At 38.2% G+C, this 144,179-nt stretch overlaps 1 protein-coding gene across 1 annotated transcript; it reads left to right on the top strand.

Moving 5' to 3' along the window:
• The first annotated feature begins 840 nt into the window (after positions 1 to 840).
• On the top strand, positions 841 to 59,220 carry GABRG1 (gamma-aminobutyric acid type A receptor subunit gamma1). The gene is made up of 9 exons (XM_037383918.1): positions 841 to 1,063; positions 17,892 to 18,040; positions 27,051 to 27,118; positions 43,159 to 43,379; positions 46,160 to 46,242; positions 47,551 to 47,688; positions 47,802 to 47,954; positions 51,111 to 51,322; positions 56,253 to 59,220. Exons 1-9 carry the CDS (start codon positions 972 to 974, stop codon positions 56,529 to 56,531), a joined length of 1,395 nt encoding a protein of 464 aa, XP_037239815.1. The 5' UTR covers positions 841 to 971; the 3' UTR covers positions 56,532 to 59,220.
• Positions 59,221 to 144,179: the final 84,959 nt, after the last annotated feature.

The following is a 144,179-nucleotide window of genomic DNA, read 5'->3' on the forward strand; positions in this document are numbered from 1 at the left end:
GGTCTCCCGAGAGAGGCAGGAAGAGGGAGCAGCAGAGGGGAGACAAGAAGGGTCTCCTTGGGGTGGGGGTGGGTAGGGGGGAGAAAAAGCGTTTTGCATGTTGTAGCAAAGCCGCATTTTGCAGCGCAGCACCACGCACCGTCCGCTTTCTTCCCCCTTCCCCCCCCCGGGGGCGCTCCGCGGCCGCGCAGAGCCGCCTGCAGCCTCGGGGCTTGCGCGGCTCCCGTTTCTTGGGTGCGCGGAATTCCCGCGGCTGCACTTGCGCGCCGAGCACCCCGCCTGCCTCAGTACGGCTTTAGGGACCGCGGCTGCAGGGGGGGGCGCCTTCTGGGGACGGACGGGGGGCCGCAGGGTGCCCCCTTCCCCGCGGCTGGCGCCGCCCTCCCCGAACCGCGGTGGTGCCGGACGCGGGGCCGCGCAGTCCCCGCGGGTGTCCGCGCACGTCGCCCAGCGCTTCTCCTCCCGGCTGCGGGTCTCCGCTGCAGGGCCGAGAGGCTGCTGCTCTGCTTGCAAGCCGCCCTCTGAGCAGCTTTGAAAAGAAGAAAAAAAATATAGATGTGTGGCTTTAAACATATATTTACCATTTCATATATTATGTATATTTATGTGTATATATAAGATATGTTTTATTTCCCTCTTCGGAGAAAATAGCAAATCAATGCCACCCTTTCTCCTAAGCATGTTTTCCTTCTAGTAAGGGAGGCTCCACCTCTGCTAGGGACGGATTCGCCCAGCAGTTTTTAGGATAATTTATGGAGCAACCTGATGAGCCTATTGGGCGAGTTGCTCGGTCCTCGCAGAGTGGGTTCCTACCTGTTTGGGTGTTTTATTTATTCCCCCCCCCACTTCCCCTCCCCTCCTTCTGCCTGCCGTGTGCCGGGTGGGGGGGGGGGGGACGGTGGGATTGACAGGGTCGCTATTCCCCAGCCTCTCCGGAGAAAACTCGGGGAAGGGAGAGCGCCTTCGCGCTCATGGATGCGTGGGGGGGCCCGGCGCCCCGCTGGAGCCGCCGCCGCGGGGCCCGGCTGCTGCTGCTGCTGCTGACCGTGCGGTTGGGGAGCGGGTGAGTACGGCGGGGACCCCCGCACCGGCCCCGGCCCCGGCCGCCCGCACCCGCCCGGCGGGTCTCGGCTGACCTACGCGCCGCGCCCCGGGCTGAGCTCGGGGGTAGCCGGGCGGGCTCGGGGAAGGGGAAGGGGGCGGGCTACGCGCCGCCAAACTTGAAAGCCCCAAAGGTGCCGATGCTCCGGCGGCGGCTCCCGGGGGCGGCGGCGGGGGGAGCCGGCACCGGCGAAGTAAAACTTCAGCCGCATCCCACTTGTTCGCTGAGCGAGTTGGCGAGTCCGGGCTCAGCTCGGTGCCGGAAAAAGCGCGTGTCCCCCCCGGCCGCAGGGGGCGGCCCGGGGCAGCCGGCTGGCGGGGGTGCCCTGCGCCCCGAGGAGGACCGGCGGGGGCTGCCGCCCGGCACAACCAGCTGCCCGCAGCGCCGGCACCTCCTCGCCGCCGCGCCCGCCGGTTGCCGCTGGGAGAGGAGCTGGATGTCGGCGGCGAGCGGCTGCGCTGCTGGCGGCTGCTTCGGGAGAGCCCGGTCCGGCAGCTGGCGGCGGCGCGGGGGCCACCTGGTCGCGGCGGCCCCTCGCTGCGCTGCCCGCGGTCCGGGCGCCCTCGCCGCGCCGGCCGTGCCGCTGCGGGCCTCGGCGTGGGGCGGGCCGCGCCTGCCTGGGCCGGGGCTCTGCGCCAGCCCCAGAAGTTGGAAACGGGCGTTTGAAGGGAGAGTTACATCGGAAGGGCTCCGAGGCAGCAGCGGTGTGGTGCTGCTGCGTGCATGTGTTATCGGTACCCGTAACAACTTAACGACGAGCAGTCTGATCGTTCAACTCCATTAATAAGTCAGAGCTAACCGAACCATTCCACAGGTTATGCTCTCGTAAAAATCACAGAGCTGTACTGAAGGGGTATTTGACTGTTGCCCAGCGTGTCCTTCTTTTTAATGACAGACCAAATTATTATTCTAAGAGGATGTACAAATGTGTAGTAGAAAGGCTAGCAAAAAAAATAATTAATAGGTCTGTTAAACAGTTTTTAAGTGCGTCAGACTCCAGACCCCTTCCCCATACTGAATGACGATTTATTAGCCTGTGAGAAGTGTGTTATCTCATTTCATATCTCATCTCTCATCTTCAGAAGGCTGCTGTGTTACCCTGGTCAGAAACACCACTGATCATACTTTTCTTAATCTGTGTCTTTTCAAACCTTGATTTATTATGATAATGTTTTTCAAAAGCATTGATAGAAATCATCCCAGTGCAGTTGTGCATCTTCAGAATGTTTCCTAATGAACGATGAATATTGTACTTCAGGTATGGAAGAAATTATCAAGTGGTTTGAGAGAAAATATGCATGCTAATTTTGCAGTTCAAAGACTTAGTTACAAAGAAGGAGGACTACCTAAAAAAAAATTAAATTTTTTTTGTTTGTCAAAATGTGGTTGTGATTGCAGGACTAGATGTAGATTATTATGTACACATCTCATTAACAGTAACATTTATAAATAAGTTGATAAGAAGTCTTCCGTGAAAAAAAGAGGTAACTTATATGCATTATTTTATTTTGTGTTCCAGAACATCTCAGATAAAATGGAACCTTTGTATAAATATCCATGTATCTGAATCAACTATTTCCAGGCTTGCCTTTCATTTAGAGGCTACATGGGAAAATGGTGGTTGAGAGTTTTTTCTTTTTGCCTTTTATTTTTTGACCACCAATAGACATGTTTTCAGATCCTGATTCTCTGAAATGTAGTGCATGACAACTCGGGGGGCGGGGGGGGTTGCAGGGAGCTCAGGAGCTGTAGCGCCCTTTAGCAGCCTGCCACAAAGTAGGGTGGAAATACTATTTCTGCTTCTCTGGATGTCTTTCTGTAGTTTCAGCCCAAGCTTCTCCTTGAAGTTCAAGCTAAAACAGAGAAGGCATGCTGTTCTCAAGAACAGATCAGGTTGCACCAATTCTGGCTGTTTTTCTCAAAATATCTTGCAGGAGCCAACACACCTTTTCAACATACACTTTTAAAAGGTTGCAAATTGCGTCACGTTTAGTATGCATTTATGCACCAAGTAATTATTTGTGCTGAGTGAATAAAGTTACTTCAGGTGTAAGAAATGGAGCTAAAGCCTAAGCAAAGATATGGGAAGTTGAGTCCACCTTTTTTAAAAAGAGTTTATTCTTTTAATGAACTGCTCCAAAGCTGTAGTATGCCAGTAGACTGAACTTCCTTCGCCAAAGGGATGCATTGCAGTTGAATGCTGTCCCATAAAACAGTTGTTTCCCCCCAGTTCTGCATGTGCAGCACAAACAGACCAGAACGGCCAATGCACTTGCTGTAACTTCATGTGACAGTATTTTGAAGGACTGCTTTTGTCAATAGCTGACACCTCTTCTGTAGCAGAAACTGGGCTGTGAGCCTTTCTATAAGGTATGTGCAGGCAAAGAGTAGTTACCCAGCAGTCACTGTAGCTCTAAATGCTCGGCAAACCCATTATTCTTCTTGAAATAAAATAAATAGATAATTCATAGGGAAAGCATAAGAGCTGACAGTATAATTAATATTATTTCTGTAGTGCTAACCATACAGGTGCAGCCTAACTAACTTTTTTTTCTAGTTTATAATGCATTAAATGGTATGTGCTGGTCAACATCCCTAACTATATTGCAAACTTAACTTAATTTTGACCATATCTTCCCTTCAGTTTTGTAACCCGGTGTTCTAAAAAGCAATTCTGTATGCTCCATTGCAATGTACCTGTCAGCAGGTGCAAATGTCAACTAATATTTTCTTTTCCATTACTCTTATATAATACGGCCTACGGTTTCTTCTCATATAAATTCCTGGATCAGAGTTAAGCCTGTCATAACAACATGGGTTTCTTAATGCTTGATAATAGTGTTTTACTGTTTCATTTGAACATCTGTGGTGTTTATTCATTATTATCCTCACTCTTACTTGCTTTGTTCATGATGTGACAGTGAAGAACTGGTTATTTAGCAGTCCCAGTGGTTTAAAATATGGTTTATTTTACTAAAAGTGTATTAATATTTTTTGTTAGTATAAAGTTTAATGAGATATAAATATTGAGAAATATTTTTTGCACATAATTTTCTTACAGTGGATTCAAAGAAAACCTTCAAACTATGGCAATCCATTAAAAAAAAAAGGCACTCATAGCAAATTGAACAACTTTAACTTGCTGTTTGTAAATATGCCTGATGTTAAATAAGAGCACCCTTGCTACCAACTCAAGCCTTTCTGAGCTGGATAGAAAAGGTAACAGGTGAGCACTTGTCGGCTTTGGTCACCTTTTTTCTGGATACATGAGTTTGGCTACAGAGTAAATTACAAGGGGGTTGAGGGTTCTGTGTTTTTTTCTTTGAAGCTGTAGAGGAATTGTAATGATCTAGGTTAAATACAATACCTAGTTTCTATGGCCAGTAGGTAGGACTACTTAAGTGGACTTGGCATATGCACTGTTTGAAAGTGAGTTGCCTTGGTTTGTGCTATCAGGTGTATATACTAAAAAAGTAATGGTTGAACTCACAGGAAAACAAAGGTGAGCATCTGCCAAGTTGGGCAAAGAGCCTTTTTTATAGTACCATTTATGAAAGAAGAGTACTAGGGCTTTTTTAATTACATGCATAGCCCTTTCTTGCACTGCGTACTAAACTGAGTGCATATTTAGGTGAAATAGCGGTATCATAACTTATTTGGTAAAGAGCAGTAGAGAGAAACGGTAATTATAAATGACAGAATATAGCAGACTGACAGGAACCTGTCAAAGGGTAGAGGATGACAGTGACACTGAATTCTATATTTTTAACAATTTCTCTGAATGGTAATAATTTGTAAAGAGTAATTCAGGTGCAACTGAATTAAATTGGAGATGACACAAAAGTCCCAATTTTGCATTTTTCACATATGTTTTTAATAAAGTTGAAAATAGTGTGGTGTGTTTAGTGGCCTACCAACCTATGTAAAAACTTGATTCTACATATGTAAGCTTAAAATGGTAAATCATGCAACAGCACTGAACTAGCAGAGGTAACTTGAGCGACTAGAAAGGTCATCAGGAGCTGACCAGACCAGAACTTACTTCAAGGAAGAGCAAAGTCTCGGTGATACAGCAAAGGTGGAAAGAAGTAGTTTCTAAAATAGGCTTTCATTGGTGGGTATTCAAGCCAGTAGGATCTGTTGTGATAATTCAGTCTGATACCAGAATAAACAAAACTGGAGAATTTACTCTGTCTTTTGCATCAGGTTTGTTGCTTCAGTAGAACAGTTCTAAATTTCTGCATAAAGATTTGACGAGAAGAAATCTGATGAAGTATTGTACAGTATTTCCAGTTTGAGGTTTCTCTGGCTTCCAGCCAGTGGATCTTCTGCCTTCTACTAGCTGAAAAAGCCTGATTTTTCCCCAGTGCTACCTGCTGCAGCTGGCTTAGCCACTGGATCCTACGTGCAGCTCTTTGTGGGGAAATCTAGGCCATACCTCTGGTTCTGCAGGGCAACCTCAGGGTGCAGACCCATGGCTGCAGCTGCTTCTCAGGAATGGAGTGCGGTCTGCAGCTCTCTGCTCTTCCACAGGGAAAACAGTCATCAAAGGTCTTCATTGCCCTGTGTGCCTCTGCCAAGTTTTGCCTTGATAAGAACTTAAGGCACCTCAAATGAATCCTGAAAATTCTTAAAGGAATCAGCATTTTGGTCAGAAAACTTCCTGCCGCCTTGCTTTTTCCAGCCTAGTGTTTCATGATATGTTGTAGATCATGTGCTCATAGAAACCTTCTCATCTCTTGGAGACGAGGAGCTGCACTGCAGTAGTATGCCTGGCAGTTGTTGCAGGATGAATGGTCTAGTCCAAAATGAAAGTTTTATACAAATGTATCACAATTGGAGATACTCTACACAGAGTGGAAATTTCCATTGAATTGGATTTACCCGTGCTACAGTCATGCTAACTACTGTTAGAAGTATTTCCCTGGTATATGTAGTTTAAGAGGCAACTTGATAGCAGCTTACATTTTCCTCTCAGGTAAATAAACTGAGCTGCTTACATTTCTTCAGAAAATACTGAATTATTTAACCATTTTGTAAACTCTTTCAATTTTTTCTTTGAGTAGCAGACCTCAAAAATGGGTAGATCATCTAAATATTAGCCTCATTAATGGCAAACACACAGAGAATATTACTTCCCTACTGCTACTTCATAGTTAAGAGATACTCTATCCCAGAATTAGCTCCAGTACTGTTCCAGTGTACCTCATGTTCTCTTTGCTTTCTGCCTTGATCCTCAGTTCCTTTTCCATGTCACTGCATTTACGTCTGATGAGGTATGAATGGCTAATTCTGTGTTTCTAAATTTATATGCAGTTATTTTTCTTATTTTCAGGAAGACAGACAGACACAGTGAATAGGAAACATCTGACGTAACATGAGATACATCCCCTTTGGATTATATTATTGAGGTCTTAAATAGATCATTAGTCCTTTCATTTAATATGGTTTCCTTCTTATTTACGGCAGTGTTCCATGCGGGATTAAGTCTTATTATTATTAATGTAATACTATGATCCAATTTATCTTTCAAAACAAAGTTCATCTGGATGGAATTTGTATCAGCAAAAAGCTGTAGTATTAAGTACTAATTTAGGTGGAAAACTCTGTCACTGTAAGTCAGAACAAATTTTTTTTTACTTCATTTTCCGATGCCATATTTACATTGCAGAATAAATTTTGTAGATGTTTTTTAAAATAAAGTACCTCAGTGTTTTCCCTAGGGGAGAAAAGTACTTGATCTCTCCAGTATAGAGCCATTGAATGTGTGCTGGATTGTATCAGACCTGCTGCAGGTGAGCTGTGGACCTGTACCTTAGGTTCTTGCTCTGCCAACGAGGACCTTCCAGCTGATGACCTGCAGCTTGCATCCAGCAGAGGACGACCCTGACAGCCATAACTTTTAGTCACCATCTGACAAGAGGTGCAATACTCCTGTTGTAAAAGATAAGTGCTATATTTAATACGCAATAAATTACAGTGGAGAAGACATAATTTTGCTTGCAGAGAGAGAGCGAGAGCGCAAGCTTTTTATTAGATGGTTTAGGTATTTACATTAGCCCTTATGGAGTATATTCACCTCTTTGTACAATTATTCATTAATTTAATTGACCTTTGGGTTAGTCCATAATTGCCTAATGGCAGTTACACTGAAATTTCAGTGGAACACATTTGCCATATTTCTCCTGGGGACATGTTATCATTGCCTAGTTATTGTAGTTGTATGGCTTTTTCTATGATTTCAAGCCAGATTCATCTGTATGCCATGAATATGGTACACAATTCAGTGCAAGTCTCTAGTTCTGTGGCTAGTTCAGTCTATAAATATTTCTTTGCCTCCTGTAGGAGTAGGTTGATACCTGCTTACATGTGTACTAGAACTTGAAAGTATTTCTAGCAAGCTTGTTTTTGTGAAATGCTGTAGTAGATTGGTAGTTACATGAAGATTTTGCAGGAAATATGCAACAAATTGTGTTAGAACAAATGTTCACATGAATACCAGAGCTTAAGTGACTGAGAATGTCTTATAAAGAAGAGTGCATCTTAAGTATTTCTTGAGATGCTTGTGACATTTTAGAGTAGAAATCTTACAAAGTTGACTTTGCAATTTGATTAATGTTATAATGACTGTGGGATGGCATTTAATTGGAGTAACTGCTTTTTTTTGAGCTTATAGTTCTCAGCATTCATTTATGTTAGGTTTAAGTCTAGTTCCACTATGGGAAGTGTTTCTTGGATCAAGGCACTTGACCCATCAACAATATATCAGTTCATTCTGAACTTGATGACAATTAACCTTTCATCAGTCAAGTGTAGATAGACGTCTGTGGTCTCTTGTATGGGGTACTGACATTTGGCACACAGATTTATGTGTGTCTGCATGTGATGATCCTAGTCTGAAACTCCCAGGAGACCTGATAGTGCCATGGTTAGTACGTTTCAGGTATCCAGAAAGGTGATGCTTTTTCATCATCGTGTCCTTCCTTGGTAGTTTGAGGTTATTTTGTCCTTTATTTAATACCATTTGTCCCTTTTCAGTTATATCTGTTTAGGCTCTATAATTTGCTGTCGTTATCCTTTTATCTCCTGTTCTCCGAGTCTTCATTTATTCGTTGCTGTTTGGTCTGGATGATCAGTGGAATATGGCTGTTTACATTTCAATTATTTGATTGCATGGTCTGGCCAAAACCCACAATGAAGGCAAAACTTACCAGCTGAGAAGATAAGACTTAGCAATTTACATTTCTAGGTTTCATTCAAATCTATTTAAAATAAATCACGCTAAGAATTTTAGTAGGTTTCAAATTCAGTTTCAGACAAGTCCATACAGTTTATGCTAAGACCTGCTTTATCTTCCTGATATTTTTTTTGTTGTTGTTGTTGCATGCACAAACTGGAAGGCTTTCCTTAGAAGACATCTTGTAGAGGAAGATGAATATAGATTTGTCTAAAAATTTTACAATGAAAACATGCTCTTCATCTCAAAGATTAAATTATAGTTGGCATGAGGGCCCCTACTAATTTTTCAGCTAGCATTAGGGAAGTTTGTGCTAGAAAAAAGAAAGGACCTACTCACTGAAGGTCTTAGGTAAAGAGCTGCATTAAGGTATTGTAGTAATGGTTTTCTCAGAACAGAGGATGAGGTGTACTTACACTGCAAGTGTGCATGCTACACTCAATAAGTTACCTGTTTTTTCTAAGCCAAAACAAAACACACAACACATTCTGCAAGTCTGTAATCAGAATGTGGAAGAATTGATGTGAGAAAACAGAAGTGAGAAGTGTGTCCTATTTCCTTGCTTGTCTGTGGTGAAATAAGAACTGCTGAGAGCAGCAGGAATAACATTTGCATAGCCTTTCCTGGAGACAATTTGTTTTTTTCTTTTATGTTGAAACACTGTTTTTTCCAAGTTCATATGTTTGTGGGCAGGGCTGCTGTTCAGAGGGAGCTGGAGAGGCTGGGGGAGTGGGTTGACAGAAGTGTTAGAAAATTCACAAAGGATGAGTGCCAAGTCCTGCACCTGGGTGGGAAAGCCCTTCTCAGCAGGATGGGCTGGGGACTAGCTGGCTGGGGAGCAGCTGTGCCAGAAAGGACCTGGAGTTCCTGGTGGACAGCATGGCACCTTGGCAGCAAAGAGCCTTGGTCTGTGTGGACAAGTGCACACTCGGGAGGCTGAGGGAAGTGATCATGTCCCTCTGCTCAGCACTTGTGAGACTGTATCTGCTTTGGGTTTAAACTAGAGGGAGCTCAGCAGAGGGCTACCAAGCTGGTCAAGCAGTTCTTGCCCTGTGAGGAGAGGGCAGTTCACCTTGGAGAAGAGGTGACTTTGGGGGACCCAACAGCAGCCCCCAGCACTCATGGGGAGTTGATCAAAGAGACAAAGGTAAGCTCTTCACAGTGGTGCATTGTAAGAGGATGAGGAACAACGGTGGTGAATTGCAACAGGGGAAATACCAACTATGTGTAAATAAAAAGATCACTGTGAGTTTAATTAAACAGTGAAACAAGTTGTTCAGTGGGATTGTGGGGTCTCTGTCCATGGAATTTTCAAAGACCCGACTGGACTGTTCTAAACATCCTGGTCTGAGTTCAGTATTGGCCCTCCTTTGAGTAGAAGTTGAATTTCCCTTGTAAATTGCATGATTTCTGCGGAAAACAGCAGGAATCGGCTTGTTTGTTGGTTTTGGTTTTTTGTTTGTTTTGGTTTTTTGTTTGGTTTGTTGTTTGTTTTGATTTGATTTTGTTTGTTTGTTTGTTTTTTAAAAGTATGATTTGCTATCTTACTTGTGCAAGGTTCTTGCTCTCTATTGTATAGCATAAAAGAGAGGGCTGCAAAACCAGGTAGCTGTCTCCATCGAGATACAAATCTTTTTGTGACCACATATGGAGTTAAAGAGCTATTTTTACTAGGATGGTCAGAGTAAGATCACTATAATAATCAAGCTGAACATGTTTGAGAATCCAGCAGCGCTGAACTGGCACAGAGAATTACCTGTACTTGTGCAGATAGTTATGAGGAAAAATTTCAGTTGACTTCTGGACTGCAACTTGGTAAGAGTAGAGACGGCAATTATACTGGTCTGAACATATCAATATTTGGATGAACTTTCAAGGAGAGATTAACTCTATGTTGTATGAGAAGACTGATGGATAAAGAATATCTGTGATGCTTTTTGTTCAGGTGATACATTTTTTTGAGATCTTTAAAAGCCATTTGAATTAATAACAAGTTTGACCAGTGTAATTTCAAATAATATGTAGGATTATCTGATAGTTGACTTGGAGGAGAGCAATATGTGTGAATCTCAGAACAATCTTCTTTTTAAGAACACATCTGTAATAATACCTGTTGGTTTTAATGTTAAAATTCACATATCTATAAATGTTCTTTGCAGTCAGGTTGTGCCTTTATGAAGTGTTCAGAGTTAAGTCTGCTTGTGTTGTTCAGTAATTTCTCTTCAGATTAGTTTTTGTTATATTAATATAACAGAGATGTTGAAAATCATTTTATAAGAAATGTGATAATGCCTTTAAGTGAAAGGCTTGCTGGGACTAAAATTAATTGTACTGAACTTACTGTGTGGGGGAGAAAATGTTTCATATCTTTCAGAGAAGTACTTCAGAGCTGTCATGACTCAAAAGAGCTTGATCGCCTGATGCTTATGATGTGTATTAAGATATCACAAGTTTGATAGCCTAAACACTCGTATATGTAGGCAACACTTTTCATTACAGGGAATGAACAGCAGGGGTACCTGCTTTTACTCTGTTAGTGTTATAAATGATCGTTCATTTTATTTTAAACAAAGTTTTCCTTACTTAATACTAAGTGAACTTATGCAGCTTATCCTAAAAAAAAAAAAAGAGTTTTATCTATGTAAGAATTTCTTATATTTTTTCCACACTTTTCCTTGATAATTTTACTGCTGACTTAAGGTCCAGATTCATCCCTTCAGTAAAAACTCAGGAAGGAGAAGAGGAACAAGAAACATGTCAGGAAATTATAAATAGCCAGACAAATAGGACGTTAGAGAAGGTGAAGAGCACAAGACAATGTGTGTATCAAAAAGAATAACCCACCTAACAGTATGTGGTCAGCATACTGGAAAAAAGATGTAGGGAATAAGTAACACATACTTCAGTGGGAGAAATACATTTTGACAAGAAAAGAATATGCCAAAGTCTGGCAAGGCAGATGGAGGGGGAAATAGATTGATGAAAGCATCTAAGATGGAATGGGTGAGGGAACAAGAACAGAGATTTTTGTCCATAGAGTGTCTAAACCAATTTAGGAAGGACAGAGATGAAGGAATATGACATCAGTAACTCTGTATTCCACAGGATTAAGAAGAGCAATTAATGCTTTCTGGAGAGAGTATTTTCAGCACCTGCATTTCTTTGTTTGCAGTTACGCTTATTTTCCTGAATGTTTTTGCAATGAATAAAGCATATCAGTGAAGAAGCTGATGATGAAATGTAAAAGAGAGTTAGTTTCTGCAGAAATGTAATAGAATGGATGAGTATGAAGTCAGCCATCAAGACTGGAAGATAAATCTTGAGAGATGTTTAAACCATCCACTACTGACAGCTGGCAGTGGAAGTAAGCTTTCAAGAAAATCTTTTGAAGAAAAATGTAATTGTTTCCTATTCTAGCAGTCATGACTATGTCATCCTGCTGCTGTTGCAGCTGCTGAAAATAAGTAATATTTGTGTGTAAAGATACTACAGTCTGCCTGATGCCCTTGGTTTCGAAAGATTCAAGGAAATATGTAAACATGTATTTTAAATTGCTGACATAAGAGTAACTACTAATTCCTACCATGTTGAAGTTGCATTTTGCTCTCTCTGTAAGGAAGTTTCTTCTGTTTTAGGCACTGCTTAAACTTACCATCCTCCTAGAGATCAGATTATGATCTGGACCTGGTCCTATGCCTTGGTGATTCATGTGACACATGCCTAAGTACTTGCTTTTTTAGATTCTTTATTAGAATAATCACCAGCCTCTGTAAAAACATCTGACTCTGGATTTTGGGTTGTCAGTGACCATATTTTGTGTTTCAGCAATGCTTTAGGTCTTTTTTCATGTGTGGAATTTGGCTAGGTCAGATGACCTCTGTACCCTCATCAATGGGGCCATGAAATACACTTCTTTGCGACATATAAGCATATTATGTTTGGTGTTCTGGAGTAAGCTAGTATTTGGTTAGATGTCTGATGAGTTGGAAACCTTCCCTGGAAACCTTATCTGTCTCAATTGACTTCTTATGAAGCATTGTCTGGTTAAAAGCACTATTTTGACAAACCTCTGAAGCTGTATTGTTCCTAACAAAGTAATCTCCTGTGCTTACAATTTGGGAAACATTACCATTGGGTTTGAAAGTTGAGAGAAACAGTAACTATTATTTTTTTTTTTTAGTACTGGAAAATAAAGGTTAAATTGTATTATACTTAGGCAAAAGGCATAAATATGTTGAGCTGGGAATAGTAACAACTGTCTTTAATGCATGTGTTGTGATTCAGGTAAGTGTCACTGTGCCCTACCCCTGTACCAGTAAAACTCCCAAAGCAACTGCTTTTGTCTGCTGTTGGAGATCTTCAACCAAATGCAACAATACAACCGGTCTTACTGTTTTCATTCGCATGCGTAAGGCAAAAAGGAAAATTGTATGTCTTTTTCAGCTCTTTTGGCATATAAATTATCTGGAACACTGATGTTCCTTCTTTTTTATTTATTAAATTATCATCAGAGTATTTCTTGTATGAAAGGATCACTTTATCTCCAAATAGACAAAGCCACTGTGCAGGGTTGTTTAAACCTCATGGCCACTGAGGGCTTGATTGAGTTGCTTGTGCACAGACATGAAGTGTTGGTGGAGATAACTAAAGTTCCCTACCCAGTGTCTACTGTTTCTCCATATGTTTCTCCAGATTCTCCTCAAAAATCATCTGCATTTCAAGGACTGGCTACCCTTGGGTGTGTTGGGTAGGAATAAGAGCCTGGGAATGGACAACTAAATTTATCCTTAGCTGTGTTTAAATACTCCCTCCGATGCTGTGTGTGTACTTCTGTGTGTAATACTTTGATACACATGATGCAAATAGCAGTAGGACCGTTCTCACTATATCCAATTTTTTTCCAGTCTATTACATAACCTGACACATATTGATTGGAACTTAAAGTGCATGCGGTTGGTTTTTCTCATATGTAAAGAACAAAGACCTATGATACTAATGTCTGAGGATGAGCAAGTTGCCTGATGTTGGAAATACTTAGTCATTAGTCACTTGTGCTCAGGGATTTATTACTCATGGTAGTGTCTCCAATTAGTTGAAGGACAGAGAGTGTAATGAGGGCACTTTTTGCTTAATTACTGTTAACTGTATATGTGCAGTTTACTGTTGAGTTTATGAGGCTGGCTGAAGTGTTACAGCAACAAGTGTGTTAAGGAGTGGGGTTTCTTTCTTGTTTATAAAATCAGGATTAACACCTGCAGTAATAGACGGGAAATAGTGTCGTGCCATGGAATAGTGATGTTTTGATGTTTGATGTCATATTTGTGTCCTAAAACACCTCTCTAGACATTGTGGAAAAGACCTACTAAGTGAACTTTGTGGAAGACAATATATTTTACAGTAAATAGAGAAACGATCAAGTAGTATGTTCTGTGTATAGTGAAATAACCTTTAGATGAACTTGGAAAGGAAAAGAATTCCTCTTTAATTAAGTTTGCCTTTCTTCCTGGGGTTGTGAGATAGAGGGGAAAGTGCTCCTGTTAAAGTGAGGGTGGCGTTAATTGACATTAATCTTCATGGGTTTCTTAGATTTATTTTAACTGCAAAGAAGTAAAAAGGTGCTTGGCCCAAGTTAACTCTTGCTAAATATTTGAACAGCATACCTGAATTTAATGTTTTATTTTCTGGTTTGGAATGAAGTTTTTTGTCTTCTGTGTTTCCTTCTACCCCATTCCAAACCCTGGAGAAAAAGCTGGACTTTGCAGTGTGAGACAGACACACAGAAACTGGGGTCAACAGTTTTGAACCATCTTGTTTTCCAAAGTGAATGTTTGTTTAAAGAAAATGATCTAATAACCTCAGTTAGAACCTGATAACAGAGTTCAACCGATCCTGCTGTGTAAATCTGAAGGGATTTCTACCTTTGAAACAAAATAGTTCAAATCTATTTGGTATGACAAAGATTAGTGATTCAGATTCCTAGAAATGAGTATGTACACAGTGTTTGTCCTGTTGCCTTTGTGTATCTAGGTGCTGTTTTAGGAGAGCTTTGTGCAACTCCCCCAAAAACATCTGGACTGAGAATTCAAGTTGGCAAGTGTTGTGTGTTCTGCTTCACTGGAGAGCATACAGAAGACTTTCTATATATTCTGGTCACTTCCTTTTTACAACCAGCATCATCATTTTCTTACTTCAGTCCTGTGGCTGTGCATCAGTGGCTACAGCTTAGGAATCAAAAGTGTAGAACTGGGTGCCATCAGCACTGCAGAGACATTATAGTCTTTGTTGCATGCTTAGTGGCCTTGGGCACAGAAGAGCTAAAGAGATGGTATTCTGGAAGAGAGATGGGTTAATCACAGTCAATCACCTCTGAAAAGGCCAGTAAGACAGGAATAGAGAGAGTTAAGAATACCTCCTTCCACTGTGTATAACAGTGATAGTCCAGTTAGTCCAGTTCCTCCACATTTAGTTATATTAATTTCTGATCTGTGTTAGTTCCTTTGCTGGTTTAGCTAATGGATTAGTGAGCCACAAGCTCTTCTTAATTTAGTGTACTGGTATGGGAGTCTAGTTTATTTCTTTTCTAGCAGCTGGTACTTTTTTCAGTCTACAATACTTTCTAGGTAAAGCCAGATAGTTCCTTGTAAGTAGTAGGAAGTGTGTGTTTTAAACAGAGACTCTTGTCAGATGCTAAGTAAAGAAATATTGTCTCTAATAAAAGTGCCTCCTTAAATGGATTTGCATAAGAGTGGCTGGAAAAGCTCTCAGATGTTGGGAAGCAATTTTTCCTTCTCCCCCTGGAATTTCATTAACAGCTTTCTATAAGCTACCAGTGTCCTCATCTGTATACCTATTTGCAGTTCAGAGTTTTGAAGTTGGGGGAGGACCAGAGGTCCTCCAGTCAAGCAAGATAGAAAGTGAAAATGTGAAATGTATTTGTATTTTTTTTTTCTTGTTAATTTCAAGTTTATTTACATATAGTAAACAGCAGAAAAGAGAGAAATGGAGACCAGGTTGCTCAGAGAGGTTATGCAGTTTACATCCTTGGGGGTCTGCAAGACCCAACCTGATCAGGCCCTGAGAAGCCTGCTGGGACCTCAGAGCTGGCCGTGCCTTGAGCAGGAGGCTGGACTGGAGACCTCCCATCATCCTTTCCCACCTGAGTTGCCCTGTGAATCTATACAAAAAATTAAGAACTCTTCAAAATGTCAAAATATTCAGGTGACTGTGAGTGAAGGTATCAGGGTTGTAACTCCTCTGGTGTTTAGGAGGGAATGGTATGACCTCTGGTACTTTGACTAAATCTATGCTGTTCTTAATAACTATGGGGAAAGGATATTAAAGCAGGGCAAAACTGTGTCATCATCACTTAAAATTCTCTGCAAATAATTGGGCTGACCCTGAGAGTTAGTTGCTTTGGGTCTATACAGAGCTCTGTACTTTCTGCTGTTTGTGGGATGGAGGACAGAGAAAGAAGAAAAGGTCAGTTTTGTGGTGGACATGTCTCTTTCCTTGGAGAGCTGCTTATAAATTAAGTTTTACTCCTCATCATCTTAATGCCTCTGGGGAAAAACTGGGATTGGCTCTGCATTCTTAAGAACCATAAGCAAATTTATGTGGTAACTAGATGGCATAAAGTGCAAGCAGACCAATAAATAAATACATAAATAAAAGCCGCATGGTAATGAAACATGAAAGAGATGGCAATAGGTAGCTTTGAGGGAAAAAGAGTGTACATTTACAAAACTTAGCTTCCTACTTCTTTTAGTGTTCCCATTAGTGGCATCCTGCTAATGGGAAATGATAAATATTTAATATCTGACATTTCTATAATGCCTGTGTAGTGCAGTAAAGATTAAATATTTTACAGTGCATTTCGATTTAAAAGAATGAAAGCACTTTTAGACCGTTACGGGGGAAGCTGTCTGCGAACCTTGTATTTAGATTGAATATTATTTTCAGCTATAATAGACTCTTGCAACGTGTTTGCAGCAAGCTAGGTATGAAAGTCCCAATATCCAAGCAGTGCCTCTTGTTCATGCTCTGGGAACCTGCTGAGCTGTGGCAAGCTCCCTGTTGCACTTCCCAAATTAAGCAGGCATGCCGAAACTACTGAGCAGTTTCCACAGCCGTGATAGTCTTGATTTTCATTAAGACTTGCTAGTGTTATCTGAGAGGTGATGCAAGGTCTTATGCATACAGACTGTTTTGGTGCATTCCCACAAAGGAGTGCAATAAAAGCAAGAAGTGCCTATTCCATCTCTGTCCTTTCCTGACTTTTTCTTTTCTTTCCTCCTGAAGGCTGGTGGTCTTCATTCCTGTAGGAAATTTACTGAAAAAATCCACCATTAGTTTAATATAGCCAATTGTTTTGGTGTACAATACAAATTGTATAAGGACAATAATTTAATTCCTTTCTTTTACTGGAATATCTGTGCTTCTGTTAACATTGGAGCTGATTTATATGGATTGCATATGTTCTGTAATAATTGCTAGCCAGTGTCCATTTGTGAAGATAACGTTGTGTGACTGTTAGAGTTACTGCTATCAGTCTGATGCACTTTGCTTGACTTGAAGCCCATAGCAGTTCCCTGAAATAAGCTGGATGAGTAATGTAGATTGCAGACTTAAGCACTGGAGGAATACTTAGGTCCACACTCATTTGATTCAAATGAGAAGAAAACTACTTCCAGGCATTCCTTGACCTTTTGGTGATATCTGAGTGAATCTGCAGATGCAACCAAGGTATTACGAGTTTTTTGTAATTACTTAGTGATTGACTGTATATTGCTGCTTATCTAATTAAAAGATAGGCAATAAATGAATGTGTGTTTTCCTTGTACATTTGTTTCATCTTGATAAAATAGGTCGTTAACAAATGATCTTCTTAACTGAAAGGAATGGTACAGCATTTTAACTGTACCACGTATACATGCAGATACATAATTGACACATGACTGCAGCTTCTGTGAATGTTTAGTCGTAGCACATGGATACGTTTGTTTGCTTTCTTAAAATCGGAATAGAGCTGAATGAGTATACAAGTCTTATTTTCTTTGTATCATAGCTAGAATGGAGGCTATTGGGAAGGAGACACTGTTAATGTTCTTAACGCCAAGATGTATCTATTACCATGATTAAGCATCTCAGAAATATTAGTACCATGATTTGAAAATAAAATACATGTAGGGCAAAGCTTAGGAATTACATTTTTTGTTTTAAAACAGGAAAAGGCTGACAGTGAGAGGATGCCTACTGCTGCTTTATGGGTTTGACTCATGGCTTCAGTTTTGCTGTATGGGTGATGTGTTAATGCCTCTCTTGACATGTTTATTAGCTTACTCTTTCTACTGCCATAAAAAAAAAAAAAAGTTGGTGTTTTAAATAAGGGCCTGCCTCTTTCTGTTGGCACTAGAATGCATCTGGATTTTTATAAGGTACTTTAAATAGTATTTAATATTTTATCAGTTTCTTTTTCACCTCTTGTGTATTCAGTTTCACTGTTCGTTTTGTTTTTTTTCCCCTAACCTTGTTTGTTTTATTCACTCACCACAGAGCTGATAAAGCAGATGATGAGGATGATGAAGATCTAATGGTGAATAAAACATGGGTTCTTGCACCAAAGATTCATGGTGGGGATGTAACTCACATACTGGACTCCTTACTTCAAGGATATGACAATAAGCTTCGGCCAGATATTGGAGGTAAGCCCATAAAATAATTCAGTAAATAGAAGATGTCAACCAGAGATGGTGTGCATTTAGTTAAAGATGGTAAAAATCTGCAAGCAAATTATAACAGCAATAAAATGCAACAGTGTTCTGGAGCTGGTGAAAAGAATGGTATATGGCAGAGTAGATCTTTTAATGTTTTATATACAATCTATTTTTCTTATGTAAAGTATTGCTTTTTGGGGACAGTGGGCAATCTAGAATAAATAATTTAAAAGCAATTATATAGTTTGCTTTGTTTAACTAAGATCTTCTGACAGAAAGAATTGTAGATATAAACCAGCCATGGTTATTTAGAAGTCTGATCTTGAGTCTGTAGGAGTTTATTAGAGAATTATTCCTAGATATTTTTACTCTTACTGTAGAAAATGGATTGTAAGTGTGTATTTTGAGCAAACTGAACTCAGTCTGGTTCTCGTCTTTCCTTAGCTCAGATTTTGAAAAAAAATGATAAGAATCTAAAAATGGAATTTAGGACTATACCTTTTCTAGAGGAATATAGGAAGGAAGACTGCATTATTGTAGATTCAACTTCGCAGCTAGTAGGAAGGCAATTTTTTCTTTCAATAGTCAAAGCATCAATTTGTATAAATATTAAGTGTAAATATTTGGAAGAATCTTGTGTTGAAAACATGGAATACATGAAACCTTGCCAGCTTTTGTCTACCACGTGCATGCTGGATCAAACTAGGAAAAATACTTCATATTCTCTGAGTTTGTTTCCTGACCTGTGAAGGGAGAGGTGGAGGACATAACTATTTGTTAAATACTTGGCATTCCCTATCAAAGGAATGCCACTGAAAGTCTGTGAGCTGCTTATACAATAAAGAATACAATAATCTAGACTTGTTTCATTTATGTAGAACAGAGATGCAATCTCAAACTAAGTACGTTCTTTTGAAAGCTTCTGACAAATTGTTTTCTTCCCCAAATTTCTTAGTTTATTTTATTGTTGACTGTTACCCTGAAGGTGTTGAAAAGCAATTTCTCTTTCACTGTCATAATCACATGTGAATCTCATGAAGTTTTTTGTAAGTCTTTGCCTTCATGTTCATTAAATTGAATTACTGCAAACATTTAGACAAAAAGAAAGATCTTCCAGCATATTTTTCCCTAAATTCTCAGTGTATAAGAGATGTATAGCATTACTTTTTTTGTCCCTCTGACTGCTTGATACAAAAACAGCAAAGTAATTATTAGAGAATAAACTGTCTCCACTAGGATTTCTTCTAATGATTAGCTGGTGGGTGGGGGTGAAAGAAGAGAGAATTTTGTTTCTCTTCTCTCCCCGTAAAACTTAGAAATAAATGGTGAGAAAAATAGAGGAAGATGAGTTCATGCTGACACATCAGATGGATTTAGATGAGCATGGAAGAATTTTGGTGTAATTCCTACTTTCACATTTCTGGTTATGTGCTGAGTCTTGGTAGGGCAAGAACTCTGTCTGTGAGTTAACTCAATGTACAGCTTTTTGGAATCCAAATATTAGTTCCTGAAAGAAGGAACTTGGTTCAAGTTTCTTTCACATAAATGCCCCCTTTCTTTTTATTCTTTGTTCTCTTGATGCAATACTTCTGTACCAATTGACCTTTACTGTCTGGGATCTGCCTCCATCCAATATATTAAAACATAAGGTTCATGAATAATCACCCAGAGTGATGAGAACAGGAAAGATTTGGAAGTATTCATTTTGTTGCCAGAAGAACAAACGTTAAGACTGACTCTCTTCTGTATGGAGGGGAAGGTGCAGGCTTCTGCCACAAGGCAGAGATTTTGGACAACACAAGGTGAAATTTCCAGCTTCAGGTGAAGACATCATATGCTGTCCAGTTGCTTGGGAACTGCAGCAGATATTCAACAGAGAGAAAAACAGAACTGGGCTGTAGTTCATTCACTTTAGTCTGCTTCAATTACATGGATAAAATCTGGTGTCAGAATCCACATCTTCAGAGTATACGTCAGTACTTTTACAAAAAGGTTGTTGAACTGAAATTCTAATTATCTTTCAAAGCAATAATGTCTCACAGAACATTTTTACTATTGAATTACAAATCTCAGTTATAATAGCAACGTTCTTTTGTTTAGAACCTGGACTTTTTGGGTTTGAATACCAGAGCAGAATTTTCTTTTCTTCCCGATGTCGGCACAGAATTTCAGCACCTCAGAGTGAGATAAGGGGTTTCATTGTTAAACATGGAGTTAGTCGAGGGAGATGATGAAGGAGAGCCAAATGAAAATTGAAACACCAGAGGCAATACTGAAATTTAATAGGAGAAAACCACACTCATTTTCTGTTTGTCTCATTCAAATATCCACAGGTTGTAGTGATTTCTTAACTGCTACCCTTACTAGTCTTTAATTCAATTTATGTAGTATACTTTGAGGTGTTTGGAGCGTAAAGAAACTAGTATTAAGGTAACTTCTGCTCAGTATGAAGTAATAGCAGTTACCAGATGAAGTCTCTTATCTGTAGTATAAATACCATTAATTACAATCTTGGAATATTCATATATTAATCAAGCAGTACTCTCACTGCTTGGTACTGTTACTGTTTGGCTACCTGATTTTATAACCACACTGTTTTAGCTTCAGTCTTGCATCAATCTAGCTGTTGTTTTTCAACTTCCTGTTTTTAAAGGAAAGAATTCTGGTGGCACACTCTTACATGTTAGAGATGCTGATATATTAATATTAGCTTATCAAAGTATAGCATATTTTTTTCCAGCTGTCTTATGCCCAGTGTCATGTATTATATGGCTGAAACAACTGATCAGTCTGAAAGTCTAATTAAAAATAGGGAATAATCATCACATATCTATAATTCCAATGAAGTGTTTTCAATCAACGGTTTGAGGAAAGTCATTACTGATAGAGTTTTTAAGAATAGTGAGGATGATTGCTCATGGAGGTAGAGAACTGAATACCTAGAGAAATTTGGATAGTTGTAATTGCCCTATAAGCAGGGCATGTGTCAATAATTGCATCTTCACGCACTAATGTGAAAAGTCACGTACTCAGGGATATAAAAGATACATGAATAAAAAGTGGACTTTCAAGAGACTAATAGAAGCACTTATTCCAAAAAGATAAGGATATTAGGATGATATTTTATCAAACAGGTACTCTTAGTGTAACACTGATGAAAAGTTGATATAGACAGGAAAGGAATAAGCCTGAATAAGCAGGAAAATAGCAAGTAAAGGTAGAAAGGTATGTATTCTGAGCTGAAGAATATTTTATAAGAATTGAAGAAATTGAAATACAAGAGCAAGATGCAGAAGAGCATATGCAGTGAATGTTACAGGTACTGGATGCGTGCACCGCATAGAAAATGATGGAAATAATAAAAGTGGTATGGTAGGAGTATTTGCTAAAGAAGGGTTTCTTTTAAATAAGAAGGTAAAAAGAAGCATGGAGAACAGGGCTGTGCTTTCATCAAAATCACTTTGAAAAAATTCTTCAGAGATGGAGCTGGAAGCCTGCTGTAGACACTTGAGGCCGAATTTTCAATATAGATAGCTGTATAGGTAATGCTCTTAGATAACTGATTGTTGGAAATGTATTATTTCATTAAAAACTATTACAAATTGAAGGCTTCTTTTATTTCTGAATGTGGTAGTTGTCTAATTTACTTGCTGAATAACTCCAAGAAGAGATGCTTCTTTAGGCAATTAATGAGGTGTTATAAAAAACATGCTCAAAGAAAATAAGCCTGGATGAAATTATCAAGAGTGGTCTTAGTTTAAATTAAATAGCATGATAAGTAGTAATAAAAAAAAGGTGATATATCGTAGACCTTCATTCCAAAGTGGTGAATTCTGGTAAACTACAGGAGGTGGTTAGTGAATTTAGATGGACTAACACGCTATTGGGTAATGCTGAGAATTGTAGTAATGAAAATGGAGCAATATTAAGCAATAAAAAGTGCAATGTTCTGCACTTTTACAATAATGATAATAATTTCTGTCAGGAGAGGGGGGTTTACAAACTGAGAATAACTGATAAGGAGAGCTTTTCAGTGTAGCAGGCAGAGATATTTCAAATATCAAAATATGAAAATTAGGCCTGGATAAATACAGGCCCCAAAAGAGGCACTTCTGATAGCGAGAGCAATTACTAAAGTAGTTTTTCAATGACTGAGGTAGATTTTTATCACTATGATTTTTCTGATCAAGAGTAAACATTTTTCAAAATACAGATTTTGCTCAATCTGGGGTTCAGAATATACCTGTGTGTTGAGTCTGGGTGGCAGGGTTTGGTAGCCGGGGGGCTACAATGGTGGCTTCTGTGAGACGCTGCCAGCAGCTGCCCCTGTGCCCGATGGAGCCAGTGCCAGTGCTCCGGGACGGACCCGCCGCTGGCCGAGCCCGAGCCCATCGGTGACGGTGGTAGCGCCTCTGGGACAGCGTATGTAGAGATGGGGGAAAGCTGCTGCACAACAGCAACTGCAGCCAAAGTGGGGAGGAGGCTGTGTGAGAGCAACAGCCCTGCAGCCCCCGGGTCAGGGCAGGAGGGGCAGGGGGGCTCCAGGCGCCAGAGCAGGGGTTCCCCCCCAGCCCATGCTGAAGCCCACGGTGGGGCAGGCTGTGCCCCTCGGCCCATGGAGGCTGACGGTGGGGCAGATACCCACCTGCAGCCCGGGGAGGGACCCACACCAGAGCAGGTGGGTGCCTGAAGGAGGCTGTGACCCCGTGGGAAGCCTGTGCTGGAGCAGAGGCCTGGCAGGGCCTGTCATCCATGGAGAGAGGAGCCCAGGCTGGAGCAGGGTTGCTGGCAGGGCTTGTGACCTGTGGGGGACCCACGCTGGAGCTGCCTGTTCCTGAAGGACTGTACCCCGTGGGAGGGACTACCCGCACTGCAGCAGTTTGTGAAGAACTGCAGCCTGTGGGAAGGACTCCTGTGGGAAAAGTTCACGGAGAACTGTCTGCTGTGGGAGGGACCCCATGCTGGAGCTGGGGCAGAGTGTGAGGAGCCTCCCCATGAGGAGGAAGGGGCAGCAGAGACAGCGTGTGAGGGACTGACCACAGCCCCTGTTCCCTGTCCCTCTGTGCCGCTGGGGGGGGAGAAGGTAGAGAAAATCAGAGTGAAGTTAAGCCCGGGAAGAAAGGAGGGGTGAGGGGAAGGTGTTTTTAAGATTTGGCTTCATTTTCTGATTACCCTACTCTGATTTGATTGGCAATAAATTGATTTTCCCCAAGTTGAGCCTGTTTTGCCCATGACAGTAATTGCCAAGTGATCTCCTTGCCCTTATCTCAGCCCATGAGCCCTTCATGGTATTTTCTGTCCAGCTGAGGAGGGGAGTGATCGAGCAGCTTTGGTGGGCACCTGGCATCCAGTCAAGGTCAACCCACCACAGCCTGGGGGTTATGCAGCAGCATCCCTTACTTCTAGCAGTGGTCCATGCCTGCTGAGAGTTGTCTTTCCAGGTCTTGCTCTTTGTTGTGAAGGTCATTCTTGCTCTTGAATTCCAGGCACAAGAGTAATTCGCTATATTTATTTCTGGGACAAGCTGGTCCTTAGCTATGTGCTTGTGTTATGATGCTCAGTACCAGTCAAACCTTTTGAACCAGAAGAAAAGTTTAGTCTGATGAAGAAAAAGTGTCAAAGCAGGAAACCAGAAAGTGTGAATAGATCCCTCTGAATCAGCTAAGCAAACAGGTTCCCTGTGTGCTTCAGTTTCCTTAGGAGCTGATGAACTAGTCCCTGGGGGCAGCTGGCCCTTGGTGCTCTTCTCTCTCTCTCTGTTGAGTATGCAAACTAGTGTCCTCTCTTTTTCTTTTTTACTCTAGCCTGGCTCATATTGTCTTTCAGTGTAAATTCTTAAGGTGTGCAAGCCCTTTCTCCCCATCCATAGAAGATTGTGTAAGTTTACAGTGCTGTTTTGCACTTCACACAGGATGTGTTAAATAGCCTTCTTCCTACTTGTAGTGTTTTCAAGGCTGATACCAAATTTTTGAAGTAAAATGAGAAGCATTCACAGTAGAAAAATCTTCACAAGCCATCTTCTGCTGTTAGCTCTTTGTGGAGTAAATTATATGGATGTCAAATCAGTATCAAGAATGTATTTTCCTCCAGTGTTTGTAATTTTCATGGACTCGTATCACTTCTAGTTCAAGAACACAAGAAGAATGAATTCTTTCCCTAATTCACAGAAGTACTTCGCTCTGTGCCATACAGAAGAATTAAGGTAACAAAACAGCCTTTTCCAATCTTTTTGAATTGGATCTCTTTCTCTGGATCATTTGGGTCAATTAAAATAATTTCAACAGAGGCAGATTTTCACACTCTTCACGGGCTCTTAATAGGTCTAATAATCTTACTCAGAGCAGTATGGAAAAGGCAAATTGAACTCCGTGGCACATTACAGGAGAGCCCTTGTGGCAGATCAAGTATTGCTCACTGCAAGCTGGAATTTCATAAAATTGACACAGCCCCCATTAAAAACTGGCTTGCTGACAGATCTCGAAATTTAGTTGTTAGTAAGGAAATATCAGTGGCTGGGCTGTCTATAGTGGAGTCTCATAGGAAAGTCTTGATCAAGAATAATGATACTTTGAATTATTTCAGCAATTAATTTTTGTAGTAAAGTTGGCAGATGACACAAAGACTGTTGGAAAGGGAGAGGCTGTATCTGCAGAGTAATCAGCTCCTTCAGTAGAACCGGAGATACAAAAGAAAAGGAAGTAGCGGGGAGGAAGCCTGTGGGTCATATTTCAAGGAGAGAGATTCTGCATAGTAAAGCAGTGATTTAGGGGACAATGTAGATATTTTGTGTAGTATAAGATCTTATCTATGCAACCCCTGAGCACTGTCCTGAAAGAAGTTCCTTTTTGAAAATCAACACAAAATCTGGAAATGTTCAGGCAGCACTGACAACACTTACAAAAATTTCCAGTTCTGGTGTCCACATTTCAAGATGGATCTGGAAACAACGGAGCAAGTTTATGGATTAAATCTGAACAGATTATCTGTAGGTTGCATTTACAGTATGTGGTATGAGCCGTTCAGCATACTGAAGGCAAGTTTCAGAGGTGACCTTAATCACTGCATGTAGGTGCTTGTGTCTGAAGAAAAGGTTTGATATATGGCTAGGCAGTACCGGAAGCTGGTCAAATACTTGAGCCTTAGAACAAAACAAGGTTTCCTAACACTAAGAAGAATTAAACATTTCCTGCTAATATGGGTAAAAAGTATTTGGTTCGGCATTGCTTGACTGATGAGGCAAGATGCACTTTGATCCACCTTCTTGTGTTCTAGTCTAGCAGTGGGGTTGCTGTTACATAGACAAATAGGGTTGTAAAATTAAAGGATATCTGTCTGCGAGATGTGGCATATGTAAAATATATTATAGAGATGTGTAAATACACATATGTATTATTTTTCTTTTTTTCTGTGGATATGAGTTTTTATCCCCAGCCCCCTTCCTTTATGAGTTCTGCAGATACTGAAAACATCTGCAGCTCAGGAAGTACATTTTTTCTTCAGGAAATAAATTGGTTTCCAGAGTCTGTTTAAACTTTCTGTGAAGCATGCTGGGGACAGGATGGTGATCAAGTGGCTGTGCTCTGTGGTTATACAGAAAATCCTTTGTGCAGCCTCACTGGCGTGTCTTGCTGCCAGGGTCAGGGTCAGACAAGTAACAAGATTTGGAATCTGGGAGAATTTCCTCCCAGGCAAGATTGGCAGGGAAAAAGTATCTTAGCATATTTAGGCAATGTATCTTGCCTGTCATTGCAGCTGGCAAGGATGTTAATGATATCATGTTTCTTTTAGTGTGTCTGTTGGAGTTCTAGGTTTTTGAGATTTGAAAAAATCCTCTTAAGATTTTAGGTTTGTTACAGAGCACTTGGACAATCTCTGATCTGCAGTATAAAGAAATAAAATCTGATGACCTAGGGTCCCTCTCTTACGAAATCAAAGTGTCTTTTTGTTTGTACCTTCCTCCTTTTCCATCTGCAGATGGACAGACATGTTTCATTTTAATGTGCCAGAACATGAAAGACCGACCAGCACAGCTTTATTATTAACCTTCTTAATTTCACTGGGGACTGGGGACTAAGACATATGTCCCCTTGTGTCCCTATTCTGGCTGTCCAGTACAGGCTAGAAGAAAATACTTGGTAAACTGATGAAACTAAAATGTATCCTGGCCTCTTCTGTTTGTACCTTTTCCCCCTATAAACCAGATAGAAGGAAAAAAACCTGAATTATCAGTGCCCCTTGTACTTCAGATGTGACTCTCATGGGAAGTCACTTAGATTTTGTGCCATCCTGTAAGTGCACAAAGTAAGAAAGTACATTCTGTGGGAGAAAAACAACTAGTTTTTTTGACTGCCTAGTGAGATTTGTTTCCCTGTGTTTTTAAAAAAGAGTAAGTTTGGAAATGTTTAACTTTTAAATGAGATTTCAATTTGGTGTTTGAAGTGGTGTGTTAATCAAGCTGATGAATGGACATTAGCAATCCTTAGGTGTGCTATAGTTGCATGAATTGAAGAAATAGGTGGCGAAAAGTTACTTTACTTTTGTTACACATTTTTGGTAGGAATTGACAGCACTACATGTTGATTCCTTATAGCTGATAAATACATCTCTCAGACCTCATGTTTGTATGAGCAATTTTTTCAAACTTTTTTTTTCTTTTTATGATTAAGTTTTATGTAGGAAGACAGTTTTGGGTTTGGTTTGGTTTGGTGTTTTTTTTCCTTCCATTACGTTTTCCACCTTTTATATCTATCTTAAATCTGTTAACAAATCACAGATGAGGACTGCAATACAATGTAAAAAAATTATGTTGATAGTTCTAACAATTCTTATGGAATAAGGGAGCCAAATTATATATGAATGAACAAACCAGGGATTTAATTACTCTGAATCTAATAAAAGAATATCAGATTTGTTGTTGTTTTAGTAAATAGGTTAAATTACATTAACAATGTACAGAGTTAATTAAATGTGTAATTATTATGGTTACTGTTTTGTTTAGTGAGAACTACGGTAATTGAAACAGATGTCTATGTTAACAGCATTGGCCCAGTTGACCCAATCAATATGGTAAGTTCTGATTACTGACAGAAAACATCTGAATGATGCTATGGTGTAATATTATGAAATAATTCTAATCTCATTGAAATAAGTTTCTTTTTTCTTACTGTGTATTCTTATGCTATTAGATATGATTGTGGTTATTGCAGGAATGTTTAGACTATTCGGAATTGTAAGTTTTACAATACATTTCTTCTTTAAAAAAAAGATGAGGCTACACAGAGGATGTCATATCAGGTCCTCATTTCGTTAGTGTTGAACATTTTCACTATATTTGTTTATAACTGGTTTATCTCTGGCCCAGTATAATTTCCTGGAGCTACTCTTCGGAGGTTAAGAATAATAACAATTGACCTAGCAGTTCAGTGCAATGATTTATTATTGTTATTCAAATTCATAGAAAAATTTGAAAGTAACCCTTTTGACCTCCTTTTTCGATGTCTTACTTAGTCTTACAGGTCTTCTTCAATGTGTGTGTGTGTATGTGTGGACGCATAGCTGGTTTCTTCAGAAGTTAAGCAGTGCATCTCATCTAGTTTCTGGTAGACCTGTTGAGATCTGGCCTATCTGTATGTTACTGACACTGAAGTAACAGTGCTTACAAGGAAGTTGAGTCTGTGGCCTTTTCTTAAACTCCTTAGATTTTCTGTCATGATGTACATTGTACGAAATGTTGATGTTGGAGGTGTTAGAAAGGCCTTGTTGCATGATTCCTCCTGGGGACCACTGCCCAGGACTAAGACTAGGACTGGTCCTTGGGCAGGTTTGTGTTCAGCACCCTCCTGCCTTTTTCCTTTTCCTCCCCCCTACAGAACTGACGACAGTATTGAATTTGCATGGCAGAGAAGCGTTCAGTCTGAGGCTGGAGTGTGCCAGTGCAGGGGGCTTCTGAGCATTTGATGAAAATACAGCAATTCTAGATTATTATTATTAAGGATCTTGTGGTTTACGTGCATGTCATCATGCTTGGGTGTGGAATACTGACTTTCAGAGGTGGAAAGCCAAGCAGGAAAAGCAGTGTTACTTAAATACTATGGATAAAGATGCCAAAAGTAAATGATGCAGATCTGTGGCAAAAGAAATTCATTCCAGGATAATGGTCTAACAAGCTTAGAGTTGCCATTACCTGGGGCTGTGGCAGGGAAGTCCACGTCTCAGGCCAGGGCTATGTGTGAGGAAATGCATGCAAGAGCAGAAGAGTGATGGGGTGGGGCAAGCTTATCAGTTTCAGTGTCCAGCATAAGTGGTGTCTTTGGTTTTGTCTGTCTTTCTACTGCAGCCTTTCTCTTTTGCTTCTCAGCATCCTATCCTTTTCTGAGGGAACTTACTGTGGGAGCAAAATGTGTGGACAGGCAGCTACGTGTAAGGAGGATATAGCAAATGGTAGAGGCTTCCTTTTCCAGTAACTAATGTAAATCCTTTAGCCTGTGGCCAGTAGGTATTGCATACGCTGGAACTGAAAATGAGAAATGCTTACAGCTTCAGTTTTCCAGTTTTAAAGAACCAGCATGTGGCTGGCTTTGCAGGGTAGCCCTGCCCCATTTCCCATGCCCTGTTCTTGTCTGTGCAACCCCTGGGAAATCTCCCCTCTGCTGTGTACCATCGGGCTATTTCATGTTACTCATGTTACTCCCCACATCTGCTAGTGCTGTCCTAGAGCTGGGTGCTGATGCTCTTGTCATGGCACTAAAAAAAGCCAGTCAGACTGGCTCGTAGTCCATGGTAAGGATAGTACCATGCTGGAAAGGCATATTACTTCATCAGAGAGCAGGATCCTGATAGTTATAATCTGTATCAACTGAATGTTTATGCCTCTAACCTTCTGTTTTCTGTTTTTAAAAAAAGAAAGAGAACAATGAAGCATACCATCAAAGGGTAATAAGGTAAATGTCATTAAGACATACAACTTTAAGAACGATTCTATGTTTTTTAAAAATAAACAGAGAACTACTTAGAAATTCATATTGTAGTCTAAAGGCACTACGGCCATAAAACAGCATTTGCTTTCACTGGGCTTGGACTGCAGGAACCTAGATCATGTGAGCATCTAGCATCACTACAAAGATCAAATGTTTGTGAAAATACACACACACACACACACACACACACACACACACCCAAATATGCAAATAGTTTGGTTAAGGTTTCCAAAACAGAGGTCCTTAATCTGGGGAAAAAAAAAAATAGAAAAAAAATTATTTACAGGTTTGACCCTGTAAGATCTCTTTATGTGAGCTGTTGGTTTCATTAGGAAGGCTCTTTCCCTGGAGTCAGTATTGTTTGAGATTTTTTAACTAATAACCCAAAACTTGCCTCCATTTCAAGGGCTGTCCTTAGCTGTTCATTTGATCGCTTAATGTGAGAACACATACCTGTGATTTCCCCATTGCATTACTCATTTGCCAGATACGTTCCTTCACTCTGGCAAGTGATGTCCTTTAACTGTTTAGTTTGAATACAATATGGCATGATTTAGAGGGCATTTTTTCTAACAGTGATGCTGAAGCAACGTATCAAGGGAGTATGTTTGTCTGAAAGATTCAGAGAACATCTATTATGAGAGGAAATGGATTTATTTTTATGATTCAGTCTATTTTCCTCTTGCTATCTGATAGACTTTCACTTTCATAAAGGGAATGCTTTAAGTGTATGTATGACATTCATTAGAATTTGTTTTTGAAGGCTGTTGTGTTTTGGCTTTCACTAACAAAGATCTACACACAATTCTGGACGGTATAGACATGCCATGCTTAAGAGATGTTTTTCTACAGCGTGTGATCTCTTTAAGCAACTGCAACCTGAGCAAACATTTTTAACAAGCATCTGGATCAGTGGAGTGTTTAGGCTTCTAATACTCATTAAGTCTAAAGATTTTTGAATCTGTCTTTTAGAGCTAACCTGTGCTATGCATTGTGCAACAATCATGTGAAATGCAGCTAAGTGCATTTTTATGGGCAAAGACTTGATCCTCAATAGCTCTGCAGTGGTCTAGGGATTTCTTAGCAGAATTTAGACACGTGATGAATATTTAGAGCCTGGTTTTTCTCTATGTGGAAGCTCATTCAGTTGAGCGCTTAATGTGGATACACTAGGCTTTTACTGCCTTTCTCTTTCCTTTCAGACTAGGGCCAAGATGAAAAAATGCCACTCTGGTGGTACAAGTAGCAGAGTGCGGTATACAGTCCCTGTGTAGAAATGCATGTTGATCCATGTTGCCTTTGGGGCTCATTAGCTTTCTCTGCCCTCTATTCAGCCCCCAAATCCTGTGTGCTCATATATACATAAGGTTTGGTTACTAGTGCCCCAAGGGGAGAACCACACCAGTGCCACAGATTTTGTGGTTTAAGAAGATTGTGTGAGTGTGCAATTCAATGGGTTGGGAAGGGCATGGCAGCCCTCCAAGACATTTTTAGCTTCCATTATATAAGAGAATACCCGATCTTGTAATTTCTGTTTGATCAAAACTCTCATGACAATAAAAGACTGCTACATCAAATGAGAGCAATTTTTGGAGAAGTAATACAGGAGCAGTTCCTTAAGTGAGCAGCAGTATTGCATTATTGCATAAAAAATGAAGAGCGATTAGAGAAGTTTATACTTTCCCTGTCCTTAATGCCTATTGAATCAAGTTTCATATAGTAAATAGTGGAGCAATGCTTAAGTAACAAAAATGGGGAAAGGGTTAGAAAAAGGCAGATAATTTTTGTAGAGATGCATAGATGTCATTACTGATAGATTAAAAACTAGCCAAAAGAAAATGCTCTACTTGTCAGTCTATAGCTGTCTGTGTATAAGTGTGTACATGTATAAATATGTAAGTTTACAGAAACTAAATTACATTTTGAATTTCCTTTGATTTTTCAGGTGTTTCTAAGTCATGATTTGACATCTTGAAATATTATGATATTGCTATTTTAGTGTGTTTGAGGGCTACAGATTTTTTTCTTCCCTTGCTGTGGATGCATATGATGCTCTCTATTCAGATTTTGTATTTATTAATGGAACTCAGTATTAGAAGCTCCAGACTGAAAATTCCAGGATAAATTTCTAGAACTGCACTTCACGGAAGCAGTTCAGTTTCCTTGTTATTTTCCAATATTTCTGTCTCTTCTGTGGACGATTTAGCTTTGTTGCATGATCTTTTCTAGTTATCCATTGATGACTACTGCGACCACAAGCTGAAAGCCATACTTTGAAGCCTAGCACTCTTATTTTTAACAAGAGAACTAAATCACTGAACAGATCAGATAACTCACAGAATATGCAATGTGATGCTGTGGTACACAGACTGCATGGTCTGGAGACTGTTAGGATACAATATTACCTGTCATATTGTACGATTTGTGACATTTTGTAGAATGTGCTGATGGTGAATTTTAAGTATCCTTTGACTTCTAAATTCCACTGCATTCTCAAGTTGAAGTAAATAGCAGCAGATTTATTTCTTTTTTTTTAAGGTATTCAGTGTGATCAGTATCCTAATGCAGATTGCTCAGTTTCATTGTAATTTTGGAGGATGCTTCATGGTCAGCTGTGTCACTGTACTTACTCTACTAGTCACTACATTTGTATTGAAGGCTTGAAGGTTTTGTACTTATACTTTACAGTGACAGGTAATTTACATTAAGCACATTAGAATGTAAGTAATCACGACCCAAAGACATGTTATCTCAAGCTATCTTGAAATCCAGTACTCAAAGATGCACACCCTTTGTGTGCATTATGCTGTAAATCAGTGTATTTTTAACTCCGTTTTTGAGTGATACTAAATGTTTTGTTACTGAACAAATAGTAACTAGCATAAAGGAAAGATGAGGCTTAGAAAGAGGCAGAAGAAGATACTGGAATTAGGAAGCCCCTCATCCTTGTGATACCTAGGCATGTACTTTAGTTTACATGGGTGAACCATGTCACATTGACTTAAGGATTTAACAAATACAATAGGAAAAAATCCAAAGTAAGAAGTGTATAAAAGGAAAGATATGAACTCTCTCTCTCTGCCTCCCTGTCTGTGTGTTACAGAGAGCTGTGTGTCTAAGTGAATGTATTTCCATACAAGAAGCATAAACACAATAAATCACAGTGCTATCCAAATTCTGCAGTGTATAGTAGTATTACAAGACTGGGTGAACACTGCTTGAAAAGGCTTGTCGTGGTTTGTGAACTCCATTTGAAGCTCTTCCTGGAGGTTGGAATTGCTTTCATGTTTGAAGAACACCATTTTGAGGAGGACCATTGTCTCTATGAGCTTTATGATGACAGACTGAAAAGAAGAGCATGAGGGATGCACTTCTGCCCATATTTGGAATTTATGAGGTTTCCTAAGGTTGTGTGCTTTCAGCATCCAAGCACTGGAAATTTTTGGAGAGTCAAGCGTGTGCATTTTATGCAAAATGGTTCAATTCTCTTTCAAATAGCAGGAATATTTGTTCATAAATCAGGACAGAAGTACCAAGTTGTCTTTGAATATTACCTGATTCTTATTGTATGGCAACTTCTTTGGAGTAAGCTAGAATAACAAATTTCTTCCCAACTTACTCTTTTTATTTTGGTTAGGAAAGACAGATTCCCATCATTTTGGTGCCTGTCAGCACTGCAAGTGATCAGTTAATTGACTGTTACTTAGATGAGTGTTTATTTACAGCAGCTGTGTAAATATTCCTTTAGTAGGCTGAAGCATTTTTTTTTCTTTGTTATGAAATATATTTAAGTGTCAAAACCCATATGCATGTTGGTATTTCTTATTTCACCAGCTCTAGGAACTTGAGTAATACTTCACAAGCACAAGTCCATGAATGGTCTGTTGTTTTCTGGAAAAAAAATAGCTTAAATTGATTAGTCTGGCTCTTGCAGACAGCTATTGCAAGATAGCTCTAAATTTGCACTGTTTGGTTTCAGAAGAATTGGCCAAGTACAGGCAATATTCTGCTCATACAGGCTCAGCACAGCAGTTCCTTTGTCGATCCCAGTCTCTGTGATCATTCTGAAGGGAATGGTGAAGGGTGAGGGGAAAAAGGCAGCCATTGTATGACAGACAAATGTTGCAGTAGCTTTCTGAAACCAAACCAGCCCCCACTTTAGACAGCATTCAATACTTGTCCCATTTTCAGCTGCAGTTTACTGATTGCCCCTTAGTAGATATGAAGTCAAGACAGGCATTTAAGGTTCTACACAAGACTCCAGAAAAATCTGTGCTCTGTGCTGTAAAATATGGCCTGATTTCTGTGTGCCGTTTAGCAATGCTGTAATCTAAGGCTGCAGTCTTTTTATGCTGCGGTGTATTCATAAATCACAGAATGATCAGGGTGGAAGGGACCTCTGGAGATCATCTAGTCCAAACCTCTGCTAAAACAGGTTTGCCTACAGCAGGTTGCTCAGGACCATGTCCAGTCGGGTTTTGAATGCCTCCAGAGAAGGAGATTGCACAATCTCTCTGGGCAGCCTGCGCCAGTGCTCTGTCACCTGCAAAGTAAAGACATTTTTCCTCATATTCAGATGGAACTTCTTGTGTTGCAGTTTGTGCCCATTGCCCCTTGTCCTGTTACTGGGCACCACTGAAAAGAGCATTTTATGCAAACCTCTTGGTACTCACCCTGAAGATATTTGTATGCATCAATAAGATCCCCTCTCAGTCTTCTCCAGGCTAAGCAGGCCCAGCTCTCTCAGCCTTTCCTCATCAGGGAGATTCTCCAATCTCCCAATCATCTGAAGACTAGTTCATGCTTTAAAAGATGCTGGTTTTGTATAGGACTGTGGTATCACTTAAGCCACAGTTGGCATGGTTTCATTATTAATAATATTAAAAATCTACTTTGACTTCACTCCCCTGACTTCAGTAGAGTGTGCCAGCATACTGGTTGGAAATCCAGTTTGTATCATCTCAAATTCGTAGCATCCACAGCCAGAGAAATAACCAAACTGCCTTTGAAGTATCTGTGATTTCAGGTGTTAATGCTCTGTATTTGCATAAGGCAAATTTGTTAAAGAAATAGCAGAAGTGCTGAGCTGTGGACATGGTTGGGGTAGAAGGCAATTCTGAAAACTGTCTTCCTTTTTATCTGTTGTCACTCTGCCAGTGTGTTGTTGTGAGAAAGTCCCTTAATTTTTTGTGTTCCCAGTACTTCATTTAAGTGGATGTAAATGTACTTCTTAAAGCTCTTCCTTTAGTACCTCTGTACATGATGTCTTCCATGGTCACCTTGTCTTCTTCTGCTCTAAACTACTTCTTGGCAGTTTCGTACACAAATTCAGCAACCTTTCTGTGCCAGTTGTCTGATATTCCCTGTGTCTCCTTTTGCCCAATCTAAAATACTGCCTTGTGTCCCTCATATCTCTTCACAGGGGTTTAGTTAGATCAATGTGTCTAAATCATAGCTTTAAATCTTCACACTTTTCATCCCTTCTGCACTCTCAGTTGCTGTGGATAATCACTACTCTGTACATCACTGAGGCCTGAAATCCATTTTTCTATGACACGATGGGTCTTAGGACCAGGAGTAAGGTCTCAGTTGTGTTCTTGCAAATTCTGAGTGAAAAAGGGTTTGGTTTTTTTTTTTTTTGGTTTTTTAATCCATCCATCTCTTGTCCAGACTGCTATTGTTACGGTAACATATTTTTGTAACCTTTCCATTTGCAGCCTTGCTCCAATCATACCATCTAGAGATGTGCGACAGAGAGAATTTTCCACTATTTCTACTGAGTCATTTCTTGCTCAGGTTCTTCCTCTGTGTTCTCTTTCATCGGACCTCACACAAAACCAGTTTCCTTTCACTTTCAAGGCACTTCAAAGCCTATCCCCAGCCATTTATAGTTGTTTTTTTTCCCCAGGAGGCCACTTCCTATCTCAGATCTCACTAGTTTCTGCTCCTGTCCTTTCAACTTTTCATAATACTTTCTCCCAAGCTGCTCTTTATGCTTGAAAGAAACTTGCCATAAATGTCTGCAAAGCTGCTTCATTGCTTCTCATCGTGCTCCTATATAAACATTTTTTCTTTCTTTTCTTTCTGTGGAGGTTACAAAATATCACAAACAATTATAGTTTTGTTGTGCAAAAATCAGTACATGTAATTCTGACTGTTTTTGGGTACTTTGTTTTGTGTTGCTTGTGCCCCTGTTATCTTTCCAAATCTTGTCTTTTATGTTAAATTAAAATCATGAGCTCCTTGCAGAGGATGTGTATCCCATATACGCAGTATTGAGTGCCTGCACAATTCGGTTGTGATCTGAGATGATCTAAGCCAAGGATAATGTTAATATAAGTACTACATAGTACTGCACTATTCACTAGTGCTAAAGCTAACCCAAACAGTTAACTCCTGCTTTTCCCTCAAAAAACTGTACAGACTGCTTGACAGCTCTGTCATACAGCTTACTGTTACTTCCAATGCCTTAATATTCTCCCCAAACACCTTCTGTCCACTTCTGCTGCAGTTGTCTACCTTGTGTTTGCCGATGAGACAAGCTATGTTTAGTTCTTTGGCTTGTACCTCTCATCTTTGTGTCAAATAGATGATAAATATTTCGAAGAACATTACACACCTGTTCTTTCTTATAAATTCCTAATCTGCCTGTCAATGTGGAAATTTGTGATGCTGCCTTCCAGTTGTGGGAATAATTCTGCTGGCCCAGATTTGAACTGGGTTTCAGGCAAAAAGGCAGGGGTTGTGCTTTGATTGTTACAACAGTTTGTAACAGCTTGTTGCAGTAGAAACTGGCCTTGGCAATGGCTCCTACATTGCAGGTTTGCATTGCCTCCTTCACTGCTGTGCTCCTGAGGAAAGCTGCTGTCATTTACTGGCCCCTACGATGGCTGGTGGCAGGACCTGTGCTGACACTGCAAAACCTCATCCTCTGTTAAAAGCTGGGCAGCTACAGGAACAGGATTTTTCTGCTCACAGTGCATGCTGTGGGAAGTTCACTTTACAAGGCAGGGGAACGGTCTGGAGTAGCAGACCTGCATTTCTTGCAGTAGTACCTCCAGGCTGTTTACCAGGGAAGTGGACCTGCTCCTGGGAAGTGTTGCCCTATTCCTTATTAGTAGAGGTGACAGCGCTGACAAAATAGCTATTAAGAAATGCAGTGTGCTTTTGCTAGCAAGTGAATGTAAATTCCCTGCCTGATGATCTTGGCCTTCATTATTTTTATTCTGTTGCGTGATTTTAAATTTTGTCAAGTCTCATATATTCTGGATGGTATTTCAGTCTAAACCACTTTTTGTTGGACTGTTTTGGAGTTTGTCATTCACTGGCATACAGTAAGTGCTGCATAAGATTTCACCTTTTTGAATAACAGTAGTGTCTCTATTTTAGAAGGTTACCCCCACAGAGGGTTATGTCCTTGGGGGCAGTAAGTAAACAGAAACTCTTTTAGGAAGTTCTTAACAGTTGTCCATGCTCTTATTTCTTCAGTGCAGCAGATGATTGATATTTGGAATTGCATGACTGCCTCATCAACCAGAAAGCTAAACTGAAAGAAGGTCTGTATTTCATGTAGGATCATGTATCTTACAGGAGCTGCAGGGTAGAAACCAAACCCAGATAAGTCTCCTTGCCATCAGTGTTGGGATTTTGAAGCATTGCAGGAAAAGTATGGAAATGAAAGAGCAAACAGTAACCGTGCAATTAATCTTGCTTTAAAAACAGTCACACCTTACTGAATGGTGAAGTATTGTGTTCCAGACTTCATAGCTTGTTTATAAAAGGGAACTGTAGAAAACTGTGTATGCTTGAGTAATGTGCAGCTTTGCCACTCAGGTTGTTTGTGGGACCAATTTTGACTGCTTGAGCCTCTCTAGTTACATGAAGGTAGTTGTAGCTGCTGAATTTAGAAAGTACAGTTAGCGGAGTTGATAAATCACTATTGACAACCTCAAAGCTGAACCCTTAATCCATACCAGTATTCACTCCTGGGTTTTTAATATATAGATATATATTTATGTCTTGATTTAATTTTTTTTTTCCTGAGTTGTCTTCTCTGTTTTTTCTGTAGTTCAGTGTTTGTTTATGACTGGCAGCAGCTGAAATGTTCAAGTTGCAATTCAAAAGCAAAATAAAACCTTTTGTATAATTTTCAGTGTGTGGATGTATATAGCTGATATGTATATCCTCTACTTCCTCTCCTTATGCTCTCTTCAAATGGCCAAAATACAAGCTGATCAAATAAAAGAAGAGATTTTGCTGAAGTGCTTTAGTTACTTCTCTAGCTAATCTTTTCACTATTGGCAAGATTTTAATTATAGTTTCTAATCTACAAAGCATTGAAATAAATCTTGCCTTTTATTCATATTGTTGTTTGCATCTGTCACTTTGCATGTTCAAAATAAGGACTGCATAGGCACAGATGCCAAATTATGATGTGAAGAGTGATAGATTTTTTTCTGTATTGTGACTATGTAGGTCTCACTGTACTCCCTCACCTTCTGTAGATACAATTTGCCATATTTCCACTTACCCTGTGCATATGTTTTCATAGCATCCTCCAGTGTGATTATCTGTACAATTATAACAATCTGACTGGGTAAAAGGCTCTGGGAGCAGATGCTGTGCACTTCTGTTCCATATATTTCCTGCAGCTCCCACCTCTTCCACAGCTGCAGTACCATTAGTGTAATATTACAGGTACCTGTCAGAACCATTGTGATTTGTTGGTTCTTTTAGATCTCACCCTAAGGTTACTTGGTTTGGATTGCTCTAGTGAGTAAACTAAAATGATTTCCCAAAACAAGAAATTTTACTTTTGCTTCAGTCCTAGCCGTGGGGATCAAGCTCTGAAACCATTGCTGGCCCTGAGGCAGCTCAAAAGCCTTTTTAAAAGGCTTTTAAAGTAATCCACGAGGGAAAGCAACCACATTTTAGACATTTTGTTAAGTGTAGTTATACATCAAGGATAGGTTAAGTATTATAATAAATTGCTTAATAGCCTCTTATTGATGTGCAGACATATTTGGGTGAGGGAAAAGGTAAAGGTTACAAGTATTTATTGGCAGCACACTGGCAAGACGAAGATAAATTGGCTAATGCTTGATGCTTTATTTGGTGTTTACCTCTTAGGAAAGCATGTGGTCACCAGTTTTGTCTATGACTTTTTTGTTGTTTAAACCTCTTAATCAGCATACTAAACTGAGTCTTTGATATTAAATCACGTCTCTTAATGTCAAAGCATACAGGTTGGTAGAATGCTTTCTTTAGTTTCCCATTCTTTTTGTTTTCTGAAAAGTTCCCTGACTGCCTCATGTTGAGTTCCAGTTTAAGGAATCAGAAAGCTGGATAGAATGAAGAAACGTAAGGAAAAATATCTTGAAGCTGAGATAACTGAATAAGGTGAAGTCATGTCACACTTGGTAATTGAACTGAGTTCAGGGGCTCCCTATGAAACAGATTTCTGAATTAGCTTGTTGCACTCCAGAAAACTCCAGGTGCCCTTCAGGTGAAATTTTGAATCTGGGAGAGAAGTGGGGTGGGTTTCTAAGCAAATACTACATGACAAGAGTATGCTTTTATTCATTTTTCTCTGACATTCACTGGTAATGAACTGTACTGCAGGCTTGTAGTTTGCTAACAGTTTTCAGTTCTGAGTTCGGTTTTGGGGCTTTTTATTGCTTTTATGTTTGGCCCTGGAAAGTGAGGCCATTTTTTTCCTGTTCTCAAACAAAATGTGTTGCATTTAACATAATCCAGCCAACAATTTAGCTACTCATTGCTTGACTTCTCCACATTTTTTACTGTGGAGTATCAAATCAATTGTGATGCTGCCAGACAAAATATCCAAGAAAAATGTTTTTCCTGCTTTGTGAGATTTTCCCCATTCTTATTGATATTAAGTTGGAATTCGTGGGATGTGATTTGCACTGAGAAACAATTGCGTAGGATGGTATCTGCCTCCCTTTCTTTTACAGTTTTCCAATAAACCCCCCAATCTGCGGGCCCGTTTTCATGTCTGACTGTAATTGAACTATGCATGACAACAAAACTGATGTTGAGGATTCAATCTATTCCCATACACTAGCTGTTCCTACTTTATTTGAAGTAAATGTTTTTCTTTTTATTAAATGATTTTCTTTCAGACTATACACCTGCTTGTCAATATTCAGTTTGTTCATTGCCTGGCCCTTTAATGGTAATCTCTGATTAGTCACCCTGTTCCCAGCCTTTGGAGTTTGTTACGATCTTTTAGAGAGGAAAGAGAGGGAGGAGGATTGCATTTATCTGTAAATAATTAGGCAGGTGGGCTCTCTATGCCAGCTGTGCAAAAAAGAGTTCATTGATCTAATCAAATGCCAAATATGAGCTAACGTGTACCATGGTTATTGAACCCTGCGAGGCTAAATATGAATAAGCATGCATTTTGCTATAGCTGTGACTAACGCAGCCATAGATTGATGCCATTTTATTCTGCATGGCTATTTTATCATTAGTTTCTTTTGAAAGAGAGAGTAGTAAACCAATTTCTATGGTTACGGAGTGGCATTGAATGGTGAGTTTTATGAAAGACTAATAAAAGTAGTGATAAGAGTGTTAATTTTACCTTTTTGTGAGAAAAGAGGGAAAACAAAATAGTTGCTCAGAAAGACTTGTTGCACTGAAAGAATATTATATAAATCTGGCTGCTGTTGTGCTTGCTCATATGAGATACCTAAACAAAGATAGGGCTTTTATTCATTCAGTTTTGGAAACAAAGTACTCCCAGAAGAGACAGTATAGTAATTTTTCTACCTCATTTTCAATACATTTTAGGGACCCAGATTTTTTTTTCTTAAAAGGGAATATGAAATATTTTAGGAGGTGCAAATTCAAGGGAATTCAGTGTATGAATATATAAAATTTGAAAATTTCAGGCCCATTTCAAAACTACATTTTCAGAAAAAAATCCAACTGTTTTGATATGTGCCTAGCATAGTTTCCTTTTCATAGATGCATTCCCTTTTATAGATGCTCCCAAGCATCTATACTGTCACAGCTGCATGCTGCCAGACTCTTTAGTTGTCTGATCATCCTGTATGCTTGCCTGTGCTTGGTGACTGCTTGGGATCTATTTGAACCTATGCCACCTGGCCTTTTCTGCAGGGAAACTTGTGTTCAGAAAGGAGGCCAATATATATTTGAGTCCGATTTTCACATGCCTTGCACCTCCACAATGTGAGTACATATATGTGCTTGGACATTATGCTAAAGTTCACTTGAATGAAAGATTGTATAGATAAAATGTGTTGAAAATGTGGTCCTATGTGAGATGCATTGTGTGAAGAATATATGCAGCCTCAGGTTGTATTATGGAGACTCAAAGGCAGAGGGGTCTCAGGGAGACACAGGACAAATAGATATGCTGAAGAAGTAGGCAGTAATGTCCACCAAAGCAGATGTTATAAGTGGAATAAATGTTCTTGGGAGAAGTCAGAGGGCACTGATTCTGGGTTCCCTGCTGAAGAGAGGGGTGAACTGCTGCTGCCACCCACCATGAGGCTGCAGTCCACATCTTTCAGGTGGGATGAGTAGTAGTAGATGGTGGGATGCCTTTGGCTGACTCCTGAAAGGAGAGGGTGGTATCAGCTCACAAATGGAGGAAAATCCTCTGCAGGTATGTGTGACAAGGGGCTAGCAGTTTGGATCTCTTGTTTTACATTCAGCAAGCTACATGGAAACAAGTAGTTACTAATTTTATGATGTTAAACTATTATATGTTAAATTATTTTTGAACAGTTATAAACATATCATAAAGGATTTTAACAAAGTTTCTTTTTTTTTTTTTCCCCAAAAAGTTCTTTAAACAACTCCTGTAATACATGGGTATGATAAAAACTTGCACATTTAATACTGAAAGGTAAGAGAATACAAGCATCTGGGTCCACTGAGGCTGTTCCTTTGCTTTGTGTGTTCAGAATAATCTGTGAGCTCCTCTTCCTTTTTTATCTTAATTTGTTAGGGTGGTTGGTATTCTATGACAACCTGAGTTTTCTTGCTCTGGGTGCATTTGACTGTGATCACACTTTGATAAATTTCTTTTTCTTAGACAATACAGTGCTACTGTGAAGTGGCTGCTTAGAGTAGCACATTCAAACTCACATTCTACTCTTTTCATACATTTGGTCATGTCTGTGGATTTCACTCACTGGCTTCTTTTTTTCTCCTATTTGTACTCTAAAGGCAACATGTAAATCTTTGTTCATTCTGTTCCATTCAAGCCCACTAAAACGCTTCTCCTCTGCACTGCCTTGGGCTCTTATTTACACTACAGCAAGGCAAGTTTCCTTTCCAGTTGTAACCACTATAGATGAGCACAAAAATTTGAGGTTTAAGGTTAAATAGGCCCTGGGTTTTCACAGGTGTCTTGAACATTGCTTACAGAAATGAAATAATCAGGGACTTGTTTTGGCCTGCAGAATCTTCCCCTGATGACAGTGCTTTTCAAGGAATAAGCAGAGTTTTAGAGCAAAGTCATCTCTAAAATGCAATTTTGATTACTCCTTTTGTTCCTTCTGTCACCCCACTGTTTGCCTCACACACTAGTTACTCATAACCTTTGAGAGCCACTGAGTTACCACAGTCCAGGTGGTAATTCATCTGCCACACATCACAAAGCAAGGGCAACCCTCCCTCTTGGTTATGTATTTCTGGAACCTGTTCTTCTCCCTCCTGGAGAAGTGGGAAAATTGAGAGAGATTTAGGTAGTGCTGTAGTATCTGCCTTGACACTTCTCAAGGGTGAAGCACCAAATTTCACAAACTTTCCTGGAGGATGGATGGTATCAGTTGCGGAAATGAGTGAGAAGCCTGTAACTTGTCCAGTTGGCTGCTGTGATTATTTAAAAGTAAAATGAACACACGCACCCCGCAACCCCAACCAGCAAAGCCTTCCACTTTTAATTTATTTAAAACAAGAATTGGCTGTCTGTACTGTGCATTTTTATTGACTAAGTAAACTGGTGGTGAGCCCTTTGCCTCAAGCAAGAGTTTGAAACGCTGTCTCCTCTCTTCCCCCTTCCCATTCATCCCAAATCTGAGAGGCGAACAACCAACAGCAAGTGTCTACGTCTGCTCTCCAGCTCTTCATCCTTCAGAAGAGCTGCCAAGTTGCCCATTGGAGCCCTCATGGGGCAGCCATGCAAGAAGGATCAAATCTTCCATCAAGTAGAGAGGCTGTTGTTACCCTTAAGGTCAGAGTTGTGTGGTCTGGACCTGTGACAAATACAAGAGTTTCAGAAAAGGCTGCTGCTTTGCTCCTTTGGAGTGCAGGAACCACTGGCTGGATTCTTTAAAAAACTGTTATCTCGTTGCCTCTGTAATGTTTATCTCCCTCAAGTTTTACTGTGTCAAGAATTGCCTCATTAAAAGGCTGTGGGTTTTCCTTTTATTTGTTTGTTTGTTTTATTTTGTTTTTCAGCTTTCTTTTCTGGCCATAAGGCTACTGAGGAGTTTGACTTTCCATCACCAAAGAAGCTTTCTTGAGGCTTTAATATGTAACGTGGAATTGCTTTAGAGAAATTTCCTTCTTGGTTATGATTGTGTGTACTTTTGTGTGTATGTAGGTAGATGTATGAGGCAGATGGTAACAGATAGTTCTGCAAACTGTGGTGTTTACTTCCCGCATACTCATTATTTTTTCAAAATCTGAAATTTCTTGAAGGATCTTAAATTTCATGGTGTAAAGTTTGGTGGAAGATCTAGAAAGTTTGTTCAGCTTGCTTCTTAAGATATGTAGAATATGTCTTAAAAAAATTGTCTAGCCCTGAGGTGTTAAGGTTGCTCTTAAATTTCTGGCTAAGGCCCCAGAGATGAATGCACTGTGTGGGGACCTCCCAAGTTACACCAAGCTCCCATCATGTCTCCTCTTCTGTAACTAATCAATGTGTCAGAGGAGGTAGGGGCAGAATGCTGTATGCATCACTCATCAGCCTGTAATGTCACAGTTTGGGGTAACAGGCTGCTGTGTACTCTGCAAATGGTGATACAAAAAATAATAGAAAAAGTGGCCTCAGATTTATATATGAATTAAAAATTGTTGGCTTGCAGACTTTGGTAAACCTATACATAGATATGGTTGTTTCTCTGTTTTTAGGAATACACTATAGATATAATTTTTGCCCAGACTTGGTATGACAGTCGTCTAAAATTTAACAGCTCAATGAAAGTGCTTATGCTTAATAGCAATATGGTTGGAAAGATTTGGATTCCAGACACTTTCTTCCGGAACTCAAGGAAATCTGATGCTCACTGGATTACAACTCCAAATCGTTTGCTTCGAATCTGGAGTGATGGAAGAGTATTATACACTCTAAGGTGGGTTTTTATTAAGTCAGTAGAAAAAAATAAAACTGTTATGACCAGGAATATGAAAATAATGAATATGAATCAAATACTTGGCAGCTCTTTTGTTGTGGACCACAGGAATTTGCAAGGAGTTTAATAAAGGGAAAAAAAAAAGATTATTTGATCATGAAAAGCATGAAAATAGTAGTATTGAAATATATTGCCTAGATAATGGGGTAAAGACGATCGAACGGGTTAGCAAATTTTAATTTCATTTAGGTACAAGCAAGATTAAAAATAGATGTTATATAGTATGTAGCACCATGGTGGTCTGTCACGAAGATACTGCAGATCTAGTCATAAATTGTTTTGCAGACTTTCTATTCTAAATAGTTCAGTATTTAATTTTCACCAAATTATATTCTGTAAGTTAGATACAAAATGCTTCAGATAATAAAAATCGTAAGAAGTTTGATTAAAGCTAAGGCCCCAGTCCTGCATATACTTCTTAACATGTTTACCCTCCCAAGCTGTTAAAATCAACAAATCTGTTCATCCAAATTAAGCATAAGCAAACATGTTGGTGATAATTCTTCTTGGCAAATGGGGGATGCTTGGGCTGATACTAAGTTTTGAGCCACTTTTCAAACAGTTCTTGAAAGGCTGTAGTCTACAGAAAGCATTTTAGGGTCATCTCTCAGCTGTATTAAGTATGCCTAAAAAATCTTGCAACGAATTAGAAGCTGATCAAGAAGCAGTCCATGCAGAGGATGCCATAAATGTGAATATTCTCTTAATGACTCACCTTTTAACTGCTTTCTTTTCATTCATTTATGCTTTTTCATATGCAGGCTAGTTGTGTTGTATGAAAAATTTATAAAAGTCTTCTGTATCAGAAGTAAGAAAATTTAGAATGTTTTAAAAAGATACTCTTTTTTAAAGTATTTTTTCTTAGTATGTTTCATTTGAGAGCATACAACTGTCTCTGCAGAGCACTTTTTAAACAGTTAATTATGCTGGTGTTTATAAAAATCTCTAGACAGCCTCTTCTGTTGACATACTAATATTTATTTTTTTTCTTTTTGTAGCTAACAATTCTAAAGTCATACTTGGACTTTACCCTTTTTTTATCCATTCAGTTTCGATATACAATTTTTTTTAAACAGGGTCTAAGTAACACAAAGAAACAAACAGATGCAACAAAAAAAAGCATGTGAGCTCTCCCAGCGCAGTACGTTAGAATTATTGTGCTAGAGTATGAGATTTGAAGTGCAATGAGCTAGTAATAAAACAGCAGCACAGATATTCACCCAGCACTGCAGTGTGCAAACATCTGTATAGGTGAGGATATGGCCTGAATTTGGCCTAAGGTAGAATAACATCGAGAGGTTCATATGTTGGTTATTGAAGGAACAATAATAGGATCTGACAGTGCTCCAGGTTCATGGGCTGCCCTGTGCCACCACTCTTTCCCTGCTGGTAATTCAGGGAGCAGACGTGGTGATTCTGTTAGTTAGGCTTACTAAGTCTCCTTTAAGGCTAGTCCTTGTCCATCCATTGCACTTATCAGTGATTCCAGGTCTAGTTGTGCTGGTTTTAGTAAAAGTCTGGTTTTGTTTTATTTTTCTTTAAGCGTTTGACTATCCAAAGGTTGAAAATGGAAAGCAAAGGCAATAAAGGCATATACCATAGCTGGCAAATTTGAAAAGCATCTTCAGAGAGATGCAAGTGTTTTATTTAGAAATATGGTGGTGGTGGGGTGTTTCTTCTTTTTCGCCCCAGTATATGGCAAGAAATACACTTTCTCTTATAAACTTCTCTTTTGCCCAGGACAAATTTCTAGAAAGATCCTAGTGACACTTTGTGTAGAATAACTACTTTGTTCACAGACTTAGAGAGCTTTCTGGCAGCATGTGGCAGAATCTTCCTTTTCCCATCCCTTTGTGTCTAGTATGTAAGTACTGCATACAGTCAAGTATGCAAGTGTTATGTTTATTTTCAAGTTGATTTTAAAAGATATGCTGACTTTCTTCACAGTCTTACCAGCAAAGGAACAGGAATTTTAAATGCAAAGTAGGCAGTTTGGAGTCTAACCCCTTACTCCAGCTTCCTAGTGAAAGTTAGCAGAACTGGGTTTTGTATTGGTTGCTTGGAAGCTCTTTGGAAATCTGTGATTAGTATTTACAAAAGCAGTAAGTGATTCAGCTGATACCCTTACAAGTCCTAAACCACTTCTAAAATGTGTGTGAGTTGTCTGATTACTTGAATGCCTTAGACATTAAATGAGCAGAAATACCAAGTCTGCTCTTTCCTAGACACTCTATTGTCTTCACCAGAACTGCTTCCATGAGTACAGAGCAAGCCCATGTCCCCCCTGTGCCCCCTTTCTCTCTCGTGTATATAGCCACCACATAGAGTTATGCCAAATGCAATTTGATTTGACAAATGTGTTCTCCGGAAACTTCCATTGTTTGCTATCATAAACTCCCCTCCTTGCCCTGCCTTCAGTCCCTTCTTTTTATCCCCTAGTTCTGGTAAAGAGTGGAGAGATCCCCCCAAATCAATTGAAATTTTTGAAGTGGTTTGAAATGCCAGTCAAAACGATGCAGGTTGTCAGGTTGCATATGATGATAGTTTTTGTTCTTTGGTGGTGATGCTGCATGTTTCTTGCAGATACACAGTTGGCTATGTGTAACATCCATTAATTGGCAAAATTGATATCCGTACTTGTTCTTTACTATCTAGTCTGAAGTGTCTGGATGCTTGAATATAATCTTTTTTCTTTTTTTTTCCCTTCCTTTTCTAATTAGGCTGACAATTAATGCTGAATGTTATCTTCAGCTTCATAACTTTCCTATGGATGAACACTCCTGTCCACTGGAGTTTTCAAGCTGTAGGTGGTAAAATACTGGTTTTGTTTTTTTTTTTAATCTTTACTTTCATTCAGGCTTTAAATTTCCTTAAATTCTGGCAGCAAGAGAGCAAGTGTTTACTTTTTAAAGTGTTGTAGTGAAGGAAACAACTGACCTGTTTATGCTTTGGTTAGATTTATTGCATTATTTGATGCATTATTAAATGCAGTAACAACTGAGTTGAATTACATGCATTTCATTTAGGTGCAACTTTAAAAATAATCTGTTTGCTTAGGATCTGATACAATGCCCATTCCAGTTAATGGAAATCTATTGCCTTGGAAGAACTTTATTTTTTATGCCTGCCAGACTTGCCAGCTTTGAATTAGTTCCATCTGGTATACTTAAAAGGAAAAATAAGATCAGTCTTCTTCAACCTGTTCCTGGAAATGCTTGATCAGTCTTAAGTCCTCCTCCTTTCAGTGGGACTTATTTATGTGAGCAAGAAACACAACTTTCAGGCTTCATTTCTTTAATATCAAGTATATATTATTTAAAAAAAACACAACAGTTTCTAAGGGAATTGTACTATTACTGGCAAAAGAAACCAAACCCACCTGAACACAGCTAAATAAGTAATTCCTAAATATTAAGCCTAATAGGCAATGAAATCAAACATTAGTGATGCTTTTTAAATTACTGTTTTCATTGAATACTTCCTTCTTGAGTGCTTGCAGCTAAGTGAGCTTTGGTAGCTCCATTGATTAAATAGTAGTGCCACACCAGTGAGTCTTGCTTTATTTCATTTCTGCCTTTTCTGCAAGATAATGTGGGGCAACATGTGAGACACATGAAAATCAAGAAGGTTGCGTTTCCTTAAAGCTGAAGTACTAGACAGTGAATCAGTCCACAAAGATCCATTCTGGGAATGATATATAAAGAAATTTTCAATACACATCAACAGGAATTTTATAAAGATACGTACTAAAAAGTGTCTGTCCTTTTAAGCATTTTTTGGTTATTTAATGATAATGTATAGTACATTTGTGTATTAATTCATAGTCATGATTCTGCAGCAGTTTTTCATATCTGAGTTCCATAATATTGTGTAGATATTTCCTAAACATTTACATTGTTTTTGATCAATCATACACTTAACTAGGCCTAAAACTGAGGCTAGATATTTTGTGGTTAATTTTTAGAGTGTATCAGGTGGATTATAGATTGGCTTTCTCTCTGATCAACTTTATGTATAGCCCTGGTTTAGTTTATAAACAACTTAAGGGATCACAAAACATGCTTTGGTATATACTGTGGCTGAACGCTTGATTTGCTCTGTTTTTTTCTAGATGGATATCCCAGAAATGAAATTGAATACAAATGGAAGAAAACCTCTGTTGAAGTGGCAGATCCAAAATACTGGAGATTGTATCAGTTTGCATTTGTAGGGTTACGAAATACAACTGAAATTTCTCATACCTTGTCTGGTAAGGCAAAATGTTAAGTTTTATTTCATGTAATGTCTTTGTAGAACAAAACTAACAGATGAAGATACAACTGAAAACTATTTTAAAGTATTTTTTCCTTTTTTAAATTATAGGTGATTATATTATTATGACAATCTTCTTTGATCTCAGCAGACGTATGGGATATTTTACTATTCAGACATACATTCCTTGTATACTCACAGTTGTTCTTTCATGGGTGTCATTTTGGATCAATAAGGATGCAGTTCCTGCAAGGACTTCTCTGGGTAAGAATGTCTTTTATCAACCTTGAAGGGTCTGGTACTCCCCAGGAATACAAATCTGCACCAGACAGTAAATCAACCACAGTTTATTCCCCTTCAGATTGTGACCATTGGTCACCTTTCTCTTGAACTGTAAGATTAAGAGTAGGAGGATCCTGCTGTGGGTGCACAGCAGGGCTTAAGGAGGGAGTATTGAGAATGGAAATCTGCAAATCCTGATTCAAGCCTTGTGGATCTGCTGTTGTTCACATGATACAATTTTTCTCTTTTATGTTCTTTTTGTCAGCTCCAGGGGTGGCAATATGGCAGTCATTAGTCTGACAAGTATGATTAAACTTCACTTAGCATCATAGACTTACAGAATCATTTAGGTTGGAAAAGACCTTTAAGACCATCCAGTACAACTGTTAACCCAACACTGCCAACCTGTCACTAAATCATGTCCCTGAGCACCACATCTACACATCTTTTAAATACCTTCAGGCGTGGTGACTCGACTCTTCCCTGAATGTATGTGGAATAATGTGAAATGGTTTTGTCATTACTATACAGGCGAAAACTGTGAAGATCTTTGGTTGGTTGGTTGGTTTTTGTTGTTGTTGGGTTTTTTAAATAATACAAGTTTTTCTTTTAAGCCAAGGATAGGATAGGAAATTTGCAACCAAAGTTGCACTGCAAGCAGTTAAGCATATACCTCACAAAAACTTACTCACTGTCCTGCTTTTACTACTGACAGTGCTGAAGTATGTTGCAAGTTCTGCTACAGAGATAATTCTGTGTTAGTGTCATCTTGGCTGGCTGGTTTAGCATGGTGTCAGTCTCCTGTGTTTGGTTAGGATTCATATGCTGCCTTGGAGAAGAGTTATAGTCCCCACAGAAAGAATGATAGCTGTGTGTGCAGAGGATACACACTAGCAGCTTCGAGCTTAGCAGTGACAGATGCTTTTAGTGAAACTGGTGATGACCGATTCCGGGGGGAAAGTTCAAGAGCTGGGAGTGCATCTTAGGAAGTGAGAGAAGTGAGTTTATTTTCCTCATCCTCAGCTTATAGGATTGTGAAGACCCCATTCCCACATTATAGGAGTGTTCCCTACTAGAAGGGTGAGTCCAAGCTTTAACTCCCTGCCTTTCCCACTGAAACTGAACCACCTGCAGTCAAGCCAAGAAAGCAAGCAAGCAAAAATGAGCATGGCTCAGTAGGCTAATGAAAAGGTAAGGGAAGAAAATCTGAGTCTTGTATCTTTATGCTATTCAAAAGTACTGCAAAGTTTAGTGAAGTGAGCCTAAAATCTTGAATAAATAAGTGAAACTGTCTCTTTGTAGTTTCAAATCTTGATTTAGAAATTTATGAGATTTCTTTGACTGACTAATCGTTGAACATCATTGTGGGTACCATCTGGAAAGATGCTAGCTATAACAGGAACTGTTGTATTGGTAACCTGCTAGTTCTGTATCCAGTTTGTTGTTTTTACAAAGTACTTTTTCTCTGTCATGAACCTAGCAAATTTGCCTTTGATCTTATGGTTAAGCTAGAGTTCTCATGCTCCCACCTCAGCAGTACTAACCTTTATCAACTTGAGATGTACTACAAACATTTGCAATGTCATATTTACAGCTCCCTGCAGTTAACTCTGAGCTCCTTTTGTAAGAACATTCAGAAGCCATCATTTGACAGATTGTAGGATGACTTTTCTTACATGCAGATGTTCTGGTGAAGAAGAAATAGAATACCATTCAAATAGAGACAATTTTATAGAAGGTCTGAGAAATTTAGACAAGAAAGCCAAAACTAAGCAAAGTCCATCATGGCAGGCAGGCGTGATGTGGAAGGTTTACTCCCTGTGACAGACCCCTGTATGCCTTTTGCGTAGTGGAGAGGACTGGAAATGTCCATGTCTCCCTTTGCCCTCTCTGAACAGAAGTCAGTAAGGGGAATGGTGGGTGTGACCTCCCACCTGGAGGCTGTGCTGGGGTCTGGTACACTGAAAAGTCTTGGACCTTTTTCTTCCATATATGTTGAAAGATCCTGACAGATTGTGGTTTCCCAAAGCAAAAGGTTTTCGATGATCGAAGGTGTTTGGACATTTCACTATGCAGAGAAATGCCTCACTGATTTTCAAAAGCATCTAGTGGAAGTGAAGCTCTTTTGGAAAACTCTGTGGTGAGCTGTTTGCCCTTTTAGGCATGTAATTTCATTGGGAAGTCTGTTGCAAAATCAACACCGCTTTCCTGCTGCAGGATCAGTCAGTCCACAGTGAGCCCTGATTCCATGCTTTGACTTAAAAGCCATAGACAGCCATAGACTGGTGTAATGCATTTTTTGCAATCAGCCTGTGCATGTAAATAACAAATTATTTTTGTGTTCAAGTATTACTTTCCAAAGGATAGGTCACATCTTAATTTTGGACTACTATGAAAAAGGCTTTGCATCTCCCTGAGGCATCAAATATAAGAAGAAAATGTTAATACCTCCTAAATATTAAACCAATGAAGAGTGGTATAGTTGAGATTCTGAATACATCATTCTTAAGGCCAGCTTGTTCTTTTAATTAACTTGTTTGTAAGTGAATTAAGGGAAGCATTTTCTATTACTTAAGACACAGTATTGAAAAAATATTTAGTAACTAAGAGAATGACGTAAGAAAGGCCATGAAGGTCATCTAGTTTGATATGCTACATGTCAGAAACAAATAATTGAAAACAGTATTCCTTTTTCTCATATTTTCTGGAAGTTTGAAATAATTGATAAATAGCACACCTTTTGTTCTGAATGTGCCCTTTTGTACATTTAATAATCCAAGAGCCAAAGGACTTTTTTTGTGTTTATAAAATGTGCATGCTTATTTGTACCTGTTTGTCTATTGAATTACACAGATTTTCTTAGTGTCATTGTTTATTCAGCGCGTGTTCAAAATGGGAGAGATATAAACTGAAGGTGAAATGTGCTGCCTTCTGTATGATGGCTGCTGGATCCATAGGGATAGATTTTTGCAATAGCACTGATGTCTGTGGGTGTGATCAGTGGTGAACCCTGCTGTGGCTCAGTTCTTGTATGCCTTGTGAATGAATTAGGGGCTAATTTGAGGACTTTTTGTGACTATGATTGGATTCCTTATACACTTCTCTTTTCCTGTCTTTTTTATGTTCTTTCTCAAACAGGCATTACAACGGTGCTGACCATGACAACATTGAGTACAATTGCTAGGAAGTCACTCCCAAAGGTTTCCTATGTGACAGCAATGGACCTTTTTGTTTCAGTTTGCTTCATATTTGTGTTTGCTGCCTTGATGGAATATGGCACCTTGCATTATTTTACCAGCAACAGAAAAGGGGACAAAGGAAAAGAAAAGAAGGCAAGATCTAAGCCATCAGTAAGTTTAGCTAAACAAGGGGGGAAAAAAAAAAAGCAGAAGCAAAGCAGAATGCTCTTTATTATAGCATTAATTTTGGAAGACTCGTTCTTAAGTAGAAAGGCTAATGTTCAGACACTAATAGTTATTTTGTCTGGTTTTGTTGGGGTTTGTTTTGTTTTGTTTTTTTCTTTTACAGCTGGGGGCTTGTACTATTTTCCTGTAAGTACTACTAATGAACAAAAGTTTTAGATTAGTCCACTCATGTGAAAGAAAGAGACACATGAGAATAAGCTAGAGAGTGGTTTGATACAATATTCCATGCTTCTGTCCCACGCCCAAGCTCTTTGTGCTTCTAGAGCTGCCCATGGAGTATGTGCCCATGGAGACAGGTCTATCTTGGCATGGTGTTTCTGAAAACAGCACCTGGCAGCGAACCATAGATAAGACTGTAGCAGTAGAGATAATGTAAATGGTCTGAAGGTATGAGGATTTGTTTGGATCTGCACCACCTAACTTAGGTCTTACCCCACTAGCTTTGCAAAGGAAGATGTGCTTATTATTGGTCAGTATTCTGACTTCCTTTCACTTCAGAAATTCTACCTTAGGTCTTCTTGTTTCATTTACTTCCATGTTTCTTTCTGGTAAAATGAACCTTCTGCTTTTACAAGCTGATGTTTATATGGTGTGAACCTCCATATACCCCAGGAACAAGTATTAACTCCATCTTAAGAGGCTTTCTGTTCGTGTAGTAAGAATACTGAAACTTCCAAAGAATCTATAGCTGGAAGCCAGTACACATATTTAAAGCTAATCTTTAAACTAATAAAACATTAAAGTAAAGACATTAAATAGCTTATTCGTTTGAACACTCACGGCTTGATTGTAGTCATTTTTTGGAGAGAATAAGAGGAAGGACAGTGTTATAAAGCCCCCTTCCACGTCATTTCATCAAATGAAGCTGGAGTATAGCTGAATCACAATACCAGTTGTCTTTTCTGGGTGAAGGTTGAATATCACCTGTGTAAGTTCAAACAGAAATTGAAATTACAGAATCCCGGACATGGAAATGCAGCAATCCTGTTATGAACCATATCCATCCTGTGGCTGGAGTAGGAAAACCCTGGGGTGCCCATTTTGAGCAGCGCTGCTGTAGGAGGCTGGCTTCCTGGGGCACTGTGGGGCTGCTGTAGCTTAATGCCGGGAAACAAGAGCCCTTACATTTCATACGGTCAGCTGCTCTGAGTGGATCAACTGTGCATTTGGGATAAGGCTAGTGGTGAAGGGCCCTGTGCTGCCTTGTTTGCACATCACTGTGATCCTCAAGGAATCCAGCACAGCCAAGAACACTGGAAAATGTAAACCTCAGACCTCCTTTCTCTTTGCAGTAGAAGCAAGCATGGGCATAATGGAAGGGATGGAAACCAGGCTTTGGCAGGGGCCACGGCTGAGCAGTGAGGATGAATGGTAACAGAGGCTGCAGAATCTGGGGGACTTCCCGGTGTTAGCATAGCAGGTTCATTTTCAGGCTGTTGTTGCAATGAGGTCTCAACAACACTTAGGGAACAGGGAGCTGAAATAGGCCTGCTCTCAGCATGCACGACGAGCAGAAGAGGAAGAGAGGAGGAAATAGTGGTTATTCAAACCAAGGAGATATTAAAGATCAGCCACTGCCAGATCAGAAGCCATTGAAGTAGTTTGCAAGACTTTCCAGAATCTGTTCGCACATCAGCCATTTGTGCAGTAATCTGCCAAATGCTTTGAGATTTTCAGTGCATATGGCAATTGAAAATGTAGAATAATGGTGGGATAGAAACTATGACACCTTTTGGATAAATAGCTGGGGTTTGGTCTAACATTAAAATTACCAACATAATACTCAAAACACTGTTCAGTTGTGATTTACTGTGTTTTTAAAGGATGCTTTTTATTTCGAAGTAGTTGAAAACCAACCATCTTTTCACATAGAATTTTCACAGAAATCTTTCAGCACTTTATGGCTGTAAGACCTTATTAGATAAGAGATTACTCTAAAAAAAGGGGAGATTTAATTTAATATACTTAGATGCAAGGTTTCTAATTCAGTAAATAGGGTTTTTTTTGGTGATGTTTTATAAAAAACCTATAAAATTTCTTGTTCCAAATCAAACAATTAAAAAAAGCCATCTGATTAATGGGAAGTCATACAATTACAAATCCATATTTTTTCTCCGCCCCCCCCCCCCCCCTTATCTTTGACAAAGACTTCTATTAATTCTTTTTCTCTTGTAGTTATGGATATGTAACTCAAACCCCCAATTTAATTAAAATAGTCAGTTTAATTCCTTCTGATAAGTTCTCATTTACAATGGAAAACTTGCCTTGCATAGGTCCTCTATTTCTATTGCAAAAAGCAATAAAAGCTTATTATTCCAGGTACCGATGCCAATAAGGTACAAATAAATGATCTTGTGAAAAAGTGGTGAGATTTTACAAATGATTACAGTTTTATCTTGCAAAGTATGTGCTGGCATTATTCAAGAAAGGCAGTATGAATTGGCTTATGTAAATCTACATTAGTAAAGATAATGAGTTTGGACAAGAAAGATTAAACTTAATTAGCTGTGGATCTTGTTCTGATCAACATTTTACCTGAAGTGAATGCATCACCTGTGCTATGATCTCCACAGATGATAGCTTTCTTTTGTACATGTATTAGTGTTGATGTAGAATAATTTGGTTTTGGTCCTATCAGAGTGTATTATAAGTGCTTCTTGCTGTACATGGAGTTTTATCTACAATATCAGAAGGCATGTACATGAATAATCAGCATGTACTACTGTATCTGTGTGTTATTTTTTTTAATGTTTCTCTGACAATTGATATAAGGTCATTTTCTTGTGAGATGTTGGGTTTTTTTCCCATCTTCTGTCACGTTGTCTCTGTCTTACACACATTTTATGTATTCCCTGTAGGTAGTCAGACCTATGATATGGCACTGTCTTTCTGCCTCTCTCAGGCCATCTCTTCAAACCCATAATTCAGTAGCCAGCCTCAGTCCGTGCTGGTGACATGAGCAGTGAAAAGCAGTAGTTACTTTTTCCTCTTTCCGTGGTGTGTCTGAGTTGGGGATTCCTGTTTTACCCCCACTAGTAGAAACAAGTCATGCCAGAGCCAACAGTCATAAAATTGTTGTAAAGCCAGAGTAAGCATAAGTCAGAAATAAGCATCTTTCCCTATATATCTTAAAAAAAAAATAAAAATTGTTAGTTAAAATTGTTTTAAAAAAATGAACTTCTCATATTTTATAAAAGTCAGCCCTGTTTGTAATGCCTCATATTAGGGTAGATGTATGTGATTGCTGTTTTTTTGTATTGTCAGTATTTTATCATAACTGAAAAGAATAATGAGGTCCTTTAGGATGCTAATTAGCTCCCCAGGTCATCACGTCTAAAATAGTGTTGAAACAGCAGTCTGTGTGAAACTTCCTCTGGTAAAGACACTTATTAAATAAAGCTATTTGAAAGTGTGGTGGATACTGCACTGCTTTAGCATCACCCATTGGGACGTTGTGTAAAATGTCCCTGCAGCAACAGAGTGCCTTCTTGATAATGTATTGAGATCTGTGTACTGGCCAAACTAATTCCCTGGAAATTGGGACAACAGCACTCTAAAACATAACAAGAATCTAAATGATGTGTCTTCCTGCTTTTCATCTTTTTTTTTCCCGTATTTTTTCATTTTCTATGAGATATAATTGTTGAAGAGAGATTCTTCTCTACACTTCAATACCAAGTTAGTTCTTCTGACTGCATCCTTTCCTGCTGTGTTTATTCCTTACATAACAAAATATGGAGATGGTAGAAAAGAGAGAAAACAATGTAAGAGTAGTGTTGATGTAACACCTGTCTTCAGTCTGAAGATTGGAGAAGAGATGTCAAAGGTGGGGGGAGTTGAAAGAAAGAGGATTATTGAGTAGTTTAAAAAGTCTGTGAGATTTATAAAGAGAAGAAAGGACAGACAGAGAAAGAGAATGCTTTTTGAAATATTCAGGAAAACAAGGATGAAGAATGAAGAACTGCATGGAAACAAAATAATGAGGGACAAAAGATGCGCTGTGGTAGTGCAAGTAAAAGGAAAGTGAAAAGGCAAAAGCTGCAAGAAAGGGAGTAGTAAACAGTTTAGGTACTAAGCAATAACGCACCCAGATTTTTTCTATGAAAATTATTTATGAATCTTAACAGCTATTACAATGAGTTTTTTAACAGTTTGCAGGAGTGTTCAGTTATGCCAACAGAAACTAAAAGTAAGAATTAAGAGCTGAATTGATCGGTTTCAGTGACTTGAATGGCATTCTAGGGAGTCTTATGTCTTGGGTTTCTAAAGATGAGGCACATTGTTTAGGGATTTAACATCGGAGAGCTAGATGGTGTAGCCTGGCCTTATGTATTTCAGTCTCTCAAACTTCACCAAAATACTGTACTGACCTCATTAGCTTGTTTTTGGTGAAAATGTAGCTTCCAGAAACACATCCAGTCTCATTCTAAAGACTCCAAATAATGGGAGAATCATCATTCCCTTGGTAGTGATGCTTTATAGCCTGCTTGTGGACTTGCTTGTGACCCAGTTGTCAAGCTGTGACTGACTTCAAAATGTTCGTTTGTGTTCTGTAGATGGGATCAGCTAACCCTGTCCGTGTAACTAATTATCCACTATTCCCAAATCTCAGCACAACCCAGTTTTCACTGTGACAGGTGAAAATCATTCATGATCTTTTGCCTGCATGAGCTAATTATATACAGCAGTTCATAATTCACAAAGCTCCTAGAACTGTTTTCTTTAATATTAGAATTTCTATGTATTGTACTGAAGGTGCTTATATTAGTCTTTGCTATGGAAAGCCTGTGGAATTACTTAATGTTAGAATAAAAAAACCCACCAAACCGCTTTTTTTTTTTTTTTTTTTCTTAAGAAACCACCTGCAATTGCTGTTCGACCTGGATCAACACTAATTCCAATTAATAACATTAATCATCTCCCTGAACGTGACGATGATTATGGATATGAGTGCCTAGAAGGGAAAGACTGTGCTAGCTTCTTCTGTTGTTTTGAAGACTGCCGCACAGGATCTTGGAGAGAAGGAAGAATACACATCCGTATTGCAAAAATTGACTCCTATTCTCGAATCTTCTTTCCAACTGCCTTTGCACTGTTCAATCTTGTTTACTGGATTGGCTATCTTTATCTATAAATTTCAGAGGTTTGACAAACTCAGAAAAAAAAAAATGGTAATTGAACAGTCATTAACACTTTTCAGTGAGCCATCAAAGATTACAGCTGGTCCAAAATGACTCAAATTGTTTGGATGCTTTAAAAATTTGAAACAACGAGAGGAAATCTGGTGATGTAGTCTCCCTCTTGTGATCAACTATAGAACTGATACTGGTATTTTGAAGAGAAAGTTTAAAAATAAATCTCCCTAAGATTTAACTTGCCCAAACACATACATATTTTTGTCCATCTCTAACAAAACGCAGAGTCAAGAGGCTATGTTATTTAACTGGACAGTTCTGCATAAGCTTTCAGTTTTAATCCTAAATGATAATGCAGATGAATTTTGTAGCATCTCTTACACCTTTACAAAGAAAGCCTTAATAAAATGGGATTATTCTCATCCATTTCATCCATAAGATGATGATTTTATGAATCCCTGATTTTAAAAAAGTTGAAATGGAACATTACTATTTTTCAACCAGCCGTTTGTTCTCTGCTGTATGTTAAAAAGAGTGATTAAGTCATAATTAATCACATTCAGATTTATACAGAATGCAGAGATTAGAGCAGCGAGAAATGGATATATCACAAAAGTCCCAAGGGTAATTCTGAGCTTGTCTTATCCTGACCATTGATATAGGCTTTTGGCTTTCAGCCTTAGATTACCTTTACGTTTGTGTTCCATCTGCATTACTTCACCGTTGTGAGTTCCCCGAAGTTCTCCAAGAAGGCTACAACTTTCAAAAATTCCTACCCAGCTGCTGTTGCTTGCTCATTTCATAGAAACCACACTGATGTTGGCTGAGATTCTGGCCATTAAGCGTAATGCTCTTCACATCCTCTCCATTCCTCTCCTTTGTCATAACTCTGCATTTGATAGAATTTGTATCATCATCAGAGTTTGGAAAACCTGTAACAGTGCTATAGTCATTGTGTTCAAAGCCGCTATGTCAGATCTGCAGCCCTAGGAGTGTGGCGTGTGCCCTGCTCCCCTTGGCATAGAGTATGGTTTTGTAGATTCTGGTTGTTACTGCATATGCTAGTCACTGAGCCAAAGCCAGATGATATGAATTTACTGAACCTGTGTTATGGGTTGCTGTGTAATTACCTCCTTGATATTTGTTTGTTTCTAATGGAAGAGCCCTGTTATTGGGGGTGGGGGTGGGGCAGCGTGTTAAAATAATCCTTATGCATTGCAGATCCTTCTACAAAATGGTATGTATTCCCCCCAAAATCACAGGATCAGTTCTCCAACCTTTTTGTGGTCAGTGTTTCTGTTAACTTTGGTAGCAGTTCTTCAGTAGTAGCCTTTCTGGACTGACTTCTCTGTGTTGACAATTGCTGACTGGCAGTATTTAGTATCTCATTTCTATTTTTAAATCCATTGTCTTCATTATGGGGAAGTGCAGTCTCTCAAAAAGAAGTTGGTCTCAAGTGAGCTTGCAAAAGTCACTGTAAAATTAAGATATGCATTAAGGAAAAGTCAGAATTACACAGAAGACCTTACAGATCTTTAAAGAGGATTAATGGAATTAGCATTTGGCTGTAGGTAAGAATGTTCAGTACTGGAGATAAAGACATGATTATTGGCTAATAATAGAAAATTATACATGAAGGACCACCCCTCCCCCCAATATTTCTGTTGAATGTGCTTCCTCCTCTGAATTTCTCAGAAAAGATTAATGTATTTTTATATTCTAGTTGGTACCAGACATAGTAATACATGATACACAATACAACATTACTGCAGTGTTTAGCCCCAGAGTTTTAACAGGGAATGCAAGACTGGGTGCAGTGATTCTGGAAGAAAGTGTGATAGAGAAGATCCCATGTTAATGCAAACTTTTATTTCAGTATTTTGCTGATGAAGTATGAAAGTCAGTGAGAGAATTGGAAAGCCTGCTGTAGAGGTAGGCGGACATTGTTGGTTGTGTAACCTTTCTGAGCACCAACTTCTTCTGACTGTTAGATTGAGCGTAGAACTGTGGCATCATTAACAACACTGGTCTAGTATAATTTATTGTTTCTTTAGAGTCTCATTTTCAGAAAATGTTCGCTACAATGGAAACGTGTCAATTTTAATTCCATAGTGCAGTTTGATGTTTTTTTGACAGCACACTAAACACATTCCTCTGTGGGAGGGATGGCGGTGGCTTCAGCAGCAATATGTTGGATGTGTACTTGAAAAGCAGTCTACTTGCTATACAATACAAGGCCCAGATTTTGTGAGCTCCTGAGTTTCATTAACTCACCTTTAAACAAAAGGAACTTGAAAGAACTTGGCACTTCACAAGAGGAAATACAAATTTCACAGCCTGCTCTCCTCTGGCACATCTAGTTAGCTTTTTCTGTTCATGTGGTTGTCAGTTGCCAATCAGCCTCCAGTGACTGAATTGGAGAACAGAAAATATCCAGAATTGGCAAGGGATGGATAAGAAGTCTTTCATCTCTAATTTCTATGAAACAATGTAACGGAGTATTAAACCTATTGAACGTTATGGCTGTTTGGCTTATGGGTACACTTGCTTCTGTCTGTTGACAAACTTTTCTGTGTACTTCATTTATTTCTGATGAAATAATTTTGGTCTCCCGTAGTGCTGTGAGTGCAAATAGAAATGGGAGTACAGTGAACTGTAACATGGCATGTAATAAATGTGTTGTTTTAGTCCTATGTGTTTTCTTTCTAATCTGCATGTAAACATTTGATTCCCAGAAATCTAAGTGATACTCAAAAAAAATGGCAAGAAACAGAGAATATAATTACTTGGACTTACATGCTGCAATCATTTTTCAAACCTACTTGGATAAAAGTTTGTTTACTGATAGCTGGAATCACAGTATTTGGAGTCATATTATTCTGACCATCACTGCTTAAGCACATGCTTAAACCTATTTCTAATCAATACTGTAATTAGACCAGGATTCAGAAAAGTGTGTGCTTATGTACTGCCATAAAGAGGGATGCTGTCCTGAATTGATGCCATTAACACATGCTTAATTTGCACTAATTTCAATAATGAGTGTTCAGTAGCTCAAATGATTGAACATTAAGGGTGTGAGCCAGGGCCTCTTCAGTAAGAAGTTTTCTCATTGAAAGAGAGGGACCTAAGAGGAGAAATGCCCATAAAGGCAAAGGAGTGAAAAAGTCCGAGGAAACTGTTTTATACTGCACCAATCTTAGGCATCTCCTGAAATGTATTTTTCAAAAAAAGAGACTTTTGCTTGATATTTCTGTGTTAGTGTTTACAACTTGTCTATTTTAGTAGTGAGTACAGCTCAGCGTGTTATTTTTGGTAAGGTTTTGTCTATGATTGTACCTCACTGATCTTCAAGTGCATGTCTTCCGTGTCTGAATGAATCTGTTTTATGTAGTGGCAGTGCAACCAAAGCATGAGCTCTGGGTAATGTATTTTATATTCACGTGTTGGTGTGCTTCAAAGGCTTTAACCTCACCCGGTTTTCTGACATTCAGACATAGGTTTGTGTAAGACTTTGAAGGAGAAGCACCTGCAACATGGAATTTGTCATTTTTTGTGGCTTATTTGCTATGGCAGTAAAAGATTTTAGAAATTATATATGAACCGTGCTTTGTAATCTGTGAACACCTTTGACCTTTCAATTGAAAGCCTAACAGGAGGGTTCTCAATTTAAATATTTATCTGCCTAAACTAAGATATGTTTTGTTTAATTGCATCAGTCATCATTTCAGTTAACTGCTTCCAAATACCTGAAAATTAGTGCAAATACATCTAATTTAAATTTTAAAATATTTTTTAATATATATTAATTCACTGTACTTTCAGTTATACATTAAATGTGATCTTTTATGTTTGTGAAATAATACTGTATTTTTTAATAATTAAATAGCTATGGAAAGTAGAAAATAATGTAGAATTCCTCAGCTAAAGAGTACAAGGGCAGAAATTAGAAAGAATTACTGTGCTTCCATTCCTGAAAAGCTCTGTGAATGTCTGCATACCCCAATGAGTGTGCTGTGGGGGAGACTGACTCATGGGGAGGGGCAGAATATTCTCCAGGCTGTAGAAAAAGCCTCTGCACTGGTTCATGCCAGGGGCTTGCTAACCAAGTGGTTTAAGTCAATGAAAGGAATAGATCTGTCCTTCCTCTTTCGGTTGCCTTTTCTGCTTCACTTGTACCAGCAATAGCAGTTGTAAAGCCATGTTGCCACATGAATCAAAACCTGAAAATTCATTTTACTTTTTTGTAAGGTAATGTTTCAACCAGATGGGTGAGACCATCTGACTGAACATGCAAGACTATGACCAAGTTCTGGTCCAAGACAGGTGATGGGAGTTGATGGAGTGGGACGCAGAAAGACGACTTCTTGTGATGGGCATATTTTGTTCTGCTGAGAGTTTGCACTGAAAGCTGGTGTGGAGAAAAGGGAAAGATGGGGGGCAGGTCACCAGGGAGATTCCAGAATCCAGTTGGATGGATCTGAGTGACTTTTATTTATTTGTTGGATTTCTCACTGGCATTTGTGAGAACGCTTTTCATTTCCCTGCAACATAATTAGATCTTTTATATATATATGTGAAAAGAAAAAATACTGTGCTTTTCCTGTACATTAATTACAGACTGAATGAGCAATAAACGGTTATCTTGAGTGATCATTCTGGTGAAATACCAGACAGAAATCCAGAAATCAGGTTCAATCAGAAAAAAAGCTTATCTTTTTCTCTCCTTTTATTATTAATGATAAAGGTATTATTAAAACTATTGAGTATTAACTTGTACAGCAGACACTGGGAAAGAGTTAGTGTCTAGGTGTCTACACCACTGTCAGTCCCTTTGAGGGCTAAAACATTTGGGAACGGAAACCTGACTTATACTGCATTCAGTCAAGTCCCTCTCTCCTTCAGGGAGTGGGAAAGGTGGATTTTGATGGCATGAACTAGGATAGCCGGGGTGCTCCAGGGAGATTGGTAACAGTTTTTAGTTAAAAGGAAGGGTGAGTTCGGTCTGCAAGACTGTAATTTGAAACAGGGTACATGCTTCCCTTCAGAAGACAGATATGTGACGTGGCTTTCAGAACGATGGGGGAAAAAAAGTGCACCCCTGCACTTAATGTTTATCTTTGCACAGGCGTGATTTCATTGAGCTGATTGTCTTGTTATGGGGCACTGAGGGATTCCCTGTGTGGTGTAGGGGGAGAGTTTTGATCACGCTCCAGGGCAAGGTGTCTAAATCTTGTCACAGGGCTCAGTATCGTGGGTTTTGTTGTCTTTTTGGATATATTATGATGCTAATGAAAAGGTAGTGAATACTAAAATTTTGACTTTACTTACTAGTAAAACTCACTGAGAAAGCTAGAGCGTTAATGAAGGCTTTAGAGGATTTCTCAGACAGCTCATGGAGATAGGCGGTTAGCTAAAACTGTAGCCAACTAAATATCTAACCCGTTTTTCCGTAGGTGATTTTGACTTGCTAGCAATAGATTGTTCCTTAAAAAACTTTAAAAGCCACGTGATATTTTAAGGAAAATAAAATTAATCTGTAAAATTCCTGGGCTATCTCCTTCCCCTTCCCAGTGACAAATCTTACTTTGCCTGCAAGTTTTGCTTATGGTAGATCAAAATTACTTGAGCCGTGTGGGGAGAGCCACAGGGGATGTAAGACAGACAACCTGTAAACTGATCTACCTTGTTCTTCCCCTCAGTTCCTTTTCTTAAGTCAAGAAAAGAGTTTCAGAAGGGTAGGAGTCTGGCACGTGTAAATGAGGAAGATTTTGCTACTGACAGCAGGGCCTGAGTCGGGCTAGCTGACAGGATCAAGAAAGGCAGGCATCTGGTCGCAGTAATAAGGCTTCTGTTTTGTAATTCTTGGTAGTAGCTGCATTTCCACACATCTCTGCATGCCTACCCGAGACTCAAACGTTTTTCAGGCTGGAAGCAATTCTTTTGAGTGTTTCTGGCTTCATGGAATGATCTTTATCATCAGGGTTTGAGTCTTGCTGAATTCAAAAGAGAAAGTTTCCTCTTGAAGTTTCCCTGTCCAGGCATTACAGGTAGGAGATGCCTTGCCACTAAACATTGGGAAAGTGATTTTCGGTTGATCCAGCTGAGGAGGCAGACGGGCTCTGTAGGGCAGCATTAAGATTGTTTTGTCATTTAGACTTGAAAAGGTTGAAGTCTGTTAACAGCAATGACAAGTACTACCCCTGCAGAGGATATATTACTTTTGCCAATTTGTTATTTAAAAACAAAACCCAAAATGAATTACTATGTGGGTGGGAAGTGAGAACATACTATTATTTCACTACGGATGTCTATTTCCCCTTGAATTGTTTTTTCCTCTTTAGGAAGACAGTAGATAGGAATCTTCTGGCTTGTGAAGACTGCCGAAAAGAGGTCATGGCCATTTTAAACAGGTAAAGTCATGTTTGCCCCTCTGTGCACTGACAGCATGTGAGCAGGAATAATGTAGGCACTTGCACTATGGCTCACATTTCCCAGATAAGTAAATATGGATATTTGCATATTCGCAGGCCCAGAATAAGTACAGAATCTGTATTCACACTTTAGTCACTGAAAAAAAATGTTGCTGGTTTGTGCATCTTTGCAGTATCTTTTGTATTTCTCACTGTTGTCCACTGTGACTGCTTAGACTCTTTGTGTCAACATGAAAGGTTGTGTTGTGATACCTTTACATACAGTTTAAATTGCTATAGAATAGAAATACTTCCTTAAATGAAACTGAGGGATCAGAATATGGTGATCTCATGGTCATTCTTATCTTAAAAAATCTAATATTTGTTCTTAACTGCTGTTGCTATAATTTGTATTCCCCTTCATTGAAGTTTTATGAACAATTACAATGCTAAATTTACAGAAATATCCTTCAAAAATAACACTTGATTTATTACATGTCTCAATATTTATCATATTGAGGTTTCATTATTCAAATATACTCTTAATGCAAGTCTCTGTCTCAGCACCTAGAGTTCACTTAGCATTTCAGTGATTCACAGTTTGCCCCTTACATGTGCATCCTTTTTTTTTCATTCTGTTTTGAAAAAAATATGATATTTTTAACTACCTAAGTGAGCATTCATACCAGGCATTTAATTTGATCATTTTGGCACCAGTGGACAATGTTGCAGTATCATGCATCAATGTTCCTTCTAAAATTATCTATTAAAGCCCTTGTGGATAACTTACTGAAAAAAAACCATGGAACATTAAGATAACTTTTGTAACCTTTAGTGCTACTCCTAAGGATTATATATAAAATACATGATATTGATGTAAATTTATTCTTCTGTTTCAATTTTCCTTCCAGAAACCTCCTCAGTTGGGGTAATATTATTATTATAAGTATGCTGATATTTACAGTTCTACTCAGTTATTTGGTATTTTTCCAATAGCCTTGGTATGCACTTATCCATTATTATATTTAATTACCTGGAAACATCAAGGTATCCTCACAGGCTTTTAATGTGATTAAGCTACAACTTCTTCAGCCTCTCTTAAAATACCATAATCTTTTCTCTGCGATGCCAAAACTAAAACATTTGCAGATATTAAATTGGCTGTTATTTGCTTCTCCATTTTGACAAAGTCTGTCTGCCAGGTTAGAGGGAAACATTAATACTGTCATTTTAATATGTGACAACATAATTAATGAGCATGGCTGCACCAAAAGACTTCAGAGATGATAAACTGATGATGCACTTGGCTAAATCCCGTACAGCTGAGAGTTTGTGAGTGTGGTAGATATTGGTAATGGCAAAGACATATGCATGTATATCCATATGTAGACTAGAAAGCAAGATATGAAAATATACATCAAGTCCTTATTGTCCTTTTGACAAGCTCCCCACCCCCCCTCAAAAAAAAAACAACCAAAAAACTTCTACATGAGACCAAAAAGGTCCTAAAAACCCCATTTAGATATGCACAGTTAGAATGTAGAAATGGTTCAGAAGCTTAAAATACTTATGGCTCCATTTGATGAGTCTTACGGATTCTTTTTTAATTTAACTCCTTTTTACCAAAGAAGAAAGAGAGGGCAGAAATGTTCTTGTTGAAGAGAGGCATTGATATCACTGAAGGTAAACATGAAAATTCCCTCTTTGGTGAAAAGTTGATTTATAGATATAGGTAGGAGGAAATTTCAGTGCTGAGGAGGAAGTTGCTGTGATTGCACTTGCGGAGTCAATGGATTCTGCACTGTATTTTGAGAACTCTATTGTAACCATGGTAAAAGATCAACTCTGAGTTTCACACTTTTTAGTATACCCTTAGTTTTTTGATGCCTCATTTTCTGACGTGCAGTTTAAAACATATAAAAAAGACCCACTTTTCAGATTGTGAATGTTTAGCCCTCCCTAAAAATCATCCCTTAAGCTTTCATTTTCATGCACTGCAAAAGTGAGTAACTAGGCATCACTGATAGTGTTTTAAATAAATGTAAATTTTAGCTTGCTATAGAATACTGCAGAAAATTAAAAAATGATACGAAGCTAGGATTTTCTAGCCTTTTATTCTCTCTTGCCTGTGGGATTATGTATGTATGTATGTATTTATAATTTCTTGAAGTTGGGGGAAACATGAAAGCAAATTGAGAGATTTAACCCTATGTTTTTGGGTGGTATGGTTTTTTTGGCAACAATATACCTCATGCGGCATAGTACATCAGCTGCTAAAAGCTGTTTTTATTTGAGGACTGATGAGACTTTGAAATTGATGATGAGTAATATTAACAGGCTCAGAAAGGAGGTGCTTGTGGCCCTCATTATCAGAAGGGGCTTGGCTGCTCAAGGCTTTGAAAACAGAATTTGTGAAGATTACGGGAGAAAGCTGGGTTATAACGACTTCTAGGAAAAAAAATATCTCAGAAACCTCTTGACAGGAGAAGACAATTTGAAGGATAGGTTCTATAGCTCGTGGCTGTACTGTGAATGTTAACGTCTATTAAATTGTCATATAAATGTTGCACTAGTCCTTGTGCATTGAATGGAAGTGTGCTTGCACCCTGGTGCATGGCTCGTACAGATGTTTCTGAGATGTAGCCTGTAATCTTCTAAACGTAAAACTCTGAAAGCCATAGTCTTAAAAAATAAAAATGAGTAAAAAACCTCCATTGAATACCATGTGTTCTGTGCAAAATGAACAGATTAGAAGTTTGTGCTCTGATGTCTCTTAAACTGAAAGGCATCAAGAGTTTCAACACTGAACTTTGTAAAGCAGTTGTAATGCATTGTTTTTACTGTATCTGCTGTGAAGTTGATTGGTTACACTGTGAAAAAATAAATAGTGCCTGGCTACTTACTTTCTGATGTTACTTATTTTCCACATGCCATGCATTCTTTTCTCTTTAGGACCAGGATGATAAATAGTAATTTTGGTGAAAATAGTCTCATACGCTGCTCTGACTGAGGGCAATGCCCTTACTTTTAAATTTTTCCTTTCCCCTCTCCTCTTTCCTTCCGTAAATAATAATGAAAATGGAACATCAGTTATCTCATGGAATTAAAGCTCTGGAGCTAAAATTCCACTTTATCAGCTATTTTGGTTGGGACCAGTTTTATAGCTACTGAGAGATATCCTGCTTCTTACTGTGGAGTGGTCCTGCTCTCCCCCCACAGACCCTTCACTTCTGCTGCTGCTGGTGCCTGGCTAATCCCACTCACCTTCCCCTTCCAGTATCTCTCACAGCCATGATATATGGCTCCCTCATCTTTGTCTTGTTTGTCATTTTAGAAAAGGTTTTAACTCTCTATTACCTGTGCCATGGGGCAAGGAGCAGAGCTCACACTGAAAGCACATATTCAGGGGAAAAATCACTCATTATTTTCCTCAAGTATGTTTTGTTCTCTGGCTTTGCTGGCCCACTGCAGAATCTGCCTCTAAGTGTCAGCTTCCTTGTGGGGTCCATCCTGGAAAATGTTTTTAATTCATTCTAAACAGTGTGCGGAAAGGTGATGGAAGAGGGATGCAGTCAACATAAAAACTCTGGGAAAGGAGTCAAAGATGCTTTAAGCATCTCAGAGTTCTGGAAAATGCCAGAGATTTCTGCAGCCTCTTATACATCCTTTTCAAATTAAAGTCAGGAGTCCCAGCAATACCTACATTCCCTTTAGCATCATATGTTCTTTTTTCCCTGGCAGCTACCTCTAGTATTATGTCTTGCCAGCTGTTACTTAAATTATTAAGGTTACTTAAGGTATAATAGAATCTATTTATCTTTTTCGTTCAGATTGTTGATGTCCTCTCCATTGTATGAGCTGTACAATGAACTGTGGTATTTCATAACACCAAACCTCTGACGTTTAAATGTTTTGAATGGCTTTTTAGCTCAAAAGAATCAAAACTCTAGCTTCCACAGTATTGAAGTAGCTGATGAATGAGGGAATTAAGCAAAGCCGTTATGTACAGACTTCAAAGTAAAATCTGTCATCTATATTTTTAAGGTAAGCATTTTTCATTATTACTGTCAATAGGGTGACTTTCAGCAATACATGCCTGGAAGGAGCTAAAATTAATTGATTTCTCATTGACAGGCCAAAGGGTGTTATCGTCTACAAAACTGAGACTGCTAAGTCTTGGGGTGGGCACACGCCTTGCTGACTGAAGTTACTGATTGTGAGTGCAGAACCAGAATAAGGCACTAAATTTTAAGAGTTCCCAACTACATTATTTTAGGACTATCTAATAGTAGATTTTACTTCATAATAATTAATAAACAAAATCAATAGTAAATAAATATCCAATATTATTATTTGCTAATAATATCTGCAGTAGAAATTGAAGAGCTCTTAAGATGTGGATTAGAAGCTTGAAGCATTCAAATGAAACCTGTGGATATTTAAAAATCCTAGTCAAGAAAAAGCAACTGCTGCTTTCCAAAGTAGTAGGTAAAGCTGTCTCTGCACTCTCCCTCGTGCCCTAAGGTCCTGCACTGGGGCTTGTTGTGAGGGAGTAACCCAGCCTGTGTGATGTCTGTGATGCTCTCACCTCTCTGAGAGGGGGACCATGAACACTGAAGTTATTCCATGTTGCAGGACTCTCAAAACTAGCCAGCTGCAACAGGGCTTTTACCATCACATACCAGGTTAACTTCAGTAAGTAGTTCCCACACCTTGCCCTGGCACAGCCACCAATCCCCCACAAGTTTTCAACAGCTCATCTGCTGTTTCTTCATCCTCTTCAGACCAGTCCACCCTGCTTCTTGCCTCTGCTGTGTCCAGAATCTTTCTTTTCTGGGCTCCTCTTCCAGCCAGACTCACCTCACCCATGCCCCCTGCTTCTCCCAGGGCCTCTCCTTGTCTCTCCTACATCTGAGGCACACATCTCCTCCCTCTGCTTCTTCCAGATCTCTCTTCATCCAAAGCTCCTCTTCCATCCCCCTTAGAGCCATTTAACTACTTAGCAGGAACCAGCCACAGCTGCACCTTACCCACGTCAGCCAACCCACCGCCCCTGAAGCCAGCCCACAGCTGTATACTATCGATGTTAATTAATCTGCCTGCCTTCCTCTACAATTCCACACCAGCTAGTAAGCAGCTAGTGTATGGTAACAGCTTTCAGACCCAACTAGATAACGTTGGGAACATATTGGTAACTGAAAATTTTCATAATCAGTTACCAGCCTCTGATGGATTGTGCCAGGTTAGCTGCTACTTTCCTGTTTGCTCATCTATTCCCTCATGTGTGAAACACCACCTCAGGTTTTCCCACTCCTTCTCCTAGTTTAGAGCTATTAGCTACCATCTTCTCATAACTTTCCTCAGCAAATCTGATGCCTGGTTCTTTTCCTTCCGTTAGAAATCACTGTGTCTTCTAAACTTCCAGTGTACCGTCCATCTTTTTACCTGTTTCTGCACCTTCATTTTCTCATTTTCTCGTTACTCCTGGGTTAATTCACACATTCACAGATGAGAACTGTGGAAAGTGAGAGATGATTGTTGTGAAAGCGATGCTGATATAAGAAGTGAGACCTTTCCTCCCCACACACAACCAGCAGTCTGGTGATGCAGTGTATCAGCCTCCTGCTGTCTGAAGAACACCTTGGAGATGGCTGTCTGGTGTGAAGTCATCTGACAAGAAACGGTAAATAAGCAGCAGTCTTTCCTAACACTCTCTTAAGGATGTCAAAAGACAAAAAGGACAAAGTGTCCTTGAGAATGATTTTTGTCTGGGATATAATTACGTGGCCTTGCTGTTGAGGTCAGTGAGCTGTCAGCAGCAGTGTCTTCAAAGCTGGTTGTGTGGTTGAATGCATTTTCCCTATGACATGTTAGGATGGATAAACTCAAAAGTTCATATACTTTACTAAGCTTCCTAACAGCCATGGACCATAGGCACACTGATACCTCAATACTGACCTTATTTCCCTGCTCCTGTTATTTACCATAGAGAGCACTATGCAAAGCCCTAGCTAAAGATTGGTGCTGGGAGCTATGCTCAGAACATGAATCAAAGGTTAGATATGAGGCTTGGACTTTTAAGGTTCTGCTTAAACCTTCTCCTAAGGTTTATGACTTGGACTTTTAAGGTTCTTCTTTTCCTATGCTACCACTGAATCTGTGTGACCCAAATATTTTCTGTTTTGTCTGTTGCCTCAGTTTCTATCCATAAGATGTCGATAATGCTACACGTGGAGCTGTTAAAACTAACACTGAATTAATGAATGCAAAGTACTCAGCTTTTCCTGTAAAGAAGGGCCTGCCAGAGAACAAGAACAAATGATGTTACTGACCTTTGATTCTGAAAAGGAAAATGTATGCATCTCTTTAGTGGGAACTATAGTGATTAAGGTGTGTGCCTGGAACTTCCTGGAAGTAACCAGGAGCAGAGCTACCTGGCCAGTATCCTCTGAATAGAAAAACTCTCTGGAAAGAGATGTGAAACGAAGTACAGTGATATCACTCTGTTGTTATTAATGATAATACACAAAAGCAATTTTTTCCTGCTTATCTGTTGCCTGTTTTGAGTCTGTTGCTGATAACAAAACATGCTATCTTAATACTGGTTTTATTTGTAGTTTGTCCTACAGGCAGTATTGGAAGATGCTAAGACCTTCATAGTTGCAGTAAATTAAGTTGTAGTCACAAGTGCAGCTCAACACTGCCTAAGGTCTGAACAAGGGAAAAAAAGTAATCTGTCAGAGAATAAATAAAGTTAATAGCAAAGTTTAGTCTGTGTAGTGAGACTGCTGATCTAATTTTATTTAAAAGTTGACAGGACCAGAGCCTCAGTGTCAGGCAGTATTGCTGTTCTGAAATCAATGGAATTATACTGATTTACAGCGGCAACTGCATGACCAAAATTATTTTATCACTAAGAGCTGTATGTTCTGACATGGATGAGAAGTATTACCAGTGTTTTGCATCAAAGAAGTATTGGTTTTGGAATTACAGCCTTCTCAGCACATAGTAAACTTGTACTGAGAACACACCATCATTGCTCAGACTGTCAATGACTGTTCAGCACTGTACTCATCAGTAGCTGCTACTTAATTGATGAAGTCAGTTGCCTTGAGTACATACATTTGTGCCTTAACAGCAGAGTCATCTCTACTGAGAACTGGGTTTGAGTCCCTCTATTTGGAACTCTACAGCAATGTGTGGAAGGGCTTTGAAATACTATTTGCTAAAATATCTTCATCCATGTACCATTTGTTAGGTTAGAGATTTGTTGCTGCTTTCTGATAACACAGGGTGCTTAAAATCCTCATATAATTATTTAACTAAATGGGAAAATCTTGTTGTAGACAACCTTCAAATTTCTCAGCACCACCAACAAAGATAAATGTGCTTGTGTTATGATCACAGTATTCCAAAAAACCCATTAAGGGAAGTTATACATCAAAACTGACTTGTCTTCCAGACTACTGGGGATTACTGGGCAGCAGAGTCAGAAGCATGCAGGCAACCATTAATGGTGCACTTGCTATCAGCCAGAGTGTCCTGTGATAAAGGCAGCAGTCATGAGCTTGGAAAAACTTGGATGTTGTGAAGATACGTAGAAAATGAATGGTATTTGACTATGTGGACTATGTAGCATATGATTCAGTCAGTGGGAATTATGAATTCTTTGGTATATGATTACCTTTAAGGTCTATCAGCTTTCTGTACACACTGCAGCCTTTGTGTCCTGAAGCTAACCTCTTAATATTTCTGTTAGCATGGAGCAAGTACCACCTTATTGGTGCCTTAGGAAAGAGGACAGGAGCCACTTTGCCACACATTATTCTCAGAACTTGATCAAGAGCATCACTAATTTCCACCAAGAAAAAGAATTGTTGATTTAACTGCAGTGGAGGGGACACAAAACAGAAGTATCCTTAGCTATGTCCTTTAGATTTTAAGACCAGTTTGCTAATGCTGAATGCATATTTGCCCGTGAATGCTGCACTGAAGGCATGTTTATTTTGTTACAAACCTGTTTTAGACAATGGTATTTTATACCACTGTGTCGAACTAGCATGGGTAGTCTTTGCTCACTGAAGCAGTTCCCCTTTTCTAAACAAGTTTCAATGCCAGGTACACAACTAGAAGCCATACAATAATTAATGAGTTTAAAAGAGATGCAAGTAAATCAAAATTGCCACTATTGCAGAATAGCCTGTATGGCTAAAGCACACCTGAGAGAGAAGGGGCACCTGCTACAATTTAATTTCTCATCCTTAGTTAAAAAAGAGTAACATCTTGTAATGTTTTAACTTTTTTTTTTTTCACTTTTCTTCTCCAATAGTTTGTATTTTGACTTTGTAAATGTTTTTATCACCTCTTAACAATCCCTTTGGTCCCTTATTGCAGCAAGGTCTAGCATCTGGTGATACCATTGCTTCCCACCTCTCACTTGCATTAGAGATTTTTGTGATTTTGTTCTTTCCTGTCTCCTCTGCCCCTCCCCACAACCACTTCCCCCTTGGGGAAATTCAGCTGCATCAGCTGAACTAATGCTCCAAACAAAATCAAACTATAGAGTGATGCTTGCATGGTATTTTGGGCTATCAGGCAGGCAGATGAGCAGCTCAACATTTTAGGGGTCCAAATGGAGTTCAAACATAAAGAAACAGGCTGGAATGGACTGAGGAGTTATGACCTACCACTAATATAAAATTAAAATCCTGGAATTCTTGATTTGTAACAGACTAAAAAGGCAGCTGCATAATTTAGCTCGGGAACGCATAACAATGAAGGACAAAAAGGTTGAGTTTAAAAAAACAAATTGCAGAGGTAAGAGGAACTGATGTGGGTTCCTGAGGACCTCTTGATGTTATGAAGAATGCTATGCCATGCTCCACTGAGATGTGCTTTCCCGAGTGCCTTGATCCTCAGTAGAACTATGCTAGCGCTTTTTCTTTCCCAGAGCAGGGTGCAGTTACACCCTGACTCAGTGCTGGGGTAAGACAGGCAATGGAGACTGTGTTAGGACCTAAATAAGCCCAGCTGCTTGTCTGGTGATTTCTGTGGGCAGGAGGTGCGGGTGGACCATCAGCAGGCTCTGGGCAGCCTGAGGCTGGTGGTGGCACACCTGCCCTGCGTGGCACACACAGCCTTAGCAATCAGCTGCTCTACTTTAGCTCTACTTTACCTTTCCAGCACCTCTGCTAAAAGCAGTAGGGAAGCAGGAAGCTTTAAAACATGACAGGCAGACTTTCTGGCATCACTGCAGTCTCCTGCCTTCTGGGAAAAATGCAGTGGTGCCTCTGCTCACAGACTAATGGCTCACAGGGAGGAAGCAAGCTACTACCTTCCTCCCCGCACGCAACCCCGCACAGTCTGCGTTAGCATTTCCTCAGGGCTGGTTGGTGCCGTACTTCAGAATGAAATCCAAAATGGATAACTGAGAGAATATCGATATTCTCCTTGCTTGGTGAAAAATACCAGAGTAACTTAATTTGTAGAATCAAGTCTGTGGAATATCTCCTGGCCAGTCTTTCAGCTAGCCCCAAATCCTGTATTTTACTGTTCTCCTGGACAAGCTGTTTTTCCTCATGAGCTTCCTCCGTGTTACCACCATTACTGTTTCTCCATCTTTCTGTTTTATCTTGCCTGTCACCATTTTACTTTCAGACTGCTGCCCTTAAAATATCAATCAGTCAGGCTCACAACTGTACATTTTAAATGGATTATAGCAGAGGGGTAAATGAAAATCTCTATATTCTAGGCCTTTCCAACCCCTTGAGGCTCCGGACTGCTTAGAGAAGGGAGAAAGCTTGCACCAAGCTCAGATTAACCTTTCTTTGCTTTGTATTTCTAAGCTCTTTGTTTCTTGATTGAAAATATTCTCTTTGAAGGCTTTCCCTCGTGAAAGGGATTATTACTTGCCTGAGAAATAATAATTAGTTGATAATTTAAACTGGAAATAAACCACCAGTGTGTGGTTCATAGTCCAGCAGAGAAATGGTAGTCTTCTGTACAGTAAACCAAAGCCACATTCTGGTAGTCATTATTCCCTTGGGAAAGGCCATATGAAGTCAACATTTTAACTGGAGACACTTTCACTGGGAAATGGAAAGTGAGGATGCTTCCTTGCTCTTTCTTGCTGTGCAGATAAAACTTTCCAAGAATAGTCTTTTCACAGTTTTCTGCTACAAGGGGCATTTCCCTAGGAAGAAGAAGCAACAGAAAGCAGAAAGATCCAAGCAAAACTTTAAATGTCAGTGGAAGATACTATACCTTTCAATGCATCACCAAATGTTTTAGTCTTCAAGGTATGAAAGTTTGAGGACAATATAGTTAGCTGCTGAACCTATCTACAGGGACTAATGCCAAAGAATATTAGAATGAGGGAAATACTGATTGAAGATAAACTGCCTGAGGTAAATTTCATCTCAACAGTTTTAAATAAAAGGGGAAAAAGAATTACAGTCTACAACTTTTTTTTCTTTTCCTGATTTAGCATGAAACCCAAATAATCTGAAATACTGCTGTCTCTCTAATGTGGAACCGTTGTTACCAGAAAACTGTATTCTGAACATTTTACTCAGATTATTTTTGTTGATCCCTTTGTGATCTGTATAGCCAGCACAGTCTTAGTGTAAGAGACTACTCACAGAAGTGTGTTTGGTGTAGTAGTTCTCATCATGAAAGCTGGGAAAGCATAAGAGCTGTATGAGATGTGAATGGTTCCATTACAGAAAATGAAGGAAAGAGGAATGAGACATTTTCCTGCTCTTTCTGTTTAAAGTGCCTGAAGAGTGACTGGAAAAGGTAGAGACTGGTGTCTTTGCCTTCTCCTTCTCAGGTATGAGTTTCTCAACAGGAAGAGTAGAAGCAGAAATGAGTTTTGTGTCTCTCTGCATGGACTTGAGAAAAAGCTACAGCAATGTAACCAGGAAGGTTATATGAAGCAGCCTGTGAAAGTTTACAATAGAGTAGGAAATTTTTCCGGGACTATGCCAAGGAGGAACAGGGAAAGCTATGCTAAAAGAGACATGGGGTAAGAATTGGTTGTAGAACGAGAGAACAAGTATCCAGGATCCAAAGGTTGGAAATTATGGAAGATGTTTCCTATTCCTTAAGGAACTGTGAGTAGTTGCTTTAAATGGTTGGATAAAGGATATAAACTAAACTTGACAGCTGAACTGTTCAGGTCCTCTCTGGGGGGAGGTGAAGGATTTTGCAGAGAAATTTCTTGGGAAATGTTTCAAATGTTTGTTTTCAGCTGCTGGGGAAGGAAGGGAAGGAAAGGGATAAAAGGAAGAAAAAGAGGATGGAAGAAAGGAATGAAGTAAAAATATCTTCAGAGCTACTTCATTAAAAAATCCCTAGTCTCAAAAATTTCATTGTTGAGGAATTTAAGTTACTTGGAATACACATCTCTCTGGTTTAGAAACATCATATGAAGTAAAAAACCACTGTTAAATATGACTTTTTATTATTTTTCTGTTTTGATCTCTTGATTAGAATCTCACTAATTTCAGTTATAGATGGTACTAGTAGGTTTACACAGCACACAGACTCTAAAATTGCTGCGGACACAGCAAACACCAGAACTAGAAGTAGAATGGTTGCTCTACATTAAAGCTAATTAGACTGTAGCACTTTGGCAATGTGACTGTGATGCTCCTGGGAGAGCGGCTGTCCACCTTGCTCAGAGAGCTGGTACCCTTTCACACAGTCATCTGAGGGATCTCTGCTCCCACAGTCCTGTGTACTGTGAGGGCACACAGACACCTATGGAAAGGCTTATCTGAAGAAACTGGCACAAAGCCAAGAGCTGGACTTGAAAACACCAGTAGCAATAGTTTTTGCTACTAGGAAGGTTTTTCTGTCAATGGCATGAGGAATCAGCCCTTCATTAATGTGTTCCAAGCCTATAATTTATACCAATTTTCTTAATAAGCAGGGAATAAAATAGAAGATCAATTCTGTAAAAAAAAACTCCGTTAAAAAACTTACTAGGTCTCACTGTTTAAAAATGTTTTCCTTTATTTATAGTGCATACAAAGTTGTGTTTATCAACAAGGTTCTGAGGAGGCTTCTTCTGAAAGTGATGGAGTTAAATGGCTGCCTAACCATAAACTCCAGACTCAGAAGGTGGAAGCCGTATCCAGTATCTTCTACTTCAAAGCTGTGAAGAGGCTTGAGGAAACTAAGTTCTGGCCTGACGTGAAGCAGAGATATTTGAGGTATAGGGAAGAAGGTTATACAGTTCAGAAGATTAATTATGTGTATGTAAGATGGAGTCCTTAACTTTCTTTGTAGCAAGACCATGATATGTATTATTTTTCCAGCAAGTCTGTATCTTCTATTTATTTTTTCCTTACAAAGAACATTTTTTTTCTTTTTCATGGTGGCAATGCCTTAAAAGTATACTCACTGTGTCTAGGACAGCTGGACAAATCACTGTTAGTTTAATGAAGAAGGGAGTTGCTTAAGAAAGATGCTTTAAGGAGAAAAAAATCCATAGTCAGTGGATAACATGGGTAAACAACTGGTGAGGACTGTCTTTCATTTGAGACTGAAATAACAGCTATTGTCAAAAGGTTTATGTTCTCTTAGATACTGCTTTCCAGAACAGACAGATGTTGCTCTCATTGCTGTCTGGGAATATTGAGGAGATTCCAGGAGATTATCTTGTATGACCTACTATATATCATAAAATGGCATTTCATATAGGAATACAGAATCCAAAAAAACACATGAACCTGACTGCATCTGGCTTTCAAAGGAGTGTCTGTTCATAACTTACATAAAACTCAGAAAATGGAAAAGCTACCGTTTAACTTGCTACTGTAGAAGAAAGGTCAGGTTTTCTCACTGTTTTCTTCATTGTTACTTGTTTTCTCTGTGAATGTTGTGGTTTAAAGTACTGGTCAGTATATTTGTAATGTTTGTGTCTAGAGAACTAATGAACCTGTGCATAGCAAATACATTCTACCTAGAAGGGAACTTGACATTTTACTGCATAATATAATGTAAGCCTCTTTATGATAAAATAAAAAAAAAAAAAAGCTCTTTTTTTCAGAGGCATCTTTCTTTGGGCTTTGAATTGTAGTTGGAACTCTTTGTGTTCCCTGAGAGTTCTTCAGTGCTGAGGATGAGCATAATATTCTCTTATTAGTTTAATCAGTGGTCTAGTTGAGAGGAAACCTCTAGTTTCAGTATTTGAATTAACCTTGTATATTCACATGGGACCAATTCTTTCCTTCTGAATTGCTTCCCAATACATCTAAAACTCCTGTTCATGTTATACTTACATGTTCAGACTTAGATTTGAGAGAAGCTCTTACCAGAATTTAGAGGTGGGTAAGGAAGAAACCCCTCATCTGGACAGTCTGTCAAAAAGTCTGTCTAAGACTGTTTATTAAGTGCACATGCTGCAACATGCCTATGATGGAAAAGCACATCCTCAAAACAGTGAACAGATCATTCGTATCCATGAGGTATTCTTGTAAGTCCAACTGCAGGCTGTAGTTTTCCCATGAGTACAGACTATTTTACATTCTGTGTTTCACTTGTCTCATATGCTGTATTGACCATTTTGATTATAATCTGAGAAATATAGCACAGGTTGGACTTAATGCATCAACAAAGTTTTCTTGTTTTATTAACAAGTTTTATTAACAACTGCAACAATGAAAATGCAGCATATGTCTAGAAGAATTTGAAGTTTCAATTATTTTTGCATGACAAATACTGTAAGCAATATATATAATCTTGATGCCAGTGTTAATTTTCTGGTATTCTCTCCAATACTGGATGCTGTTCTCAGAGTCTGAGATCTACATATGCTTCCTTCTAAAGGTGTTTCTTTCCAGAGCAGCTGTATTCCATTGACACAGTGAAACTGTCATTGAGGAAGAGGATTTGCAAATGTATAGAAGGAGACAGCGCTTAGACACTGGACAAAGATTAGGAAGCAGACTTATATAGCAGAACAGAACAAAAACGGAACAGATAATTTTAAAAATACTATGCAAAGGTTGTTTCTATATAGTGTTCTTCACCACTTCATCATGTGTTAATAAAGGCTTCTGAAATTAATCAAGTGATTGCTTAGTACCATGCAGAAAGGAGAGTGATTAATGATGAATGGAAAAAATTCCAGATCCAGGAAGCTCAAAATTACTTAAATACACCGAAGTAGAGTAAAATATAAGTGAAAAATATGTGAAAGCTACTAACTTTATATACTAACATACACAAGCAATGCAGTTTTCATTGTTGCTTCCATTGTGTTTTTTAAATTTTATTTTTTATTTTCCTGTTCTTAAAATCCAGTGGAAGTATTGTGGCATATGTTTTATTGTGAATGGAATACCATATCCATGTCTGTGGCTGACCTCAAGGAAGAAAGATAATACTTTGAGTCTAGTCGGGTTCCTTGCAGAATGTCCAAAGCTTGTTAGTAGCACATCAACCATTAAGCATATGCTTTTTAAATTTTAGGTTTTAATGCTGTTGTAATAAATAAGAGAAAAAATGGCAGGATGCTACCTGGAGTTTCCACTTACTATTTTGTGTCTCTTACAGCTGTCTTTCTTTGAACCATTTTCCACACTGTTCTGTAGGAACAACTTTCTTGCTCTGAACCATTATTTCAGTGTCTTACTTTTGATTTTGCATGCTAGTGATCAATTCTTCCTTGCTATGAATGGGAAATTGGCCATTTAAAATGGGCTGAACACATTTCAATTTTTGATGACTTGTATAATATACAAGTAAAATATATGTTGACTTTGAACTTATAAACATACAATACTCTGTGGAAGAGGTTATCAGATCATTCTGCCCATAGTGCAAAATGCTCTTCTCAACATGTGATATATCTTTGACATGGCATTCCACATTATTTGTTTCAGTTTTTAGGAGCTTCTGTCATGAGTAGCTGCACAAAATTTCCAGTAATTTGTCTTTGCAAATAATCTGGTCTTCAGGCAGACCTGCTGGCTGGAGGTAAGTTACGACGTTTGGCTCTGAAATATGACTCTTCCTGCATTGCTCTGTATGTGTACCCCTTCTAGGGCTGGGGGATGTCAAATGGACAAATCACAGATTTATTAGATTTCTCCTTAGTAGGAAGTTATTGAAGCCTGACAACTCCTCCTGCTGTGTAGATAGCTGTTATCAGTTGTATTAACATCTTTCAGTGACATTTCTACGTGAAATGTTTCTCACAGAGATGTTCACAAATATTTTCAAAACTTGGGAGCCCAGGGTTCTGTCTGCATGGGTCATGGTTGTAGAAGTTACAACAGGGATAAGTTGGAAGTGATTTTTAGTTGAATCAGCTTTAAAATGACAATTTATTCTCTTCCACATCTCACCTCTAAACAGCAGAGCCTTGGAGGACGTAATCCTGTTGGCTGTTCAGAAATGCCTTGTGCCTCTGTGGAGAGCTAAGCTCATCCAAAATTACCAGCTCTTGTTTGGAGCTGCACTTCTAGGCACTAATTTACCCTGACCCTGGTGCAGGAACATCTATCTGTAGAACTAATTAGAAAGCCACAATCCATTTTGCAGGTCCTGAATGAAAGCCCAGCTGGGTTAGACCTTTGGCTTGAACAGAAGGTGATAAATAATGGAGCCAGGGAGAACTGTTTAGGTTCTTATAGAGTTTGCTTTGAACTTAAATTGAATCACAGTCTCTTCGTAGGCTCTAGATGATTTTTTTTAAAAAAGATTCTGCAGTTCACGGAGTAAACGCAGAAATGAAAATAGGAAATATAATAGAAATATTAAGTACATTTTCCTTTGCAATTGAAACTGTGGGGTTTGGATAATCTTGTGTACAGTCCTGCTGGATATTACCAAGTGGTTTAAGCTTAGGCTTGATCACATTATAGATTTTTTTTTCTGATTTGATAGTGTAAACCTTTGGGAAAGTAAAGAAGTTTATGAAAGACACACCTGAGAGGAAAGAATCTCAAGTGCTGTTGAGGCTTCTCTTGGGCAAGATAGTTTAAGAAATTCTACTGAAACTCCTTATTAACAAATACTTTTTTAATTCCAATAGTAAAAGATCTCTTTGTCAGAGACAAAGCAGATTAAAGCTGCTTGGGACTGCTGCTACTTCATAGACAGGATGGCTGAGTCATACTTTTACTGAATTACCCTCTGGTCAGCAAGAGATGTTTCTAAGCCAGAGTGCCATCCAGAGGGGATTTGGTATGTGTACTATCCTTTCTTTGGGCTATGCTGTAATAACAGTCTTGCTCCTTATGAGGTACAAAGAACATTCTGTACATCTGGAAACCGGAACTTTAGAGAATTGCTGCAATTCTATTATGGAGACATCTGCCATTAGCAGATTGTTCCCGTATCTCTGTCAGGAGTTTTTGTAAGACTGAAGCAAGCAAACAAAACAAAACACAGAAATTTAGGCCTAGTGACATTTACACAAGGGAATCAAGCTGTGAGGATATAGCTTTGGAAAACACTGGGTCTTGTCATTGCAGCATGGCCAGCCATTGTTATTGACCTGATGAACAGCCTTCCTTTTATATTTTTGGTACCTGCATTGTGGAAATGCTAGTAAGCCCCTTTCAAATGTTGTTTTGTTGTGGTGAAGTATCAGGTTTTTCTTTGGTGACAGGTGAAATGCCCCCCTCTGTTTGTAGTGGCTCTGAAAAAATGCTTGTGTCTGTGGTGGGTTCACCCTGGCCAGCAGCTGAACTCCCCCACAGCTGCTCAGCCAGCTGAGGGAGGAGAAGTTGGGAAGAAAAGGGATGAGAAAGCTCATGGGCCAAGATAAAGGCAAGGACATCCCTTGCTAATTACCATCACAGGCAAAACAGACTAGACCTGTGGAAAATTAATTTATTGCAAATGAAAATAAAAATTTAATTATTGATTTGCATAGGCAGAAAAAAACCCTCAAACATTAAACCATCACCTTTCCGCCCTACTTTCCTAGGCTCAAACTCACTTGTTGACTCCAAACTCTTACTCCTCCACCATGTGGTGCAGGAGGGTAGGGAGCCCGTGGTTACCATGAGGAAACAGTGCTTTCTCTCTGCCACTCCTACATCCTCACATTTTCCCTCTGCTCCAGCTTGGGCTCTCCAAGGGCTGCAGTTTCGAGGGTATCTGCTCCGCCAAGACCACTTCTCCACACCTTCTCCACACCTGGCCTTGGTGTTCCCAATGCTGTTTCTCATTCCTTTGTTCCCTCCTCCACTACCTGTGTGGTGTGTTCTGCCCTTTTAAAAATTCATTTTCACAGAGATACCACCAGCTTGTCTGATGGGCTCAGCTGTGCCCAGTGGTGGGTCTGTCAGACCCTGGTCTCTTCCCAATGGACAATCTTGCACGAATTCCTAGCTATGCCTGAAATTAACTTTAAGAAGTAAACTTCGTGAAAGTGTTCAGAAACTTAAAACATTTTATTTTGTACTATGAAACAGTCATGAGAGAAATACAATATGGCATGACTGTGCTGACACCTACTCTCCCTCTTGAAGTCCTCCAGAACCCAAGGAGGGTTGTAGAAGCCATACGTTCCTTACTACAGGAAGTTAAAATTCAGTCAGTCATCTTTATGAATGAGAGTTGCAGTCTGAAAACGTAGTTGTTGATCACCATATAGCTCATCTTCACTGAGTCTCAGTGTACTACCATTGATTTAGATCAGTGATGAATTTACAAATTCTGCAAGTAAACCTCAATGTTTAGAGGTAACTTCTGACAGTCAGGAAGCGACATTCCTTTGGTCAATTTATGTGTGTTTTCCATACTATTAACTTACTTTAACTGCTTGGATGATGTTAAGAATGGACAAGTTACAAGTAAAGCTACTGCTGACAAAACATTGCAATGCAGTCCAGTGACTAACTACATTTTCCTTTGTCAGGAGGAATACTATTTATATCACCTAAATAGTTTTTCAGACCACATTGTTTTGATTTGTCCCTGTAGATGCATGGTACTCAACCTGTTTTATTCAAGGATAACATCTTTCATGGGACTGAATATTTACCATTTAACAAAGTCCGAGCCCCCCTCGATGATGTTTGCTAGTATTATTAAAATGCAAAAGCAAAATTGCTGCTGTTCAGAGTACACCAGCAGGGAAAGGCCAGACTGTTGATCAGCCTGATCCAGAGACACACTGACAGCAGAGTATTTATTTACCATTTCTAATTTCTAGGCTGTCCCAAAAAGTGTCGTTTGTTTTTAACAGTGATTCAAGCCGACATTTACATCTCATCACATTACATTAAGCAATGTTATGATTTGGAGGAGTACTAAGCTATATAGGTAGACTAGACAATTTAAAACAGGAGCTCCAAATGAAAGACGTGGCTAAGAAAAGGCCTTTGAGGTTTAGCACAGCTGCTGCAGGGGGTCGAATGGAATTTGGTCTATGAAGACTGAAATACACCATTTCAGAAGGATAAGTGATCTCATCAGCTTAACCAGGGCCCAGAGCTTCTTCCTGAGGTGCCTAAGTTGATTAAACCTGGCTGAGAGCTTTTTGCATGCATGCAAAAGAGTTATTTCCTAAAGCCTCTTGTAACTGCAGGTTTTAAAAAAGGTCTCATATGAACCAGCACCCTTTTTTTGTAGTTCGCTTTGGCATTTTCTCAGCTATGAGACTGATCTAAACCAAAAATACTACGCACTAAGCTCCCAGCTGACCTCTAACCAGACTTCTATATTCTGATTTTCATTGGTCTCAACAACCTATCCATTTTTTTTCCTCCAGTGTCTTGTTCTTTTCTTTCTAGGGAAGCTTAATATCTTCCAGCTGGTTTTACAATGGACAGGTCTCCTTTTTTAATTTGCCCCTTTGTTTACTCTTGGAAAGATATTTAAGAGGCTCTGGCATGTGAGCTATGGTGACTCCAATGTAGTGCTGTGTAGCAGTTCATTTTAATGAATGGTAGAAATACATTTATATGTTCAGAAATACAGGGAAGTTTGGTGAGTTGTCCTAGGAAACAAAAATCCAGCTTAGCTCAATTGACAAATGTTAATATTCAGCAACAGTTGATGGACTAAATCTGCCCATTCAGAGGATTATGTCAGATGAGCAAGAAGAACTATACATACATGTATCAAAACCCTAGTGACAAACTGAGGAACAAAATAATAGGCTTTCTATCTCTTATATACCTTCATTTGATGATGATGTTACAGGGATGCATGAACCGAAGACAGTGAATTTTGCCTTTCTAGATGCTACTTTCACCATCTCTGATCATCACAACACCAGTAGATCAGCCTCATTCTGAAAGATGTCCTGACCAAAATAAGTCAAAGGGAGGTATTTCCACAGTTGAACAACAACAGAATTAAATGTGCAATATGGATTCCTTCTTTTCTTCTTCTCTTGTGTCTCCTTTTCCTTCTCCAGCCATATTTATTTTCTACCTGTGTCTCCATTTGCATTCTGCTGACTATTTGGCTGGCAGACTAAGACTTTCTTTAACAAAAATGCTGTACTCCTCCGATTAGCAAGGTGGCAAAAAGAACTGTCTCAAATATCCTTACACTGGCACAAGTTTGCCAGGTCTTGGCAAGGCTAATAGGATCAGGGGCCAGACATTGTAAAGGATTAAGATTCCTGAAGCAGGATTCATGCAGACATTTGGCGCTGAAATCCAAAATAGGGACCTCAAAGTGTATCTCCTTAATCCTGAAGCTGTCTGAAATCAGCAAGACTTAATTTCTGCTAGTACAAAATCAATTCTTAGACAGATGATGTATGTGTTCAGCTCCACAAATCTTGTTCCCAGGTATATTTTCAAAAACCAGAATGTCAGAGGACCACCGTATTTCAGCAAGCAGAAAGGTGCCTTTTCTGTTTTTCATCTCTGTTTCTGTTGCTTCAGCATGTTTATGAAATGCCATCAGGTGATACTGGCCACTCCTATTTAAGAAAGAAGTGTTAGGGGAGGCTTGATGATATTGCAGACTCCTAAAACTACATTTCCTTTTCAGGAGGTTTAATTTATACTGATTTGAGAGTCTTAGGGATTAAAGAGATCAAGAAAAGAGGAAGGACTGTGAAAAATGTTGTGATGAATGTGTTCTTTTCAGCCCATTTTAAATGCCTTGACCCAGGTCAGCCTGCTGGGCTTGAAACCTGGTCGGTTTGTTCTTGATTTTTTTTGCTTTTCAGCTATCTCTGGCACTCCCCATAGTGCCCACTCTGTTGCTGACTTTGGACTGCAAAGCAAGTCTTCAAACTGCAGCTGCAATAAATGAAATTTTATTTTCATAACAGGGATATAGTTACCTGAAACTTACTGGTATGTGAAGCTCAGTCAGTTTAGAAGAGGGTGTTTCTGACTGAAATAAGAAGAGCTGTGTTTAGCTCCCCTCAGCTGTGAATTCCTTTTGCCTGTTGCAAGTTTAGGAGGGCAAAACTATTCTTTCTCTCTCTGATTATACAGGAACATCTTTGCTGCATCTGAGCATCAGTCAAAGACCAATTGCTTCCACACAGGCTCATTTAGAAGTGTCTATGTACCCGCATACAGATAAAGACAACTGATAGAAAAAAGAGAACAGACACAATTTAAAGGCATATTTCTGTGTGCCTGTTTGTTTTCAATTATTGAAAATAATGATTAGAAGATGATAACTGCTAGAATGACAGTGGTGTGGGCAAATAATACTTCCAGCGATCTTGTGGCTGAAAAGTTCCTATTTTTGTAATAATATGGTAATAATAAAGTAACCGACATGCAATTAGGTACCATGAAAAAAATGGAAAAGAGGAATGTTTAACAGCATGATACAAGTAAAAAACATGCCTTCTTAGACACTGCTAGTTCAAACTAAAACCTGTCTGAAAGAGGAAAAAGGATGTTTATTTGGCAAATGACAGTAGAAAAGAATTATCATTAAAGAAGAGACTGCAGTCAAAACTTGGACCTTGATTTCAAATTATCTGGCAAACTATTGCCAGCAGCTCATTCTAGGAACAGACAATGGTAAAGTGCTAATGAAAACTTTTAAAACACCCTATTAATTAAAAGATTTGGAAAAGTAGTAAAGATGTAAATCCTGTATGAAAGTTCAGATTATAAGGAAACAGATTAATGTGGTTGGTTTTTTTTTTTAATAAACTTGTGTTTCCTGTAAAGAGACTCATTCTTTATGTAAATTGTCTGTCATAAGGAAAAGATTATTTTTCACCAGTACAGCCAGCATTTCAGACCTTAGTCAACACTTTCATGTTGTCTCTTGATGGTGTTAAAATCAGGAACTTGGCAGTAAATGTTGCCTCTTCACTGAATCTGATGATGGGGGACCAGGCTGTGTTCAAGGCTGAGCAGGGATTTGGCCAGCTGACTCTGTCCTGTAGTGCCTGTAGTGAATAATGCGATTTGTCAGTGCTCCATGTGACTGTCAGCACTTCTATTTGGAATGTCTTCAACAAAGAGGTATGAGTCTTTCTAACTATAGCTTTGATTTTATTCTAATAAGTGCTTTTATATTGCTACCTATTTAGAACGGAGTAACAAAGTGGCAATGAAAAATAAGAAAAAAAAAAAAAAAGAAAAAAAAGTCCTGTAGAATTGTGTATGCTTCATTGGTAGTTGTAGAATAAAGAAATAAAACTGTAAGATGAATTTGTGACTTTTACTATCTACTAGTTGGTACACAAATGTGTCTTCTAACTTTACTGTAAAACAAGAATAGAGTTTTTGCTTTTTCATCAGGCACATACATGCTTTGCTTGCAATCTATGTCCAGTAACTTAATTTTCCCCCCCCTATATTTGCAAAGACCAAGTGTTAGGCTTAGTAATAAGCTCTAATAACTCATCATAGTTGAAATTACATGATTTATCACCTTGACACTAAGAAATCCAGTAAAAAAAAAAACACAAAACCAACAAACCCACAACTTTTCAGTATTTTTATAACATTCTCCTGAAGAAATAGGTCAAAATAATAATAATAATAAAAGAATGACCAAAATGCATTTGGTATGTGGCAAGCATTTGCACTATGAAATTAAATCAGCTCTTATTCTCCTGCATAATCTTACTTGAATTCAGATGCTTAGCAAGATGATCAGGAGAAACAGAGTAGCACAGGTTAATACCTGTCACTTTATGCTTGTTCCATAAACAGTGGTCAGTGGTCAGCTGAGTGAGCAGTAGAGTAAAACCAGTGTCTTCAGAAATACCACTAGGTAGGATGCCTTTAAAGCTGCATCCATTCTACTGCAAGACCAGTGAAAATGAAAGCTGTCCTTGGATATTATGGTATTTTATAAAGTGGACTTTGGATGAAAGAAGCTCCTCAGTTGCACTGGCAAAGTGTCGTGGTAGGTGTAAGTAAGAAAATGTTGGGAACTAAAAAGAGAGGTTACCCTGACGAATCTGCAGGACAGGCTCATCAGCACGACAGAGCAAAGGTAATCTCCATCAGCAGGCATCAGCTGGAATTCAACAGGGATGTTCAAGAAGAAAATGTTATGTTCTTTTGAAAATAATGGTGACCACTGCATGATGTTCTTTTACAGAACACACATTCATGTTTCGAGATAGTGGTGAGAAAAGTCAAATAACTAAAAGGAAAGGTTTTTAAAATTCAAGTCACACAGTTTAACTTGCTTCCTACACAATCAGTTCTTTTCCTTTTGATTGCTTACTTCTGCATCAATGCTTATATCAACTTTATTTTAATCATCAGTGTCATTCCAGAGTTCTATTGCCCATGAAATTACTGATGTATTGCTTGCAGAAAGTACCATGGACTGGGGTGGAGGGGGGAAAAAGGTATATTGTTCAGGTTCTGCATGTGATGAACAGTGACCAGGAACTGCACAGCCTCTCAGTTGTGGAATCGATGGAGAGGATTTGATTTTTTTTTCAGAATTCACATACAGCCACTAGCTGGACAGGCAGACTGTGCAAGCTGGGTGGTGCACGATCATTCTTAGCCTGCATCACGTGTGACTCCACACTTGCTAGCAAAATGGCCTAGAGCACATAAAAGGTCAGCTCATGGATGAGCAACAGCTGGCTAAAAGCTGAACCCAGATGAACTTGGATCTGTTATGAATTCATGCCCTACTTTTGTTTTCTACTTGGATTCTTCATCTGTATTAAGCTTTCCCTCAGTAAATACTAAAGTAATGCTCAGTTCTCTTTGTTCTTAGTAGGAAAGCAATGCTCGGCTGTTTATACCTTTGACTGCTGCTGGTTGTACTGTAGCAATAAGGTACGCCTGAAGCCCCGTGTGCTTACAAAATTATTGCACAGAGCACTGAAATGAATATTCTCAGAAACAAAAGACCTAGATTATTTTTCCACGCTACTTTCTGTGTTTCTCATCTATTGACAAAACATTTTCTTAGGCAAAAAAGCAGATATCAAATCTAGTCTACTTGCAAGAAGATGGACTCTTCTCAGAAGTGGTGGACCAGAAAGAAAATGGTAAAGGAGGAAGGCCCCTTGGAGGGGTGAGGGGAAGGAATAGGCAGCTGCAGAGTCCATACATAATTTTAGATGTAGGCTGAATTTTGTGATCAGAAGAAAGTTGAAAATAGGCAAATCTCATTTGGTTTGTAGGTCGGTTAAGATTAATTAAAAATCACAATTTTTCTCTGAATAATCTTTACAACTTTACTAAACTTTACAACTACTACAAGTGAAAAGTCACTGAAAAGAAATGTGGAACCTTCTAAAATCAGAAGAAATAATTATTTGAAGTTTAGAAAAATTAACAAGCCACCAAAAGCAAATCATAGAAACTACTTTCTTAGAAGCTAGAAAGAAAAACAGTATAAAAAATTTTGTCTACAGTTAAAGATTAATGAAAATAATGCTTTTCATTAAGTCTTCTGAAAGGCATAAGAACATCCAAAGTATCCAATATCTCATTATCCAGCAGAGATGTTATTAACAAGACTGTACACCAGAAAGAGACACTGTGTTTTTTGCCTCTACTGTTCTTTCCTCTCACTTCTTGGTTATTTTTGTCTTGTTTCATCTTTAGGAAAATAGGATTGAACTCCACTAACAAATAGATTTTAAATGTATTTATTGTTAATAGTGATAGATTCCTGGCAGCCAACCACATTAAAGTGTCTATAATTGATTGATATGCCCAAACGTTTTTACTGTTGGAACCGGTATAGACTTGTTGAATTTTGGGTGTCATTTTCATTAAAATTTTCATAGTATCTTAACTTGTAGTATTTTCTTATCTAGAATTCCACATTTTCCACACTAGTTCCCCTATAGCCTTTGTTAGAGCAAACCATTGTGTTATAGTGAGGTAGAGAGGATTTCACCTGGAATTCTACTGAGGTTTTGTTGCTTTTATTATGTAAAATCCTTAGCCCAAGGCTCACAAGCTCTCAAGAATTAAAAACTTCTGTTTTTAAGAATATGGGAATGTATGCATGTATGGTACATACATGCACATCTGAAATTACATTATTATAAATAAGTATATATATATAGCTTCATAAACACCTGTGTGCATATGTATGTATATATAATTATAAAACAATTCATGTCTTTAACCCTTCACAACAAAATTACTTATTAAACCCAAATTCTATTTCATGTGGTTCTTCATATGGAGCAAATGTAGCCCTGTGGAGTAAAAAAGAGCATTTGACTTCCAGTTTCTGTCTGTCAGATGTCATTATAAACATATAGTAAGTTTGGAAATAACTGTAATAGTCTTCCTGTGGGACATGGTGGCAAATTGGGTCTGCATGTATATTTAATTGTAATTATTCTGCAAAAAAAATTAACTATCAAACTCCAATTACACCTACACAGCTGTATATATATTTCTGTTTGCTCAATTGAAAATGAATTGTTGCAATCAGGGTATTTTGTATCATCTTAAAATAGTCTGTGCTCATTATCCAAAATGTTGAGGCTACAGCTTTATGACACAAACTGTCCTCTATTTTGCCTTGGCAGGTCCAGTTCATTAAAACAATGTTATCATCATGATCCATTCAAGTCACTAAGCTTTGATACCACCAAAACACCGTATTCACCTATTACCCTCAGCGGTACTGCAATGCTTATTTATGACTAATCAGGCTGCTCTGCAGAAGGTATATCCATGCCAATTACATACTGCCCATTGCATGAAATGTCTAATTAAAATTTCCTTTATAAATAATAGCCTGATTAAAGTCATCTTGCTGGTGGCCACATAGTCAGAGTCATGCCAAGCTCTATGTTAAGTCCCAGGATGGTATTGAAACATATTTCTCTCTGACTCAGTTTGCATTAAGCCATTCTGTATGCCATGAATTCAAAGAGAAAAGGTCGGTCTAAAATCCCTCATATGTTGTCACAGAATTTTAAAGTACTTGTAGGGAGTGCAGCATAATCTCTGGCTTTCTTGGAGTTTGTTTCTAGTTCTCCTGGTTTTCCTTAGAATTCAAGAATTCTGTGTTTTATTCTTAATATTATGACTTGGCTGATAGAAAAGCTACTGGCAAGTTGCATTCAATTACAATAACAGTTATGATTAATGTAAGTGTAAATATGGTTAGTCTCACACCTATGAAAAGGTCAGAGTGACCTTGTGCAAATGAACCTAAATCTCTGTTGTAATGCACTCTAGAATTAGACCGCATTTGTGAAGGTTGGCTAATCCAGATTGTACAGTGGAGATAATTTCTTCACCTCTCTAGGAAACAGGCCCTTTCAAGTGCAAGGACTACATTGTAAGTTACATCCTGTCTGTTCATCACAATCTTAAATTAATTGAGAATATGTACCTTTTAAACTGTGTATTGTATTTCTGAGTGTATAAGGTAAGAATAGTCCACTAGATAGGACAAAAGCTGAAAATGTGATGTTTCCTTTCAAATTATCTGCTTTGCTATTGATTTCCTATATAGATTTTCAGATAAATCCTTTTGTCTATCTTCTGCCTTCCATCCCCATTCCAGTCGTGTTGGTATGAGTACTTAGAGCTCTGGTTCAGGTGCTTTTGGGTGCTTGGATACATTCAATAACAGAAGTCATCTGCGCATGTAAGGTACTTGATTTTACCAGTTTGATCTGTGATCCTGTAAGTACCTGTGAGGTGATATTGATCTCACTAAATATTTGTGAGAAACCAGCACCAGTGCACATCACACCCATCACACCCAAACCAACAGGTCTTTTCTCTTGAGTTTAAACATTTCATTAAGGCTACTGTAAGTGATGAGTTGAAACAAATTTTTATTTTTCTATATTTTATTAAGGATAGCCATTTTTTAAAAGTGCTTGTGGTTTGTAATTAATATGATTGTAATAAATATTACACTTTTAAATATAGCTTATAGTGCTATCTAGAGGTGTAGTTCAGCCTGATAAAGCCAGAAGAACCTCAGGTGAAATAATTTGCCTTTGGTAAGTGAGCATATCCCATTGATTACACACCAACAGTTATGCAATACAAGCAGGGGCAATTAAACTAGGTAGATTTAAACTATTTCATTATATCAAACTATATTATGTGGTTAGTGGAAAGAACATGACACATTTAGCTTAGTAATAATAATTTTCCAACACAGAAGTCATTTAATTGGAGATAGATCTAATAATAGTCAGCAAAAGTGTCTTTCCTAAAACTCCTATTCCATTTCAGTTTCAGTCCCTGGAGCTTATGAGGGATGACATTTCAACATCCTTTTTCATGGCCTTTGGCAGGAATAAGGTGGCATCTCATTAAGATAAGTAGAATATGCAGCAGTGAGCAGATTGCGGTCATTTCTGGGGAGCTGCAGGTTTGGAGAAGATCCTTTTCTATCCTTCTTACTATTGAGAAGCTGAAATGAGAGGAACTTTGGCCTTTTTTACCCTTCACTCCACCCTGATGGAAAAGCACACCTGTCTCCATTATGTGCAAACATTACTGCAATTTTTATAATGTTGTGAATAACATTTTGAAACAACAGGAAAAAGCAAAGATTAAACATGAAGAGAGCTGAAGGAATTAAGGATCTGAAATCAACACATGGAGACAGACATTCATTGTCTTCCTATTGTGAGATCTGAAAAAGCCACCAGCTAGCCAAGCACCCATGCCAGTGAGATTTTTGTCCGCAGATTTTTACAAGCTACCATAGTATCAGAAACACTTTTACTTGGCTCTGAGAAGTGCTTCAATAGCATCTGTAGTTCTAAATATCAGACAGAACAGGTGACAGTTCAGTTCAAGGGAGAGTGAGAGATCTCTCCCTGGGATAAAAAAAAATGTATACAGGGGAAAAGACAGGTTCTTTAAGGGTATGTCTCTATTAGCAAGTAGTGTAGCTTAATGGAAGTGGTCTGTACAGAGAACAGTTGGCCCTGAGGACCTGTCAGCCATGTTATAACCATCTTAGAGGTGATATGAAATAGTTCTAGTCTGATATGCTCCTGGATTCTATTTCCCAGTGTAGTTTTATACAAAAGGATTGTGATGAGGGCACTTCAGGCCCTTCCACAATGCCAACTGAAGTGCAGCAGGTGGTGGTAAGCACAAGATTTACTTCCAAAGTGCAGTCCTCAGCTCCTCTGAAATGCTAGTACAGATGCACTGTCTTTTTCAGTTTTTGGAATGTGCTGGCTAGATCTGGTTATTGATGCTCTGTGAAAGTGGGACATGTGGGTATTAATTTACCAGAAGAAGCTGCTAATCCTTTTATAATTTTATGGGAAGACAAAGAAAACCCAATAAAATTAAAAGTTCAATTTTTCTCTAGAGAAGGTGACTTTATGGAGTAACTGCCAAGAACATAAAATAAACTGAAGAAATTAACTCTGCTATAAAAAAAAATAATATCTTGAATTGTGATTATCTTTAGTTTACATATTTAATTTCAATATGCAGTCATTCTGGTCTTTGCCTATACATGTGGATCTAAATAGGATCTATGGGTCCAGACGGAAGGATATGAAAGTCTCACACTGTGAGTGATACCAATGTCTTTCAAAGCAGATGCTATGGCTGTTCAACACACAAGACTCTATTTGAGAATTTACCTTCTTTCAGCAGATTTTCTGGATGACATTTCAACATCTTGCCTGGACCTCATGAAATCTGTGGGATCAAGTTTTCATTCTCTGTATCTACAGCAAAAGAAAATCAATAGGTCCTGCAGGTATGACTGTATCGTGGTTCATATTCCATTGTTTCTCTTTACTCACTAGCATGTTTAATATGGACACTGAAAGATTCTATATGGTACTGTCACCTGTATGTGCCCCAGCCAACAGTGCATAAAGATATTCTCCTGCAGGGTAGACAGAACAAGGTCTTGATCAAACCTCAGAGCATTTTTACTATATGTAGATGTGGATTTTAAGTAAAAATATACAGCAGACACACATTGGCTTTGAATTTAGAAAAAATGTAATCATAGGTATGCTTGGGCCTCTGGACTCTCAGGATATTATAGATCTGTTAAAGGTATTCTACAGGTAAGACACACACACATATCTAAGACTGATTTTGTCTCTTTTCTCCTACTACTAGAAAACACAAAAAAATTTCAGTCTTGAATTTTCTGCTTTGCTCTAGGCAAAGTGACATGCCTTTCTAAAGCCTTAGGCAAATGCCAAAAGTTGATTTTTAGATGTGGGATTATGAAAAAAAAAAAGTTCTACAAATGAAAGTCTTCTGATTTTTTGCAAAGAGCTAGGTCTTTCCAAATTAAATAAAAACTTTGGGCTCGGCATCCTTGAGTCAGTGCCAGTCCCATTTACTGTGATGCCTCCAGAGGCCTTGTCTATACCCAGGAAGATCAGCTGGCAATTAGAGATGATCAAACAAAACAGCCCAAACCAAAACTATGCATTTCATACTCAGAGTATGAAAATGGTTATATATAAACTCAAATCTGTAACTGAAAACTGTTATAAATTTCATATTTTCACATATGCTGTCTTGGCAAGTAGACTTAGTAAAAGGTATGTTAATGAACTATATTAATGTTTTCAAGCACAAGTATGCAAATGTATGGTGGTGTATCTACAAAACTGGTATGTTTTTCTTGTTGCTAACTTGTAAGTCGGTAAAATATTATCAACAAATAGCAAATCAGAGCTTCATAAATATTTACGTGGAAACTTGGTACAGTACCGCAATTTAAATAGTAATATTAGTACCTACCCTCTGTATTGCTTTCCATTGACTGTATTAAAACCAAGACTACTATTTAGTAATATATACTATATATTAAAAGTAAGACTTAATGTTGTTTTGATGAACTAAACATTTCTTCAAAAGAAAGCTAAATTTGGTGTATTTCCTACTTAGACTGAATTCCAGCAAGCTAGCTAATCTGGCTCAGTTGCTTTGCGTGATGTGGAAATTGTAAGCTTTGTGTTGTCTTTGGGGTATGGCTGATAACATTATGGACTGGAGCATCTCTCCTACCAGGAGAGATTGAGAGAGCTGGAGAACTGTTTAGCCTGCAGAAGGACTGGGGAGTTGTTATCTATGTGGATAAATGCCTCATGGGAGGGTGTAAAGAGGAGGAAGCCAGACTCTTCTCAGTGGTACTCACAGTGAAAGGACAAGAGGCAATGAGCAGAAGCTCAAACACAGCTGAACAGAAGAAAACCTGTTTATACTGTGAAGGTGATCAAACAGGCAAACAAGTTGCCCAGAAAGGTCCATCCGTCAAAACATGACTGGTCATCGCCTTGGACAACCTGCTGTAAGTGATCCCATTTGCACAGGAGATTAGACTAGATCTCCAGAGGTCTCTGCTCACCTCAGCCATCCTATGATTCTGTGATCTTTGATCTCTGGTGCATTATTATGTATATGATTGATAGGAACCTGCTCTAGAAATGGTGTACAGTTTAGGTAAATTTGATACTTCCCCTGATTATTGCTGGGAGCCACTCAAATTTTCTGAAGAAGTCAGCCAGTATGTAATGGTACGGCTGTACAAAGACTGGAAAGTCATGACATGTAAGAACTGGGAACTGCGCTGCTCCTGTGTAACCAATTGTATGTGGTAGAACTCAGGCAGAAGCTGCTGCCTGCGGCTTAATGACAGGTCAGCAGGATACTAAATACTCTCCTATCTTTTCTGTTTGCCATGTTGGTTGGAATGATCCTAATTTTTAGCTTCATTGTTGTGTTCTGCATCCTGCTTTTCAGCATCAGACTTACTCCTGGTAAAACGAAGACAGTCACCAAGTTCAGTAAAGCAGGGATGGTGACTGAATATTACATCTATAATGTAATCACCAAACAAAATGCAGCTGAAATAGACATTGAACTTGATAAAGCAGGTTTACTAGCCAAGTTGGTCAAGGAGATTGCTCCTGATTACAGTGTGGTGGGTACCAGAATATTATTATTGTTGTTGTTATTATCATCTTTATCAATTTTTGTTTTGTTGTTGTGGTTCCATAGTCAATTAAAAGTGAGATTTAACTTTTTTTCAATTTATCTTGTTTGGTCAGACAAAGGGTTAGCTCTACTGAAGCAATGGAAATTAAGAATATTACTTAATGTAAGTTGTTTGTAACAATTATGAGCTGAGTTCTAGAAGTACTTAAAAATGCAATATATTCATTATAGATCAAGCCTTTGCAATAGTTCACCAGCTCTGAGAAGAAAGGGAATTGGAAGATTTCAGATATACATCTTGAAGGACATTAGTTAGTTCTAAGTTATGTAAAAGATGTTTTATGTTTTTTGAGCCTGTGTCAGAGGATGGTAAAAAAAGAATAAACATAAGGGCAACATGAATTGCTTCCACTTACAAGTCCTTTTTTGTTGCTTTTTGTTGTTTTGGGGTTTTTGCTCTTTTTTATGTTAGTGGTGTAAAATATTTTTGGAAATTTTATGACTCTAAACGAAATAGGAGGTCTGAGGTATCCTGCAGGCATTTGATACGGTGTTGACTGGAAAATTCTGCATACATTTATAGAAATTATTATTTCCCTATCAGTATTTCTACCTTTGGTGACATTCAGAAAGGAAATAATTTTGAAAACAAGACAATATTGTTTTGTCTGTGAGCTGCTACTTAGTCCTATAGCAATCAGGAGAAGTTTAGAGCTTGCCTTTGCATTGCGGAATTTAATCAGAACGGTGAAATTTTGATTTAAAGCGGGTATTTCTGTGTCTCTGAATATGGAGGCAAGCCTGACAAGGTAGAGTCAGTTTGTTTATTTAAAGGTAAAACATTTATAATGGATAAAAATACTCTATGCTAATCTCATGTTATATTGTTTTATGTGTATATGTACATATACATAAACATGTATATCATGTGTATACATACATCACAGAACAGGTGTTTTGAGATAACAGGTTAATCTATTCTGTTCAACTCAGCTCTAAAATTTACCTCTTTTTTTTCTTTTTTTTAGTTTTTACAAAACACGTGTTTATCTGCTCCTTCTAATCATCCTTCCATAAGTGTGGTGCATTTTGCTTAATTTTATTTCATTTTTTCAGTTGTTCTCTGTATGTTAATAGTTTCTGGGTGAAAAAAAAAAAATGTTTGGTGATGTTTGTATTGTCAACATTTTTTTGTCCAAATTTCTATTATCAGCGGTACAACTGTTAGAAACAAGTGTATTACATTTATTGAAAAATTAAAATGAGGTCTGCATCTCTTTGTCATATAAAGTTAGTTGGACTTCATCTGTCTGGCTTCATAGGTCATTTTATATCATCTTTTGATCTGGTTCCTCCTTGCTTAGAGTTCCAGATCAGGAAAAGAATGTACATCTGTAAATATGTACAAACACACACACATATATGCACATACATAGATACATATGCAGAACACTTATTGCTTCTAGGTTTATTCTCTCTCAGCAGTGTACTTTGGCTACTGAAACTCAGTATCAGGGGAAAAACTAATCTTGGGAGAGTTCCAGAAAATTTCAAAAATGTTGTACAGTTTCTTCATCGTATTTATAATATGAAACAAATTAGCCTGTCCAATGGGATCTAATAGTTATTTAAAGCCTTAGTAACGTTGAGTACTAGAGAAGGACATGACAGACTGTTTTTGATTCAATGATGCCAGAGCATTTAACTCATAACAAATAGAATGAGGAAATCCAAGCAGAAAATATTTGTTACAAAGCTAGCTAGTATTACAACCAACATTACAGTCAATAAACCTAATTCTCACTTACCAGAAGGAGAAAGTAATAGGCTATATATTGGGAAACCTGCAAAAACAGCTTCTGTTTATTTAATATAACTGCACATTTGTATTTGTATTTAATTTTCTTTATAGCATCTATCTATTGATTTAAGATGTACTAACATAGAACATCGCTCATTGCAAGAAGCCACTATCTCATTCTGGGTTCCAGAGATGGTAGTTGCACTCCATGCACAAAACAAAACTTTTACCTCAAAGTCCTGCAGTATGTAAACTGTGAATAGTTATCATTTGTAGATACTTATGTTTCCTATAATAACAAGGCATTGTAAAAGACAACGATGAAGTTGAATCTTTTAACTCTTAGAACCATTAGTGCTAATATAAGTCCCTTAAATAATAGAAATACTGTTTCTGGTCCATTTAAAACTGCTGAGTACGTTATGAAAATGAACAGGATAATATAAATCTGCAACTGTAGGTGGCAAGTTTGCAAAGTAATCTGACTTTTATGTGTTGCTTTTCTGGCACAGAGCTGTGCAGATAAAGAAGAGGAAAATAACTTGGCAAAATAGAAGTGGGAATAGGTCATGAAGTTGTTCTGTTTGTTTACCTGGTACACACTATCTAAATAGTAAGCTGAGAACGGCAGAGCCTGCAAGAGGTCTTTCTGGTCTTTATGCTTTTTGTATGTGCAAAACCAAATATGAAGAAATCCAGTTGTGGAATGGATTTTGAAGTGATGGCACAGTATTAATTACAGTATGTAGTGATCAATCTGACATCTTTCAGGTGAAATTGATTTTGGTGGGGAATATAACTACTGTTACCAGTAGTTATCAGGCAGTTGTCCACCCCTATAGGAATGGATGCTAGTACTTCCTTTTGATTAGAACTGGAAACATGACTATGTTTTCAGAATTAATGTTGAATTTCATTAGTACAAGTAAATGCTCTTCTCCTTATTCATGAATACCAGAATACTGAGACCAACCCGCTCTTTATTAAGACTTTAGACTTCATTAACTTATTTCCATTTGTTTTCACTTATGACATACCCAAAGATGTCTCAGAAAAAAAACCAGAACTTGACTGGCATCTCACTGAAAGTGGATCATGGCAACAATGCGTGGCATGCTAATGCTAAACTCAAATCAGGGATAATGCCCTGGTGGACATCAGTTTAGATGATCAGAGTTATGTTTTGAGTTGTGAAGAGCTGAATGACAGCTGCATCTTAATGAAATACACTAACCAAAATGAACCAACTCTCCAGAGCTTGCAACCGAGCTGTGTTGGATGGATCCTCCTAGAGACGTTTTCTGGTGTTTCCCAGAAGGCAGATGATGTGGATGGATTCCACTGACATAAGTGAGAACAGAAAGACCAAGGAGAAGGCAGAAACCTACCTAAGCCAGGAAGAGTAAGCCTACTCTGTTGCCATCTTGGAAACTTGCCCTTCTACAACATTCAGTGCAAAGAACCAGCTATTCATGGTCATCTAAGCAGGACACAGGGACTGAGCTTACTGGTGTGTTTCTCACTGCTTTAAAAGTTCATTGTATGTAACACTCATATCAGGTGCTTGTGTTTTTCTAATGTCTTTATGTTTAAAAGTAATATGCTCACATTGCTGGTGTAAATGCCAACCAAGCTGTGTTTTAACTGCAGTGCAGAGGAAGCTATGGGGAAGTAAATGCTTCTATTTTTACTTTTTCTTTTGAGAACTAGAAAAACTAGAAATGATAAAAAAAAGATTTTTTTTTACTATTAACACATTTAAGTCTCCTTCTACTAATTGATGCCTGGACAAATTTTCCCACTGCCACCTGTCAAAATGGAGAAAAGCAAGTAACAGGTGTCTTGGGGGAAAAGCTGACAATTATTTTTATGCTTCGATTTATTGTTCTAACATTACGATAGCATGCACCTGTTACTATCTACTGGGTATGTTACTTCTGTGTCTGAGGCAAGCTTTCTTCTTCTGTGTCCTATATTAGCTATGGAGAAACTTAAGAGACAAAGTGGAAAATATTCCAGTTTATATTTTGGGATGTTCAGGGCTGAACTGCATTCCTGTGATTTGCAGATGGTTTGGCATGAGTTCTATTCTTGCTGGTTGTCCAAAGCCTGTCCAAAGCACAAGGGTATAAATTTTATTTACTCCCTTCATTATTTAGAACATTTCAGCAAAACAATGAATTATGGGCTAGATCTGCAGCTGGTGGTAAATGGACACAGTCCACTAACTTCAGTGAAGATGCATTTGTCCATATTGTCTGAAGCTGTGTTACAATATATTTATAAGCACAAATAGATAAAGGCTTGAAATAAAGCCACAGAAGAAATACAAAATTCTCGTGGTCCTGCTTTTCAGCTTACCTATATGAAATTGCCATTCAAATCCCTTGTTAAGAGACTAAGTGTTAATTTGAAATTCTAAATGTCTGGGTAAAAAATAAACATAGATATTATTCTTGAAGTTCATATATTGGGGCTTCTGTTACAATTTTCATTCTAGTTGTGTGCAGAATGAAATTGGAATAGAGAAACCTACTAAACTCAGTGTTTGTGGTGAAATAGAGACAGATAACAGGAAATTTGTGTCTACATTAGAGGTTTTGCTTTCACCTAGACTTGTGTGGAGGAGTCAGTAATTCCCTCAGATACATGCAGCTGAATTTTTTCCAGGTAAATTTGAATAATTCACACTTCATTGCCTCTGTCAAAGTAAGACTTTTCCTGCAAAAAAATCCATTTTCTTTCTTTGAATCCAATGAAAAAAATAAGGCTCCACAGTGAAGCTCAGAGCACTGTGGAGTGTTTGATGTAGTGGTTTTATAGTCTAACCAATTCCAATTTAGAAATACTCTGATAGTACCTTGGGAATTTCAAGAGTAGTCTACAGTCTGCGAAATGACACTTTGCTATTTGTGTAACTTTAAGGGGGCTTTTGATAATGCAGAGTGCCTCCTATTAACTCAAGACGTTCATGAGGAGGAGGAAGCCTTTCAGTGCAGGGAGTCTGATGTGAAGTGAGACTTCAGTGTTCCTCTTCTTCATGGCTGGGATTTTAGCTGTTAAATATCTTTTGAGTAATTCCCTCTTCAGAATCCAGGGCTGCACATACACAGTCTGGAGTTGAGAAAGCAATCAGTTCCAGGCAATAAAGAAGATGCTCCTGTTGCACAGAAATATGGCCAAGGACTGCAGTCTGGCATATATTCAGCGCAGTAGAGTTAGCATTGTGTGAACAACATTGCACATGAAAATTCAGAAATACCAGCTGGGAGCTTTGCTGCTGTCCGAGCTCTTGAACTTGCTGTACATTTAACATGTGCATCGGCAGTTCTCAGTTCTTACATGATATGTACAGTATGGCTTGCTGATAAAATTGAACATCTGTTTTTTAAAGAAATACAAGTTTCTTCTTTGGAGAGTTCCTTCATCAGGTTTTTCACCATAAGTATCTTGCCAAGAGAATGTATATTTCCCTTAAGAAGTAATGAAGAACTCCTGTAAGAGAAGCTTGTTATCTGTAGGTTTTCCTCACTGTAGCAGGACTACATTTTTTTTTGTGGCAGATAGAGGTCCAGTGGAGCTATGAATGCTCTGTGATTTGGAGCAAAACGATGTTTGATATTGCTTCCATTCTATTACCAGGACCTGTCAAAATGTTAAAAAATTACCTTTCAATGTATCTAAAAAAAATCTGTGTTTTTTTTTTTTTTAATTGCTCTGTTTTCTTTGGCCCTTTAAGCATCATTGAATCATATGCATCATTTAAAAGACTTGTATGAGCTCTCAAATTCCAACTCTTGTGAAAAGAAAAATGCATGCCAGACAAACAAAAGGATTCTTGATTAAAAATCTCATTTTAACACTAAAGGTCTTCTCACATTTCTGGGAAAGATGCTATTCCAGTTTTTTTTTGTTTGTTTGTTTGTTTTTGGTTTTTTTTCTTTCTGTAATGCTTGGGAATGTGGTAGTTCAGGTTGATTGCTAGGTTATTTAAGTTCCTGATAAATAAATTAGTGTAGAATAGATACTATTCTGCAATTATATTCACATTTGCTTCCCTTTAATTTTAAAACATTCGATAATGTTAAGATGAATTTTCTCCTCCATAAACATTTTGGTACTCAATGAAGACCATGTATGCAAAACTTTAAACATATACTGTTGAAGATCAGTATAAAGCAAATTTTTTTATTTCTCACTGCCAGGGAGAAATTAAATGAGGAAGCTCACACTGTGGTGTTTCACATTTATGCTAGATCTGTTGAGACTTCTGTAGCTGGAGAAAGACTGCTTTGCATGCCTTCCCCCTGCCCACGCTAACCTCCTCACTCATAGTCATTCACGTCTCTTCCAGCAACTCCTAGATTCCTGCCAAGTGTCTTGGTATCTCATTAAAGTTAGATTTCTCCTTTTACATTTCCTCTTTTTACAATTCCTCCCTTTTGCCAGAAACTGTCAAGGAAGATAAAGTATTTAATGGTCCTACTTTTCCAGCAGTGGGAAATGTGTTACTGCCATTGCTCTGTAGTGGCCACAACAATGTAGAGAGCTATGTCTGAAATCTGATCCTGATGTTGAAATGGTGCATAGCTAACTGTTCACTCTAAGGCATTTTGTTTTGAGAATATAGTTTTTTCTTACAACATCCTAAACTGTTACATGTTGAATTGTGGTAAAACATAGATTGAACTGAAGTGTTTCTAGCATATTTCCATGTCAGAAATCTTTATGGTACTATCACAAATATACATGGAAGAAAGAAGCCCTGTCTGGTGCCTGTGCAGACAGCTCCACTCTCCCTGTTACAAGCATCACTATCACAGGGTGCCCGGTACTTGCTTCATGCATCATCTAATCTGTGGGAGCTGTTGCTTTCTTTTCCTTCTATTTGCACTTCAGTTTTAGGTCTCTTTTAACAGGCTTAGTGCGTTCTGTGATTTCTCCGCACATGGAACTTGACTTTTGTATTTGAAAAGGAGCAGGGGGAACGACTAAATAATTAAAACTTGTTGCTGAACATCTGTGGAGTGATACCTCCTTCTCCCAATCTCTGCCCATGACCTTACCTGCTTTAGGTGTTCCCTTGCTACCAATGGTAAAGATCTTAAAAGATTTGCATTTCTTTGCTTTCAAAGTTTCTTTTCCCACACTCACATTCACCAGATAAAAGCAATTTCTGCACATACACAGCATTGTTCCTATCCATCTTTCCAATCTACTGCAGCCCCATTATTAGTGTCATGACAATTATGCACTCAGCATTCTGCAAAAGCTCATAATTTTTTTTAGGTTTTTTAATCATTATTATCGTAGGTTCTTTGGTTGTTTGGTTGTTTTGCTTATTTTTTTTATTATTTTTTTCATAAGATACCTTTACTTAGATATGCAAAAATGTCTGTTTTGAAACTTCCTCAGCTGCGAATAGACTTCAGTGCAACATATGTCTGTCAGAAGCATACAACAGGCATAACGGCTTCTTGCATCTTTCTATGTGAAGAACTGAATCCTATGATGACTCCATAATTGTTGGGCAGAGGTGGGTGGAAATGTGGAGAGCTGGGAGTGGTTATCAGTGCTAGCAATGAATGATTAAACTTCTGTTCCACTGAAAGATAAGGAAGAGGTGATACAGTCTCCTCCAGTGTGCTGTCTGACATACTAACCTTGTTTGGTCCTGACTGATACTGAATGCTGCAGCAGAAAATTAATCACTGGCAGCTAAATATCTTGCTCATTCATCAGGATGTGATGTACGGGGATAGCCACTGCACTGTTCACTCTCTATGTATAATATAATAAGATCTTAAAAAAAAATAGTAAATTACTTTTACTCCAATAATTGTACAGCTACCCAGTATTTTAAAAAAAAAATAAATAATAATTGTATTTGATGGTTAACAACACTTGGAAATGGCTCCAAGGAAAATGAAGGCTAGTTCTTAATGACTTTTCTTCTTTCAAGAGCAAAGATTACTTCCTTTCTTAGGGCAGCCTACTTTGCTCTTGCAGAATAACTGCCAAAGTTTCTGTCAGTGACTTCAGGCTCTATTTTGGTTTCCTTCTCATTCATTCAATACATGTAGAGATGAACTCATAATGTATATCATAAAAAACCTTTCATAAAAATCTGAAAAGATCTTGATGTGGGTCATTTTAATAATTTTATGAAACTTATACCTTTTCCTGACTATCTCAGTGATCGTTTTTGTTGTTATGATAGATTAAAAGATTGAGGAGGTTAATTTAGGGGGGGAAAGTTAGTTACTGAAAGAATAATTGAAATCTAGATGGGATCTGATACTTTTAATAACAGAGGACTAATTAATAATGTCTAAGTCCAACACTCTAGTAAAAGAAAGAGCAAGCATTGAATAATAACTAACCTGTGGTAAAACAGCAAAAGTATGGCTATTCTTTTACCATCTTCTTGCAACTGGCACGTCCAAATTTAACCTCATTTACTATATCTGATCCACAGAAAGAGATTCCTAATCCTATCCACTATTTAATTAGAATCAAATAGTTTTCAGGCAGGTTTTCAGCTTTGCTAGTTTGCAGAATATAAGGCTTAAACTTTTGTTGATGTCACGGAATAAGCCTTAGCTTTAACATGCCTCAGTCATATACAATGCAAAAAATACCCCCTTTCCCCAGTGTCCCTTCCTCACTGCCCTCTGGCTTGACAGCTGGTACTTTGCCAGGACACTGACAATACATGCAGCACTAAAGGGACGAGTAAGATTATTTCCAGCCTAAACGGCAAGATTCATCAGGATAAAGCCACTATTAGAGCTATTAGGACTTGCCAGCTCTGGTTCAGCTACAAGGTTTGTATCTCACACTGTAACAGAAGATTTTCTGGTTATCTTTTGCTGATGAATATTTTGTCTAATTCTCAAAGAATGTACAAAGGTGGTTTTTATTTTAAATCTGTATTATCAATATTTTAATCTTTTAATTATTTTATTCTTTACTTTTTTCAATTTAGTTTTTTTTTTTTTAGTTTGCTTTCTTAGGGAAAAAATCTTTTAACAGATAACTGTTTAAACTTTGACCTTCATAATTTCTTCTCAAGGCTTAAAGATGCCACAGAAAGATGATGTTAGCCAGATTAACCCCTGGTGCAGTGTGTTATCTCTTCTATTAGACAGCTGAAGGATGACCCAGCAAATGTAACTTGCAGCAAGTTACGCAGTAATCATTTGGGCAGCTAAAGCATTTTAGGAAGGTCACTTAATAGGCTTTTTCTCATAATGCATCTGTATTTTTGTACAATTCATGAAATATTGCATAATATTACTCTTTGATGGGAAAATCATTAGACCTGAATGTTCATTTATTAATGTGTCGCCCATCGAATGAGTTGAGAAAGATGATAATCTTATTGTGTAATCTCTGGCATTAGTAAATCTTTAATGGATATTAAAGGTGCTAATGAACACTTTTATAGTGCATTAACACTGCTGATTTTCTTTGTCCTACTCATGATCATTATTCCATTTCTCTACATCTTTCTCTGAATCTGAAAGGGTGAAAAGGTAGGAGGTGTAAACTATCAGCATGCACATCTCTGAAATGTTCAGCCAGCCAGTCTCCTCTCCCATCATGGCTCTTCTGGACCAAATGAGGTGCGTTTATCACTTATCCTCTGTTTGCTTTATTCTGGGGTGATGTGGTAGATCTACTGTTCTTCTACCCAAGGTACCTTTCTGTCTTTCACTTTCTTTTCCTGATAGATCTTAACTAAACTTGAGCTTAATGTGTTATCTGAAAGAACTGAACAAAAATGTCTCAATTTTAAAGTTCACATTTAGGAAAAAGCAGATGCTGTATTCTGCTGTCATTTAAAAACTATAGAGATAATTTAAAACACTTGAGCTCTTTTGTCTCCTACAGTCTCTTTTCTCTAATAGTGATTTTAAGGATAGGTCACATTTAACTACCTGTCTACAATTCCAAAAGTTTATAGCAATGATAATCTTTGGGGATTATGCTCCAAAGAGAGCTGTAGGGACCCGGGGGAAAATACTGCAAAAGCTGCCTTCTTTCACCTGTTTGTGAATAGGGAGATGATTGCCAGAAAGGTCTTCTTCCAAGTAGACTATGTAAGACTTCATTGGTGACTTTGAAACTCAGTTTCAAAGTGACTTGAGACTTTGAGTTGAGACATTGGTGACTGCAACTCCACATGAAGTCAGAGTTGGATAGGAAAACTGGCTGTTCAGAGAGGTTTATATTCTTGAGGAAAAGAGGTGGTCATTCTCCACAGTCAATGATGGGGATTAGCCCCAGTGGGCAGCTCAGTCCCACACAGTCACTTGCTCCCTCCCTCCCACCCCTGCCAACTGCAATGAAGAAGAGAATGAGAAGGGTAACAGCAAGAAAAACTGTGGGGTGAGATAAAGGCAGTTTAATACATACAGCAAAAGCTGTGTGTGCCCTTGACCTTCCCTTCTTCCTCCTTCTTTTCCCTAGGTTTTATTGCCAAGCACAACGTCATACAGTATGGGATATCCCGTTGTTCAGTTGGGCTCAGCTGTTCTGGCTGTGGTGCCTCCTGACTTGCGCACTCCAGCCTGCCCATGTGGTGGGGCAGCATAAGGAACAGAAAAGCTTTGATGCTGTGCAAGCCCTGCTCAGCAACACCTAAACCATCACTGGGATATCAACGCTGTTTTGATCACAAATCTGAAACATATCACTATACCAGCTACTACGATGAAAATTAATTCTGTCCCAGCCAAAACCAATACCTCAGGGTTGTGATTATCTTGCCCCAAGAATCGATTGCTCTTTGTGAGCATTTAGTGTGAAACAGAACTCAGAGGTGGTTTTACATTTGGTAAGGCAAAACTGTAGAAGAAACCTGGAATGGAGATTGTCATTGAGATTGTTATTACTAGATTAAGTGTTGGGGCTCCTATGCAAAACTGGACAGTGTTTCCTGGGGAAGGAAGAATGTTGGTGAAATACCCTTTAGGATTTCAGGACTTCCTACCCAATAGCACCAAGGCATGACTAGGGATTAGCATACCGGAAAGCAATGTCGCATAGAAATATGTGGCATTGTGATGCTCTTAGCAGATACCGTCAGCTAAAATGTTAGTGTCAATAACTACCCTGAAACAAAACTTTGGGGTGTCAGAAGAGTGCCATTTTGAACAGAGGGCTGTTCCCAGGTGGTGGTGTCAGAATTGCTTATGCGCCGAGCGCACTCTTCATAGGCTTTGAAGAATGAAATTATTCCAATTAATTTGTGCATCCTGGTGAGAAATATCCAGACCTGTGTCATCTACAATTTCACTTCAAAATTTGAGTAATAAAGGTCTGAATCTTTTATTTGTGCAAACTAAAGTTGGTAAATTGCACATTAGTTTAGCTGAGCTTTTGGTGGTATTTATACATTGGGTAATGAACAAATCAGATTATTTTTAGACAAGAACTGTAATAACATAACTTTCTGTTTTTTCAATTTTAACAAAAACATAAGATCTATATTGCATTAGAAGTCATGTAAAATAGAATTTTCCTACTGCCACTCAAATTTATTGAATAGAATTATCTTTTGTTTGAAAAAAATATTTTGGTTGAAAAACACACAACAGCTCTCCCCATGGAAATGCTTTGGGCCAGTGACTTCTCTTTTTCAATTATACAGCAGACTCTGCCTCAGGTTTGAGTAACAATGACTTATAATAGTCTGCAAGGTGAAAAGAGGATTCTTTTACTTACTGAGCCTAATGGAAACTTATTGCCCTGAGTTACATTATTTCTTCTTAAAACACCTTTTCTTCCATAGATTTTTAATTGTTTCTGTCCACAACACAAATCTTTGGCTGAAAGACATAAATTATGCGGGAAGGTACCACTGTTTAGCTTTAAGGTTCTCTACAATGGCATTTTAAATGAGAATTCAAACTAAGAGAAGAGGTATTTTTATTCAAATGTCTTCCTTCAGTGTGACACACTATTATAAATAACATTAATATTCAAACCTAACGAATTATATTTAATACAGGGATAAATCATCATAAAGACTGGGTTCCTGAAAGGTATCAAGGCAGTTAAAAGGGTTGCCGCTTGTCCCACTCAGTGCTACCATGAGTGGGTTTTCAAGTACATGGCTGTGCAGTGACCCACATACCCTCGCATGTGTTTATCAGGCTTCCAGTCAGGGGAAATTATTATTACATTGCAACTGGGGAAACTGAGCTAGAAAACATTGTGATATAATGAAAATGGAACAGCAGAATTTAATTTTGAAAGCCATTCTGAACTTTGTTGCATTCACATTAAAAAACAAATCAACACCCCACACCTCACCCCCAAACACCCCAAAACCACCTGGAGCTGTCCTCATCTAAACAGGACAGGTGGTGGAGACTATCACTGGCCACCGTGGGGAACAATTGCAAGCAGTCAGGTCAATAGGATGCTGGAACAGCTCTGCCCCATTTCCGTGCTTAAAACTAGAAGTAGTTTTGGGCTACAGTCTCATCCAGCTTGATTTTGAACATATTCTGGAGAGAAAGGAAAGGTTATTTTGTTGAGCTTGGCAGCTCTCATTGAGCTCATGTGTGACTGCTGGCTGACCCAAGGGACATAATTTGTAGATATGGAATATCATTAGGAATGACAGTGACTCAGTGTGTAAGCTCCCGCTTTTGGCCAGTTAAGATTTGAGGCAGAAATGTAACACCTCCCAGAAAACATAATTTATCATCATTACTCTTTTGTTTTTATTTTTTACATAAAATAAATGTAAGCAAACAATTCATTGTTAGGAGCATGCCAGTTCAGAACTTGGAATTTTTAAACCAATAGTATAGTGTGATAAAAACAAGTTAAATTAAGCAGAAAATGCTGCTGATAATCAGGGGCCATGTACACTTTACAAAATGAAATAAAGCTGAAAGTATCTGAAAACCTTTCACTTCTGAGCAGAAGCTTTATTTTCCCTATGAGAAGCCAGCGTTTACTTCAAACACAACTTACCAGGTCGCTGTTAGTTTCAGTGCAGTTACACTACTGATAACTTTGATTTGTGAACATCTGGAACAATTATTCCTTCTTCTTGACTGAGCAGTGCATAGCACAGACCTCAGGCAGGTATTAGTAAGGACACCAAGCAGTATTAATTGTATACTCTCCACACATGTCTCCAGAAGCATAGCACTCTAGTGGAGTAAGCAAACAGAATTTAGATTTCATTGCTGGCAAGGGAATTAGCTGGAAATTTAAAACCTACTAGGCTATAAGCTGGCTACTAGTACTCTGAAGTGAAATCTTGGGCTTTTAATTAAAATATTTTATCCTACTGTGCAAATCTGAGGTACTCATATATCCTGGATGATGTACATTGTTCTGAACATCTGCCTTTCCCACACTCCTCCCTTCTCAAAAAGACTATGATAAACCCAGAAAAAGTTCAAAGAGATGTAACAGGGGTGATCAAAGATATGGAGTAATTTTCTACAAGGAATAGGTGGGAAAAATTGGACTCCTTGCTTAGAAAAGAAATTGGAAAAAACATGATAATAATCTATAAAAACATAAAGATCTTGGGAAAGATGCATTTCACTATTTTTTTCCAGTACAAAAGCAGGGGGCCAGATGAAAGTATCTATACGTTTGTGCAAAAGAAACTAAAGGAAGTGTATCTGCCCATGATAGCAGAGCTATGGAGCTCCATGGCATGACATGCTGTGATTTTTTTAAAGCTTACACAAGTTCAAAAAGCCATTAGGCAAATCAGTGGAATTCACAAGGACTATTAATACAAACATATCCCTTTTCACAGAGTAAGTCCTTGAGCTGTAAAATATTGGAGGCTGGGACTGTGTTCAGGGAAAGCATTGCTGCCTGATTGCTCTGTTCTTGTATTCTTCCCTCAGCATCTGCTCCTGACCACCACTGGGGATAAGACATGTGTGGTGGGTTGGCCTTGGCTGGACACTGGGTGCCCACCAAGCTGCTCTGTCAATCCCCTCCTCAGCCGAACAGGAGGGGACAAAATAAGATGGAAAAACAAAACCTTGTGGGTCAAGATAAAGGCAGTTTAGTGAAGCAATAGCAAAAGTTGTGCATGCAGAAGTGGAGGAAGACAGAAGATGTTATTGTCTACTTTCCACCAGCAGAAGATGTTTGGCCACTTCCCAGGAAGCAGGGCTTCAGTACGTGTAGCGGTTGCTCTGAAAGACAAATGTAAATAACAAATGCCCCCACCTTTCCTTCTCCGTTCTCTTAGCTTTTATATCTGAGCAGGTGTCATAAGTATGGAATATCCCTTTGGGCACTTTGGATCAGTGGTGCTGGCTATGTCCCCTCCAAGGATCTTGCCCACCCTGGGCCTACTGGTGAGAGAGGTGTGTGAAGGGGGGTTGGAAATGCAGCCCCGATGCTGTGTGAACATTGTCAGTAGTAGCCAAACCACTGGTGTGTTGTCAGCACCTTTCCAGCTATACAAGCACAACACTGTGAGCGCTGCTGTGGGGCTCAGCCAGACCCAATACCACATGTTAAGCAGAGGGACCTTTGGACCCAGGACAGTCATTCCTATGTAAAGAGGTTAATCCTGTTGCAAGGCTTTTTTTTTGGATAAGAAAACCATAAAAAATAATAGGATACCATAAGCCCCAGGAACATTGCCTCAGTATCCCTATAAGGTTGCCAAGATACTATATGCTTCATTACCTACCTATAGAGACAATTACACCTCTGAAAGGAAGGAGAAAATAGGCCATCAGACTAGAAATGCTAATCCAACGCTCTCATAAGCTCCTAATTACAATTGAGGAGCAATTATTAATAATTTAGTACTTCAGTTAAATTATAAGAGTGTGAACTGAAGCAGTGTCCCACAATTCTTGTCACTTATTAGTAATGAGGAGCATGTTTAAATCAAATGTATAAGGCTCAAAATATAGCATTGCTTTCTGTGATATATCAGTTTAGGAACATCACTGGAAAAAAGCATTGGTGAAGGAAGTTGTGTTTTCATTATTGTTGAAAAAACAGAACTTCCATTTCATGTAACAACCTAGTACTTTTTTCCCTCCTCTTCCACATGCAGTCACTGAGAGTCTAAAAGACAAATTTCCTTTTCAGAAGGTCGGTGCGTACTGAATGCTCTCTGACTCAGAGATGGCCTGCTAGGTCACATAGCAGCCTGGATAAAACACTGAAAGAAGTGGGGTGGCTTTCCTTTGAAAGCTTCACAGCATTCTGGGATATAAAGCAAGATTTATTTTTCACTTTCCAAATTTCAATTAGACAGTCCCTTGCTATCTAATTAGGAGTTTTACCCTTCCTGCTACAATTCATCCTAGATGATACCTTGCACTTACAGAAACCCAATTATTCTGGATTAGCACCTTTCTATCAGTTTCACATCTAGTTATCGCAAAGCAACGAGTGAAAAATTCACTTCTGGATTTTTTTTCAAAATTCTGAAAATTTGGACACATTTAGAATTAGAAGCAATGTCATTTCAAATGAAAGCGTGCAGATCAATATCTCACTACAGCAAAAAGATCTCTTCTTGAGAAGGTGGTGTTGATTTCAGAAATGAAGATTTTGGCACTAAGAGGAAGCTATTAATTTCAGGCTGACTACAATAAATTGGTTCAGAATGGGCATTTATTACTTTTGGGAATAGAAAGTACTTTGTATTTGTTTTGTGTGAGGTCTGAAAAAATGCTTGTCCCTTCCTGAAGACACACGGTAGCAAAAGAAACAACAACAACAAAAAAAATTTAAACTGGATGAATGCAAAAAACTCACTGTTCTTTTTTTTTCCCAAGGATTCTTGGCTGGTTACAAGTAATGCCTTGTTTCCCAGCCTCTTGCAGCCCAGAATGCCTTCCAGGATGAACCAGGTACATACAAGGAGAAAAACAGAGTGCACAATATGCCAATCATTCTGGCTGACACAGCAGCTTTATGGAAACTTGCTTCTCCCCCAGCAGTTTCCATTACAGGTATATGGAAATGCAAAGGAAAGTTATCGAAGCACTGTGCAAATGAGAGCATCGAGGAGACCTGTGTTTGTAGTTCACTGTGAGTTTTGTCTGCATTTCTACTCCCAAGTAGCTGCCTAACTACCCTTTAGCATATTATTCTAATGTAAATTAATTTTTCACCCATTAAAATGTTGATGTAATATTGAAAGGATGATAATTCAGAGGACATATAAATCTTGTTTTCCTGCAACAATCTCCTGGAAAAAGTTCTGATAATCTGGAATAAAAAGAAAATATAACTGTTGTGTATTGGTACATATAGTGTATACAGAAATAGGATCGCATTCGTTACTTTTGAGTAACTGTGAACAATAACTAGAGATGCTGTCCTGTGAATCCTGTTGCTGTGAAGGCAGCAAATGTTGAGGTCTCTAAATTATGAGCTGAAGTAATTTGTAGCAAATAATACTGAAAATTTTGCCTAGCAAATTCAGTGTGCATATGTACCTAAAGATATTCTTATGTAGCAGATGCTGAAATGGGTGGAAAGTAAATTGGCTTTACACTCTAAATGAGAAGATTTATTGGCATTTTCAGTATTGCTTGTGGATCAGTTGTAACTAAAATATTTAAATCCATTATTTTATGATGTTAATATTTTAATACAATACATCAGTCACCAAAGATTTTATATAATTGAACATTACTTGAGATGATAATCTCTCATTGTGAGGCAGGAATGAAGTAAATATTTCTGTAGCAGTTCATTTTAGATGAACTACTAAAGAGGAGGAAGCACTGTTGTGGTTCTTTTAAATAGAAACATTGCTGCAATCCTAACACAACATTAATAATGTTGCTATGGTAATGGTTTGAGAATTGCATTTGCTTTCGTCTTATACATGCTATTTCAGAAGGCAGCAGGGATATCTCTAGGTTTGTGAAGTTTTCTAAACGTCAGACTTGGAACTAAAAGACTGACAGAATCAAACCACCTGCCACATAATAACCATGAAGAGTGTGACAGATTATTTTCTTCTGCTTTCTTTCTCCTTCATCCCTTTACAGATTTCATGGAAAGTTTTTATAAGGCTAGTACACTCAATTCCATCACATAACGAATCAGCTGTACAATGCAAAGTATCCCTGCCCTCCTCAAAGAATATTCTGTGTTTAGAACAGAAGCCTTATATATAATGTATTAGAATTACATTCAATTTCCTTAGCCTGGAAATCAATGTTAAAACAGTGTTAAAAATTAAATGTTGGAAGTTATAATTTTGCTAACCCATCTGATTGCACTATAATTTCTTGCTAATAAATAGTTGTAAATATAAGTAACAATTCAAGTAGGATACATAGATCTCTAGGCTAAGAAGCAAAACTCATTGCACAAACTGTTTAAAGAGTTCTGATGGAATTTGTCAACCATTCTGTACACTTTCAGAGAAAAAAAATTGAAGGTCACATCTTCAGCTGGCAGTACTGCTATTTAGCTATATAGGGGAACAGCACAAACCAAAAATTTACAAAACAATAGCATTACTTTATTTTTTTCTGGTTGAAGGATGTATTGGAAATCAACATCAGCTGCTTCAGGTGTGAATTAGATGCCTGCTTTCCCTATTCTCAGAAAGTCCTCTGCTCATATGCATCAGAACAGGAAAAATATGTATTTAAACCCAGGATCTCTGCTGTCTTAATTCACATTAAATTTAGTTGACCAGTAAAAATGCCTTACAAAACGCAGTATTTTCTAGCATTGTAAATATGTGCCATGAACTACTGTGTGTCTTTTTGTAATTACTGCCTCTGTAACTAGCACTAGAAATCAGCAAGGAACCTACAGGGAATTCTTAGAAAGAAAACAGCTCCAAAAATCAGATTTTCTGCCTTTGAGTATTTCTAAAGATTGATTTTGAGTAACTCCTGCTTCTTAGACTCAGATCAAGGTCAAGACTTTGACTGTTGTGTCTGAGTGTGACAAGAAAGTAGTTGTTCTGTGAAGCTAAAAATGTGAGTTTAAATTTCAGAGATACCCCGGTGACTCTACAGTTTATCTTTACAGACCAGTTAATCCACAACAAATGAGGGAAATAATTTATGACACCACTTTCTTCCTGGGAAGCTACTACATCAGAGCACACAAACACTTGCAGATTAAACTCACAAAGGTTGGCTTTAGCCTAGTAAGGTTAATTTCCTGAGGCCTCTTCACACTTACAAAAAGGAGGTAACTATCTAGAGCGGGACTCGGCACAGGATCCCTCAGCACAGAACAAGGTTTTTCAGTCTTGGAGTTAGCATGAGGAAATCACTATGGTGTAATTGTGCTGCACAATTCCATGCAGACAAGCATTTACAAGCCTATGCTTTATTCTCATCCAAAAATGCAAATTCATATTTAAAACCACCTGATGAAATCAATTGACCTGTTTTTCACTGATTATGCCAGAGATTTCATACTTTATTTTGTTGAGAAACTCTGACAGATAATACTCAACTTTCTCCTTTACTTCTTGGATATCACTGAATTATTTGTAAAAGGTAGTTCCAGTTTCCACTTGTCAGTACTGTATCTCTTATTCTGGGAAGAGTATACTCTTCTACTATAGACAGTTCAATCATTATTTTGACTGAAATAAGACAAATAAACAGATGAAATGAAACACAGGTATCATCCTGTAAGAAAGAGACACAGTTAACTATCACATATGCAAAACCAGAAACCTTGCCACTTGGAAACAGACAGATAAATAAATGACTAGGGATAATTACACTGCCAGAGGCTGAATTTATCGTGAACTTTGTCAGCTAAAATGTCATTCATGTCTCAAATGGCATAGTCAATTAAATCAGCTATAAAATATGCAGCAGCTGTCGAAATGCTTTATTTTTACCATTTTGGGTTAAGTACATTGTTAAAAATCAACATTTCAAACCAGTTAAGTCCATTACAAGAGCAGATGCCTTCTATAACTAATTCTGCAATGAAAGTTTCTTTTTTCCTCCTTTAAATATGTCCATCCATACAATTCTATAGTGCACAATCAGTAGCACAATTAGTAAACCTTTTTTCGAAACCTTTATGTATTTTGCTCCTTATGACAGCATAAATAGCTGCAGCTACATTTACATATAATACGAAGGAAAATGGTGGCAAAACCACCATTCACATCTCTCTTCTTCTCAAAATAAGCTTATGCTGAGAAACAGGCCCAGTATGTCGTATATCCAAGTAAGCCCAAGCTGGATGACAATTATCACTTTAGTAAACCATATATAGAACAAGAGAGACAAAACTTGTTATCTACATTCTGTATGAAAAAGCTACAGCTATGGGATAAGAGGCTGCAAGAACAAGTATCTTGTGGACAGTTGACACTGAGGGACACTTCTTAACAAACAGTTAACAGCATATTAAAGCTGCTTTTCTAAGGAAAAAAACCAAAGGCATTCATAAATAAAGGAACTATTGTCCTTAATTATCCTCTAGCTGCCTGTGCACTAGTTTTCCCAAGGGACAACAACAATGCAGATGGGTCATGTTTAATGGGCACATTACTCAAAATAATACATACTTTCTACAATTCATGTGTATACCTTTGTATAACCAAAAGGACATTCCAGTCTGGGCTAACTCTAGAAGAAAGATACGTAGGAACAACTTTTGCTTCTGTTGCAGTGATGTCAGGTACAGGCCAATAAGAAATGGGCTTCTCTCTCCACTTCAAGTCATGTGGTGACCTCTGCAATCTAAGGCAGTGGTCACCTGCCTAAGTAGAATAACTTTCTCCAAACTGTCATTTTCAAAGTGGATCTTATCTTCTTGTAAAGCACAATAACATTACAACTTGCTGCCATTTGAAATACAAATGATCAGCAAAGTTCACCAACAAAAGTTCCTTACCCATTGTTGGGACAAATTAATCCCCCCTCCCATCACCTTCCCCCAAAGACCAGTGAAGCAAGGGCTAGTGAATGCCCTTTAAGAGTGCTCTGCTAATCTTCCAAATTTGAGATGCATTCAGGGATTTAGAATGCCTCAGTCTAGAAGGATCAGTAAGCAGTTATGCAGCTGATCCCCAGCTATCCCTTTCCTATGCCCATTAACTAGTTTGGCTACAGTTTAACTTCTAGAGAGCCAGTCTTAATGGAAAGAAATCAAGAGAGAAAGAAAATCTATCATTTCCTCTGATAATTGTTTCGCCACTCATTAATCAGCATTAAAACTGTGTGCATTTTCATATTGGATTTGTCTGGTTTTAACTTCCAGACATTGGGTTTTGCCTTTCTTTTCTTTTACAGCTATTAAGTGCCTTAATAACAGATTTATTTTTTTTTCTCTAGGACAGTGTGAAGCCACTGTCATTAACTTTCTTTTGCATAAACTGTAGTGATTGAATTCTTTATATCTCCCACAGGAAGGCATTTTCTCTAGCCTTTGAATACTTTTCTGTACCCTTTGTGATTTCTCAGTAATGTTTTTGTGTAGCATGAAACCCCATTGCTACTCATTATGCTTATGTTGGTCTTATCATGCCATAAGGAGAAGTGAAAATCACTTCCCTGTTGTTACTCTGTAATCCCAGTCATATTTTTTTCTTTCAAAAGCATCTAAAAATGTTTTTTAAATGTGCTTTTGACATTTTCTTCAGTACATATTCAGGCCCTCATATTGCATATGTCTAGTTTTGTCTGTGGTTGAAAAAAACCTGCATTCGGTGTGATTGACCACTATTTATCACGATAGAAATATAGCCCTGTCTTTTGTACTGTCCCTACCACTACTTACAGTGCTACCACCTTTTGTTTTACCTGCACGGTTTATATATAATAGTCGTTCAGTTAATTCAGTGAAGTGCTGAATGTACTTCAAACACGGTATTTATCCCTGTAGAGAACCTTTGGGTTGTGCTTTTCTGCCTCACTTTTAAGGAATATTTCTCAACAGCTGTCAGGTACACCTTTCCTAATCACCTGATGTGCTTTCACAGTGCTGTGTAGCACTAACATTTTAGTTGGTACACTGAACGATAAGCTTAATTTGTAAAGAACATGAAGTGTTCACAGCAGGAAAAAGAATTGTTTTGAAGATTTTGTGCTTTCAGGACTTCTCAGGCTTTCCTCTCCCACCACTGACGTAACGGTCTGAGCCATGCCTTTCTTCCTCTCTCTCTTTCACCTCTTGGTTGATCCTGGCAGCAAAAGCTCTCGTAGGTGCTAAGGTAATGATGCCACTAGCTTGGTAAGAGCCATCCCACCCCTGTCAAATACAAGTGCTCTTCCATCCTGCTAGTCCAATTTATTTTATACCTAAAGATCTAAAGATAAGAGTCCCTACTTTCCATTAGTAAACTAGTACTAATTACGCTTGCTTTCTGGTAAAACCAGATTAAAGGAGGCAGGCCCTGTGCTTTGCCTTCTCTCTGTACCCAGGCTGTCCTCTTCATGAGCTTCAAAGGCTGCTTCTCTTTCTCACTGAACTAATTTATCCTGACTTCTTAATTTTCTCTTTCCACAGCTCTCTCATCACCTTCCTTCTTCCAGTGTCTCCCACTATTCTTTTTTTGTTTCCTTTCACTCCCCAGTAGGCTAGACATAAATGCTTCCTCCACCAGGATCTGCAGCAGGTTTTGCTCCCTGTCTCCACACATTTACCGTTCCTCACAAGGAGTTCTTCTTGAGTTTCTCATCTAGGAAAAGAAAGACCCTGCAATGAGTAATGCCAAATTCCCATCAATCCCTACTAATAGATAATAATACTCTCAGGTGCAGTTGAGGAGATGGAAGAACCTTTCAGATGGGGAAAATCTGTGACAAGTGCAATCAGCAACTTATTATTACCAGGCTCCAAGTCGGTTAGAAGCTTTTGCTTACTGATGTGAGATTAGTTAGTTTATTATAGTGATCTAGGAAGGTTCCAGCAAAGGAAAGGCACAGTTTTTGCTATCTGCAGACTACTGAAGAAGCTGGTTTCAAACATGCCTCCTTCCTTCTATCTCCTTCTTTCTTTGCCACTCTTTTATTCATCTAATTCTTTTCTTCTTCCAGCTTGGGAAAGGCAGAGTGGGTAAAGATGGAGGGAGCATGGCGTTTGGTAAGCTCTGGATCAGCAAATGCAATAACACAGGAAAGTGTTTTCTGTGTCTGTACATTCTTATCCCTATTTCCCTCCAAACTTTCATTTACTTGATGCAATCAGGGGCTTCCTGAACTTGGAGAATTTGATTCTGATCTTGTTCAGACTGAGGCAAGCAAGAGTTGCTTTTCATGGAATTAAATTAGAGGAAGATTTAGGCAACTAACATTAGAATTAGGCTCATACTGTTCATCCAGACTTCTGTTTTCCTGTTAAATTGGTTAGAGGATCTTCCTCTGAATTTCTGTAATCCTGAGAGAATCTGCAGTTCCTTTGGAGTCATAATGTTTTTGGATTATTTTCCTTAGTGTGTTTGATGTGATACGATTGCTAAGACATTTAATTTCATGTGAATTCTTTGTGACCTTACCCCAGGATACCATGAACCTATTTAACTTTAATTGAATTAATGAACATATCATTCAGAGTTCTGTAGTGGAAAAAAAGGGTTTCTTTTTTCTTTTCTATTTTTTTTTTAATCTGTAAGGTAAGAGTCCTTTTCTGAAACAAACAAAGATTCTTCTTGCCAGGCAGGAGCCTGTAGTTATGCTTATTGCAGTAGTTACATCCACAGATATTAGGTGCTTAATACAGAACTTAGATTTAATCTTTGTATGTTCACACAAAGTTACAATCGTGAAACCTCAGGCACCTGCCACCAAATGCTAGATGTGCCTTTCCGTACCTTTTACCTCCACAGGTTTTACTTTGATATCTAAAAATTTATCTGTTCATTCCCAAAAGTCTTCCATTTTGACACCAATGCCATTTTCCCATTTTCAACTCTGAAATTTAAGGCCAGTAATATTTCTTTGAGAAATAAATGGCTTTTTTTTTTTTTTTTTGGCTGCTGGATAAAGGGAAAGCAGCAAGAAAAGAATTTGCAATGTGTTCTCTCTGAATCACGTTTAGATAAGTGCTTAGCATATAATTTAGTTTTCTATGAAGTATAGATTTGCCTTTAAATGCTGAATTCAGTTATGAAATGCAATATTTATGATTAGTTGTAATATCCTCATTTTTAAAAAAGTAAACACACATACAATATAAAAGAAAACAATCTTCATCTGAAGCTTGGCTTTAGCAGAATCAATATTTAGAAAACTGTCTACCACTGTTTAAACAAAATATTCTGATACTGCATTTGAAGTAGTATTGGACATAATATATTCCAGATGTTTTAAGTAATTTAAGAAAACCATGTTAAAATCAGTATTATGCCACTAATATAAAGTTCTTCAAGTATGCACTGACATTTTAATAGAACTCAGTGTGTAATACTTAAGAACAATTCATATTCAGCCCTTGGTCTAGATTCAATATTAAAAATATCTTTAAAAGTTGATTTTTTTGTCAAAGGTTGTGGCTGAATTTGATAAAAGTAATTTTATTTTATTAACTCAAGAGATTAAGTCAGGTATCTGAGAACTATTACATACCAATGAAAGAAATATATTTTAATTTTTTCCAGTTTGTCACAATTTGTTTTAAGGCAATATATTTATGACCAAAGAATGTCTTTTAATTTCTGAGCGGTAATTTGCCATTTTAATGTCCTAAATTTCATACTGAACAAGATCATATTGTCCTAATTTTAAGATTACTGCATTAAAAAATACTGGCTTTCAGAAACAGAAAGTCTCCATCCTTCATACTCATCCTTCCTTTAAAAAAATTTACAAGATTCTACATAGACTCACTTGATGTTCAAAGTAATTTCTAGTAACTGTATAACATTCTAATATCCTTCAATTACACAGTGCTAGCCAGGCAGATTGTCCATTGTCTGCTAGCTGAAATTAAATATATTCCATAATTTTGAAAGTTTTCTGATGACTGAGAAAAAGTGATTGTGTAACACAATATTCAGTTTTCAAGAGCAAATGATAACTTACATACAATGTACCTTGCTGTCTTAAACAGATCATTAGTTGGACAATTAGCTAGAAGCAAAGTCATCCTCCTTTGACACTGATTTGTATATAGAACAGCCCATCTTCCTTGTTTGCAACCAATGACAGTTTGCCAAATTTCAGGCCATTTATTTTTAACACACCTTTTCTTAATATGATTACTATGTTACTGTTTTAAAAATAATCAACTAGACAGAGTATTATTATTCTTTCATCTGTATTTTAAATAACGTGTTGGAAATATTTTAATACTTTATGTCTTAAGACAGTAGCAATCATAGGGAATTAATTTCTTAATCAATTTTTAATTGTTTCCTCCACTGATAGTGTAAGTGCAGTTTCAAAATACACAGCTAAAAATAGGTATTTACAAATGTAAAGGGAAAAAAATTCTAATCCTCTGTCCTACACCAAATAAAGACCGAGTTACCTTTAACACACAAGCTCTGGTTTTTCTGGGCTGTGCAACAGCCTCCTGAGTTATATGAGAACAGGCTTAGGATACATTAAAGAGAGCTAGTTTCTGGTAAAATTCTCACCAAAATTACCACTTTCCCATTAAAGACATCAGATTCAACAAACAATTTTACTCGAATAAAAAGTATGTAGAGACCATGGCATTTCTAGGGCTGTTGATTTCCAAGGAGTGTGCAGTTCTCATTAATTTCGACTACACAGAACAATATTTCAGATAAAGTATAGTAACTTGCCATGTACAAATACTCTTCAGGGGAATTACTAAAGATGAATAAGTCAATGGCATTTTTTATTGGTTAAGGCCAGGCACTCAGATGAGAGAAAGTCAGGCAGAATCTCTGCTCCAAGTAATATTTTGCTGTTCATACTAAGAGGAATGATTTCAAGAGGAAGAAAGCATCACACTGAGAAGTGGGAGCAAGTGTAGTCCCTCAGGAAGGAGATGATGAACGTTTGTGTACAGGCTACAGTCTGGAATAGGTACAACCACATATGGAGAAGTGGATGATTATCATGTTCAGCTATCTTTTGTGCAGGTGGGCAGGCCCACACCAAGCAGTCTTGAGGATCTAAGCACTGTAATAAATTGTCAGGTAATTTTATCCATATACACCTCTTTTTTGTTGAAATTTCCTATTTTCTTATCTTCACTAGTAGTTCCTCTAACTTAATTGGAAAGAAAATTTTGTAACGTTTTGTACTAATAAAAAGCTTCCAACTAAGCACACTAGTGGTTTCTTTTGGAGGATGGCAAGTTCCTAAACTAACTCTTCTGCTAACAAGGAGGAGAAGGGAAGAGACTTCTTCACAAATCAGTATTACCATTCATACTTTCTTGTTGATTAATAGCTGTATTGTGGCTCATCGTTTGCTGGTGCTATTTACCTTTTGCTTGACACAGAAAGTGGTTTGATGATTGTGATACTTTTTTTTTTTTTTTTTTTTCTGCATGGGAAATTGCTCTGCACAAGAACATGACACCCAGTAACAGTATATTTTGTTAATTGATTTTAGTTGTGCAAGAGAGAATCCTGTCTGGTAGTTTCCACTCAGACTTCTAGCATCAGTGCAGAACCAGGTCCATTTTTTATTAATTTTTTTTTATCAGGCTCAATAACATTATTACGAGAATCATGGACACTGTTACCATATGTCCTATGGAAGTTAGACCATGATGCACTGCAAAACCTAAAATAATTGTCAAAGCAATTTTCTGGAGCTCATTTGCTTTTCCCAGAAGACTGGGAACCTGTTATTTACATCACTTCAAGAATCTGAAAATTTTCCAGTGGTGTATTTATCTCCATGACAAACACATCTCATTGCATTTCTTCTTTATCTCCTGCATCTTCTTTAGAAGAAAGGAAACAGTGTGGTTAGTTAGTGTGGTTAGTGCACTGTTGTTTGGGGTTTTTTTTCTATTGTTAGTCTGAAATACCTGTTTTTCTGTGTCATGTCTCTATATTATTGGAGGCAAGGTCAAAACTATCTTTGAACATAAGATGAAAAAGTTGTGGCGCATTTTTATTTCATATGGGAGTTTGTTCTACAATCATGGAATATCTCCCAGAGGAGTCTTCATAGTTAAAGATGCATTGTTCTAATATGCCAAACAACTTTGATGAACTTGGGTATGCCAGAGCTCTAAGCAATCCTAAAGCTGTAAGTCATCCTTTAAATGTCTTTGATTCAGATCTTTAAATACCCTGAAAGTATTTTCTGTTGCCTAATTAATTTGTTTCAGATTAATTATGTGTGCTGGATGGCAAGTTTGAAATTTTTAGGGGGGAAAAAAAGGGCAAAGAATTCACTCAGTGTTCATGCTTTCATTGAAATGGTAGTGTAGGCTTCTGAAGCACATTCAGCACTTTCACTAATTCTGCTAGTGCTGTAGTTAGTTCCAAAGTGCTGTTGACTTCAGCACGAACAGAATTAGTAGAATGTTGGTAACTTCTGGGAAAACAAAAAAAGAATATTTACAAATAGAAGTCTAGCTTGCTGTTACTTCTTATCTTTCAATTCCTGCTTTCAATAAATTACATATGACTTGCCTCAAGTGATGTTCAACCATGAAACTGAGATCCAAACCAGGATGAGTTTAATGGGGAAATTAAGTTCAAGTAAAGATAAAAAAGGAAAAAAGATCACTGTCGATGCTTTTCCTGTCTATTGACTTGCTCTCATTTTTCCCACAAAACTCAATCAAAACTTATGGAAAAATCTTAGCTTTTAAAGTATTGATCTATGTGAGTTTCTACTCTTAATTTCAGTTGAGATCATATGTTGGAACTTTAAGAAAGTACTTTAATACTCTACTTTACTGGAAATGTCAGAATGAATTGTGTTCTCAGCTTATTTATGACACAATGTTTCAGGTAGCCCAATTAACCAAACCTTTCTTAAGATTTAGGTCCAAACACTCTGTCCTTGCACGGGCAAACTTTCATTATGATCAATCTTCTGAAGTAACATATGTGTGAATGTCTCTCTGCAAGTCCAGCATGTCAGGAGCGACTCAGTGCCACCAGGAATTTAATTTTTTCAAGGAATATGTTGCTGTGCTAAATTATTTGCTAAATGATTGATCTCCAAGATGCTACCCAAAGTTGTCCAAAAGAAATAATCAAGTCTAAATGGAACTGAAGCAGCAGGAACTCCAGTGTATCTTCGTAAGACTATCATATATTAGTGAAAGTCACAATATATGAGGAAATCAAATTCTAAATCTACTGAGGGAACCACTCCACTGATTAAAATGCATTACAAATTCAATACTAAAGTTCCCTTCCTTCCTAACGGTAGATTGATTAGGAATTTATGAGGGGTCTCTCAGATTAAAATTATTACAGCTGTATAAATTATTTGCTTCACTTCTTGTTTCTGTGCAGAGATATTTCTGTCTTTTTCTTGGTTAGCTTTTATCTTTGTTTTCCACAAAGCAATTTTGCAGAGCCAGAATTAGGTTAAACCCCATTAATGACTATGTATATAGAGCAGTTAGCCAGTTGGAATGAGTTCAGTGTTGGAACGCTCTGTATTTTACAATTGTTAAGAGCTGGCATGCAAGGAATTATTCTCCATGGAACTGAGGTTTTTTTGGCAGCTTGCCTAGCTACTCCAGCACCTCACAGCAGAAAAAAAAATTCTCAGCCTGATACTTTCCATGGGTGCTTCCTGGGCACACTGAGAGCGTGCATACACTGTGCAGAGTGATATTGTCTATCCTAGCTAGATTTCAGTGAGAATCTTTACAAGTAGCAAACTCGTCATCTCTGCAGTCACCTTTTCTTTCACACAGTGTTTTCTCTGGCTCAAGAAACTGTGGGGTGTTGGCTGAGTATGATGCAAACACACCAAAAATACCAGGAGCATCCACTTAGTTCAGAACAATGAGAAGACAGTAACTTTATGTCATGGCACAGGACACAGTCCACTGTGCAGATAAGCCCTTGATTGTGGTAACAGCTGTGCTGAGGACAGAAAATGTTAATTGCTAGATACTTTGTGTGCTGAGTGAATGGCTGAGGAGGGGGTGAAAAGAGAAGAAAAGTGGTGTGCCAGGCCACGCTGTCTGGAGGCTGAACCACCCAGCTCACAGTGTAGAGAGGGCACTGGCCCTGTGAATTGCATGCTCTTTGTTATATAGTACCATGATTTCCACAGAAGGATGAGGGGTCTCTGCCACTAGCCTAGAAACATCTGACCATTACAGTTTTGATATTCTAGAATAGAAGAGAACAGGAAAAATAGAGTAGAGTAGAGTAGAGTAGAATTAGAGTAGAGTAGAGTAGAATTAGAGTAGAGTAGAATTAGAGTAGAGTAGAATAGAATAGAGTAGAATAGAGTAGAGTAGAATAGAATAGAATAGAATAGAACAGGACAGGACAGGACAGAATAGTTCAGTTGGAAGGGGCCTGCAACAATCATCTAGTCCAACTGCAAGATGTTTTATTGGATTTAAACTCTCTTGGACTAGAAGGATGCTGAACCAAGATGTCCTGCCTCTTGTGTGTGTACTGTCACTAAGCTGCCCCCCTGCCCCCAGCCATAAGTTCCCTGATGGAGGCAGTGGGATGAGTCTAGGCTACAAGGGCTTGTGCTGACACTGCCAAAGCTCCTGGCCACCAGCAAGATCCTTGCCCTGTGGCAGCCTGACACAGTTTTAAAGGCAATGTATAGACCTGTGTTTATTACACAGCTAACCTCATTATCCCCAAATATGACAAGGCACAGAGAGCTCAGAAGCAGGGATGCTGGTGTTTGCCTGACGGGAGCCAAGGGCCTCTTTCCACAGACTACAGCAGTTTAGAGTGTGTGCAAATCCAGGTATTTTGGGAGCTTTCAAATTCAGCTCAGGAGGTACCTGACGAGTGTGTAGGTACTTCCAGGATTGGGTAGCCATTGGACAAGTGATGAACGGTTTAGGACTTAGCTCTGTTTCTGTTACGTTGTTTGTTTGTTTGATTTTTTTTTAATCTAGCCCTTAGAATTTCCACCTCCAAACAATGGAATGGAAGGGAAGAAGTTGTCTGAGTCATAATTAGCAAGTTAATCTGCTCTTCAGGGTGCTGCAGCTATGTCTTTTTCATTCTCTTTGATGTTCCATTAACTAATTATTGGAACACGTGACAAAATCTGTTTGCTTTCACATTAAGTTATTTAATGTGATTAGTACAGCAGTAAATTGTCTTTCAACATTTTTCTTGCTGACAGAGGTCTGAACAATAGCATGCTGGAGCTACTAGAAGTAGGTGGAGTTAGAGGCAACACCTTTCCCCTCACCAGAATACTCCAGGGCAAATAACTTTATTTGATGTGTAAAGTTAAATAGTCTTCTATTAAATAGTCATATCATTAAGTTACCTTCCCCCATTCCTTTTCAAATATACTCTTAAAACAGTGACTTTTACATAATCCATTAACCAGGAAAACAGAACTATTTCTTGTTACCCTTTCATCAATGTATATGTGAAAAAGATTAATGTTGTTTGTACTGCAGACGTGTTTGTCTTTTTTTTTTTTTTTTTTTTTTTTTTTTTTAAGGTATGAGTAGTTAGTTAGAGCACTGCTTTGATTTTTGTCTGAGAAACACTTACAAATATATTAGCTGCTTTTGCTTTGGACTTTAATTCCAAGTAGGGAAAGATTTTTTTCGAACTTCAGAAAATGTTTTTTATTTCAGAACTCTGCTTATTCTGTGGTGAAAGTAAGATGATCTGAAAATGTCTATAAACCACAAACTTGGAAGCAGACAGTAGTAACACGATGCAGAATTTTCCTTAGTCAGGATTAGTGCATTAACTGTCTGGCTACTCCACTGTTGGATCAGTTCTGCTTGGCTTAAACACAAAAAGATTTTAATTTGTCTTCTACCTCTGTCTCATTTCAAAGAATAATCATTTACATGAAGAGGACCACCATCATTAGTTAAGAATAAGACTAAGGGCTCAAATCCTTCATCTGAGGTACATTTCTGAGCTAAGTCAGCCTATCATATGTTTGGCAGGGCTGACAGGTTATAATACAGGACTTGGAAGAGTCTCATGATCTTTCAGAGTGACATCTAAAAGCTAGGTGGGAGATCTGTAACTTTAAATTACTGTCTTGGTATATGAAAGGAGGGATGGAGGGCATGCCCATGCAGCAGGTAGGCTATGCCCCCAGTCCTCTTTAGTGGCTTTAATCCTTCAGGATTGGATCCTCCCAATACCTCTGAGGGACCGCTGGATTTTTATGGTGCTTTTCCCAGTATCTTTCTGGAATAGAGAAAGCTTTCCCAATTACCAATAGATGTGTAAAATATTTCTTGCTTTCCTGCAGGCAGGGATGTCAGCTGCCCATCTCCAGTGCCTGAGGTATGCATTCTGCTTGTCTTTAGACACTTTGCAAATTATGCTTGGGATTTAAAAAAAAAAAAAAAAAAAATTAAGATGTTTCTAGTGCTCTGACATTAACTTGTCACACCCCCTGGAGAGAAATGTTTTTTGTAATTCAGTTACCTTGAAGTCATATTTAAGCTAATTCAAGGTAAAATGCATCTTAAAAGTATTAAGCTCACAACAGCTAAATAGACAGACTTGCTACAACTACTTATAAAAGTCAGAGGTGATGGGATGAAAATTCTCACTCCTTTGTCCACATAACTTCCTAAAGACTTTTCTAACACCCATTTAATCAAGAATTTTTTCTTTCTGCAAAGCTCAGATCTCCAATTATATCCAATACAGAACTTCTCCGAAGCATGCCAGCTCTTACTTTAAAAAAAAAACCACAACCAACAACTCACAATGAAATCTCATTCTTGAAATCCATTCAGGTAAGTTTAATTTTTCTCTATGAAACTTTTAAATTTCTTTCCTATTCACAAGACAGTCTTACCATCCCTCTTAATTAGTGTCAGTTCCTATCCTTACAGAATAAGATTTTTGCAAGACCAGATGTCATTTCCTGTGCGTGACTGAGCAGTTAGACAGCCTTTTGTCCCAGGAGGGATCAGTCCCCTTCTTTAATAACTCCAGATACATCTTTCAGTGTGAAATGTCTTTTCTGCTGAATCTTATATTTTATAGCAACAGGTACTTTAATGAAAATACTTGACACAAAAGTCTAAATGGATGAATGGATTGTAGCTCGTTAATGAATTTTAATTAAAAACAGGCATGATGGTAGGTAACCTCTTCAGAATGGCAATAGGCTGTTTAAGGTGATTAATCTGGACAATTTTCTTCTAAGGCTACTGTAAAGGCCTTTAATCTCTTTGTGCCATTCCCTCTTTCCACTATCACTTGTTAGTACTGTACTTCCAAAAAAACCATTAGGAATTCTACGGAAAGGGCCTTAAATAAGAGATACCTGGAGTTTGGGAGGAAGAGGCTTTCTTTGGGTAAAGAACCTTAGGTAAAAAAAGGCTCTCCTATGGGCAAGGATGTTGTCCAAGGATCCTGTCTTGCTTTGCATTTCTTTATGTGGGGATTCTGCACTGTGGTTTGAGTTTGAAAATCTAAGTCATAATGGAAACCACATTGAGGATTAGTTTAATCAGTACAGGCATGATTTCAGACTAGAGGTTGATTTTCACTGTCATATCCTCCAGCTGTGGAAACAGATCCAAAATCGTGGAATCCTGTCCTGAAGTTATTACTTGGGAATGAATACATTATTTTTGATCAAGCACTCGTTATAGAGAAGCCAGCTACCCCCGTAATTCTTTCCGGTTTGGAGATGACCAGTCAAAAAGAGCCACTCCCAGATTCCTTTTGTTCATAACCGAGAGACTTTATAGGTGGGTCCAGTGTTCGCCAGAATAAGGCCCTCACACTCTGTGACTGGATGCTTATAATTCAAGTGTGGGTATTTACTTGACCCAATATTTGATATCTTGATCGGTATTTTGTCTTTTCCTCATTTCTTATGCATCACTAGCTGGAAACCCTGATTTTACACGTTGTTAGCTGGGTTTATTTTTTGTGATGATTCTTTTCCCCACTGGCTTAAAAAATTGTTGTAGTTAAATTGTTTTTTGTTCAGTATTCCCAACTGACGCCAGGTGCTTGAAAAGTAAGCCTCCTGCAGAGGATTTAGTTTAAGTCACTAGAGTCACAGATGAGAACACTGGGGAGAATACAGCCACTGGTCAGACTGGTGCAGACATCCTATTGTATCCTATTATTAATTGCTTAGTAAATAAACCTGTAAAATATTGTCATTTAGTTAATGCATATGTACACTTTCCATTTTGAAGCTCCTCCCTGTCTTGATTTATTGGTAGAGGACTAATTTAGTATGCAACTGTGAAACACATGGAGCCAGGATTACTCTTTCCACTTGAAAATAAGAATTTTTGATAGTTTCTGGAGCTAGAAGACTGCTCAATTTTCTTCATCACTGCTCCTTATGTCACACATCATAACCATAATCTGTTTATTTAAGGGTGAATTAGGTTTTCATTAGCAACTCCAGTGTATCACTTTATCAGCACCAATGCATGCATTCAACACATAGAGCATCTCCTATGTAAATCGCTTTAGCACTATTGTATATTGCTGAGTTTTTATAACGTGAAACATTTAAGCCTAGATAAATTGAAATTCTGAGGAAGACAAATGTGTACTTCATCTAGAGGTTTTTACTTTACTTTTTTACACCTGGAAACTGAAATTGGGAGCTCTCTTCTAGGTTTCTTTTGTATCTCTGTGTGTGTATAGGACAATGTACACGTACACATACACACACACACACACACACACACACAGAGTGTTACAAATTAAGATCACAGTTTTTTCCACTATCAACTTAGCTCTAAAGCACAGGAATCCCAAAGATTAACACAAAGGGATTTCCTGAACTTGCAGATGGGACCTGGAGAACAGTGAAACTGACTTTTTCAACAGATCTTTTGCACTACAGACACAAAACCTTCCTTAGGGTGCATCCTTTAAGCTATATAAGACTGTAAGAGATGACAGGAACTGACAAGAGAGGTTGTTATTGCATTGTAGCAAGGAGATGTAGAGTCAGAACAGAAGAAACAAGGAGAATAGGAGGAGGATTCTAAATTCTGAGTTTTCTGGCAGAATTTGAATTCTCTTGAGAACAGAGGCAGGAAATTACCGTTTGAGAGGCAGTGACATGGTAAACTTCCTCAAGTGTTTTGGATTTTTCAGGAAAAGACATATTGAAGATGCAGGTAGTTTCAAGTGAGAGGAAACGTCACTGTAGGTTAAAGACTTCAGCAGAGGTGACATAAAATCTGTAACACAAGTGTACCAAAATGAGCAAACACCTCACTGATACTTTTTAGTGAAAGGGCAATTAAAAAAAAAATGTTGAAAGATTGAAAAGTATTCTAAAAATATTACAGCAAAGATAAACTGGAGTGCAACATCTAGAAAGAAAAACATTGGGTTGGTGGTGGGACTTCTTTTTTGCTGAACTGTATGCTCGTGAAGCTGTATTCCTTCTGCTACACCTTCAAAAAATGTTGTACAAGTTCAAATGACTAATTGTCTAATATTCTGAAAGGAAAAGAGAAAATGGCCAGTAATGATGATACATCTGTAACAGCGCTCATAAGGTTATCCAAACATTTTATTTTCACAAAATCCATACAAGGGAGCTAATGTTTCCCTGAGGGAAAGAAATTAAGCTGGACAATAGCCTTCTTAGCAGACAGTCATATGACAAAGAGTTGACCTGGTGTTACGGTGAAATCTCTAAAACATCCTGTTGATAATATTGTCCAAAGATGTATGTGTTGTATACGACTAAAAGAATAATATATATGGCTCATGACAAATGTGAAGTTCTATTATAACATTTCTCAACAACAAAATGAAATATATTGCTAATGCACTAACAGCCAAAGTAGAATAAAATAAATTTGCATGAAAAGGTAGGTAGCTGAATGTGAATTTGCTGCATGGCACTAAAGATTTAAGCTCAAAGGTCTGATTGATAGTCACATTTTATGGATTTCACTTCTAGTAAATCATTCTGCTTACTGCTACAGCTTTTTCTGTTGTTGGGTGGCAGGTTTTAGTGGTGTTTGAAGAATGAAAATAACTATACAAGGTGTTTAGATAGAAATAGACAGTTACATTAAAAAAAAAAATTGGAAACACACCCACACCCTATTATATAAAAAGAAGTAACAGATAATACCAGACTAAAAGGAAGAAAAAACCCAAAACATTAAAACTAAATAAAATGTATTCATTAAATAATAAAATCAAGCTCCTAAAAGTGAATATAAACTGGTTCAATAAAATGAAACAATTCACAAACCCTATATAATCAAGCCTTTGCCTCAAATTCTGTTCAGTTATGATTGCCAATGTAAAAAAAAGAAACCAAAAAACAAATAGAAGTCATAGAAGTTAACATAAGTCAAGGTTCTTACACACATTATTCTGTTTATGGAGGGTTTTTGAATATCAATCTGTTATTCCATAATTAAATAGTTCTGTCTTTTTAATGCTCTATTACATTTCATTATTATTTAATTTTGTTACCTCTTTTGGACTAAATTATTTTTCCTCCAGTGATCAGTAAAAATATATCTGCATTATTCATGGATTTTACTACTTTTTTTACAAACTTTCTGTGTTTAACTCTTAGTTGCACATAAAAATCCTAATGCTTTTGTCTAGGCTATAACAATGAACTTTAAATCCTAGTTTTGTAAAGTTGTGGCCCTACCAAATCTAATCACATTTGTTAAATGTTTGCAAAATCTAGTACTCCTCCAAAGTAATTTGTTAAGATTTCTTTGTCTTGCAACCATTTTCTTGTTATTGTCACACCAGAAAAGGTGCCACTCACCAAAAGCTGTGTTTACTTGTGAAGAGGAAAAAATACTGCAGCGTCCTGCTGTTACTTGGTTAACTTGAAAAACACTTTTGAAAAAGTATTCTGAAAATTTACCTTTTTACTTATGGTGTTATCTTCACTGCCATCACCACTGCTACACTCACACCATACAAAATACTTTTCTGTTAGATACACAAAATTACAAGTTCAGAAGATGGCAAGTTCATTTTTATATCTGTGACTGGTAACCAAGGTCTTTACTGGAGGCAATTTAGTCTGTGGTGATAGCGTTTGTTGCCAAATTGTGTCTTTTTCCCAGGTGCTGCAAGCAAACTACTCTATACCACCGTACAGGTCCATGCTGTCTCTGTTCAGCTCATCAGGAAGGTCTCTTTTCTCACCCTACTCAAGAAGTGGAAGTCTTCCCTTTCCCTCCATGTTAATTTGGAAGCATTATACAAACATTATTATGGTTCTGGTTCCTGATTTATGTGCAAAACTATTAGAAAATAATACTCATGTGTCAATTGGTAGATAAAAAGCCCACAGAAGGAACTGGTTTGAACTGTAAAGCGAGAGGAGCTGTGGGAGCCCACATACTAAGCACTCAGGTTCATAACACAGAGGTTTCTGTTATCTCCGTCCCTTTACAAGGGTTTAAACAAATTGGTCACACTAGTTCCACATGTAAATAACTTACCTTGAGTGTCCCTCACTGAAGTTTCTGAAAAAGGCAAAATTTCCAGGAGTCTTAGTTTTGTAACTTGCAACTTGTCACGTGTTGCTTTTTTCTGAATGCAAGAAAGAGAAGATGGTAAAAATGCAAATATTTGTTAAAAGTAGCCCTACTTTAAACCAATGCCTCAAGGGGCACATGGCAGGAAAAAAGATCTGATGAAACATGAAGATTGGGTATTGTAGGTTTTCCACTGTTAGTTTAGGCTTCAGACTAGTGTTATGTTACATTTAATGTATTTCAGAACTGTGAGATAGATAACTCCTCCTCATTTCCATGTTATCCATAGCACCTCAAACGACATTTTGATGATTCCTCTTACCAGCATGCATTACCTCATTGGTGATATAAGTCTTCTCTGAAAGTGTTAGGCTTTTCCTGCTGGATGAATGCTATAGATGCACTATGATGCTAACGCTCCATGTGTTAAATAACCTGTCACCTTTTGGTGCTGATTGTTGTTTGTGGCTATAGTGCTTAATTACAGTCTATGCTGCTAAAGGTTAACAGCTGAGAACAGTAGAGACTAAATTATCTGGTAGCTGTTTTGGCCAGGTGATAAATGTGAAGCTGAACTAACTTACTCCCCAAAAAAACCCAAATAAGTAAACAAACAGCCTAACAAAACCTATCAACTGTAATCATGCTCTTACAATGGGAACTGTAGGCAGCTTAATTAGCTTCTATATTATAACCATGAGGCTAGACTGGACCACATCTACTACCCATAAATCTTTCAACCGAATATAGAAAGGCAAATACTACTACCCTGAGTTACTCTGACTTAGAAGAAGTATCCAGACCAGAAGCACCCAGTAACATGAATGTATTTTCAACACAATGTTCCACAGAAAAGAGTGTCAGTTTTCACAGGAGTCCTTCACTTCATCTAAAATACCAGCATGGAAACTATTGGAACAACAACAATAAAACTTATTGTTCTCTAATACCTCCCTGGAAATAATGTTTTGTATCCCCATTCTGGCTATCAACTTGCAGAACAGCATTATACTAGCCCCTGTAGTAATGCATTGTAAAAAATGTTTTCAGTTTAGAACAGGAAGTACCTTATTGCAGTTTTGCATTGAGCGTAATGTCCTGTCAGAGATCTGGTAAAATTCCTGTTTGGTTATTGGGCAGATTGTCGGGCTGCATCCTCTAATCCACTCTTTCTAGGAAGCACACTAGATATTTTCTGCAAGCCTTTGCAAAATTTAAAGCATGAGGCTATTGTGTGCACTTACAGCTTGACTTGCAGGGGGATGGTAAACAAAAACTGACATTACATGGTCATTACAAAAAGGGCTTATTCAGATAATCACAGTTACCATGAACGATCTGTACCTCCATTACAATAATTTAGGAGGGGAGCGTATAGGAAGATGGTAGGGACAGAATTCTTTGCAGAATTTTTATTTAGCACCCATAAATTACATTTTGCCTTCATAGTATACTACCTCCTTGATTATAAAAGTACGTGCCTGCCTTCTCCCATGAAAGATCCCTGTGTCTCTCCCTAAAGTTTCTCCATCTGGGACCTGTTGAATTTCTTTTTCACCTCTGTGTCCTGCTGCTATGTCCAACCCCCACCTCACATTTCTTCTCTTTCCATCAAGAAAAAAAGGGGATAGTTATTTGCCCATCTGTAATGAACCCCTTAATGCAGGGATTACTAATCATAACTGGAGTGTTAAATGTAACGCTTCTCCTTTGTGGACATGTTTTGACAGTCAGATGTTTAGATGCTTTGTCAGAAAAAATATTTGTTTACATGTAGATATATGTGAAAATTTCAGCTGTGCAAAATTCACAGTATTCATGAGAATTTGCAAGTTTTGTGTACGTTCCTCAAGTCTTCCCTAGGTTCAGATGACTTTGGTATTGATGTTTCCAGCATCACAGCTAAGCTAATGCTTAAATATATTTCTAGTTCAGGGCCTTAGTTAAGATACAGCAGAAGAGCATAATAAATAAATGGAGCAAGGATGAACAGTCTTAATCATTTATTGATTGTATGAAACTTGAGCTATTTTTCATTGCAATTCTGTGTGCATAAAGCTTGTGTTTAGCTGAGAAAGATACTCCTGACAGAGAAATCATTCATTGTTAGCTACACAGTACTTGCAAACTCTTTAAAATTCACTTGTTGGGGAATACTTTTCCATGAAATATTTATTAAAATGGGTGCTTTTCCAAGTAATTGTTCTGGGTTTTGTTGTTTGTTTGTTGAGGGTTTTTTCTTAGTTCTCATATTTATTTAATTACATTAAATCAAAATTCATTTCATAAGCATGAAAACCTCTCACACTTTGGCTTTCAACAAATAATACTGCCTAAACATGATTAGAAATTATTGATATTCCAAAATGACTATTGGTATGATTTACTTGAAGATTGAACATCTTTCAAACTCGGTAGTGTATTTTGAACAATGCCATTATGCACATTAAGTTCTGATATTTAACATGAAAATAAAATCTCTGTTGTTCTCTACAGGCACCTCTGAAATGAAGAGTTTGCTCCATGTTACCAAGGAAACAGATCTTTGCAAAGATGTAAGGCCACTTTGATGTCATTGTAAACCACTAAAGTGGAAATCTTTAACGTTTGTCAACCTCTTGAGAGTAAGCGGTTTGCTCTAATCAAAATGAAAATAAAATTATTCTGAGCATGTAGAAATGCAGTATTCTTGAAGCAAGCATGCTCACTGGGAACCACACATCTTTTTCTTACAACGATTCAGGACTAAAAATAAATCCGATTACAGTTTATTGAAAGATACATGCATATCTAAAGCCTACATATTCCTGAGATTTTTGTTCCTGAAAATTTTAAATGACACATGTATAACAAGTTAAAAACAGTATATTATTCAGTTCAGCTGCATATTGTGAATAGCTCAAGGGGATAAAATATGTTTATTTTTGAAACTTGCCAAGAGTAAAATGGTTGGAACATAGAGGGGGGAAAAAACCCCCAACCAATAACTACTGCTGTTCAGGGCTACCCTGTAGTTCTGGAGAACAAGCTAAGTCCTTTTGTAAAAATGAAATGGCCTTGCAGGCATTTGTGCTTAGGGGATGAAATGATTGAGTAAATCACAAAAATAGTAGAAAAGATCTATGGGGAAGGGGGGTAATCTCATTTGAAATATAAAGCCACGTTTCTCTGAATATGGAAGGTCAATTTCTGCTTATCTTTCCTACAGGAGTTCAATATAGTAAAATCTTACACTAAGACAGCTAGCTATTTAATGCTTCTAAAAATAATTCTCTGGCAACGGTAGCTAGAAAGGGGTACCAATAGACATATGTTAAGGTAGCATTTTATTTTGAGAAATCTGGACTGTAGAATTGAAGGGAAATGTTAGAAAAAATAACATCACACTGACATCTCATCAAGCCCCATAATCTTTCTGCTTGATCATGCTGCTCTCAATGGAAACAGCTGGATTCACGATGAGGGGGAAGACAGCAACAAGGCTGAAAAGTACTTTCAGGGAATGGGAAAGTTAGGGTAAGGGAAGGTAAGAGAAGGAAAATGGAAGCAAGTTGGATGGAAGAGGGGTGGAAGCAATGAAAGCAGATGAGGCTTTAAGGAGACATAACCTGAAGCTATCAGCTGTAGAATGCTCGGAGACAGGGGATGCATCCACAGATGAGATACAAATAAGAACCAAGCAGCATTAGAGGTGAAATAAATAAAAGATACCAAGAACTGGTGGGAGTTAAGTGCCCTTGCTTACCAAGACAGTACGGCTGGTCGTACGTGGTTGGTTTTGTCTGTTGTCACCTGCTTCCTCCTTGTTTATTTTGTTGACTGTAACGTAAAGATAGGACAGTAAAACACTTATCCATTTGTTAAGTACATTCTACTAAATCAACACCTGAATACCTGAGTATGTTTTTATAGCTCATAATATGATTAAGGGACTACATGCTTTTGGTTAAGTAATAAATTTACATCTCTTCAATACCATCAGCAGTATTAGAGTCACTGTATGTATTATTGTCGCAGTCTGACCTTACAGAGATGTTAGTGTTATTATGAATACTGCTTAACTTCCTTAATGTTTTATGAGGGCACTTACTATTAACAATACTTACTACCTTTTTTACACATACTCAAAAAGAATTAATAATGGAATATTAATCATATGCCCTTTTATGCTAAAAGTAAATCATTACACATATGTTTCTTTTATACACTTACATGTGCTATAGCCTCCTGACAAGTACCAGTAAATGACTTGTTACTCTCTGATTGATTTCTTCTTGTCCGTTGAAATAGCCATTATTGTCTACAGCCAGAATATAAGCAACAAAGCCATGACTCTATACAACAGGTCTATAAATTTCATTTTAGCCATACACAATTACACATGTATGAAGTTTTTCTATGAGACAGGGGAAAATACTACCTCTACTCTGCTTGGTACTGGTAAAATAGCATTTTAAATACTGCATGTATGATAACTCTTGTGCAAGAGTTACAGAAAGCCTATGTTAATACATACTGGAAGATCTTCTTTTCACTAGCTAATAAAAAACAGTGCTCCAAAGACATTATTTTGTTCTTTATAGAAAAATTGGGAATGAGAGATAAACGACAAAGAAGAAATATATATTCTCTAGGGCAATGGTGACATAAAACCAGGAAGGAACTGTTGATTAAAAAAAATCTTAGGCTGTAAATCAAAAGGATATTCCAAATATCAAAGGAAAAAAGTTCTAAGATAGTCTTCCTACAGGCATAGTGGGAGCAAATAGCTGATGAATTTTACAGTGTATCTTAGTAAGTTTCTTAATCAGATTGTCTACAACTGCAAGAAATGCTCTTTGATCTGTGAAATCACTTTCAGCCATTTATTCCTATTTAATATAAGAATCTGATTAGAAGGTATGCCAGAAAATCAATGCGTAATCAATAGCAATCATATAAGAAATGCAGGCTTTATAAATGTACACACACAAAACAAGTCTGCAATATTTGCTGCCTGTGCATCACATATGCATACATTGAGCTGTATGTGTAAAAATACAAATTCCACCTTGTAAATGAACATAAACACCATGAGGTTAATATGGACTGAATTTTAAATATATAAATATTGGCTGGGGCTTACCCCAGTTTTAGCTGTTTAAAAGCTAGGCATCTAGTCTACGTCTTGGCTCCTTCTGGGCTCAGGGCAGGCAGCCCTGGCAGCGTATTTGTCCCACCTGCCCTATATGTCTATTTCAGGGTGAGGTGAATTCTTTTCTCTTTATCCTAACCACAGCCTTAGCTGGCTAGCTTCAATTAAACATCTCATTTTAATTACTGTCATAAATCAGTGATTTCCCTCTGGAAACTGTAAAAGGAACATTTGAAAATCCCACACAAAATGTAGTGCCAGTACTTTGCTTTTAGTTACGGTTACTCAGCTAGGTGTTGAGTTAGTATCCACAGTAAGACATAGCGGACTACAGTCAAGAAAGCTTTGCAATGAATTAAAGATTTCAGCTGTGTGGGATAGCAAGGAGACTGACTGACAGCTCCATACTACCTGGTGCAGGCAGCATGTTGGCAACATCCACCGATAAGCTGAGAGCTTTCTGCTAATAAAGATGCAGCCCAGCATAAATCCCTAAATTGTTTCCCACAAGTCAGTCAGCGGGCAGTGGATCACCTACTCTAATAAGCAGAGTCTCCTGCAACATGAACTGTGCATCTGTGCTAATGAGGGCTGGTTGGAAGAACTTGCTCCTGTAGGACTGACAACTAGATGTGATCTGCATATCCAAAGTTCATGTTTCCCTCTGATTCTGGGGGAAGGAGGGCACAGTGTAGGATCAGTTCTTACAGCTCTGCTTCTATTCTGACAATAAAAGTGCTGCCAGCCAGAGATGATACATGTGCACCAGGCTATGATACAAGGTAGTTCATAATGATGTATAAAGGCACTTCTCCCCTTGGCTGACTACTACAGTCAGTGTATTCTATAGGGGGAGGACTGGTGATAATAAAGGGAACACAACACTGGGAACAGCTTTTTGCAGAGGAATTCCAGTCATATCAGGTGTCAGTCACCAGCCAGTACTTTTTGCTAAATATATATTGCAGGCAGCGTTCAGCTTGCACAGAGTAAAAATGGTGAAACATCTATCACTCAGGTCCTTTTGAAGCTGTGCTCTGAAATGAAATTTAAAAACCCAAGATACTCTGATTTCTATGTACATACATGTATAGCCATGCCATGAATGTGTGTAGGTAAATTACTTCTGAAAATGAGCCCTGTCCTATGTTCCTCAGTGCTTTCTGGGGTTTGATCTTGCTTTTGCCCTTCAATGCCGTCATCCTTTTGGGGCAGGGAGTCCATGACACATTCTGTTCCTCATTTTAGCTGTTTTGTGCCAGTCTGCAAATGAATTATGAAACTTTTGCATGTTAGGGGCAGATTCTTTCACCATAGGGAAATCCCTCATTAGCATAAGGCTGCCACTTTCATCTGTTTTTCCCCCATCTTTGTTCTTTCTCCTGCTATAAAGGGCTTGGACAGGGGAAGTTCAAACACCTTGGAGTTCCTAAGATCCCTCTTTGGCATCAGGTCTTTCAGCAGCTATCACTGCCAACAGCACATCAGCCAGCCGCTGTTTATAACACTTTCTCTGAAACTCATCCTGGTGGTTTTCAACCTGGAGTTTGTGGATGTTACAGAGGGTTGTAGACCATTTTATGGCTTCTCCCATGCAAGTTACTGACCCTCTTTTCCCGTTCCTGTAGAGCAAACAGAAACTCTACTTCTAGGGCTGCTGTAACTCCCGGGTGGCAATACAGAAGCATAAATGCTTTCCACTTTAATGAAGAAAATTTGATTTAGGCTCTTTGCTTTCTAAATTCACATTCTTGGCTGCTCTATACAATATTATAGAGAAGAGGTGAAAACATGAGGTCGCTTAAGTGGAGTAGTGCTTGTTGTTGCTTCCTTTTTGCAGTTCTAAACTGCAGATCTGAGCAATCAATTAGTGCTGAAATGGAACATCATGTTCCAAGTACTAAAATAAAAAAAATGCAAACCTACCTCATTTTAAAGCAACAAACTGTAATTTAAAAGTGAGTGGATCATCTTCTGTTAGTTGTAATTCAGTCCCAGCTCTGACACACCTGCAACAGCAATGAAATTCCAGAAATCACTATTATTTCTTAACCACCAACATTTAAGTCTGTTTATTTCAACTTCAGAAAACAATAGCAGGTGCTAATGGCCTTACAGATTTAATCCTCTAGCTAGTAGTGTACTTTGTTTCTAATGTTGTTGGGGTACAAAATTCTTTTAGCAGGTAAGTGTTTCTGCGGTACAGATATTTCTAGCTGGAAAAACGTAAAGTAGAAAATCTTGTAATGTACATGATTTGCATTATATTAACACTTTGTGCTGAAAGACTAGTGTACAGAATGTTATGCAGAAAGAATCAGATGACACCAAGGAATGGAGTAACAAAGAGGAAAAAATTTAATGAAGTAGTAGTACTACTAGTAAATTTGAATAAATCATTAATGAAAAAGTAGTGCCTTTTGCATGAGGGATTTTTGTTCCAACAATAATTTCTGATGTAAACTTCACCACATGGAAACCTCTTTGCATGGATATAACATAAAAGAGGAAATTTAATGTGGTTAGTGACAAAGGATAACTTTAAACAACCAGTACAATGTGGACTACAAAAGGAGAATTGTAGTCATAGCAATCCAGCGAGATACTTCTAGTGCATACAGAGAAGTATAAACTATATACATGGATATAAAGTGGCCAGGAATAAAGATAAGTTAAAAACACCCAGAATGTTCTTTAGAATATTAGATGGGTTCATCATCTTTTTATGGCACTAATAGAAAACAATAAGAATGAAAAAAAACCCAACCAAACAAGAATACTGGCTTTAAGTTTAAGCTGTATAAATTAATGAATTTATAAATTTATATTAATGAATGTATAAATTTAATTTAAAAATTAAAATTTCTGGAATAATAAATCACTAGATCCAAGGATTAAGGAGATCCCTTCCAGTCATATATGTTCATTTTGAAAATGCTAGAAAAAATATCCTTATATGTCAAAGATAACTGCACCTTTATTCAACAGTGCATGCACCCAGAGTATGATATGACTATTTTAAGATACCTGAGGATGAATCGAAGACAATTCACATGTTTTGTTTTTCAAAGTGAGACAATGGAAGCCTTGGGACCAAATTGAAACAATTATCTTTGAAACTATTCCTAGGACATGGCCTATTTCTGCTGTAATATATGAAACAACAGATTTCTACAACATTCAGCTAGAAGTCTTCTAGTTTCAGAATAACTTTTTTCAACTTCTTAAGGTAAGCTTAGACTTCTAAGGTTGCACAGGATGCAGCAAAGATTGTGGAAATGAGGGATCAAGCCTATGGAACAGCAGCTGATTTTCGTTGTCTCCTTGGTGTTTCAATTACAACAAAGATCCTTGAATCAGATCAGACATTTCAGCAACAAAGGTCAATCTTTTATTAAAATCACATTCAATTCACCTCAGTCCAGCTGAATAGAAAAAAGCTACAAATTTAGTCAAACTTACCTTTAAAAATAAGTAATTGATAAGTAATTACCCAAGTAAGAATGCTTGGGTATTTCAGGACCAATTCACCAAAAAATAGAGACACTGCTAGTTAAGTCTGGTAAATACATCTTTGTTTCTGCATAAGTTATCCTACAAAGATCGCATTCAACATGGATTTGAAGTGAAAGATTAACATCTTAATAGCTTCATAACAACTCTAATTATGGTAAAAGGTTGAAGACAGGACCTTTTCAGGAACTTCAGGAACTCACTCCCAGTTCTCAGCAGTACAGTCCATTACTCAGATGACAGAAAGATCACTGACTCAAGCACAAGCTCATCTCAAGCCCTGACAGCTCAGCAGTTATTATAGCAGGGCCCTGAGGGCATTAAAGTTGTAACAGCCCTGACCAGCCTCACCTGGGTCTCTCCACACCCTGCCCATGGGTTCTCTCAGCTCCAGCCCTGGGCTATCTCTCCCTGCCTAACCTAACCTTCTTTTTTGAGTAGCTCTTCCCCATCCTACCTCATTTTGTTCCTGACTGGACTCCTTGGTCAGATGCTGGGCCATTACTTTACCACCATCTGTGGCTGCAGAGAGACCCTCTCCCTCACTGGCCAGCTCTGCCTGCTGTGCCTAGGCTTTGCATGACTGTGTCCCAGCATACCCTCACCTCAGGTCCCAGCTCCTGGCCTAGAGGAAGCAGATGGTTTTTGCTGCTCCCTGAGGAGCAAGTCAAAATTAACCACCTGATTTAAAACAACAATAACCAAATTAAAAAAAACCCAAACAAACAAACCAAAGTCATTGGAGCTTATATTGCAAGGAGGTACTGCTTTAACACTGGCTTGTGTTAGAGCATAGCTTGAATGCTTGGTGGGACAACCCTGGCTCAAGCACAAATCAGAATAAAACTGTTGAGTTACAACTTGGAGGTTCTGCAAGAAATGTTCATCTCAAGGTGTATTTTCCCTAAACCATGGTTTGTTTTGAAACCTTTCAGAATTGTAAGTAATGTTTTAGTTTTATTTAAACAATGATTAAATAGTATAGGATTGGGGCTAAATTTGTATGCTATTAATTAAAGGAGTAACATGCATTCATCTTCTAGTTCACGTATCCCCTTACTTAGCAGAGGATTGCTTCCTCTGGCAAATAAGCTTGTATTCTACTTGAGTATCTTGGTTATTTTAGTTACTTAATTTGTCTTTAAAACTGGAAGTTTGGGGTTTTTTGTGTTGGGGTTTTTTGTTTGTTTGTTTTGTTTGTTTTACTTCTGATTTACCTTTGGTTTCTACAAGTATTGAGCTATTGTCCTCAGTGCACAGCAAAATCTTAGTTCAAATTTAAAACATTCCTGTGTACTGCAACAACCGTAACATTTATAAATTGCACTGTTCCTACCACAACATTCACAAGGCTGCTAGCGAAGGGTATATGAAATGAGTTAAGAGTACATGTGTCACAGCAGTTGAGACTTTACCTCTAAAAGACTCAAGATTTTACAGGATATTCTGCCTTTAATAAGATCACTGAGAAGGTTTTAGTGATTTGTCAGAGAGTTTTAGTATTTATTATTGATCAAAAAACACAATGTGAGAAATACTGGACAGGTGATTGCACAGGACAGTAGCATCACACTGGTGACATTAGTGTCTACAGCTGTTTTCTGAGTAAATCATCTCACGTCCTAAGTTAAAGTTGCTTAGGGACAAAGTGGCTGAAAACAAATCTGCACAGTATAAAAATCATAGTAGAAAGTCAGAGGAAAATTCACTCTGAGCAATGGAGGAACACACTATATCTCTGCAGTATTTTTCTCAACACATTTTATAGTCTTGGTTCTTAGTGTGTTCTTAAGGGTTCAAAGTTATTTATATACTTACTGAGCCAATAGATACTAATAAGGATGAGCAATAAAGTCTATGAGTAGCCATAGTCACCTCCACCTTTCTGATGCTTTGGGAAGTGCTAACTCTGGATTTGTTTCTGGAGTGGGCTGTTTATTCTGAGCTGACCCATCCTGCTCGTCAGGTTACTGTGTTAGGTCTCTGCTGATATGAAAGGTGTTTGCTTAATAATTAGCCAGGACATCAGAAGAACTTCCCCATAAGTGAGTGTTTGCTTTGTGATTTTTTTTGTCTCGGACTCAGAATGCCTGGTTTTGTGGTATAAATGACCGCAATGAAATGAAGGAAAGCACAGATGACTGAACTGCAGATTCATCAGCATAGTCACCAAATTTCAGGTTCAGACATTGTCTTACTATTCTGAAACTGTTACTGCTGCTGCCTAACAGATTTTAAACTTGCTGGCTCCCTGACTGAGTCTGTTGCTGTTTCTGAAGCACATTGTTTCCATGTCCACGTCAAACTGTTATCTGTTATTAGAGTAATAGGAGGAAATGGAAAACGATAGTTGCAAGTTTTAGAAGCTGTCACAATCATGTCATCGTTAATTTTGATTTATTAATTTTTATTCTGGAAACATCTCTGTAAAGGGTAGGAAGGAGAAGTCAGAAAAATGTCAGATCTTATCAAAGAAAGAGAAGATTATTAAACAGGAGAAAGGAGATGAAAACAACAATTTAAATGCCAGTACCAATGACAAGTTTGTTAACCTGCACAGTCCGTGACAAATAAGAACAATAGGGATGGGGGTAGCTGTGGAGGTGGAAGAACCTCAGTCAAGTTTTGAAGCAAAAATACAGAAAATAAATCTTCATATCTGCAAATGATGCAGGAGCTCTCCTTCTCTCTGTCTACAGATGGGACTGCAATCCATGAGTGTGCCTTTGTACGACGCACTTCAGACAGCAGTGTTCAGGGGTAGTCTAATCCAGCTTCTTTGGGGATGTCTTACTTTTTTTAAAGTTCTGGCTTGAAATAAATGTACTCCTAAAAATATTCAAGCTATCTAGTCTAAAAGTAGCTTCAGATATGACTAGTGAATTGTTGTTACAGAAAACCACTTCATTGTAGGCTTTCTCTAGGGTTGAGATGCCATTTTCTTTACTAGAAAAATTCCCATTTAACAGCACTCTCAAGGAAGTTTCCTTTTTAACTTTAAAGTGTCAGACAAATATTAAATGTTACCTATAAACAAAGCAGTGCACCAGTGGGAGGAAGAAGCAGAATACTTCCTCCATCTCATTAGCAGAGGAAATTTAGAAGCATACTATTTTTATGGTTTGCCTTTTCAAAGAGGTGTAACTGAACTGAAGCAAAACTTTCCAAGTCTCTGTTATCAGTAAAGCTAAAATGATAAGAACTATTTAACATTTAATATAAAGGTCAAGCATTTAAAAAGGATAAAATTTGCCCATATAATCGTTCAGTAGGAATGAGTTAAGGAAGACTTGGATTTGGTTGCAATTGCATGAGGTTCAACAAGGCTCTGTGCCGGGTCCTGTATTTGGGTCACACCAACCCCACACAATGCTATGAGCTTGGTGAAGAACTGCCTGGAGGGAAAGGACCTGGGGGTGCTGATTGACAGCCAGCTGAGTTTGAGCAGTCAGTGTACCCAGGTGGCCAAGAAGGCCAAGAGCATCCTGGCTTGTATCCAAAATGGTGTGGCCAGCAGGACTAGGGCAGTGATTGTCCTGTACTCAGCACCGGTGAGGCCGCACCTTGAACACTGCGTTCAGTGTTGGGCCCCTCACTACAAGACAGACACTGAGGTGCTGGAGCGTGTCCAGAGAAGGGCAACGGAGCTGGTGATGGGTCTGGAGCACAAGTCCTATGAGGAGTGGTTGAGGGAACTGGGGGTGTTTAGTCTGGAGAAGAGGAGAGTCAGGGGGGTTCTTACAGCTCTCCACATCTACCTGAAAGGCAGCTGTAGGCAGGTGAAGGTTGGTCTCTTCTCCCAGTTAACAAGCAACAGGACAAGAGAAAATGGTCCCAAATTACACCAGGGGAGGTGTAAATTGGATGTTAGGAATATTTTCGTCACTGAAAGAGTGGTCAAGCACTGGAACAGGCTGCCCAGAGAGGTGGTGGAATCACCATCCCTGAAGGTGTTTAAAAAACGGGTAGATGTGGTGCTTAGTGACATGGTTTAGCCGTAGACTTGGCAGTCCTCAGTTAACGGTTAGACTTGATGATCTCAAAAGTCTTTTCCAACCTAAATGATTCTATGATGCTATTACGAAGAAAATAAAAATCTCAGAGCTAATACTATCCTCAGGACAATCGCCTTGGTAAGAGCCATTCCATTAATTGGAAACTGGATCTATCCTTCTACTCCTTAGGCTAAGCAATGATACCAGTCAGTCTTTAAAAATGGGATTTATTCTAAGCACTGCCTGCAGGGTATGACCAATGGAGCATTTCTTTGTTCTCAAAATAGTGTGTCTTTCCAGATAGAAAATACAGGATCTGCAGTCAGTAGCAGCATCAGACTCATCCTTGCAATATTGCTACTCACTTCTAAAGATGTCAGCTTATAATTGGCCAGAATATGCTACTGAAATGGGCAGCCAGACTTCCTGGTTGTAAATTAGAATAACATCTGTCTTTTCAACTCACTTTGGCAAAGGAAGCATGCACAATATTTTGTTATTCCAGAAGCCCTTGAAGCATGAAGAACATGAAGTTCCAATGTACTGGAACTGCTTTGTTCAACTGATGATGTGAAAAGTTGATTTCTTACCTTTTTTTTTCCTCTGACATTTCCCTGTCCTCCCACCCCCTGTCCCCATGTCCCCGTCCCTGTCCCGTCCTGTCCCTGCCCCCCCTCCCCCCTTGTTTCTTTTCTTTGGCAATTTTGGTGAAGCTTTCAAAGTTATTTTAAGACAATCTTCTCTTAGTTGTTATACTGTACAGAAATCCTTCCTCCATACCTTAATTAAGTTCTTAAAACTAAAGCTTTCATAAAATTGAAAATGTTCTTTTCTCTCCAAATGATGCTGGCATGTGTGTGTGATGAGCTCAAAAAAAAAGTGAGACTTTAGAAACACACAGTATTAGCTCCTAACATTTAAAGCCAAGCAGAAATTTTCTTCCTAAAGTGAAGAAAGGTACCTAATACAAAAGCAGAAGTGGTGTGGTTCTTCAGCAAATACCAGTTTAATTTTGGTATTTTTTTTTTTTTAATTTAAGATAAACTGAAGGGTTTAAAAGGGCAGAGGAGGAGGAGGAGGTAAGATGGCCATATGTGCAATGAACCCAAAGAAAGTCAATTGTAAAGGAGCACTGAAAAAAACCCCAAAACCTAGTTGCACTGAGGCAGAGGTAATGTCACCTAAACTGCTGGAAGTCCTGAATCCTTCCAGAAAGTATTTTAGGATCTGCTTTAGCTGTTTGTAGTCCTCCCCAGCTGCAATGTTGGGGTGGACTCAACACTGACTACCTGTATTTGTCAAGGAGCAGTGGCCCCTCTAAAACCTGGGGGCTAAGAATAGATCCCTGAGTGGACAGGGATGGCCAGCAGATCTTTTTTTTCCTCCCCTCCACCTTCCTTCCAGGACGTTTTCTATATACAGTTTTTCACTACAGGTGGGAACACCGTGTACTTCCAGCTGAGGCTGAGCTGAAGTATTTCAGGTGCTGTAATACCTTTGAAATGTAGACCTCCAGAAGTAACTAAGGACAGTGTTCTTTATGGTATAATATTATTACATGTGACACTTCCATGACAGAAATCTTTTATGCACTTTTAGCCTATGGCAATATGTTATGGAGAGGAGAATTTACTGACATATCCAGGAAAAGAAAGGCGATGCATAAAAAATTGAAATGACAAGGCCGACAAGTTTATTTCTTAGCTTTTGTTGCATTATGATAAAAACAAACTGTTACGCTGCCTGCAAAACTTCTTAGGGTAAGCAATGCCTGTTTCTTTCATGTTCTCTTCAGTACACTTTAATATTAGCTTTTGAACCTTACTCTTCTCAGTAGAATAGAATGAAACATTTTGTAGTTTGATCACTAAATAACCCTCTCTGCTGTCACTATATTTTGGATCCTCTGTGTGTGTTGGCATGCTTTTTTGTTTGTTTTGGTTTTTAGATTGTTTGTTTGTTTACATTACCCTCCTGCCATCCAAATCCAGGAAGTAATAGTACCACAGCAGCAGCTTCCAGGGCTATTTCTCTAGCAAGAAAGGGTCTTTCCTTTAGTATCTACATGCTTTCCCCCCACCAAGCCCTCTGCAGTCACCACTGTGCTTTGTCTTTCCACTTCAGTGACCTCTGCCTGCCTTTCCTGGAAAATACTTAACTGCAAACTGAAACATGTATGATCAGACCCTTCCCTAACTAGGTTTATTAAATGGAGGGTTCATGACTGTGGAAGATGTAGGTTATTGTTCTGATTAGAACTTTGCTTTTTTGATTCTCTGTAGAAACTTCCTTTTTTTTTTTTGTTTTTAATACACCATATAAAACCTTAAAATGGATAAGCATTGATAAAATCACTATGATTGGGTATTATTCAATGAATTCTATGGGCCATTTAAAATAAGTCTGCCTAAAATATGATTAAAGATTTGAAGTGTAAAATTACGGGCAAAACAAAAATTAAATCTCTGAAATGTATCACACCCATGTAGCAATAAACTGGATATCTATTGGGTCCTTTCCTGTTCTGTTTTTTTGTTGTTGTTTTTTGTTTTAACAACATGAAAAACCTATTCCATGCAATACAATAGAGAACTAGCTAACTCACAGCAAGCTCCTGAAGCACTATCTTGTATGCTCTGTCTTGTGCCCGTGCCATATTTTAAATAAGTGTGTTTGATGTTGATGTTCCTTTTTTGTTCTTGCAAAATCCACCACAGAGATAAGAATACGTCCAACAAAAGCTGAAAACATTTCTTTCCTAGTCATGGCAGTCACACTGCATCATTAGAAATTTTTTTCCCCCGCTAATGATGTATCATTTCAAGTGATGCATTCTCAATAGGGGAATCAAAATCACTTATGTCAGGTTTTGTGGTTGAGAGGCAAGATCAATAATTTCTCAAAGCATCATGAAACTGCTGTACACTACAACTG

The sequence above is a fragment of the Falco rusticolus genome, chromosome 1 (assembly GCF_015220075.1).
Source record: "Falco rusticolus isolate bFalRus1 chromosome 1, bFalRus1.pri, whole genome shotgun sequence".
Taxonomy (NCBI): Eukaryota; Metazoa; Chordata; class Aves; order Falconiformes; family Falconidae; genus Falco; species Falco rusticolus.

Excerpts from the sequence above, each read along its gene's own strand:
- GABRG1 (XM_037383918.1), top strand. The coding sequence starts at position 972 with ATGGATGCGTGGGGGGGCCCGGCGCCCCGCTGGAGCCGCCGCCGCGGG. Across the intron at positions 1,064-17,891 it reads ACCGTGCGGTTGGGGAGCGG|AGCTGATAAAGCAGATGATG; the intron begins GTGAGTACGGCG and ends CACTCACCACAG. Across the intron at positions 43,380-46,159 it reads AGAGTATTATACACTCTAAG|GCTGACAATTAATGCTGAAT; the intron begins GTGGGTTTTTAT and ends TTTTCTAATTAG.